The sequence below is a fragment of the Mus caroli genome, unplaced genomic scaffold, assembly GCF_978045245.1.
Source record: "Mus caroli unplaced genomic scaffold, Mus_caroli_1 scaffold_7, whole genome shotgun sequence".
Lineage (NCBI taxonomy): Eukaryota > Metazoa > Chordata > Mammalia > Rodentia > Muridae > Mus > Mus caroli.
The window spans coordinates 30,437,300-30,550,828 of record NW_028227262.1 but is presented as its reverse complement, the minus strand read 5'-3'; the positions used below and the strand labels follow the sequence as shown (position 1 = coordinate 30,550,828).

The following is a 113,529-nucleotide window of genomic DNA, read 5'->3' as shown; positions in this document are numbered from 1 at the left end:
GGAATGGTTGGTCCCATTCCCAGAGCTTCTTTGGATGGTCTGGAGATTATCAGCCAGGCCATAGGGAGGTGGGCGATGGCCACCCTCAGCCTCGGGGAGCCGAGTAGCTACACTGTATTGTCAGTGTGTTTGCACTTTTCAGACCTTCTAGCTGGTACAGATTGTATATTGATAGTACATATCGATTTGTTTATGTCTTTGAGATAAAGACTGGAAACTTGAGAATATATATATTTGGAATATAATGTTAGAGCATTTTTTTCTGTACATGTGTTAAGAGCCTTCAGTCCATGTGTGCTTCAGGGGTCACCGGTTCCAGTATCTTCTTGAGAAAGTGTCTACATTGCTCTTTTATTGCCCCCAATTTGATACACCCTCCATTTGATGTTTTGGTATTTGGAGTTGATCTCTGATCTAAAGCTGTACCATACGCAGGATGTCAGTTGTGGTGTGACTGAATGTACTTGCATCAATAAAAGAACATGTTGCTCTTCTCCCTCGTCTCTCTCTCTCTCTCTCTCTCTCTCTCTCTCTCTCTCTCTCTCTCTCTCTCTCTGTGTGTGTGTGTGTGTGTGTGTGTGTGTGTGTGTGTGTGTGTGTGTGCTAAGGAGCCTGGCATGAGGGAGGAGGTGGTGGGGACTGCAGGGACCCACTGTAGGCTTCAAAGGTGGGAACCCAGCAAGGAGCTTGTTTGTAGCTGAACTACATTCTGACAAATGACTTTTCAGATGATTAGAGAGACTAGAAAAGGATGCACAGGGTGAGTGTAGTAGTCCTGCTTTTCTCAAAGAAAACACCAAGGATGCAGTGTATGGTCATAAAAGTCTGGGGCATCTTGTTCATAAGATTAGTCATAATCTTTTGCCTGTGGGGCTGCTGTATCCTGCAAGCACCTGCTCTACCTTCCTGTAAAGCAGTTTGCCAGGGACGGTTCAAATGGGAAACTGAATCCAGCACACAGGGATTGATCTTCATGGGGCTGAAGAAAAAGTGCAAGTCTAGAATTGTCTACCCTTCAAAATTGCAGTTTTTTAAAACCAGAGGTGTGTGTGTGTGTGGGGGGGGGAGATAGAAACTAAAATGGAGTGTGCTACTACCAGAAGATCTTCATCAACAGAGACTCCCGAGAAATGCTCTCCACCTTTCCTGGAATCCGTTATGGAAAAGGCCATCTTCAGATGGACACGAATGCAAGTCTAAAAAGCATCCTAATAGTCTAAAAGAAAGCATAAAAGATCCTTTTATATTTTGGAATAGGGAAATGTTTCTTAGACATCCAGATTAGTAACTGTGCATGCAAAACAATGAACGCACACACTAAACTATGCAGACTCAAAAGGAATCAAGTAAACAAATGGCCCAATAAAAAACGGGGGGGGGGGAGTGCTATGGATGTGAGCAGAGTACCTAGAAGAAGAAGTAAAAATGGTCAAGAAATGCCTTAAAAAGGGCTCAGCATCCTTAGCATCAGGAAGATGCAAATTAGAATTACGTTGAAGTTTCCTTTTACCACAGTCAGAAGGATTAAGAAAATGCCCAAGGATCGTAGTGAGGATGTAGGGAAAGGGAGCCCTCATCGAAGTTGGTGGGGTTGAAAATTGATGTGGGTTTTCTGGAAACCAGTGTGGAGAATTATCAAACTCCTGAACCTATTGTATAGATATAGCTTAACATATAACCCAGATGTATCACTTCTTGGCCTGTGTCCAAAGGACAACAGCTTTTCCCTCCATTACTTGTTCACATCAGCTAGGACACAGAAACAACTTAAACGTCCCCAGTTAATAAATGGATAATGAAAATGTGGCGCACGCACACACACACACACACGATGGCATCCGATTCAGTTGTGAGGAAGAGCAAAACTGTGAAATTTGCAGGTAAATGGATGGAACTGGAAAATATTGTACTCATTGAAGTAACCCAGCCTCAAAGAGACACATGCTGCTTCCTGTCTCTAACTTGTGGGCCCTAGCTCTGAAATCATAGATTTAAATCCATATCTGGGAGCAAACAAGGAAGCCAAGAAAGTGGACTGTGAAGGAAGGCAGTAGCTCTTGAGAGGGCAATAGTAGGCCCAGATGCTGTGAAGGGGGAGAGGGAGATGGGGGAAGGGGGAGGAGCTTAACTGGGGAGAAGGAAGAGTAATACACAGGGCCAGGGAGGAAGGAGAGACAAATAACACCAAGGATGTGTACGTGTGTGTGTGCGCGCACATGCATGAGCAGTACCCCAGTTTCAATGGAGTTACATGTCACAAGGTGACAATGCTCCTTCAAGAGCTGTAGGCTAGGGCTGGAGGGATGGCTCAGCAGGTAAAAGCATTTGCTGCTCTTGCAGAGAAGCAGGGTTTGATTTCCAGCACCCACATGGTGGCGTAACGACTATTCGTACTCCTGTTCCAGGGGATCTAACATGCTCTTCTGACTCTGCAGGCACTATATGCATACCGTGCACAGAACAGACACACTCACACATGTGAAATAATAAAGCAAACATTTAAAAGAGTCACAGATTAACAACAACCCCAGTACCAGGCAAAGGAGACCTCTCTTCCAGCTGTTGGTCAGGAGGTCCAAGAAACCCCAAAACAATACAGGCTACTGCCATTGCCTTTGGCTGCCCCCCAGAACTTGAACATAAGACCCTACTGTTGAAGACACCACATTCTTCAGATTCAGAACTTAGATGAACTGAGCTGCAGCTGACTCCTGGAGGACCAGCTCTCATAGACTCTGAAGGTGCTATGCAGGCTGCCAAGGGAGAAAATCAATTAATAATCTTAATAATTAATTAATTAATAGTCAGCAGTAAAGCCTGTAAACCAGGACAATGGCTGTCCTGGCACAATCCCCAGGTTCAGTAGAGGCACTTACACCTTGGGGGAAACAACAGTTATCTAATTAAGGCCTACTCAACAGGTGGGAATTCATGCACTATAAACCAGCCAACTAAGAAAGCTCATATACCCAAGAGAACCTCTTGTTGTCATTTGCCTATAGCAACATAGTTTCTAACTGTATTCTAAATATGCATCCTTGTAGTACCCACAGATAAGTATAGCTTTTATGCCTCACCTAAGAAACTGCTTCTTTGTAGCAGACAGAGGAAACTGTAAAGACCTACAACTGCCTCAAAATGTGGAGAATAAATGGCCACGAGAGCCCAGTCTCAGTGGACACATTGACAATGCCACCCCTACTTCTAAGTCTCAGGGAATTATTAAATAGCAGCAACAAGACCATAAGAGACAGGGGACAGCAGCTGTTGAGATAGTTTTTTCCAGACATGGCAGGGATGTGACACCCACGAAATCTTAACAATATGGTTGGCTAAAGGATTCCTATGTAATGCCCATACCAGTTGACATGCCAACGTGGATGGGAGTTCCTTCACAAGGCCCCAGCTCTCCATGAGGAGCTACAGGAAATCAATGAGTTATGAGAGGAAGAGTCGGTTCCCTCCGGGAATGAGCACCTTGATTGGTTATTGAACCTGAAGTGGTCAGCTGTAAACATGCGCGTATGAGCCATACTAAGTGGTTTCTCACACAAACACACACACACACACACACACACACACACACACACACACACAAACATACACACAGAGAGACACACAGAGAGAGATGCATACAGAGAGGCAGAGAGAGATGAATTCAAGAGAGAACTGGGAGACAAGGATGGGATTTGAGGTGGGAAGAGGGAGAAATGATGTAAATATGGTATTTGTGTATGAAACTCAAAATATTAGAAAATTTTAATAAAAGAAAATTGACAAATTGAACTTTATTATAATTAAAAATTTTCATTTATACCACTGAGAGAGTGAAAAATAGGCTGACATCCAGAAGAAATTATTTACAATATAGACATCATAAAAGGTCTCAAATCTAGACTATAGAAGAGATTTTAAGAAACAGCACAGAAGCTATGGTCCAGGGTCAGGGCTGGGCTGCACATCACACTGTCAGCAGAACTGACAAATAAGGTGTAAAAATCTCCCACAGGCTACTGGTTTGGAAGGATTGAAGTTGTCACAGACTGAGGTTTAGCATCATGTGGTGAGGTTAGAATCTCTGCAGAAAAGTCAGGAGACTTCTGGTGATGGTGCCGCCTCAGTGGCAGTGAAGATCCCAGCATGTTGGAGATCCCAGCATTTGGAGATCCCAGTATTTGGAGATGACTGTAGGGGCATCCATCAAGGATAACAGCAGGTGTGCAGCATAGCAAGCCTGAGCCTATGAGACAAGCTGTGCAGGCTGCAGGTAGCAGAGCCGGAGGGGTGGGACTGGGCAAGCCTGACAGAAATACTTCCCAGAACATTGCCTTGATGATACTGGAATCCTAAGGACAGACAATTCTCCAGCTGACCAGCATCTGTTGTCCTAGTAAAGTACAGGTTTCACTTCCAATGATTCTAAATCAAGATATATCACACAAGGGGTCCTGATAGAGTCTCCAGGGGATGCCCAAGCTTCCCTCTAAAACTTGGCAAGCCAGCTTTCCTTATCTACATTACATCAGTCCTATCTTCAAGTTCCCAGGATAACCCATTAACCTTTGAGCACTCCTTGGCTCTCTATCCCAAAGCTCCAAAATCTTCTACCTTTCTCCCCAAACAGTCCAAGGCACAAAAGCCATATGGTGAGGTCCATCCCAGCAACCCCACTCTTGGTACTGATTTCTGTTCTAGCTTGTTTTCTGTTGCTGTGATAAACACTGGGAACAAAAGCAATTTTGGCCTAAGTAGCACAGCAGCCTGCTTAGCACCTTGGACACGATGAAGCATCTTATACTATTCTGTGCAATTCGCATCAGTCAACATTGTCTAGAGGAACAGAACCTGTATGTACATAATATATATTATATGTAATTGCATATATGACTAACTTGGCTTATATTACTATAATAACAATAGTTTTCTCACACCAGAGTGGCTGTGAACCCGGTAATTATTTAACCCTCACCAGTAACTCCACAGTAGCTGTCTCACCCTCAGGAGGCTGACACCTAGTAGTTAAGTCGCTCAATCCATGAGATTGGCTGTCTCAGCAGTCCCAATCTGACACATAAGCTTCCTGGAGAGTCTTAGTTAATGATAGAAGTCTGGAAATATTGGAACTGATATCAGTGAAGGGATCACCATGGGCAATAATAGCTTTTTTTTCTCTTCATCAGTGATGCAGAAATAGGCCAGATTAGACCAGATTAAATACAGGTAAATGCAGGTTTATTAGGAGGCAGCTCCCCATCTGGTTCACTGACCTCACGTGAGTAAGTCAGCATCCAGGCTAAACCTAGGACATTTTACAGATCTTAGGTAAGGAGTGATGACATGTCAGCTAGGCACTGTGATTGTGGTAAAAAAACAAAAACAAAAACAAAAACAAAAACAAAAACAAAAAAAAACAAACAAAACTCAGCCCCTGGGTGGGCACTCTTGGGTGGGTTGCCAGAAACGGAAACACAGAGACTCGGAGTGATGACATATTAGCCTGGAGTTTTCTCCAAGCTCGTGGGAGGGTTTTCTCTGTGGGGGCGGGATTGTGCCGCAACAACAGGATAAATCAACTCAATGCAAGGGAAGGCCAGCAAGCAAACCCGGAGTCATCTTTCTCCGGACGCATCCTCTTTCAGCTAGGATGCTCCCAGACTTGGATCAAGTCTTTCCACATCAGTTAAGTCAATCTGGACAAATCTTTAGCTGAGACTTCCTTCGCAGGTGTCCTAAGTTACTGCAAGTTGACATTAAAATCCAAAGTAAGTCATTTAAAAAAAAAAGTGGCAAAAAAAAATCATGAACAGTTATTTCCCAAAAGATGGCCAATGACTGTATGCTAAGGTACCCACCACCTTTTCCCTAAGAATAAACTAAATTAAATCCAAAATGAGATGTCCACAGCTACCAGAGGTTAGACTTGACGTGTATTAACCAAAGACATGGGAAGTAGCATGTAGGGAGGGTTTGAAGCAGCTGGTCTCCCATGACTGATAAGGGTTATTCACTGTAAAGGACTGGAAATAGTTTGTTAACCCTGACTAGGCTGACGAGAAAAAAAAAACACAAAAGACACAAATAAATGATACTAGTAATGATAACGAGGTGGTATTAGCCTAAATTCTGTCGATAACTAGAAAGCAAGATGGTAGTCCAAGCAACGTTGTGGATTTCATCAAAACTCTGTTCTACCATTATAGAATTGTAATGTATCCAAACAACTCACTCAAAACTGAGAAAACTAGAGAAAAAGCAGAAAAGTCCAATCGCTTTATAATTATTAAATAGGTTGAACTTGTGGATAAAAACAATTGTCCTAGATAGAAAAGTTCATGTCCAAGTGACTTCCAGGCCTTTGTTTTTTTTTCCCAACTATTTGTGGAAAAAAACCATTTTTTTTAAAGAAGTATTTATTTTTATTTAATGTGTATGAGTGTCTACCTGCATATATGTATATGTACCATGTGTGTGCCTGTTGTTCTTGGAGGCCCAAAGATGGTGTCAGATCCCCTGAAACTGGAGTTGCAAATAGCTGTGAATTGCCATGAAGGAACAGGGAGCCTAACCCAGGTCCACTGCAAGAACAGCTTGTGCTCTTATCTGCTGAGCCACTGCTCCATCCCCCAAATACTCCTCATTTTTACAACCATCTAGAAGCAGAGTGAAAGAGACCACGTGCATGCAGTGGCATCTTGCTGTGTAGCCCTGCTGACTCTAGACCTGGGATCTTCTTTTAAAAATATTTACCATGTATCTTTATTTATATGCATGGGTGTTTTGCCAGCACACATGTCTGTCTGTGCAGTATGTGGACATGCCTGGTACCCATGGAGGCCAGAAGAAGACATCAGGTCCCCTGGAGCTGGAGTTACAGATGGTTGTGAGCGGCCAAGTGGGTGTGGGGAGCTGAGCCGGTTCTTTGCAAGAGAAGCCAGAGCTCTTAACCCTGGCCCCAACCTGAGCTCTCATGCCAGCTTCGCAGGCGGGACCGTGCCTGCCTCAGTAGTATTCTTTCCCAGCAGTGCTTTCTAAGGATTGCATGGGTTGTTTGGGATTCTTCTGTGTTTTCACAGGCGTTTTAGGATTTTTTTTTTAAATCATTCTGTGAAGAATCCCGTTGACATTTTGATGAGGACATGTTACATCTGGACTCGCTTTTCATAATACAGCCATTTTAATAGTATTAATTCTGCCAATATATGAGCGTGGGAGGCCTTGCTGTCTGCCGTGTCTTTTTCAATATCTTTCTTCAGTATCTTCCAGTTTTTATTTGGAAGACTTCCACCCTCTTATTAGGGTTATTCCTACACTTTTCTTTTAAACTATTCGAATAGGACAACCCCCCAAATGGTTCTCAACCTGTGGGTTGCAACTCCTTGGGGGTTGAATGTCCCCTTTCCAGGGGTCACCTAAGCACAAAGTTACAGCTATGAAGTAGCAATGACATCGTTTTATGGTTGGGGTCACCACAGCCTGAGGAAGCATATGAAAGGGTCGCAGCGTTAGGAAGGCTGAGAACCACTGCCTTACATGCTTTCTCTGAAGCTTTCTCATCGCCATGATAGAAAAGTGGTGGCTCTTGGTAGAGAAATGTTGTATTTTACCACTTTGCTGAGAATTTCCAGTTTGTGTTTTTATGCAATTTGTTTCTCTGTGTTTTTTTTCTCATTAAAAATTGTTTTCTTGTTGCGGTTGTTTGTTCACTTGCCTGTTTTCTAAAGAGAGAAAGAGAAAGAAAGGCCATGGAGTTGAGTGGCTGAGAGGTGGGAGGGGTCTTTGAGGAGCTGAGGGAGGAGAAACTTATCAGACTATATTGTATGATTTTTCCCCCCAAAATAGAGAGAAAAATGATAGTTCTAAGACTTTTCTGGTGGAGTTTTTAGGGTCTTTGTTTGAGTGTGTGTATTGTTCTCTCGATCTCCATTTTATTAATTTCTCCCTTGATCTATCTATCTATCTATCTATCTATCTATCTATCTATCTATCTATCTATCTATCTATCATCTATCTATCTATCATCTATCTATCTATCTATCTATCTATCTATCTATCTATCTATCTATCTATCTATCTATCTATCTATCTTCCCTGCTTCCTTCCTTGTTTCCTTGCTTCCTTGCTTCCTTGCTTCCTTGCTTCCTTGCTTCCTTGCTTCCTTGCTTCCTTGCTTCCTTGCTTCCTTCCTTCCTTCCTTCCTTCCTTCCTTCCTTCCTTCCTTCCTTCCTTCCTTCCTTCCTTCCTTCCTTCCTTCCTTCCTTCCTTCGTTTCTTTCTTTTGCTATCTATTGCTTTGGGGTTTGGATTTTCTTATTTTTCTAAGACTTTGAAGTGTTTCGCTGGGTGATATGAGATCTTTCTAATTTCTTGTTCATTTATTTTAATACAAGGCCTCATATATTTCAGGCTGGTCTCCAGTTTGCTGTGGATCTGAGATCCTGAGATCCTTGAGATCCTGGCCTATGCCATTGCCCAGTGACTTTATTAGACAAGTGTTTGAGGTCTGCTGGGGCAGTCTTTACCTTACAGCTTCCTTTCTTTGCATACCAGAGGCCTCTGCTGGCCACACTTAAGGTTGCAGTCTCTAAACTGAACAGGTTTCTCACCTTCCCGAGACTCCTCAGATGGTACCCCAGGGGCTACTAAAGTCTTAGCTTGGGGGGTCTGGCCCCTGAGTGTGGGGGAATCAATGAGAGGCTGGGATCATTTCAGGCAGAGGACTTGTCTTCTTGCTTTCCAGCACTGTTGGGTATTAGTCACCCTGCTGAAGGAAGGAAGGAAGCTGTGGTGTGTCAAGTCTATTCATGGAGCCTGAGTGACTCTTCAGCAGTGACAGGTAGGTGGCTCCAGAGAGAGGCTGATCCACTGGCTGGCCTTAGGCTCAGCATTATGCAACTCATGATGATTCGCAGCCGATGACATCAGGTCCTAGCCAGCCAAGAGAGCTAGCTACCCTTTCCCTGTGGATCTCTCTACCTGCCTGAGCTGAGCCTGCTGCTGTCTGTGCCCTTGAGATTGTCATTGTCTGGATGGATGCTCTGTTCTCCACAACTCCCTCTGAGTTCTGGTTGTCCTTCTTGACCTCAAGTCCCCAGAGTAGCTCAGTTTTTACAAAATAAATGTTTATTAATTTTTCCAAATTACATAAAATATATTTTGATCGCATTCACACCCAACTCTTCCCCTTAACTTCTCTAAGATCAGTCCTTATACCTTCCTGCTCCACTTTAAATTTATATCCCTTTATTTCTAAGTTTAATAACCCATTGATTCCAGATATCCTTTCTATGTACTTCTGGGAATTGGGGTCACCTACTGAAGTATGGTCCATCTACCAGGAGCCACAGCCTTAAAGAAAACGGACTTTCCCAACTCCAGAAGCTATCAACTGTTCTTAGCTCCTCAGCTAGGGTTGGGGGCTCATGAATTCCTTCCCATCCCATGCTAGAATGGTGACTGTGCAGGCAACTACAGATGTTTAAGTTCACACGTGTAGAGGGAGGGCCTGTCATGTCCAGAAGACACTGTTTTTGCTCCACTGACCCCTAACACCTGGCTCTTACAGTCTTTCCATTCCTTCCATGTTGTCCCCTAAGCCTTGGGGGTGGTTATAAAGATTTCCTACTTATGCTCTGCCCTTTGGCCAGTCATGTGTTTCTGCATTAGCCACCATTAACTGCACAAAGAAATTTTTCTAATGGAATTTGCACTAATCTATGTGTAGAAAGATACAAATTTAGAGGGCAGTTTGATACTACATCTATTTAGCAAAATGCTAGTATTCGTTTCACCCTTGGGTCTGGTGGGCTCCCCAACAAAAGGTTCTTGACCAGATTTTCAGTACCAGGCATCCTGTGTTTCCTCCTGTGAAACAGGCCTTAAACCCAATTGGAAAGTCATTTGTTATCCCCACAACATTTATATATTGTATATATGTGTGTGAGTATGTATATGTGTGTATACACACACACACACACACACACATATACATATACACACATACATACATACATATACACACATACATACATACATGCATACATACATACATATGTTATATTCTTAAATTATAGCATATGGTCTGGATGGTGCAGCAATGGCTGTCTCACACTGGAGAGGGCAAGAATATGGTGGTTATTCAGTCCACGTGGCTGGATGTCTCAGCGGTTGAGATTGGAGTCCTAAGGAAGTTGGTTCTAATACTGATGAAAGAACGCCATAGCAACAAACGGATGGACTTGCTAACAAGAGTGAGGCCTAGCAGGCAAAGAGCAAAGTTTCCTTCTTCCATAGGCTTTCATGTAGGCTGCCACCAGAAGGTGTGACTCAGATTTATGGTGGATCTTCTTGTTCCAAATAATCAGAATAATCAAATTCCTCCCAGGAGTGCCCACCTTAAGTTTTAGTGGATTCTAGATGCAATAAAATTGACAACTATGATTAGTTACCACAGTGACCCTGGGCATATTTTGCCACACTGGTGGCTATTTAGGCAGCTTATAAAATACAGGTTTCCACGCGGCTTGTTCAAGTATCCTTACAAGTGACTTATCCTTTCCTCACCCACCCACTCCTGCCACTCCCTTCTCCATGTAAAACTCTCCTCCATTCTTTCCATTTCCCCCTTCATATTACCTGTTATATCTACTCTCATTTAAGATCTTTCTAACCTCTCTCCACCGATGGTCCCTTTGTAGTTCTACAGATTTTACAGGTACTCAAAATTAAACACACACAGACACTAAAGTTTCAACATTAAGAGCCACATGTTAGTGAGAACATGTTTGTCTTTCTTCTTCTGTGTTGGCTGACTCAGTATGTTTTCCAGATTCATCCATTTACCTGAAAATTCCTCAATTTCACTTTTCTTTATGGTCAAATGAAATTCTATTGTATATAGGTACTACATTGAGTGAAATTTTATTGTATATAGGTACCACTGTATAGAGGTTCCACACTATATACAGGTACCACACTGTTTACAGGCACCACACTGTGTACAGGTACCACACTGTTTACAGGCACCACACTGTGTACAGGTACCACACTGTATACAGGCACAACACTGTGTACAGCTACCACACTGTATATAGGTACTACACTGTATATAGGTACCACACTGTATATAGGTACTATTGTATACAAGGTACCACACTGTATATAGGTATCACATTGTATACAGGTACCACACTGTATATAGGTACCACACTGCATTGCCATTCCTCAATTAATAGACATCTAGGATGTTTCCATGTCCTAGCTATTGTGACTAGAGCAGCTATAAACGTGGGTGGGCATGCGTGTCTATAGCAGGGAATAGTCTTTTGGGTATGTGCTCAGGAGTGCCATCATTGGGTCATAAGGTAGAATAGGTCTATTTCTAGTTCTCTGAGGAACTATGCTATGCTGATTCCCACAGCAGCTAATTAAACTTTTCACTCCCACCACCAAACACAGCAGGAGTCTCCATTTCCCACAGCCTCCCCATTTGTTCTTTTGACTGGCATATTTCAAGGTAATTTTAAGTTGGATTTCTCTGACAGCTAAGGGCAGGTAACACTTTAAAAATATTTCTTAGCCATTTGTACTTCTTAGGACTGTTTATAGTTTTCTTAGCTCACTTAAAGAACGGGGCTGTTTTATTGGTTTTTTTTTTTTTTAGTTCCTCCCATATTATAAGCACTAATATTCTGTCAGATATATCTGGCAGAGAATCTTTCCCATTCTGCAGACTCCTTGTCAGTTAACAGTTCCCTCTGCAGTACAGAGGCATTTGAATTTCATAAACTCCCACTTGTTGATTGTTGGCCTTAACTTCCTGGGCTCCCAAAGTCCTGCTCAGAAAATGTCCCCACTGCTCTTTCAGCTTCAGACCTAACATGGAGGCTTGTGACCCAGTTAGAATTGGCTTGTGTGAAGGGTGAGAGAAAAGACCAGTTTCATTGCTCTACACGTAGATACCTAGTTTCCCCAACACCATTGTTAAAAGTTGACATCTTTTCTCCACACTGTCTTTAGCATCTTTGTCAAAATCAGGTGGCTGTAGGTGCACTGATTTATTTTCTGGGTCTTTTATTAGTTTCCACTGATCAGTGGTTTTTGTGTGTGCTAGTACCATGCTGGTTTTACTACTAAGTGTAGGATATAACTTGAAATCAGTTTAGGGATAAAGCCGGTAGTATTTTTATTTTTCACTAATGTTTTGGCTATTTGGAATCTTTTGTGATTCCATGTGAGTTTTAGGTTTCTTTTCTCAATTTCTATGAATATATTATTGGGACTCTGATTAGTGTGGCGTTGAATTTGTAGTTTGCTTTTGGCTAGATGGCTCTTTCCATCATTATTTCTGCCAACCCATGAGCATGGCTGGTATTTTCTGGTATCTTCTTCAATTTTTTTTCTTCAGTGTCTTAAAGTTTTTATAGTAGAAGTCTTTTCTTCCTCAGACCAATTCCAAGATATTTTTGAGGCTATTGTGAATGGGGTCATTATCTTAGTTTTCTTAGTTTGTTGTTGGTATATAGTAAGGCTACTGACTTTTTGTGTTAATTTTTTATGTTGATACTCTTTATAAATACATTTTATCAGCTGTAGGTGGTTTTTGGTGGAGTCTTCAGGGGTTTTTATGTATAGAATCTTATTACCTGCAAATAAAGACACTGTGACGTTTTCCTTTCCTGCTTGTAACTCCATTATCTTATTCTATTGTCTTATTGCTCTAGCTAAGACTTCAAGGCCTATTGTTGAACAAGAGTGCAGAGAGTGGACATCCTTGGCTTATTCTTAATTTTAATGGAAACAGTTCAAGTTTTTCTCTATTTAATATGATGCTAACTGTGGGATTCTTGTATATTGACATGCCTTTATCATGTTAAGATGTGTCCTCTGTGTCTCTAGATTCTTGAGGCCTTTTGTCATGAGAGCGTATTGAATTCTGTCAAGGTCTTGTTTGCATCTAACGAGACAATCATTTGGTTTCTGTTCCGGCATGTACTTGTGTGGTGGGACTGCATTTAAATTTGCACTTATGTTCATCTAGGAGATTGGCCTACAATTAATTCTTTGGTGTTAGAATGGGAGGGTAGGGTCTTTGTCTGGCCTTACATATTAAGGTAGTATGGCTTTGTAAAAAAAGAATTTCAAAGATATCCTTCCTTTTCTACTCTACAGAATAATTTGAGGAGTATTGTTTTCAGGTCTGGTGCAAGTAACTTATTTTGGAAAGTAAGTTCACTCACTATACTTACAACTGAAGATACAGGAATTTTATTCCTATAGAAAATCTGGCACACAGTTTTTTATATGTGAGAACTGATTTTTCTTAAATTTTTATTATTTAAATGCATTTTATATATCAAACATATTAATAATATTGAGTATTTTGAGAATAAAATAATACGTAAAAATTTGTTCAACTTTTATATTCATATCCTTTCATACCCTAAAATAGCATTAATGAATATTTAAAACTATCTATAACTGAGGATCCTATATCTACTGTTGAATAAATTGTTGCAAAACAAACAAAATATTCTTTGGGAATTGAGCATAGTAAAAGAGCATAAAATATTAAAAATGAATCATTAAGAAATATATTCAAAAGCCCTAATATGATACCACCTGACATAGTGAGAGAGTATTTAAGATGCATTATATATCTGTGTACACTGTCTAACAATCAGTTCATGTAAAAAAGGTTATCAGTGTTTCTAGGCAGAAATTATTTTATCAGTAAGTATATTTAAAAAATTTTAAAATAGCAAAAATTCTATGAAGTTAAACATTAAGAAAATGCTAATTTCAAGCAGTGAGAAAAATTATCAATAATATTTCCATGATGTATGTAGAATATGATTTTAATATTTTTAACTGTTAATATTCAATAATTAGATCCATTTGATTCATAACTCCTGTTTGTTTCACTGTGTCTCTGTTTAGTTTGTTTCCATGATCTGTCTGTTGCTGAGAGTGGAGTGTTGAAGTCTCTCACTATTATTGTGTGGGTTGTGATGTGTGCTTTGAACTTTAATAAAGTTTCTTTTATGAATGTATTTAGAGCAGAAATGTTCAGAATTGAGAGTTCATCTTGGTTGATTTTTCCTTTGACCAATATGAAGTGTCCTTCCTTATCTTTTTTGATGACTTTTGGTTGAAAGTTGATTTTATTTGATATTAGAATGGCTACTCCAGCTTGTTTCTTGGGACCATTTGCTTGGAAAATTATTTTCCAAACTTCTACTATGTGGTAGTGTCTGTTTTTGATACTGAGGTGCGTTTCCTGTACACAGCAAAACGCTGGGTCCTGTTTACATATCTAGGCTGTCTATGTCTTTTTATTGGGGAATTGAGTCCATTGATGTCGAGAGATATTAAGGAAGAGTGATTGTTACTTCCTGTTATTTTTGTTAGAGGTGGAATTATGTTTGTGTGGCTATCTTCTTTTGGGTTTGTTGAAAGATTACTTTCTTGCTCTTTCTAGGGTGTAGTTTCCCTCCTTGTGTCGGTGTTTTCCATCTATTATCCTTTGTAGGGCTGGATTTATGGAAAGATATTGTGTAAATTTGATTTTGTCATGGAATATCTTGTTTTGTCTGTCTATGGTGATTGATAGTTTTGCTGGGTATAGTAGCCTGGGCTGGCATTTATGTTCTCTTAGGGTCTGTATGACACCTGCCCAGGATCTTCTAGCTTTCATAGTATCTGGTGAGAAGTCTGGTGAAATTCTGATAGATCTGCCTTTATATATTACTTGACTTTTTCCCTTACTGCTTTTAATATTCTTTGTTTAGTGCATTTGGTATTTTGATTATTATGACACAGGAGGAATTTCTTTTCTGGTCCAGTCTATTTGCAGTTCTGTAGGCTTCCTGTATGTTCATGGGCATCTCTTTCTTTAGGTTAAGGAAGTTTTCTTCTATAATTTTGTTGAAGATATTTACTGGCCCTTTAAGATGGATCTTTTCTCTCTTCTATACCTATTATCCTTAGGTTTGGTCTTCTCCTTGTGTCCTGGATGTTTTGGGTTAGGAGCCTTTTGCTTTTTGCATTTTCTTTAACTGTTGTGTCAATGTTTTCTATGGTATTTTCTGCACCTGAGATTCTCTCTTCTATCTCTTTTATTCTGCTGGTGATGCTTGCATCTATGACTCCTAATCTCTTTCCTAGGTGTTCTAATTCCAGGGTTGTCTCCCTTTATGATTTCTTTATTGTTTCTATTTCCATTTTTAGATCTTGGATGGTTTTGTTCATTTCCTTAGCCTGTTTGATTGTTTTCCTATAATTATTTAAGGGATTTTTGTGTTTCCTCTTTAAGGGCTTCCAGCTGTTTATCTGTGTTCTTCTGTATTTCTTTAAGGGAGTTATTTATGTCCTTCTTAATGTCCTCTATTATCATCATGAGAAGTGATTTTAGATCCGAATCTAGCTTTTACAGTGTGATACTGTATCCAGGACTTGCTATGGTGGGAAAATTGGGATCTGATGATGCCAAGTAACCTTGGTTTCTGTTGCTTATATTCTTATGCTTGCCTCCCACCATCTGATTATCTCTAGTGCTACCTTCCCTCACTATATCTGACTGGAGCCCATCCTTCCTGTGGTCTTGGTTGTGGCAGAACTCCTCAGAGTTCAGCTATCTTTGTGATCCTGTGATTCTGGGGTTGTATCATCGTGAGATCCTGGGTGTGTCAGAGCTCCTGGAAGTCAAGCTGCCTCTGGGACCCTGAGATCCTGGTGTGAACAAGCTCCTGGGATCCTGGGATCTTGGGTGTGTTAGAACACCTGAGAGTGGAGCTTCCTCTGGGTGTTGTGGGACTGGCTGTGGGAGTTTGTGCCCAAGTTCTGTTTAGGGTGCTGGTCCAGACTAGAAGGAACCTGTACCACTGGTCAGGTGGAATTCTTGGGTGCCTGGGTCTCACTGGTCCCAATTACTTCTGGTGTTGGGGCAGATGTTGTGCCCTCCTCATCTCTGATCCTATGATCCCTCTGGCACACTTCTGAGAGTGTATAGTCATGCTCATGATACCACTGCTTGTAATAAAAACAGAAGACAGTAAAAAGTGTAAACAACCAAAAGCTAACCAATAATATTATGACACACAACAAAATTAAAAAGCTCTAAAGGCACAAATATTATTAATAAAGTCAGTATCAGAGTATGTTCATAAAATATTACTCAATAATAAAAATGGATCAATTTGGATATTAACATGGGTAAGCCTTTTTGTTTTGTTTTGTTTTTCTGCACAGGGTTTCTCTATGTAACATTTCTGATTATTCTTAAATTCACTTTGTAGATTCAGGGATCCACCTGCCTCTGCCTCCTGAGAGCTGGGACTGAAGGTGTGTACCACCAAGCCCGGCAACATGGGTGAACTTTAAGAACATAATACCTTATGAAAGTTAGAAAGCCTATAATGAAATAATAACATGAATTCAAAACAAGACAAAGTTGAACAGTGGAGAAACACAGAGTTGGATTGTGACAGGTGAGATGTGTACTAGAAATGCACGACAGGGCGAGTTGTCGGCGCTGTGCTATTGACGGCGCTATGTGCTGGTGCTTGCTTTACTCTTTAATGTCACGACTATATGCCGTGAATCCTCACGAACTTAGATTTTAAATTAGAAAGAAATGAACTTACCACATTTTCATTTAGCTTTTGGTAACAAAATACTTTATTGGTACCACTTAATGTAAAAAATATAGTAATGCTTTCATTGCTTAGCTTCCATCTTCAAATAAAAGCTAGTTTAAAAAAATAGGAGTTAAAGTAAAAATCATTTGATTATCTCAAAACCAAGCTGAAATCACCTTTGTAAATCATTAAGTACCCTAATTGTAAATACCACGGTCACTGGTCTTTACAATAAATAAATGTGTACAAAGGAGATTACTGGCTCTGCTTACTCTGCAGAAAGCCCTTTATACATCTTAAAAAATACCTCAACCATATGCCAGGTAGAACCCTCAGCAACTCGTTAATATTGAACTGGATTCACATTAGCACCTAGAAATTTGGCATTTGTAACATTTGAGATGGTATGATTTACTGAACAAAAATAATAACTTTTTCTGAGTTCTCATGGGGGTATATAGAAATAGCAGGTCCCTTTAAAAGTCAGGGGTTAAAAAAACTATGCATGCCTTTATTTTATCTCCAATTTCTGGATCTAGTAAATGACCCAATGATAAAATATCCATGTGTGATAAATATTATAGTACAGTTCTACTGGAATATAATTTCTTATTCATCTTGTCTCATTAATAGAATTTACATTTCAATTAAAGTAGCATTCAATCTGTACAGTTTTTTAAAGTACTCCATAATTTATATTTTTATCAAATCACTTTTCCTTCCTTCCCTTTTCTCAAATCAAGGGTGGTCTTATTATATAATGCATTTAATTTTTTTCAATAAAACTCTTTCAACTGAAAGTATAATACAAATGCAAACACAATTATGGTAAAATTAGCATATAGAAAATAAATATATATGTGCCCATGCTAAACAAGACAGTGCAAAACAAAAGCCATATAAAACCATGCTATAATGTTCATATCTTCTATGTCTCTGGCTTATATAAAAAGACATTCCCAAACACAGCTACTGTCCTGCAATCCAATATAATAAAATGTTCAAAACAATCTACTACAGTTTGACTATGAATTTTGAACATTGGTAACATAACAATATATTTTATTTATAATCAAACCATAAATTCTAAACTACATCTACTATATCCATTTGCTTAAAAACATATTCAAAGGGAAAGCAACATGAAACTAAGGGGTTTTGACTTATGCCTTTGTGATGGACTGTAGATTTCAGATATGTTAATTATTTTCTGTGAAAAAAATATTCTACATGTGATCAATGAAAGCTTTCATCTAAAGACTGAAGTCAAATGATTGACTTAGTGGTCAGCAGGCATATCTGTCTGAACATTTCGACCAACCAGTGTTCTGTTCCCTGTAGGAGTGTGCTGACCAACTCAACATCAGCCTCGTATACTCCAGGACCAATCAGAACACAGGTACCAGGCAGAATCTAATTCAAATGATTTTGGGGACAAATATAAAATTTCATTTTGTCAACTGTTTCATACTATAGTACTCTCACAAGGCAGGCTATACATCAAGACACCTGTGTTTTCTTCTTATATCAAGTTGAGCTACAAAAACATTTCAGAAAGAACATGGAAAAGAAAAGTTTTTCTCTGGAAGAGGCACATAATCTAGAGTTGGAATTAAGGCTGAATAAACAGTGCTGGTTTGTGGTTGACTGTCTGTTACCCAGCAGCCTCGCTGTTTGTTCTGTATGCCTGTTTGCGAAGATGCATCTCTATTTCCTCCCTGAAGACCATCATTCCCAGGTGAGAGTGGGAGGCCTCATTCATGGCTTTGGATTGGATGCACATTCGGTACTGCTCAGGGGTCAGCTCATCTGCACAATGTTTCTCATGCCAGAGGTGGAAGAGACCAGGAACTGGAGTCCGAATCACAATAAGATCACCGTGTAGGTATTTTCGGTAAAGATGAACATCTTCTCCACCCCAGCCTTTTACTTCCATGTCAAATCCACCTGCAGGTACAAAACTGACACTTTCAGGGTCTGCAGCCAGAGCATAAACAAGTGTCTGAGTATTAGATGTTCTGCTTCAATGAGACTGTATGGTACAGCATAAGACTACAGCATAGTGGGATAACTTCCTGGTCAGAAACTCCATTAACAACTGACATTTAGACTATGAGAGTTCAACATCAGTTGCTGAAAACATTGCTATCATTTAAGAACACCAAATCCTACAGAAAGTCAAAGGAGAAGGAAATACAAATCACGTTCCCACCCAGATGGTGTTACACAGAACTGTTCTCTGGGCCACACTGCCACCATCTTTGTGAGTTTAGCTGTGTCTGTTTGCAAAAGTTCACCACAGCTGGACTTGCTGACTACTGACCTTCCCTTGTGGGAGGAGCAGAGACCCTCACTGCAGCATCCTGTCATGTCTCCCAAGCAGGGATAAGCAATTCTGTCCCAATTGCATGTGACCTCTGGGAGGGCTTAAAAGTACACAGTATAGGAAGGACTAGGGAGGGGGTCCCAGGCACTTGGTCCTGGGCAATCTTTATCCATGTTGGGTGCAGACTTCCCATGTGGCTGCTTTAAAATCACCTATGCTCCTGCCTGGAACTCCCATTGGTCTGTAAGCAAGCCCAGTACAGTCACTGGAGTGAGCTGCCGGATTGTACTTTGGTTTAATCTTTGGGATGTTTGGAGGAAAGGGAGATATTACTTACATCTTCCTTAAGGAAGGAATTTTAGCAGCACATGATTTGAACTCACAGGAGTAAACTGGGGTTGCTGAAGGAGTTCAGAAAAAAAAATAAGGTTTAGGTTTAAATACTAACACATGCAGAGTTTTAGAGGTTAAACAGGTGGAGAAAGGTAAAAGCTGAGACATGAACTCTGTGAAAGATGCCAAAATTGTAGCCAACTGGAGAAGATACTCAAGGAAGAAACTGCCAGATGTCTGTTACTCAATTAGGACTGGAAAAAAAAAAAAAACGGAAAAAGAAAAAACAAAACCACAGACTCTGGGCATGGCAGTGCACATCTATAATACCAGCAGTCATGAGGCAGAGGCAGGGGGATTTTAGGTCTGAGGCCAGTTTGCGCTATAAGAGTCTGTTTCAAAAAAGCAGAGGCTTTGCATCCAGGTCCAGTCCTCAGTACCAATAAATTAAAGAGAAAGACTGTGCCGGTGGACATGGTACATAAATATGATTCTAACCTTATTAGCACAACTCTGACAAGTCGTAGGACAGAGGCTGATAGCAGTGGGTGATGGTGAAATGGAGATATTTCTTAAATTGGGTTCAAGCTAAACAACTGACTTTTTTAAAAAAGCAGGAAGAACAAAGAAGTATTTAAAGCTTTTTGAACAATTAGAAGATAGTCTTAAAAAAAACAAAAAATTCTGGTCTGGAGAGATGGCTCAGCAGTTAAGAGTACTGACTGCTCTTCCAGAGGTCCTGAGTTCCATTTTCCAGCAATCACATGGTGGCCCACAAACATCTGTAATGGGATCAGAAGTCCTTTTCTTGTGTGTCTGAAGACAGTGAGATTGTACTCACATACATAAAATAAATAAAAATTCTTTAAGACCCAGGCTTCTAAATTAACATTCATACCTAAGAATTCTAAATTAACATTCATATCTCTATAGTTTAAGCAGTCATATCTGTACTAACTGCTAAATAGCTCTGGTTTTCTTCCTTACAGATATGCTCAAATATTAGAGAGAGATAGTATACATGCTTAAAGTAAATGCAGAGGGCAGCTCTCCTGCTCTAATGCCTCCAGGGCCAGCTCTCCCATGATGCCCAGTAGAGGGGTGGGGCCAGTTCTGCACAGCCCTCAGACATCAACTTGTCTCTGGGCAGCAGCCCAGACCAGGGCTTTGGTTGTAACAGACCCTTGCTGCTGCAGGGGCACACACCCATCCCCAGCTACTCACATCCTCACTACCCTTAGTCCCCAGTTCTGCCTCTCTTCACTGTGCCCACAGCCTTCTGTTTCTCTGTTATTTCTATACCACTTACTTGCTCCTTGTAGTGGCACTCGGAGTCTCTGAGTGTCTAGGGTTGTCTCATGAGTGGTATCAGGAGTGCTATGCCAGTTCATGCTTTAGGGCACTTGGCATGGATTATCTCAGGCATGGTCTATGCCCCCAGGCATGCACAGCATCGGACTTATGGTCATTTCAGGCTAGCTTTCTGACTGGGCTCCATGGCCCCAGCATGGTGGCCATCCAGGCTTGCTTCTCGCCCAGCCTGCTTGAGTGGCCTCTTGTGAAGGTCACTTATCTCAGGCTCACACCCACCCAGGGCCTGTGGTCCTAGACGGGGTTCTTCTAGTTTCTGGCTTGCTCCCCATCCTGGCAGCCCATCTGGGCCTGCCTGGCGCCAGACTGGTGATTCTCAGGCTTGCTGTTCATAGGGAGTATTAAGCTACTAATCATTCAGATGTTCCCAGGTCAGAACACTGCGCATAGACATAGCCTCTCTCCTCTCTGCCACCTACTGACATACATGTGACACAGTAGCCACACCTACAGCACCTCTACAGGGCAGAGAATTCAGTTTTTATAAGGCTTGACATCAGGAGAAACTATTTAGTCAGAACCCAATCTGTTGAGGGTTTCTGTTGTTGTTTTAAGTCAGAGCCTGAAGTAAGGCAATGCCCAACTCCATTCTCCCTCTAGCTGCCCTTCTCAGAAAAAGCAGAGGGAAGACAGATGCGCCAAGTTCACAGTACAGGCCACAGGGTTACTAAAACACTGAGACCTAAACAAATAACACAACAGCAAAACCCCCAACAAAATACTCTAACAGTTGAAGTAATAATAAAACAACAACAAAAAACAAAAAAGCAAGACTGAGCAATGGCTCAGTGGTTAAGAGCACTAGCTGCTTTTCCAGAGGTCCTGAGTTCAAATCCCAGCAACCACATGGTGGCTCACAACCATCTGTAATGGGATCTGATGTCTGATTCTGGCATGTAGACAGCATACTCATACATAGAATACATACATTAATAAAGCTTTAAAAAAGATAACCATACACACTACTGAGGATGCAGGAACATTAGCAGTGCCATGCACTGCTGAGAAAATGTCAAGGATGCAGTGCCTTTGAAGGCGCCATGGCAGTTTCTGAGAAGGTTCAGCACAACTACCTGATGTATTACTTCCTCCTCGCTGGGACTGATACCCAGCCTGAAGTGATTTAAGGAAGAGTGCTCTGGCTCACAGTCTGAGGGCGCCTCACAGCAGGAACGGCATAGCCACAGCAGTGCGAGGCCATTGGTCACATTTTATTCATAGTCAAGAACAGACGGTGATGAATTTTGTGTGTGTGTGTGTGTTTTAATTCAGTTCAGGATGCCAGCCCATGGTTGGTATGGCTCAACTGTCCAGAGTTTTGTTTCCCTTGGGATTCAAAATCCCTTCAAGTGTGATATTTAAGAGGAACCATCACACTGTATACCATCAATTTTACTTAGGAAAAATAATGAAAAATTTTATGTATACACAAAAGCATATACACAAATATTTAAATCTTTATAGCAGAAATTCTTATAATAGCCTAAAAACATAAGCAAAATATCTATCTACAGATAGAAAACGTGTGTTCTAACCATACAGTGGTACATTATTTGGCTCTAAAAAGGAATGAGGTACGTAATACATGACACACATCTAACGCTAAGCACCGAACCCTGAAAACACCACACTGGGTGGAAGAAAGCAATACTGAAAGACCATGGAATGCCCAACTGTAATATGGAAGTGCTCAGAAGGAGCAAACCAATAGGGAGCAGGTCAGTGAGTCTGGGAGTGAAGGAGTTGATGGAAAATGAAGAATAATGGCTGATGGGCATGGGGTTTAAGGTGATAATAGTCTAAAGTTATTGGTGACAGCTGGACAATTTAGGCAACTGTACATTTCAAGTTGCTAAATTTTACATGAGGTCTGTAAGTCAACAGACTACTCAAAACAGTCACAGTATTTCACAGTATACAAAAATCTATTTTTGAAAGACAGTAAATACTAGTTTAATATGTAAAAAAAATCAGGAAAATGGCATTTGTTTTTATCATTACTTCTCAGTTTTCTATCACTCAAGTATTATATAATAACAAGGGACAAGAGTTGAGGGACTTAAGGCAAATGGTAATTATAAAAATGAATTTCATATGAGTTAAGAATATCAAAGCTGGATGCTATGGTTTCTATTATGCTATGGAAACAAAGACACTAACTAGTCTGCAGCTATTCTACTCTTTACAAAACTACTCTTTGGCACTTCTTGTGAGTACAAATGAGGAGGAGAAGAGAGAGATGAGCCCAGACCTCTGACCACTTCTTTGGCCTTAGCGATGCTCAGTTTCTAGCTCCGACTTCAGAGGCCTCTTCCCCTTTGTCTTCATACTGGCCTTCTGCATAGCACTCAAACAGAAAACTAAAAAGGGCTTCATCTTTAAATGAAAAGAGAAAGCCTTTAACTAGATACTCAAGATTACTTGTGGCTGTAACACCTACGACAACCCGTCAGGTTCTAGAAAGCTCTGGAAGAGTACTGCACACAACTGTAAACACAGCGACACGCCAGCCAATGACTTCTTTCTTGTTTGCTTGCTTTTAAAGAAACCAGTAAGTTCAGCTTTTACCTTTACAACCTCATTTTTATAATCCAAGACATTAACTATGAGCTTTGCTTTGCCTTTCATAGTTTAGCTATACATCCCTACAATTTAACTAAGGGCACTCAATTCTGATACCTTTCAGGAAAATGCCATAAAGACATCAAGTTCTACCCTTAGTGTATACCCACCGACACTCAGGAAGTCCGATTGATATTGACAGGTCATCCCAAAGCCAAAGTCTCTCCAAAATCCAGAGTCCTTTTTATGAACCTTATGGTAAAGAAGAAAAAATTCAATTTAATCTTTAGTAACTAGAAGTTTTAATCAATAATTAAACAACTACTTCACAAATTTTTTTCCTATCATTTATTTAAAGGATCATATGCTGTGACATCCTTACAAAACAAGCGAATATCCTAACCTGCATGAGCACAGGATTTTTATCACTTGAACTCAAGTCCTGTACTGCTTTGAAGCTGAGGTTAACAAAAAATAAAACAAAAAGGATGGTCCTAACTTCAGTGGGTTCATGATAGGGGGACAAGAGTTAATTGTGGATGTGTGTGTGTGTGTGTGTGTGTGTGAGAGAGAGAGAGAAAGAGAGAGAGAGAGAGAGAGAGAGAGAGAGAGAGAGAGAGAGAGAGAGAGAGAGAGAATTTACAACAACCACCTCTATACACTGTAAAAAAAATCCATTTTTCCTCTTTCCAGCCCCTGCTCTCAGAATGATAACTGAGACTGTTTATTAATAAATGCCTTGGTCAAAGCTTTGGCTCAATCCCTGACTAGCTCAGAACTTATTTAACCTCTCAAAATTTTCTGTCTGTTAGTTACCTCTCCTCAGTCCCAGCCCGCTTCTTCTTTAGCATCTTCCGCAGCATCTCCCCCAGCATCTCTCCTACATCTCTCCCTGCACCCCCTTTTATTCTCTCACTGTTTCCCAGAATCCTCTTTCTTCCTGCCAGTGTCCCACCTCCTATTCCCTGCCTCAGTTCATTGGCCATAGGCTTTTTTATTGACAGGTGATACTTACAAGAGACCCTCTGCAACACACACACCTTATTTGGGTGTTTACCAGCAACCCATTTCCCAGCTTCCTCAGTGTAATTTTCTATTATTTAGTCCCATAAAGCTTGTAAGCTTTTAGGAAACTCTTGTCACCTATAGTTTTTTAATAGAACATGAATACTTTGCAGCCATGAGATAAGTTTTACCCCAGTTAGTGTAAGGTGTTCACTAATAGGTATTAAGGCAGAATTCAAACCAACAAGCTAAAAAGAGAGGGTTGTTGGACACATTAGAAACCCAAGATCCTCTTACTCTCATGAGAGAGTTTGTAGAAAAAGACAACTTGTTCTGTTTATGTGGTATAAGCAAGGGGTCAACGAACTACAGCCCTGGGCTAACTCTAGCCTGCCACCTGCTTCGTAAATAATTTATCATGACAAAGACATATGTGGGCTTTCACAATACAGGAGAGAGGGCTGTGTAGTTACAACTGGACTATCTGGCCTGGAAAGCCTAAAATATCTCCCATTGGCTCGTTACAGAAAGTTTGCGAACAACTGGTGAAGACACCCTTAGAATTACCAATCCTTCCATTATGTGAGGGAAACCAATAATAAAATAAACTTGTTGCTGTTGAAGTCCAAGTAGAGAAACACAAAACCAAGGATGGGTAGGAAAATAGCAAACTAATAAATCTTCATTTCAAAAAGGCTGTGCCACATGCCAAAACAAGCGGAAAGCATGACAGAGGAGGGCCCATCCTGTTAACAGCTGCTTACACAACACTTCCTTGAGGACGTAAACTGAGCAGGGACCTGAATGAAATGAGAGAAGCTATTCAAGTATTTGGAAGACAGCACTGCAAGTCAGGAGAAGAGCAAGCATAGATCTCCGTTGAGAGTGTTCAACCACGAGGGGAGAGACTGTGGCAAGAGGACAGTAAGCAAGGCCCTAGGGTGACATAAAAGAGGTGACATAAAATTAGATCTGTTAGGAGCATTGTGAGGAAGGGTGACGAAGGAGTCCTTGTTAAGGGGGTGGTCAGCTTAGTTACCACAGAAGGACAGGTGGGTCCCAGGAAGTGGGGCAGTCCCTTCACTGGGAATGCACAGAGCCTGGGGCAGTAAGGAAAACAGCTCTTGAGAGGAAAATGAAGTAACCAAGTGAAACAGAAAACCAAGTAAGCTGAAGGTGAAGGCTTCTGGAAGTGAAGGGGCAGGAGTGATCTGCATGGTTCCAAGGACAGAGGGTGGGAAGAAGGCTGGAGCAAGGCTCCAAGGCAGCTCAGGAGCCCAGGACTGGGCAGCTAAGGCTGAATGCTGTAGAGCAGGACTGTGGTTGACCTCCCTGGGGCCTGGGAGAAAGCCATCCTTAACCAGGCTGGGATGCCATGGGAGAACACTGTAGAGAACAGGAGACACAGGTGAGCACACAGCAAAGCACCCGGCTGCTTCTGGTGCACTGAGTCCAGCCTGGGGAAGGACACGATGGTGAGGAAAGCTAAGCAAGGCAGCTCATCCAAACTCAGAGATTGAGACAGTTTCCTGCAGAAACGAAGCTAGGAGTTCTAAGACGATTCTGACTTGCTAGAGATGAGTTGGGAATGAAAATTCACAGAGGCCTGAGGCAAGAAGACCAGTAGGGACTAGGGATGGAAAGACTCAAGGAGAAATACTGTAGCCAACATTCCACTAACTTGCCTTGCAGAAAGCTGTGGAATAAATATTTTAGGCTGTATGAAACATTCAGTCTGTCACAATTCTCGTACTGGAAAAACAGTCACTGACAAATAATTAAATGAACAGGCTGTGCCCTAGTAAGCTTTATTATGGTCACTAGAATTTCAACTTCATATAATTTTCATGTGTGATAAAATATCAAAATTTTAACCAATAACATTGTAAATATAATCCTCACCTTGTGGGCTACATAAAGAAAGGAAGATAGCAGACGTAGTGGCTCAGATGCAGAGTGTCCCTAAGCTCAAGCTATCCCCAGTGTGATAGTCTCTTTGTTGCCTTTGGATCAAGATGTGGAACTCTCAGCTCCTCCAGCACCAAGTTGGCCTGTACAATGCTATGTTTTCTACCATAATGATAATTAATGGACTGAACCTCTAACTAAATGTAAGCCAGTCTCAACTAAATGTTTTCTTTTATAAGAATTGCTTTGGTCATGGTGTTTCTTCACAGCAATAAAATCCTAGTTAAGACACTAACCACAGCCTAAATATCTAAGCCCCCACAATCCCATCCCCAGGAATACCAGAGAAATATATTTTACATATAGTAGCACACATCTACCATGGCTATACCTAATCCCTGACCTTTCCTATTTCCACTTCTTTCTTCTCCTTTGTCTCCATATCTGCTCCAAATACAAGATATCAGTTCTGTGTCCAAAAATCTCTAATTCTGTGCAATTAGCACCTTTTGTCAAGCTACAACCACACTCCCTCTTCCACTGTTGCTAAAGCCCCACTGGCTGCTTCCTGTCAGAGTCACAGTCTTTCTTCTCTCTAAATGCTAACACAGGTAGCATACAATGCAAACTTCTTCTGTGGGACCTGGGCCAGCATTTGCCCCACTCTGCCAGCTGTGCTCGGAGCACTGGAGGAGACCCAGTCCCTGCTTAGCTGCTTCCTCCCAGCCATTCCATGCCTATAAACAGCCTCTTCTCTCAAATGCAATGCCTTTTTGACTCAACACAGCACAGAAATCACCTCATCAGTTTTTACAACTTGGTTGGTTTTAATCATGTTTATGATCTGACTTTATTTCTGTTCTCTTCCAGAATAAGAATCCATGTGAGTAAGGTAGGGCTATGGGTGCTGAGATTCTCAGTGAAGTACAGTGCTTGGCAAAACAGATCCTCACCAACAGATAAATTAACACAGCAGATGCAGCCGGGAGTGGTGGTGCACGCCTTTAATCCCAGCACTCCGGAGGCAGAGGCAAGTGGATTTCTGAGTTCAAGGTCAGCCTGGTCTACAAAGTGAGTTCCAGGACAGCCAGGGCTATACAGAGAAACCCTGTCTTGAACCTGCCCCCCCCCCAAACAAAACAAAACAAAACAAACCAACCAAACAAACAAAAAAAAACCATAGCAGATCTGTGCAGTGCCTTGGTGTAACCATGGAGCATGCTGCCTGGGTCCCAGTTTGGTCAATTCACCAGATACAACATCAGCACAGCTGTGTTCAGGGGCTTGTCAGGAAGATTAAATGAGTTAACACATGGGCAGAATAGAATAGAACCATTCACACAGTAAAGGGCACATAGACATTAGCTGTTATAATACTGTCATCTATCTGGGCATTGTGAAATATACTTGTGGTGCCCAGTACTTAGAAGTCTGAGGCTTAACTCTGAAGCCAGCCTGGGTTAGTAAGTTCAGGGCCAGGCCTGAGCTATATAGTTAGACCTTGTCTCAAAAAGAAAGAAAAGAAAAGGAGGGAGGTGGAAAAGAAAAAAGGAAAATTCCAAACAAACAGCAGTCAGCAGTCATCTGGAAATAACCCCCACGTCCACTTCCCTCTACATTACACTTTGGTGTTGACTTTATTTACAGTCCATGCCTTCCTCTTGATATATAACACTCCCTACACTAAGTACTAGTAAATTTCTTATTAAAGTTTTGCTTGTGTTTAATGTCGCTTTATACATATTGCTATTCTAGGCCCTGATTATCTGTTATTAATACCCAGGAGTAGGTATTAACAATAACAGATATGAATCTGTTTAAACCTGAGCCTAGACAGCTGGCCTATATTCCCACTGGCCTCCCTTGTGTGCTGTGGTTTTTAAAAGCAGTAACTTCATAAAGCTCTTTTACTCCTAGTAAAGATGCCAACTTTGAACTCATTTTCTATTATGTGTGGCTACTGCTTATTGTTTGTATCACTTTAAATACTAACTAGATCAAGTGCTTTGAGGTGTCAGATTAGGGTGGATGTGAGTGACCGATTGTCACTTTGGTCCTATTTGTATATATATCCCTGAACAATACTGCCTTTCACAGAAAGGAAGGGACATACAGTGCAAACTCTGAGAAACCCAGCGGATGAAGCGCAGGAACTCTACCTACTAGCTTTGTATGTAACACCTCTGTGAGCCATGTTATTAAGCAGTACGCTTATTTAACATTTCCAAAGCAGCTCATTTAAGTACAGTTCAGGTAATAACTATAGGGCTTCATGCCTTTCGTGATAATCTATGTAATTTCCTATAGCATACTATTCCCTGATAGTTATTCTTTAATATCTAGTTAGTGGAGTTTAAAAGTTAATATTAGTTTTAGCATTCCTAGAGCACGTTGGCAGAAATGGGACTGTATAATCAGGACCTTCTGGGACACAAGGCTCTCCTATGGTCAGTGTCTTCTGTCAATTGAGCCTAAAGCAACAGAAATGAAAACCTTCACTGAGGTGGAAATGCAAAAGAGGCTATGGGCATTGAAACTGCTATTTTTTAAAATTGGAACTTTATTTTTACTTGTACAACAAACACAAAGGAAACTAGAAAAAAATCATTGTGCCTTTCATAACAAAGATACAAAGTCTCACCAGCTGCTGCTCCACAGGGGGCGGCAGGTCCTGGTTGGCATAGACAATGGCAGGGTTGTAAAGACTGAACACCACAGGATAAAACACTTTTTTACCTGTAAATAAAAATATATGTTTATCTCACACAGATGAAGAACTTTGATTACTGTGTCTATGGAGCCTTTCTCTTTTTATCATTGTGCTGATTTTATTAATACTATAGAATACCAATGTTCACTTGATAACAACAGGTCAAACTGAAACTGAAGCTGCAAAACAACAACAACAACAACAGACTAAAGGATGCTGCACCCCTATTCCTTTCTACCATGGGAGGAACACAAAGGCGATCCCTCCCTCAGTCGCTCAGGAGGCGAGCCATTTCATGACTCTGTTTTCCCTATTAACAAATGTAAATTAACCTCTGACAAGCACCAAGAAAACTCAAACTGTCTGTTATTACTCTTCAAAGAAAATCAATAAAAACAGTAAACACATAGAATACTGCACAGTGCATAGATATATAAAGAATAGTAAAAACAGAACTGCAGACAGATTTAAACCAAGATCTGGGATCTTCTGAGGAGACCTTGTCATACAAACTGATGGCATTGAGGGACCTCACCAGCTAACTAGGCCATTTCCCTGAGTAGAGGAACCCTTGCTTCAGCCGGATATTCCAGCATCAAGTATTCCACCATAATGGTCAGGGAACCACTACCTGGCAGCCTCTTTATATTTTTTATACTTATAAATTTATAAATTTGTTTTATATCTATAATATAAAGCAATGCACCATAAGCCACTTTAAAATGTCTAATCTGGAGACTAACCACTACTTGTACATGGACCTCTGCATGCCTGTGTAGGTGTGTGCATGAATGCGTGTGCGGGCACACACTATCTCCCGAACCTAAGAACTTCCAACTCTCCCCTCTGCACCACCTGTGATTCTTTCTGACCTGAGTCACTTCCTCATCATCAATTCCAGGTTTCCCTTCCTGTGTATTCCCTTCCTCTCCATGCCTTCACACCCACTTTAGGGTTTTATATGCTAGGCAACATTCCACAACTAAGAGCTCCCCTACCCTCTGCATTTCTTTACTTCCCTTCAGAAAGAACTATAAGAATTTGACTCCAAGAAAACAAAGGGTTTGCGCATCAGAGGGTCAGAGTTTCAACTTACCACTCATTGTTGCAATTAAATTACGCCTAATAAAGCTTTAAAACCACCCCAAGGTTTAAGAAAGACATATTTCCCTCAGATCAGTGTGACTCCACACTGAACCACGCTGATAGCCTAAGCAAGACACTCGGCTCAAGTGACGGGTTTACGCACCTGGCTCAGCGTTTAACCGGCAGCTGTTAAGGAATTCAGCTGAGAAATATATATCAACATCACAGAAAAACATCAAGACCTCTCCCTTGTCCCAAGCTCGGGCACCCACATTTAGTCCTCGTCCACGATTAAATTCTTCGTCCAATGAGACCAAGGTGTAATTGTGAAAATCGGACTCACTATGAGGAAAGCAAAAACAAGAGCTGATAAGTCCCATTTAGAGGTTGACAATGTCCTTTCTTCAACAGCACTTACAATGGACTATATTTCAAATAACTTATTTTTTGTTGTTGTTGTTTTGTTTTTGTTTTTTCGAGACAGGGTTTCTCTGTATAGCCCTGGCTATCCTGTAACTCACTCTGTAGACCAGGCTGGCCTTGAACTCAGAAATCCACCTGCCTCTGCCTCCTGAGTGCAGGGATTAAAGGCATGCGCCACCACGCTCAAATAACTTATTATGTTGGCTCTATATTCACATTGGGGGAGGAAATCTTCAGCTTCTTGCATTTGTTCATTATCAGGAATAGATTTTCACCAAATGCCCACATTTGAAGCGACATGCTAATGGTACGAATTTTAAAAGGTGCATTGCCTTTTGAGATCTTAAAAAATGCACTGTGAAAAAAAACACAGACACATAGCAACACAGCCAGTTTCTGGTAAGCAACAATGCATTCTATACCAATGAGACACACAGTGCTCTCCTAGCCTCTTCAAGGTCCTCACTCACACAAACGTTCCATTGTCAGAGGCTCCTCCCTGATAGCACGTAGGAAGGAGGCTCTCTAACCTCTATCCTCTCTTCCGTGGCTCTTCCCTTAGTATCATGTGGCATGATACTACCTACTCATTCAAAATAGATTTTGGGTTCATTAATATGATGCGTTGGCCCTCACAAGTAGTTCAATAAATATTTGCTGAATTAATGAACAAACCGTGGTTTCAGGAAGAGATTGCTTGTGCCTACAGTAGCTAAATGTCGGATGGGGAACTTGAATTCTATCTTGGTAGAATCTCAAAGTCAGTGCCTGCAAGTAGAAGGCCATTTCAGACGATTCTCAGAAGCGCAGAGGTAAAACAGCATAGAACACTTTAGAGAAAGTAGCTGGGTCAGATTAAGCATATGGGAAGGAACAGTGAAGAGGGTCACACCAAGGGGCCCTACAACAGGAAGAAAGAGGAAAGCCAGACTGAGCGCACCATCCATCCCAGGTCAAACAACTGTGTTAGTACCTGAAAAGGAAGGAGAAGCCAGCAGGGTTTCTAGTCAGTGGCTTTCACAGGGAAGGCCTCAAGTCATCTGATGGCAAGCTCTCGAGCTACCCTCGAGTTGCTGACTTAGAAGCAAGGAGCAGAGTCAGCTTTCAGCTTTAGTAAGCCCCCTAGGTACCGCAGGCACTTACTAGAGAACCACTGAACTTGGGGGCCTGTGAGGAAGCCTGCTCTTAGAACAGGACAGCATGGTAATGGAAAGAAAAAATCGAAGACTCATACAACACATGGAGTGACTCAAGTGCTCGGGGTACCCAGACTCTCCTCTCCATCTTACGGTATATAAATCTCTCCCTTCTTTTTGAGAAATTGCCCACTTCCAGCCTGGATGCCCTGATCACAGACTATGGCTCATCTACCTACCCTTCAGCAGTATTTCCCTAGGCTAAGGACTAGGCTTATGTGTGGCCAACTGTGAATTCTCCACTCCACTCAGCAGAATGACTGAGTAGCTCAAGGGTGGGGAAGACATCCTTCCCTGGGATTTTCTCCACTGAAGCTCTCTGATGAAAACTCTGAGAAGATGTGAGCCAGTGTCCCTCATCATGTGGAGGAAGCCAATCTGCAGCAGAAGAATGAAGTCAACATGTAGAAAACAGACAAAACCATGGAAATTTTTCATGGCAGTCAAGTGTCTGATTCTAGTCCTTCAGGCTCCAAAGTTATTTCTGTTATTTTCTTCTCCAAACTTACTTGCACTGTCACTTCTGGGAGGTAGCCAAGATCCTTCAATATTACTCATATTCTCCTTAAGCAGGCTCAAGTTTCTCTACCATTTTCTACAGAAGAATCTTGACAACACAGGGAGGCGGTTTCAGTAATCCACCAGGGAAAATGACTGGTGCTTGGTAGGTGACTGAAAGCAATAAAGTGGGGAGTGGGGTGCAGGGAAGTGAGGGCTGGGGTCAGGCTGTGGCATCAGCCAGAGGGAGACAGAGAAAAGGTCCCAAATAGAAAGCGACTCAGCAGAGACAATTAGCAGTAAAAAGATACATGGCTCTCAGATCGTAGGCCCAGGGGCTAAGAAAATGGTGTGGTTCTGAGCTCACAGAGGGCCACCATGATGTGGAGAGTCACATTTATGTCCATCAAGGCTGTGAGAGCCCTTGCAGGACAGGGACAGGCTCTACTCTCTCAGTTATGTCTTTTCATTGCCTGAGTTAGACTTTCAAGCAGCATACCTGGAATACAGTAGGTGGGACTCAATACAGTAGCTGAATAATTAAAAAAAAAATGAAACCAACCAGCAGAAAGATAAAAAAGCCATGAAAGATATGCAGGTTATGTGTAGTAAGAGTGGACAACCAGCCTAACATAATGCAGCATATTTACATTAAAAAAATAAAAACTGTGTACTTGTGTACTGCAGAACTGGGTGGGAATTGTAAAGACTTAGGAGCTATAAGCACCATTTTCAGGAGAGAGCAGAAGCATGGGTATGCAGGAAGGAAGAAAGGTAAGATGATGGTATCAAAGCAGAGATAAGATTTAGAAAAGCAAACAGAACCTGTAAGAATACAGCAAAGGGGGCAAGTAGGTAGATCACAGACAATCCTGATCACCCCAGGCTGCCTGCTAAGCAATAAGGAAGATGGATTGTAGAGTCACATAAGATGAAAAACTTACTATCATTACCGGCCATCCACATATACATGCCCAGACAGCTTTGTGTGTGTAATGTAATGTATGTATATGTATGATGTGTATGCATGTACGTGTGTGTGCACATTTGTGTGCATGCATGTAAATATCAGAACAATATTGGGTGTTACTCTTTCCTTCTATATTGTTTAAGACAGGGTTTCTGTTTGTCACTGAACACTTCAGTTGGCTTGTGCACTTCTGGAGATTCTGTCTCTGCCTGCCGTCTTGTCACAAGAACATGGTTACACATGCCTGCTTCCATGCCCAGCTTGCCATGGGCTCTGAGGACTCAGGCTCAGGTGCTCATGCTTATACAGTGGCACTGTGCTGACTGAGCATCTGCCCAGCCCCTCAGCCAGATTTTAAAACAACACTACGTATCTGAAATTCTCATTCTTCTCACACACTTTAACACCTAGCATTATGGACTTCACTATGTTTTGGCTTACCAACCTTGAGACAGATTCTAGAATAGACTTGACTTTAGATAGTCCTTCTTTCCCAAAATACACAACGGTGAGATGAATCCTCTTGTCTTGATGAATACAAACATCTCTAACAGAATTGAAAAATAAAATTTGTTCAAGAAAACATACAAAGCACCACTTATTCAGAAATCTATCACATGAAGTTTTGGCAAGAAAATAAGTAAGACATTATCAATACAGAATGCAATCGCATGCAGTAGTAAGTTAATATTAAAGTGATGATACCACTCAAGTGTTGGAGATATTACAGCAAAGCACAAAGTCTGTGGGCCAGTGAATACGACCCATTGAGGGCGATGGCTACTTTATTGCCATATTTCAAAACATTATTGGAACATCTGCAGTGGGATTGCTTTAAGGAAGTATGCCCAATCAGTTCAGAACCAAATAAATAAATGACTATCTCAGATCAAGAGGCTGTTCTCAAATGGAACAAAATTCATAAAAATTAGCTAGTGGCTGGTATACAGTGACGATACCTGTGACCAAGACACGGCTACCAGGACACAGCTTACTTACTAAAGAGGGTAATGCGGTCTCTTAAAGCGATAGCAATAAAAGCAACTTTAACCAGTTGATGGCAATCATATCTCATGGAGCTATTTCAAACAGGCAAAACTCAGTTGGAAACATGACTTCTGGATATTCTACCATAGGATAGAGTTAGCTAACTTTAAAATAGGAAAATAAAGAAGGAGTAAAATTAGAGTATTAAAACATAGCAATTGTTAAATTCAAACAAAAAGGCAGCATTTTCCTTAAATGTTTTTTCTAACATAACTTTAACACTTAGTATTTTAAAGTATAACTTGATGGCAAAGAAGAAAGACGTAAGTTCTCCTACTTTTAGTTGAATGATTGCATTTTTAAGTTTTATTTCAATCTTAAAATTCAAATTGCCAGGCAGTGGTGGTGCACACCTTTAGTCCCAGCACTTGGGAGACAGAGGCAGGCAGATTTCTGAGTTTGAGGCCAGCCTGGTCTACAGAGTGAGTTCCAGGACAGCCAGGGCTACACAGAGAAACCCTGACTCAAAAAAAAAAAAAAAAGACAAATAAACAAACAAACCAAAATTCATATTGCTGTCAAGAGATTTTACTGGCAGAGGGCAATGTTCTAGCTTTTCATTGAGGTGGTTTGTGAGTTTACACATTTGTCAAAAGTCACGAAAACATGACTTAACCTTCAAATACCCATTACATTATCTTTAGACTATATGGAATTTTTATTGTACATAAATTAGTCTTCAATATAGTTGACTTTTAAAAGTTCAACTTTCTGGGTTAGAGAGATGGCTCAGTGGTTAAGAACACTGGTTGCTCTAGCACAGGACCCGGATTTGGTTCCCAGCACCTACACAGAGGCTCACAACCACCTATAACTCCAGTTCCAGGGGATGTGATGGCTTCTTCTGGCCTCCGTGGGCACTGTACACATGTTGTCCACATAATACATGAAAGTAGAAACTCATACACATAAATCTTTTTTAAAAGTTCAGCTTATCTTAAATTCAAACACAATTATAAAGTCATCAAATTGAGTCTCCAAGTAGTTGTCACCCTCAGATTTATGTCAGTTCAAACTGTCAAGAAACATAATGCAGCATGCATGCTTTGAGAAAAATAAAAATCTAAAAATACCCTATAAGCTTATATAGTTATTCTATAGCTCGGAGTAATTATACTTGGTGAAGATAACTGAAGTGAGTCTGCACAGAGTAAGGTAAAGAACTCAGCCAAATCTGCGAGCTCTGAGTTACCTGAAGTTCTGCATAAACTGTGAAAACGCCTCTGTCCTCTCCGCAAGTGGCACAATGATATTAATAACTGATCTTGTGATGTCGATCAGCTCATTCTTCACTTTCATGAGAGGTCCAAAAGGGCGGAAGAGGGTCACATGTCTGTACTCCATAAGGTCTGCTTTCTTAAAAAACAGTTCATACTGTGTGCCTTTGTCTCTCTCAGTGCGATAATAGCCTAAAGCAAAGAGTTTGGAACAAAAACAAGTTCATGTCAGCATTTAAATTCAAGAGGAATACAGATTTCACTCAGGCAGGGATCCAAAGTACTAAGCAGACGACAGGGATTTTATCTGTTTGTGGAAACAGCTACTCTTTAGAAGAAAAGGTTTGTAAAAAAAAAAAAAAAAAAAAAAGCTTTGCTACATTATTCAATCCACAAAAATAACCCGCTACAGTAGTTACTCCTTTTTACACACAACTCCTTCCCCTTATACCAAACCATATTGCCACAGCGCTAAACAAGTTGCTTCTGAAATATTAAATTCTGAGTCCAAGAGTCAAAACTTGTATTACTTGGTTCAATTCAACAAAAATGAATTAAATACTTTCATGTTAGTCACTGATGATTCAGAGACCATGTGGTCTCAGTTATGAGGAAGGGCCAGTCCAGTGAGGAAGTCAGAAAGATAAACACTAATGATATCATGTGCACATCATATATAAATATATGCACATGTATATATTGTGTGTCTCTCTTTTATATGTGTGTATTCAAAGAATACTAGTATAAATTTCAATACAATGATTTGGGATGTGTTTAGAAAAGAAGGATGGTGGTTGCCTGGGCAATATGAATTTTTTTTTAAAGTGTAATACTCAGGAGAGAAAGGTTAGACTTACCCCAACTCTCCTAAAGCTTCCAGTCTAGACAGAAAAATCAACCAGGAGGTGGGCAACACCCTATAACGCAGCAAGTGCCGTGACAGCGGGCGCATTATAGAGGTGACAAGCACACACGGAAAGCACTGCTATTTTAGGCTTGAGGTTAGAGGCCGTTCCTGGAAGGAATGCCATTTACACTAATGCCTGGAAGAGGAATGGAAGTTGCTTCGTGGTTGCTAGTAGCTTAGAAGACAATCACAGCACAGTGGAGGAGAAGTAAAAGGCGGAGTCTACAGGAGCTAAGGGGAATTAGGAGCAGAAGCGGCAGAGTGCACAGCTGTCATAATGTCCTGCCTTTAAGGAAGAGTGGGAATGAGGACGTGCCACATGCTACTCAACTGTCCTATTTCATCTGCAGCTTTCAATTCTGCTGTGAAATAAAAACAAAAACAAAAACAAAAAAAAACAAAAAAACCCTAAGCGTCCCAGAAACTTGGAAGAATTTTGAGAGAAACAACTAATAAAACTTATCATGACGTGGTAGCAGAAAAAGGGGTCATAGGAAGAAGATGGCCAAAATGCCCACACAAAGCAGAATGTGTGCCTGACAAACTTCAGAAATCATACCAGTGATAGCTTTGATGGTTTCAAGTCCAACAAAATGCTGTATGTGGTAGGTTGTGTATAGAATACAGCAAAACAAGCTTTTAAAATCCACTTGTAGCCAAAACGGTTTTGTTTGCAGTGGAATGGAAATGCCTAGCAGTGGGCATTAGTATAGAGACAGGCAGGAATATACATCTATTTCTTTTAAAAAACCCAATAAATATCTAAAATTTATATGACCTTTGAGCTATATAGCATCTTCAAACCATATGCTGTGGCTGGAGAGATGGCTCAGTGGTCAAGGGCACCAGCTGCTCTTCAAGAGGATCCAAGTTTGATTCTTAGCACTGTAAGTCCAATGCCAAGGAACCAGACACCTCCCTCTGGTCTCTGCAAGCACTGCACACATGAGGTACACTATACATGCAGACAAAGCACTCACACACATCTAAAGGAAAGACCTCATATCCATTTTGCAAGCTGTATTATGAAATGTGCTATTTCTTTGTTTCCAAGTGTAAAATTGTGTATTCCTCTTGATGCTGAGACCATTTACTTCTCTAAAGACGGAACAACCACTGACCCACTGCACTAGCTTTCCTTCCTTATCAAACAGTTCTCACATTTTGAACCTTAGTTCATCTATTAAAAAAACCCATAAGAGGAACGTCAACAGCAGATAAGAGAGGAATGCAAACCACACGGCCCACAAGAGCCCTTCAATGTGGTATTCTTATATTTAGACTTAGACTTATTCTGTTTTCCTAATTCTTATTCTTGTTTTTATTATGATCTCATTTTAACTTTGTCCAAAAGCCAGGTCAAATTTTTGGTGAAATTAAGTGGATAAAAATATAAATGCCTTAATACTGTGGAAGTAATGACATATTCACATATGCTACTAGAATGCTGTCATACTAACATAAGAATTTATCAAAAGATTAAAAAATGTTTTTCTATTTGCATGTCTGTATACACATATGGAGGTCAGATGACAACTTGCAAGGATCTTACCAACATATTTTTCACATTACCTTCTATGAAGTCATTTTCATTAAATATCAGCTTCTCTCCAAGGGGGCCCTCCTCATCTTCCTGTTCGTCATCTTCATCAGGATTATTAATGACCTCCAAGCCAGCTTCAATAACTTCTACCAATTCATCTCGTTTGTCTTTTCTAACTGGCTTTTCTTCAGGATGGCGAGTGAGACCCATTTCCAACTGAAATACTTTCATTAAAGTAAAACTTTCAAAGGGAACGACTCCATACTCACTGGGGAGTTTGGCCCCTACGCTAACTTCAGCTCTGTCGATCTGGGAGTGAAGAAACTCTAAGAGGTCACTGGGTGTCTGCTCTCTGTTGCCAGGATAGCCTATGCCGTTAGCCCCTAGCTTCTTTCTCTCTTGCAAGGCTCTCATCTTCTCACTCATATCTTGTAGTTCTTGCTTTAGCTGGGCAATCTGGCGTTTCAGACTGGTTGCCCTGGTTTGGTAATGTTCTTCTTGCTCCTGCAGGAGGGCTTGGTAATATTCTTTACCATAATTTTCTCTAAGAACACCAGGAAGAGAAGCATTTCCATCAGTCTGGGGGGCACATTCCAGGAGGTACATAAATAATACTAAACTGAAGAGCAAAGCAAGGCCCAACAGCAGCCACTGGGTCCGGCTGTGCAGAATCGATCCTCTTCTAGACATTCTCACTAGAGTGTGTTTGCCTGACAGGACAAGCCCTCTGCTTGTTCATGACTTTAGTAAAAAATTACCAAAAGTTAAAAACAAAATCAGGATTTCCATAAGAGGTACCCAAGTGAACTCTGTTGTAGTTTTAAAAGATTCTTTCTTCAGTAGTCATGACCACTTGGTGGGAGTGAGAAATTAACAATACTTCCTGTATTGTTACCATGATATCCACACTAAGCAATCTGATCTATAAAATCCATTATCTGGGTGGTGACTTTTCTGAAAGAAACAGATCAGAGTCAATCAGAATTTTGTTTCTTTAAGTAGAAAGAAACAGCTTCAATAAGCCTGGCTATGCTACTACTATATGCAGTATTCCATGGAGATGATAATATAATTTAGAGTAATTGGTAAGCACTGGAAGAAAATATTCAGAAAAACACCACACAAAATACTAACATATTGTGTATAAAACTTTAAGCCAGTTTGTTTAAACACCTTTTACTTCTTGAACCAAGCAGCATCCAAATTATATACAGTAAAATTATGTTCAGTTTTTAATAATTAATAATTAAATTATTTTAAAATAATGCTGCTTATAACTATTAATAACACACCACATCTCAACAAAAGCATGCACTATGTGGGAACTGGATTTCTGTAAGTAATCTCATTATAGCAATAATGATTTGCTGCAATAAAAAGTTCCTCCAGGTATACTCAAGTAATCTTGCTCATTAATTTCAATCAAGCGGGGCGGGGTACAATTTCAAAAGGTCACTGACATCTGCAAAACACATTAAAAACATTTTTACATCCAAAGTTCTCTGGTAGATTACTCGATGATTAGATCACTTTCCATTGTATGACACAGCAAGATTCCTTACAGTTCTGGAAGATTTGGAATTGATATAGAGAAAAACCACAGATGATTTAATTATGTTTGTCTGCCTAGAGAGAAACGGTAAATTATAACACTACATGCTACCTTTCATGCTCCAACCAGTCTGTGAGCTCTTCCAGTCTAATTCTAAAGTAGGATTATTAACTCTAGAAATAGAAAAGATTAAACTCAGGCAAGAAGAGGCAAGAGGTCCTCTGCTGCAAACAGAACTTCCACTCCAACCAAGCACTTCTGAGCAGGATAATGTGACACAACAGCCCCAGTTTACAGGAATGCTTTCTGCAGTGCACTCAACCTTGGAAGCTGACCAGTAGGACATCCTAGTTACTTGTCTTCGCAGTCACTAGGAAAACGTGGGTGTCTTCTCCAGAAAATTCTGCATCATATATTTTTTGTGATTTACATCACATTTGCATTAAAATATAGACAAAATTAAAACTCTTTATTACTATTAGACTACAAAAAAATGGGCTTAATTTCTCTAAGCCATGTGTTAATTTAGTAAACCAAATGACTACCAAGTATCCTGAAAATTTTAATTGGCTGTCTTATGACATCTGATTGTAAATCTCATTTAAATGTTGGAGAAAATGGGGATAGTTTTAAGTTTTAACAAACTAAAAGAAAATGAAAAGCTAAAACTAGTTCTAAGGATTTGCCATTCCTCAACAAATATAATATTTAATATAAGAACCATTTAAATGTCATTACTGAAAAAATTAATTGAGGGATATTTCTTTGGTTTTATTTTATTTTATTTTATTTTTTGGTTTTTCGAGACAGGGTTTCTCTGTGTAGCCTTGGCTGTCCTGGAACTTACTTTGTAGACCAGGCTGGCCTCGAACTCAGAAATCCACCTGCCTGCCTCCCAAGTGCTGGGATCAAAGGCGTGCGCCACCACGCCTCGCATCATCTTTTTTTTTTTTTTTGGTTTTGTTTTTTTTTGGGGGAGGGGAGGGATATTTCTTAACTATTTAAATTACTACTATCCTACTTGTTAGGGAAAAGAAAGGTTACATTTGAAAAAGTAGAAACATAATTTTTCATAAGCTGTTATGTTAGTAAGTCAGGTATGATGGCACACACTTTTAATCCCAGGCAGGTAGATCTCTGTGAGTTTAAGGGCAACCTGATCTATCTAGTAAGTTCTGGAATAGCCAAGACTACATAGTGAGACCCTTCCTTGAAAAAAATAAGATCAAAACCAAAAACTGTTAAAGATTGACTTACTTGTTACAATATACTCAAATGGTTTTGAAGTATAACTTGATCATAAAGCAACATATGTCCTATGGACGACAGCCTTTTATTAGTAGGTCACCTTATAGTCTTTTCCTTTATATAGACAATATATTTTCTTCAATGACTTATAATTCATAATGGGTCACTTTACTTTTCAATGAAGAAGAAATAAACACCAACTGTAACAGTAAGTTTTACATTGTGATTAAATGTATATGTATGTGTATATATATGTGTGTGTGTATATGTATGTATATAAATATAAAGATAAATACATACGTATGGGACCTTCTACTATATAGAAGATAGTAATAATTGGCTTGTAATAAAAAAATCCTAAAAGATGCTAGTTTAAAGTGCACTTTGCATATATTCTATACAATCCTTTCAGGATTGTGGTAGTATTAGTCTCATTTTATAGAAGAACAATTGTTCAGAAATGAACAGATTTAAATAAGGTTATGTAACCACTAAGTGGATGCATTAAAACTAAGGTGCTCTCTCATTTTAATAAAAACATAGGTTTATAAATATCAGTGTGTTGCAGTGAATTTCCATTGATATGAAAGAAAAGCTGCTCTGTAATTAACGTTTTAGAATGTACTTGCATAACTCTGTGGTAGTTGTTTAAATCTTTACTTGCCTCATTTCTAACAGGAACTCTCTGATCACACACTACAAGACCAGATGATAACAGTTTGAAGATCTAAAGAATCTTAGATGAGCTGGAGTGACAGTTCAGTGGTAGAGAATTTGCACGCATGCATGAAGTTCTAGGCTCAACACACACACACACACACACACACACACACACACACACCCTGCACTCATATACATGCACACACAGCCCGCCCACATGCACACACCCCTTTCTGCTATTACATCTTGATTCCCTCTTCTGTGCACTGTGCATGCATTATACATATGATGTTCACTCACATCTCAGAGTTAATTCAACCAACCTCCTAAACACAGTGAAATGCCTGAAGAGCTAAAGGAATACTGTGGTGACAGGAAAATAAGACACTAAAGGTATATAAGACAAAAAAGAAATATATTTAGAGTTAGTTGAAAGAATTTTTAAGAGGAATCAATTCCAACTCAAAAAAGAGACTCAGACTTCATCCCAAGATGGAATAACAGGAACCAGGTTTACTTTTATGTTTGAAACAACTAAATTAACTAGCCCCTGCAAACACTACAAAATAGGAACCAACAGTTTTCCAGATGTTGAACATCAGTAAATAAAGTATAGTGATCCTTGGAAAAAAATGAGAAACAAAATGATTACCCATCCCAATGAAACTGTTTCTGATATTCATGTATGTATGTATGTATGTATGTGTGTATGTATGTATGTGTGTATGTATGTATGTGTGTATGTGTATGTATGTATGTGTGTGTGTGTGTGTGTATGTATGCATGTATAATTCAGGAGGGCAAGCCTAAGCAGAATCCAGAAGATTCCTTGAGTTGACAGGATGGACCCAACTGTCTGAAAAGACCAAGGCGGTAAGGGTTCAAAGCATACAACTCCAGAGACCTACAGAGGGCATCCTCTGTCTATTCAGCAGAGCACTTGCTCTTTAGTGTGGGCTTATAAAGAAATGAGCCAAGGAAAAGACTATAAAAAACTAGAGGACACAAATTCAGCAATTATATAAGACCACAAATAATATAAGCTCCTAGCAGACGGACTGAAAACTTTAACTTCATGGGGAATTGGTTATTCAAAAAAAAGGCTTGCCTCAGTAATGGGAAATTACTAACTATAAACATTCATTTATGTCCTGCCAAACAAATATTAAAAGTCGGACATGGTGGCGCACACCTTTAATCCCAGCACTCGGAGGCAGAGGCAGGCGGATTTCTGAGTTTGAGGCCAGCCTGGTCTACAAAGTGAGTTCCAAGACAGCCAGAGCTACACAGAGAAACCCTGTCTCAACCCCCCCCCCAAAAAAAATAATAATAAAAATATTAAAAACAAATCCTGAAAGAAGTAAAAATTTTCATATAATACCATAATTTTCAAGAATATTTATAGGAATATAAAACATTTAGCATAAAACAAAATACAATTCACAGTATCTGACATTCACATAAAAATTATTCTATGTATGGTGGTGCACACTAGCAAAGCTAACACTTGGGTAGTAGAGAGAAGAAGATCAGGAGTTCAAGGTCAACCTCAGGGTTTGCAGCCCCATTTGGGGGAGCAACAGTGTCAACCAGCCGGAGCTCCCGGGGACTGGACCACCAACCAAAGAGTATGCATGGAGGGACCCATGGCTCCAGACACATATGTGTCAGAGGATGGCATTGTTGAACATAAGTGGGAAAAGCGGCCCTTGGGTCTAAGGGGATTTGATGCCCCATTGTAGGGGCATGCCAGGGCGGGAAGGCAGGAGTGAGTGGGTGGGGAGCACCCTCATAGAGGCGGGGGGGGGGATGGGATGGGGGTTCCAGAGGGGAGACCTGGAAAGGGGATACTATTTGAAATGTAAATAAAGAAAATACCCAGTAAAAGAAAAAAAAAAAAAACTAACTAAATAAAGGCCAACCTCAGCTACGTAGGAATTATAAAGCCAGTGTCAGGTACCTGAGACCTGTCTCCCACCCCCCCACCCCCCAAAGAAAGAAACAAGATAAAACAAAAATTACCGGCCATATTGAAAAATATCAAAATATCATTAATTAAAGCTGATTTAGTGCTGCTGACACAGATGAAAATTCCAAAGTCTGAGATAAAGAAAAGCATATTAGCAGTGACTTTTCTGACCATGTGACAAAATTTTGTAGAGAAACAAGTTCTGGGAGGAAAGTCTTAATTTGGCTCCCAGTTCAGAGAGATTTCAGCCCATATGGTGGAGGGAGGTATGTCACTGTTGATGGTTGTGGAATCCTAAGGCCCCAGCTGTCCACACAGCTTGGGGAAGGAAGCCAGGAAAGGTAGACTGGAACAAGGTGTGGGAATCTTTCAAAGGCCTCCCACACCAATCTACTTCTACCAATAAGGCCCGACCTAAAAGCACCACAAAAGTAACACCCACTGGGGACTAAGCTCAATCCATGAGCCTGTCTAGGGGATGGGGATGGGAGTGAGAGATTTTATACTCAAATCATAACAAAGTAGCTTAGATGATTTAGAAGAAATTTTTTAGTTAATTAGAGACAAAGCAATAGAAACAGGAGAGAAAAAAGAAATATAAACAGAATCAGTAGCTAGAAATTTTGTGATTAGAATCCACAAAAAGTGGAGGAATTAAAAGACATATAAAAAAATAAGGCTGAAAACAACAACAACAACAACAACAAAAATAAGGCTGAAAAATCTCCTGATTTTATGAAAACTACAAAAAGATCTAAGCAGCTCCATCAATCCCAAATATAAGAGCAATAAAGAAACCATGGGGTCTCATGAAAAAACAGTTCAAACTATTTTTAGACAACCTTAACAGTGGCTATGCAAAAAAAAAAAAAAAAAAAAGCATCACACGTAAGGAACAAGGACAACAGTAATGCAGTCCTGTGGGGGCTGGAGAGATGGCTCAGTGGCTAAGAACACTGCTCACTGCACCTGAAGGGAAGCTTACAAGCATCTGGAACTCCATCCTAGGGAGGTGACTTGGCAGTTAAGAGCACTTTGCTGCTCTTACAGGGAACCTAGGTTCAGTGTCCAGCACCTACATTGTGGCTTGCAACCACAGTAATTCCAGTTCCAGGAGATCCGTGACTTCTTCTGACCTCTAAGGGCACCAGGCACATACATGGCACACATATCTACAATACAGGCAAAACAATCATACATATAAAATAAAACAAGTAAGTCTAAAACATTTAAATACTAAAAAAGGCCAAACTAGAATTCTATGCCCAGCAAAATAACCTTTGTGAGTGCTCGCTACAGTTCTACACTCTACCAGCTGAGTTAGTATAGGATTCATCATCTTTTAAAAAGAAATATTTTTATTCAGACATAAAAATAAGCTCAAAGAACTCATCACCATTACATATGTGCTATAAGTCTTTCGACAGAAGAAAAACAGATCTAGAGAAAGCAATGTAAAGCACTAGCAATGTAACACTACACTGGTAACAATGTAACTCTACACTGGTAACAATGTAACTCTACACCGGTAACAATGTAACTCTACACTGGTAACAATGTAATTCTACACTGGTAACAACGTAACTCTGCACTGGTAACAATGTAACTCTGCACTGGTAACAATGTAACTCTACACTGGTAACAATGTAACTCTACACTGGTAACAATGTAACTCTACACTGGTAACAATGTAACTCTACACTTGTAACTGGTTTCTTACCTTAAGTTTTTTTAAAAACTAAAACCTCATTTTAAGTCTTCCTCCTCCTTCTCCTCCTTTTGAGTCAAGGTCTCTCTCTACATAGCCCAACTCACTATGTTGGCCTCAAACTCAGAGATTCCCCTTCTGGGATTAAAGGCATGCTGCCAAGTTTGGCTGGTTTGTTTTGGTTTGGTTGGTTGATTTGGTTTGGGTTTTGAAGCAGGGTCTCATTCTGTAGCTCAGAATGGCTTCAAATGTATGACTATCCTCCTGCCTCAGCCTCCCAAGTGCTGGGATTATATATGTGGGCTACCATAGCTATTTTTAAGTTATTATTATTATTTTTTACACAGCAAAACAAAGCCACAGAATTATCTGAAAGGCATGACTACTATCAGAATAATATTAGAAAGTATAAGTATCTGGGAAGAAGGAGATTAGAACCATTTACTTTTTAAGAACTTACAAAATTAAAGTATTTAAAAACAAAGGGATTGCGCATCAGAAAGCAGCACTTAATCCATAACTACTTGAGCCAAGTACTGTGCGCCAAGTACTGTGTGCCAAGTACTGTGCTGAGTATCAAGAATAACAGCAACAGGAGTTTCTGATAAGATGTTTCTGGAGAACACTATACTCACAGTTCTTGAATGTTGGCCAAACAATGGCACAAAATGGGCCAGCCTGTGGTAGAAAAATGAGTTTGAGAATCAAGTCAGCTACATAACAGTTATGTAATCTTGGGCATAATGTTTAGCCTCTCTGGACTTCTTTTATAAAATAAGGCAGTTTGCTTAGATAGTCAATTTTTAAATTTTTATTACTTTTAATTGTGTGTGCGCACAAGCGCGTGCATGTGCATGCCTGTGTGTTTGTGTGTGTGTTAGTGTAGGTATCCTAAGGTAATAGGTATCAGACTCCCTAGAACTAGGATTCCAAGCAGATAGAACTGCCCAGTGTGGTGCTGAAACCAAAGTCAAGTCCCCTGCTAGAGCGGGATGCAGTTTTAATAGCTTCTGGATGCCGATTTTCTTCCAAGACATTATGATTCCTTTAATTAAGGGCAAATTAGATACATATGTGTGCATGCACATGCACTCCTTTTTGTGGAACAGATTTAATAAAAAAATGCATATACTCTTTCAGTAATCTATAATTCCACTTTTAGGATTTTTTTACCATACAATTCTCAATATTAGCATATAATGCCAAATGCACAAGATATGTTTATGTAATAGGAGAATAAAAATAAAAAGCAACTTAGGGCTGGAGTGATGACCCAGTGATTAAGAGTACTTGCTGTTCTTCCAGAGAACTTGGGTTCAACACCTAGCACCCATATAGCAGCTCCCAACTTGTGGGAAGCCACATGTGCCGTTGCAGGGTGGTGCTGGCTTCTGCTGGCCACCACGCATACATAGGCAGTAAAGTTTTTTTGCCAAGATGAGGTTTTGAGAATTAACCAAAATTAACCAATCAGATGAGTGAGAAGTTAACCAATCAGATGAGAGAGAAGTTAACCAATCAGATGTAGGCATGCAAATGAGGTGGTAAGCATCAACCAAGCACAACCAATCCGGGTGTGAGACACGCCTCTCCTAGGCCTATATAAGCAGCACCAGTTCTGGGCTTGGGGTCTATTCGCCTCTACAATCAAGCTCTCCCAATAAACGTGTGCAGAAGGATCCTGTTGCAGCTGTAGTTCTTGCTGGTCAAGTCAGACGCGCACAAGACCAACAGTCTGTAACTCCAGTTCCAGGGGAGCTGATGGTCTTTTCTGGCCTCCATGGTGCACTGGCATACATTCAGGCAAAATATACTCTTAAAATAATTTTAAAAATGAAATAGAAGCAATTTATTGAAAAACAAAGGATAGGGAGGATGGAACAAACTACAGACATTTCTACAGGAGACGATTTAAGTGAAACACAGATGATACCTATAAAAGGGCATTCATATGTTACCAATTACTTTTCTCAGTTCTTGTCTATATAAGTGGCTTCAGAGCTGGACAGCCAAAACCCCAATATCTACTCTACATGGCAACTTCCTCCATCTCTGTGAGCTTTAGTTTCCTCATCTAAGTGGGGATGGCTATAGAACTTTCCTTGGAGGACTCCACAACAGCCAAGGAACCCTGCCAAGCTTTAGTGTTCAGTATACCTCAGGCATTGTTTTCTGATTTTTTTTTTCCTATCAAGTTTTTCCACATGACTTTTCAGTTTTAGCCTCTCTACTGGACGTAATCCTAATACAAAATTCACACCTTCTTTCTCAAGCAGATTAGCAGTTTCATTACTCATTTTACAATCCTTTGAAATGTCAGCTTCCTCATACACCAAATGCCTTTATGTAGAGAGGTCTTTATCTGGCCTCTAAACCAGAGGTAAGCCAACATTTTAGGTCAAAGAGTATCACAGGCAGTCAACTCTGCCTTTGTAGCACAAAAATAGCCACAGACTATACAGAAATTACACAAAGAGTTGAGTTTTAACACTAAAATCTGAACTTTATATAATCTTCACATCATAGTGTATTACCTTCCCACAGTATTAGAAATATAACCTCCCACTTGGGCCACAGGTCACTGTAGTCTAGGTAGCCAGACTACTAAGCTCTCCTGAGACTCAGTCTCTCTCTATGTTGCTCCAACTGAACTCCTGAACTCAAACGGATGTCCTGCCTCAGCCTCCTGGAAAGCTGGGCTACAGTTGTACATTTCCACCCCAGCTCTACAAGAGAAAGGGTTGTTACTCTAAACTATCATAAAGTAAGTGCATAGGATAAAAAAAGACTAAATGTGAATTAAGGGTATACAGTGAAAGTCTCTCTCCTATCTCACCTCCCCTCCAATTTTGTGTATCATTCCAAAATCTTTTGCCACAATTAAACATCTTAGCAAGATTGGTTTTCATATACCCAACTCTGAACACAGTATTTCACTAACAGACAAATCCTTGAAACGGAACTGCTGCCTAAATTCCCTTCAATGTATTTAGTTTATGCAACTTGTCCCTTGCCCAGGATAAGCTTCCAATACACCTTTACCTACTTTCTACTTTCCAACTGCTCTTAGATCTGGAACGTCCCTCCAAATGTGTGAAGCCTTGGCTTCAAGTCTATGGTGCTATTGGGAAGAACAAAACCATTAGCACTACTTAGGGAACAGCAGAAGGAAGCTAGGTGACTGGGAGTGTGCTCTTGGGGTGGGGGATACTGGAGTTTGGTCCTTCTTCACTCTCTTTGTTTTTTGGACCCAAAGCAAGCCATATATTCCTGCCGCCACATTGACTATATTGCCACAGACCCAAAGCAACATGGCCAAGTGACCACAAACTGAAACTTCAACAACAACAACAAACCTTTCCCTTCTATTTTAGGTCTTTTGTTCCAATACTAGAAAGCTGACTGACACATTAAAGTTTATTAAAGTCTTAAAAATTCATGCTGGGTATGGTGGCACACACCTTTAATCTTAACACTCAAGGAAGGTAGAGGCAGGTAGATCTCTTGAGTTTAAGGCCAGTCTAGTCTCAACGGTTACAATTTGTCTACAACTTGGAACTAAAAATTAAGGTTTACTGCTTTGAACTCCATATTTTTTCTAAATTTTTCATTTTGATACAGTATATTCTATATTCCGTATACTCTACTGGATATGGGTCAAATGATTTGAGTTAGAAATAAGGTTACAAATTCAAAATAGTCCCATGGGCATTTCTTGTTGTTTGGTTTATTTTCTGGGACAGAATCTCCTAATGAATCCATGGTTGGCCTAGAATCACAATTGTCAATTCAGTCATCAACAGAGTGCTGGGATTGCACACACGAATGACCATAGCCTGCTCCCACGGACACTTTAGAACACTACACTGCTGTCATACAATGTCTAAAAAACTGATTTCTATTCCTTTATGAATAAACAAAACATTATCTTTGGAAGCTTATAAAATTATATAAATTTTCTCCATAGTGTAAAATGTTTATTAGGATGTATCTAAGGATGTATCTTCAACAATATTAAGAGTTTTGGTGTATCAATTCACTCATAAACTTCTACACTTCTGATTTTAGAAATATCATTATTTCCTTGATACATATTAGGCATCTTCTGTGTGTTGGTAGGAGAGTGGAATCCAGGAGCTGCTAGCACAGGTACCTTTCCACATGCTCTCTAAAAGGTCATACTTTCAGATCATCTCTGCTCACAGAGGAGGAAACCAGAAATTGGAAAGGGAAAAGTTGACCTATGCTTGCCAGGATCCTGTCCTGTCCCCTGATGTCTGTCTCTGTCTCTTTCTCTGTATGTGTGTATGTGTTTATTGGCTGTTCCAGACCTGTGTCTTAGGTATTCTTTGTTACTTTCTGTGTTTCAATATTCCAAAACTGAGTGATTTTGTGTGTGTGTGTGTGTGTGTGTGTGTGTGTGTGTGTGTGTGTTCGTTCAGTGGGCAAAGCACCTTTCCAAACTTGAGGGTACTAATGTTTAAAACTCAACGTCTTGTATTTGTGCAAATGACATGCTGGCTTCCTACAGATATTCAGTGATTATTGTTCTGTCATTTGAATAACAATACTAATATAAAAACCCCACATCTGAAGCTAACCTGATAATTCAACTTTACACTTACACCCAGTACTTGTGGAGTGACAGTGACTATGTCTTGAGATCTCGATTTTTCTAACCCTTTTTTAGTGCTGTCCTTTGGTGCTTCATTTCCCCTACCAGCTACCACACTTCCCCTTAACAACCACTAACTTGAGCAACACGGTTACCTAACTGTTATCAAACTGAACAGTCATATCATGGCCTGCTCTAACTGACTTGTGGGTAAAAGACTGTTAAATGTAATGAGTCTTCGAGAAGATTGTCACTTGTGCCAATACAAAGTGGAAATAGTAGCTTAATGACTATATATGTGTTTGAGACAGGGTCTCAGGGTATATATTCTTGGCTGGCCTGGAACTCACAGAGATACACTGTCCTCTGCCTCCTGAGTGCTGGGATGAAAGGTGTGCACCACCATGCCTTAACTCATATTTTTAAAACCAACCTTCACTACTGTATTAGTTAAGATAGAAAAGAAAGAGTCCACGTTAGTTAGGATGTAATTTTTTCCCCTATTGTAGGTCTCAGTCATTTTACATCTGACAGAAATGTATTCACATACTAAGACATTCACAAGAATGTTATAACACTCCTAAAACCTAAAACAAATAATACACAAATCTGGAAGCACACGTTCATGAACAGAAGAACAATCACATCACAGAATGGCACATTACACCATAAGAAAGAATTATCAACACCATACCATGATATGAATGATATCATATCAAAAAACACGAACGGTGACTTCCACAGCAATATTCTGAGAATACTATATATTAACTCCATTAACATGAAGCTTAAAATAGTCCAAACTAATGGCTGATGAAAGAAGTCAGAACTCTTAATGGGGAAGCAGGGGTAACCTATTTGGAAGAAGCAGAGCACTATGGGAATGTTGTACAATTAAAATCTGATGTGTGTAGCAGCTGACAAGGTAAGAAGCATGTAAGGATTCACTGACAGTTCATTTTCATGCATTTGTTGACGTTTTTTTATATTTTATACCTCTACAAATGGAGTGTAGATGGATAAACGGTAATTTCTTAATTATCTGAAACTAAAGCTGGTTGTTTAATATCAACACTTCTAAGCCTCATATACTGAAAACCCAACACCCTTTTTATATTCTTTTAGTCACATAATTTAAAAAAGATAGTAGCAAATATTCCCGAATATTATGCCATAAAACACTTTTTTATTACTTCGGAAATCAAAGGTGCTTTTTAAATACACCTTTAAGAGATGGCATTAATCCCCAAGGAATTAAAGGCCCAGGGGCCTTCAGTGGCATGAACTGTCAGGACACTGCATGTACATTTCAAAAGCAAGCTGAAGTACACCTTCCGATTTAACGAGGACTTGAGAAGAAAAGCGTTAGATTTGTAACCAAACTGTCATGCCGCCAATGTCATCATCCCAAACACAAGTACCGCTGTGGTATTTGACCCACGCTGTGGTATTTGACAAATTACCCAGCCAGTTGCTCAGAAATGCAGGAATTTTCTGAACTATCTGGTCCTTCTGACAGTTCTCCGTTTTTTGTTTTTTTTTTTTCCAGGTTCCGGCGATCACCAATTCCTACTCCAAGAGCATCTTTTAAAGGGGAGCGTTTTGTCAGAGGCACGAGGGCTGCTGCCAGTGGGCGCGTTCAACCCCACAGTAAAAAGTTTAGCCACTCAGCAGAGATGATGACGAGGAGGTTTTAAAAAAAAAAAACAAAAAACTGACACGCAAACCAGCGGTCCTGGCAGCAGCGGTCTCCAAAACGGGACCAGCCTCGGGAGGGCGCGTCAAGGAAGCGCCGCGCCCAGCGGCGTCCCGGAGGGCTCGTCCGAGGGGACCGGCCGCTGCCCAGAGGCGCAGCAGGACACGGCGGTACTCACCGCGCCCGCCGCTCAGCGTCGCCGCCTCTGGGGACCTGCACACCTGGCCAGCGCCCTGCGCGGGGCCGGCCCGGCGCGCCGCCGCGGAGCACCGCCACTTCCGGCGCGCGCGAGGAAATAAGGGAAATGAGGCTGGGTTGCCGTGGCGCGCCCGCCTCCGCGGTCAGGCCCCGCCCTCCACAGCCAGGCTCCACCCTCCAGGGCCAGGCCCAGCCCACCGCAGCCCGGCTCCGCCCTCCACACTGCCAAGTCCCGCCCTCCAGGGCCAGGCCTTTCTCTTTCCAGCCAGGACACGCCCATTCCTCCCTCTTCTGTCCTGTGCCCTGCACAGAAAGCTCCACAGATGACAGTTGATTCATCTGAAAACAAACAAACAAACAACAACTGAGATGGGTGCTCAAGCCTTGTGGGATAAATAGCCTGGCAACATCATGCCCTAGAGACACTTAACTAGACACGCATGTGGCTAATCGTCACATAAGTGCTAACCTGGCAGAGAGCTGACTAGCGGGGAGGCTGAGGATAGCCAACATGCCTTCTGCTCAGGGAAGATCGGTACTGAACACTGAAGAGGTCCTTACGTGTTTTTACTTAAAATAAATAATTCCATTTGCTGCATGTAAAGTACTGTGTGTGTGTGTGTGTGTGTGTGTGTGTGTGTGTAAAGTCTAGCCTCTTCAGAAAAGCACACACTGGCAAAGTTGGAAAGAGGCTGGATATGCAGTCAGCAAGCCTGTCATAGAAGTAGGTGATCCAGACCCTTAAAGTTTTCAGGATTTCCCTTGTGGCATTAGAGGAGAACATCTGGGCAGAAGATATCTTGACAACTGTCAGCCAATAGAGCCAGCTGTGGTCAGGAACAAAGTGTCTCCCTTGGACAGCTGCTTCTTTAGGACGCACCTTGAAGCCTCCTCAGACATCCATCTTCTCTAGTACAATCACAAACCACAGTCCACGTGGGTTAGCTGCCTGCTGTCTACCAGCCACAGTCCCAAGTATGAGTGCAGGGAGGCAGGAGAATTCTCTCCTAGGAGACTTGGAGCATGAGGACCTTTAGCAAATGGTTAAGTGCCCAGCACTGCTAAATTTCCAAGATAAGACAAAAATTCTCTAATGTATTAATAAAGTAGATATAAATGGCACCTCACTGAAATCTTAGCGAGCCATGATGCCAGACTCCAGCTTTGGCACTGTTAGCCCAAGCCCACATCTACTGTGTGCCTATGTTACACTTGACATTTCATTAACAGTTACTGAGAAGTCCCCAGAAGCCAGGTGTGACATCTGCCTACAGTCCTAGCACTCATGAGGCTGAGACAGAAAAAATGATCGTTTTCAGGCCTTCCTGGATTACTTAGTAAGTTCCAGGGCAGCCTAGGATACACATTGAGCTCTTATCTCAAACAAAAAGAAAGTCCACAGATGTAGGGACCTTTCGAATGTGCCCTCTAGACTCATGTTCAGTCATAGAGATGCTTGGATTTTCCTTAGGGACACTTTAAATAGGATGGGGACTATGGCAGAAAGAAGGAGAGAGACTTCCCCTGCAGTTTCTGGCATCTCAGTACCAAACATGGGCTCTAGCTGAACTTGTGAATGGATGATTCTGGTAAAGTCTCCAAAAAGACAAATAAATGTCCCCACTAACCAAATTCAAACACACCCCACTTTTTAGAACTCTGCAATCCATCTACTTCAGGAATTTCAGTTTTTTCTTTCTTTTCTAGCCTCACAGATGCTGGGCTAGATCACACTTCAGGCAGAGCCTACTTTCTATGTGGTGCATACACTGGGCAGTGGGCATGTCTCCCAGCTCTCCATCTGAACCTTTGAATTCTTCCCAAACCTACAGTTTGGCTCTTCAGTTCCCAGAGAGAAAATGAAAAGGCAGAAAATAGTCTAGGTTGTGCTTGTTGTAATTTGTGACCTTGACACAAACAGATCGTCAGCTGAAGACTTGCAGAAGATTGGCCTGATGAAGTGCTGATGCGGGACTGCCCAGGCTACTGTGGGTGGCACCACCCCTGGACAAGCGGTTTTGGGTTGTATAAGACTGTACACTGAGAAAGCATGGAAACCAAGGAAGTAAGCAGCTTTCTCTGCAGCCCCAGTCTCAGTTCCTGCATCCACATTCCTAGCTGAGTCACTTCTCTGACTTAGTGATGATGGCCTTTGATGTGGAAGTGAAAGTCAGACAAACGCTGTCCTCTCTGAGTGGATTTTGGTCAGTGTTTTACCACAGCAACAGAAGGGAGCTACTGCAAGGGTGTTATGTAGCAATTTCCTTCAAGATAAAACCTTCCACCTTGGAGCCAGGCTCCAAGACACAGGAGGCTTTGCAGGTGAAACATTCCATTCTGCACAGTTAAGCTCAGGAAACAACTAGAAACCATCACAAAGTCCCTGATACTGACCAGACCTACCACCTACCTACCTCTCTTCTGAAGCAAATATAATCAGTAAGGATTGCTAAAAGACACTCTCAGGCCGTCGAAACTGCCTGGAAGAGGTTGTCTGAGCTATCTAGATGTGATCATCTCCAACGTGTGGATCTGCCTTCAAGTTGTACAGTGAGTTCCAGCTCTCATAAGCTGTTACCCATGATGCAGTAGGCTTCTGGTGATGCAGCTATCTCAGAGTCCTTTTTGCTCCTATAAGTAACTCCAATAAAACTCATTGGTTTTCCATGTTGGACTTTGGCAGTATCTTTACTACTCAGATCTGTCAGTTCCCTATCTGGAGTAAGTAGACATTTGTTCAGGTCTCCCCAAGAGGAATGCCACACAACGCCATGATAGGATTGGCTCTTTCCCTTAGGATAATTTCCTCCCAATCACAGTCTCTTCTACTTCTCAGACCACGAACACACACACACACACACACACACACACACACAGACATGCATGCACACATGTGTATAGACATGCACACACAATTACATGCACGTTGTCTTAGTTAGGGCTTTTATTTATGTGGAAGGACACCATGACCACGGCAACTCTTATGAGGAAGCATTTAATTGGGGCTGGCTTACAGTTCAGAGGTTTAGTCCATTGTCATCATGGCGGGAATCATGGTGACATGCAGGCAGACTGATGCAGGAGAGATAGCTGAGAGGTTTACAGCAGGATCAGCAAGCAGCAGGAAGAAAGTGAGACGCTTGGCCTGGCTTGAGCATCTGAGACCTCAAAGCCCACCCCCCAATGACACTCTTCCCTCAACAAAGCCACACCTACTCTAAAAAGGCCATACCTCCACTCCCTACGGTCCATTTTCATTCAATCCATCACATTCCACTCCCTGGCAACTATAGGCTTGTATCTATATCATGATGAAAAATGCATTTAGTCCAACTTCAAAAGTCCCCAGAGTCTATAGCAGTCTTAAATTTGTTTAAAAGTCCCAAGTCTCTTCAGAGACTCATGGCAATCTCTTAACTATTATCCCTACAAAGTAATATTAGAAGAGTAGATCACATACTTCCAACATACAGTAGCACAGGATTTATATTACTATTCCAAAGCAGAGGAAAGGGAACATAGTGAAGAAATACTGGACCAAAGCAGGATCAAAAACCATCAGGGCAAACTCCAAATTCTGCCTCTTCATGTCTGATGTCAAAGCACTCTTTAGATCTCCTTCTCCTTTAGCTTTGTTGACTGCCATACATTTCTTTCTCTTGGGCTGCTTCCACTCCCTGTTAGCAGCAATCCTTGGCAGGTATCCCACAAGTCTGGTATTTGGGATCTCCAAAGTAATCCTGACTTCACCTGCGTAGCTTCACACAATGGCTTCTCTGGGCTTCCATACAGGATGCCCCTGACATATTCCTGGCCTCGGTGGCTTTTCTTAGTTGGGGAGGGAGATTTCATAATCCCTTTCTTGTATCCTTGACTCTAAAGCCAGAACTGTATAGTTGAAGCTGCCAAGTTCTATTTCTTGCTGGGACAGGAACATGGCCCCCTTATTCAAATACATTTTCACTAGGTTTCTGTTTTATATGGTTTCCTTCACTGCCTACGCCTGGCTGTCCTGGAATTTGCTCTGTACACCAGACTGGCCCTGAACTTAGAGATCTGCTAGAATTAAAGATGTGCACCACCATGCCTGGCCCTAAGCTTTTCTTTAATTCCTTTTTACCTATTTTTAACTCCCTTTTACAGATTGGAAGCTTAGCTGCGTGGGTTCTCACTCTGAGGTCACCACTCCCTTTATTCCACTTGGCGTGAGGCTTTTCTTTAATCTGGTCACACTTCCTGGTGCTCTTTTTCTCCTCCAACTGTACATTTTGTAGTTTTCCTTGCTCAGCTTGCTCCTTTTCATCATAGATTTGCATAAGACTGGTCACTAATAACTACAGGACACAGTCAAGGCTAGGCTGTTTTGAAATCTCCTCTCCAAGTGCAGTTAATTCAAAATTCTTCTATTTAGTCTCAGGCAGAACAACAACAACAACAACAAAACCCAGCCACATTTCTACCCAAATATCAAAAGAACAATCTCTACGCCCCATATTAATAGTCTTCTCCTCTGAAACCTCTTACGTTTGTTAGTCTATGGGCTGGGCAGGTCTACCACTCTCAGTCTTGGGGTTTATAACCTGGAGGTGGCTGTTTGGGCCGGGGTATGTCTCCCAGTTGCTGTCAGGAGTAGAAGCAAACACAGCACTGCTATCTAGTGTTTGTAAAACTCTGTCCTCACACTTATAAGACCCCTAAGCACTAATCACCCTTCTGGAGGGATGCAGCTGATGTGTCAAGGGGACTGTAAAGCGCTGAAGATCAAGAAGCTTCAAGCATCACAACAGTGAGTGACAGAGAGGCAGCTGCAGAGGGTGAGCCACTCCTTGAGCTCAGGTTCTAGACTACAAGAACCAGGCTTAAATCTCAGTGGGTGGGATCCAGTCCTGATAACCAAAGGTAGGGCGACATTTCCGGCAGCATTTCACTGCCTGACTCTAGACTCCTGCCACTTGCACTTCGGTCTTGTCATTCTACACAGCTGACTCTGCACAGGCTCCTCCTCTCCCTGGGGTGGTAACAAATGAGTTTCTGGCTCCCTGGCTTGTGGTTGTTCCCTATTCTATTTCCCTCACTGGTGCTCTGCAACAGTGAGCTCTCATGCTGAACCACAGCCCTCCATTAGCCACACAATCCCAAGAGACAACAGTCAGAGCACTACAGTAGGTTGTATTGCTAAGCTATGATGTTCAGTTAGCAAGGTGGAGCAAATATATAGCAGCTTCTGGCATTTTCGGCTTCTAGTAAGTTTAGCTGGATGTTGACTCATTTTAAGTGAAGGAGAGTCTGCACTATATTTACAATCGCAGCTGTTGAACCCTCTCTGAAAAGCATTCACTTTACCAAGGACCATTTGGAAAGAAGTAAGCACTCAGCTGAGAGATGCCTTACCGACCAGAGAGAAGAGTATTTCCGAGGCTCAATGAGCAATAGTTTGTGTGGTGGCTTGAATAGATACAACCCCCAAAGACTCATGTGTTCAAATATGCTTAGCCCATAGGGAGTGCACTATTAGGAGGTGTGGCATTGTTGGAGTAGGTGTAGCCTTGCTGGAGGAAGTGTGTCACTGTGGAGGTGGCTTTGAGGTTTAATATGTGCTCAAGCAACTCCCAGTGTAGAAGATTCAGTCTTCAGTTGTTTTCAGATCAAGGTGTAGAACTCTCAGCTCCTCCAGCACCATGTCTGCTTGGACATCTTCCCACCATGAAGAAAACAGACTAAACCTCAGAGAGTGTAAGCCAGGCCCCCGTGAAATGTTTTGCTTTGTAAGAGTTGTCTTGGTCATGGTATCTCTTCACAGCAATCAAACCCTAAGACAGTTTGTAATTGCTAAAACAGAAATCTCCAAATAAAATTCTAACTCAAAAATCACCTCCCTCTGATTTGTCTTCCAGAATCCACGCCCCTCTTGCAAATTGCTTGGATTTGCCCTCTTCCACATCTGTCTATAACTTCCTTCATTGTGTTCAGATACCCGTCTGTAAATGCTATCATCTCTTTAAGGGCTCATACCTCCTATAAGCTGCATATGTACTATAGAATGTAAACTTTGGGCAGGGCCAACAGTGAGAAGACTCCCTGGGCAGAGGCACTTGCCCTAACGGCCAGAGTTTGATTCCTGGGATCTACATGATGGAAGAAAAGAAGAGACTCTTGAAAGTTGTCCTCTGACCTCCAGATCCACTGTGGCATGTGAATGGGTACATGGACACATGGCAAGTAAATGTAATAACAATGTAAAAAGAAATGTTTTTCTAGAAACATTTTTCTAGAAAAACTAGAAACAAACTATAATTAAGGATTTTCCTAGATAATACCAGCAATTAATCATAGAATTACAGTATTTGGTGGAGAGGCATGCGATCCAGGATTACCTGATCTATTTCTACCTCTACAATTCAAAATCTTGAATGGCAAAAGCAGGTGGGCTTAACCAGAAAGGGACCCATAGGATTTCTCTGTGTACTAACACAGTTCATGAAAAGGCTCAAAACATGAGACTGAAGCCTCTTAAAGCTGTATCTAAAATATTTGCAATAAAAGACTGGATTATAATGTTATCATAGAATAAAAAGCTAAGATTAGAGATTGTCTTAGTTACTGTTGTATTGCTGTGGAGAGACACCATGCCCAAGGCACCTTGTAAAGGAATCATTTCACTGGGCACTTGTCTACAGCTTAAGAGGGTTAGCCTATGTTCTTTATGGTGGAGAGTGTGGAGGCCAGCACGCAATCAGACATGGCAATGATGCTGGAGAGTATCTGAGAGCCTATATCTGATTTATATATTGCAGGCAGAGAGAGCACAAGACTGCCTGGCTTGGGCTTTTGAAACCCTAAAGTCTACTCCCAGTGACACACCTCCTCCAACAAAACCACACCTCCTTCAACAAGCCACACCCACTCCAACAGGCCACACCTCCTACTTCTTCCCAGTTACACTAACTGGGGACCCAAGCATTCAAATATATGAGCCTATGGAAGTCATCTTATTCAAAACACCATAGAGATTTTGAGAATGAATTAGAAAATACACTGTCACATTTGGAAATTTAAAAAGCAGCACTTTTAAATAACTTTCTCTGTGGAGTTAAACCTGAAACTAGAGATGTGATTCTGTAATGGGAGTGGAGTGAGGGATAGCCTCTTACCTGAGCTGCAACACCAGGTAAGAATATTGAAAGGAGAAAAACAAGGCATGTATAAAAGTAAACCTGCGTCTTGGCACATCTAACAAGGGAAATTAACTATGGTTCGGGTCATAGGTTTATTTTCTAGGGCTGCTGTCGCTGTCACAAACAAGGTGATTAAAAACACAGCCATTGGATTCTCATGGTTCTCGAGGCTGCAGCTCAATAGCAGGGGTCATAGTCTGACACCACAGCATTGTGGAAAAGCCTTTCTGACATTTCCTCTGGTAGTTTCTGACATTCCTTCGCGTCTTAAGAGTTTTTGTTGCTGTGAAGAGACACCATGACCATGGCAACTCTTATAAAGGAAAACATTTAATTAAGGCTGGCTTACAGTTCAGAAGTCTAATCCATTATCATCATGATAAGACGCATGGCAAAATGCAGGGAGACATGGTGCTGGAGGTGGAGCTGAGAGTTCTTTCGACAGACAGCTCACTGGTGTCTGGTACACATGTGCACTGCTCTTTCTGTTTTAGAATTTGCTTCCTTACTGTACCTCTTGCTTGGGGAAAACACTAAACACAGGTAACAAGCATTTCATTTGACCCACAGATGTTATCAGTCTCCCAGCCTTCACCCCAAAGCGATGAGCCTTTGACCGCAGAACGTACTTTCCTGCTCTGTGACATCAGCCCTGACATCTCCTTAAAATTTTTTTAAGGATTTATTTTTATTTTGAGTATGAGTGTTTTGCCTGCATGTATGTTTGTGTGTGATGTGCATGCCTGGTGTCTGCAGAGGCCAGAAGATGGTACCAGATTCCCTGAGGTTGGAGTTGCAGGTGGTTGCAAGCTACCATTCGGGTTCTGAGAACTGAACGAGGATTCTCTGCAAGAGTTGTTAAGTGTTTTTAACTGCTGAGCCATTACCCCACCCCCCTAACCTCCGTCTTGAAATCTTAATAATGAGAAACTTACTTGTTGGGGTAACATTTTCATGCACTATATGAAGGTGTATCTCTTCCTTCATCACCTACTTAAGGTATTCTCTGTTTGGCTTTAATAAAGAGCTGATGATCTATTGCTAGGCAGGAGAGGAAAGGCTGGGACTTCAGGGTAGAAAGAAGTAAGATATCAGGGGAAGAATTGAGAGGTGGGGGTGGGGGTGGGGATTGGGATTCACCAGCCAGACGGGGAGGGAGGGAGGAAGTCATACCTACTGGGACATAGCGAGAGGTAACAGGTCACGTGGCAAACATAGATTAGAATACATGGGTTAATTAAGTGATATGAGCTTGTTGGGAAGCAGCCTAAGCTATAAGGCCCAAGCTTTCATAAATAACAGAATGTCTCCGTGTCCTTTTGGGGGGCTGGTGGGTAGAAACAGTCCAATGATCCATTGCCTTCAAGTGGACCCATGATAGTTAATACCTAAGTAGAGCCTCTGGGCTGTTTGAAGAAGCCCAGAAGAACAGTCTATGCACAGGCAGGCTGAAATTACTCCACATCCATCTTTGTTTTCTGCATCATACCAGTTAGGGAGAGGAAATGACAGGAGCAGAACTGATTAAAACTTCTAGTAGGTTCACCAAACCATTATCCACACTTCCCCAGTGTGCCTCAAAGGCAGAACTAAAAAACATGATTAAACCTGCACTTACAGCCGACGATGTACAAGACTTACAGTCTTGGCTTTCAACTTGATTTGATTAGGGATCAACTAAGAGCCATGCTTCTGGGTGTTCCTTCAAGGGTGCTTCCTGACAATCAACTGAGGGAAAGACCCTCTCCTGGAGCAGGTGGCACCTTCCCATGGTGGTTCCAGTGCAAAGAGATTTAAGGGAAAACCGGAACTGCTTTTACCTGTCTGCCTTTGCTCCGTCCTGGTGAGTGCGTTTACCTGTTGCTGTCTTCCGTTGACAGTGAACCCAGGTTCTTCACACTCTCCAAACCAAAAGCTCTCTGAGACTCCCCCAGCCCCTCAGCATTAGACCCAGCCTCACAGTCTGAAGAGCTTCTGGTTCGCAGCCTCTCCAGTGTGAAGACAGCCCATTCTTGGACCGCACAGCCCATACTATGGAAGCCAATCTAACAGTTCCCACTTTGTAGTATGGTTTGTTCTGTTTCTCTAGAGAACCCTAACAAATATTCTACTAAGGACTTCTCATGGCTGGCACTAGTAACACCTCCATTGTGTTACTGCAGAAACAAGAAGGTGAGCAGTTACTGTTTTCTTTAAATAACAGGTTTAATTGCTAAATTTTCATCTGTATACATTGTCTTTTGCCCACTGCTACCCTTTCTCATTACCTTCTTCTCCCTCCTTCCCACTCCTGGGTTAGCTAATTTCTGACTAGATTCTATTGCTATATCCTGCTTACATTACCTTTCACCACTACAGCATGAAATCCGGCCTCTCTGATGCCCTTCAAGGAAAGGAACTTGGTAACTGTCCTACTCTCTGACATTATGCCAATGTATTAGATTCTCATGAGAAATCTGACTTAATACTTACTGGTGGATGAACCACATATCAACATTGACGTTAGAAGTTATCCAGTAGGCTATATTGTACCAATTTAAGCGCTCTCATAGAATATAGTTCTTTACCTGAAACACATATCAGTCTATAAGGCAGATAGCACAGCTTGTCAAACAGGGAACAAACACAGAGACAAGACATGATTTGTTTATTTATTTGTGCAAATGGATTTGGAGATTTATGAGTTTGTTTTGACTTAAGATTGCCACCAAAACGGCCAGCAAGTTAAGTAGTTTTTACACTTCTATTTCCCAGAGATAGGCCTGTCCCACAGGAGGATGACTCCACCAAAAGGGATTATATTGAAGCTAGAAAAAGAAAAGAAAAGAAAAGAAAAAAACTGCTACAGCAAACTATTTTGCTAAATAGGAGGCTTATCTAAAGCTACGTCTAAAACCAAGTATCTCCAGAAAGGATGACCTCTGGTAAGAGTCAAGAAGGCATTATAGAACATATGTTTAGACTCTGCCTCTGAAGAGGGGGAATGGAGACTGTTTTTTTCTTAATCTGAGGTGCCCCCAAGAGAGTAGCATGGAAGTACCACATGATTTCAGACAGATGTTAGCTTCATTTCTCCTTGAAATACCTCACAGGTTCAGAAAAATTCACTCCTATCTGTTGTGTGACACTATTCCTGAGAAACACGAACAAACAACTATACCTCCTACATAGGGAACCAGTAGCAGACATTAGTGAGAACACCGAAGTCGGACTTGGGGGAACCCATGAGTTTCTTTGGGTGATCCACAGGCAGCTGCATTAGGGAAAGCACACTCCAGCATGGGTACCAAGCCATGGAAACTGGAGCCCTGAAGCTTTCTGCACAACTTGCAAGCCCCTCAAAAGGTTGGAGTCTTCTCCCCTTAGCAGTTAAGAATGACCCTTTGCAAGTAACAGGCATCCACAATGCAGGCAAGTCCTATCATATGCCTTTAAAATTGCAGTCTGCTATAATACCTCCTTCTCTGAGTACTTTCTAAAAACTCAGAATTCTTCCATCCTTAAAGTCACGTCTTTTTTTTTTTTTTTTTTTTTTGATGGAGGGTCGCACACTGTAGTGGTGACCTTCCTGTCTTAGGCTCCTGTATCTTCAGGTCTGATCCTTGACCCTACGGTTTTCAGGAATTCAAGAATGTCAGTCTACCAGGCCCCGTAGCCTGAGTCACCAGGAAAACTCCCAAGTCCCTAGAACCTTTCAAGGGAGACCCAAGATAGGTGAAAGCCATGCCTGGACAGGAATGGAGGCCTCACAACAGGGCTATGATACAGGTGCCATCCATCAACCACAATCCTCTGGCTTCAGGTAGTATAAGCAGCCTTAAGTATGACCTAAACAGGGACTGCACGCTCCTAAAGCCACGAAAGTATAAGCATGACAAAGATGAAACAGACACTTAAAAGGACCTTAAGTTTTTTATTGGTGAGAGCTGACAATTTTCAAGATATCTTCATTATGAAATATCAAAAATGTTTCTTCCCCAAACTGAAAACTGGTTATTATATTTAAGCTGTAGAATGCACCTTACCTTTCTTTGCAACACTTATTTTTAACTTGCATTATTGTGTCATCTGACACAGGTATCCTAGTACAGGACAGAGATGCTAAAGTCATAGTGGCTAGAATGGTCTCAGGCTGTGGGCTCCAAGTCTTTACTGCTTGACCCCATTCCTTGCAGTGCCACCACACTGAGAGGTGTCCCTGTGAAGTCTCCCATGCCTGAGCTTCAGCTGAGATGTCTCATTAGCCAGGTCTTGCAATTTAACGTCCCCGTAGCTGCAGAAACACTTTGTCACTTGTCACAACACACAATGCCATTGTCACAATAATAAACTTGTGATTTTTATTTTTTTATTTTTTAACATTCAACATGTTTCTCAAGCACTGGAAGTGAATGAGGCTTATCTTCAAGAGGTTCACTGGCCTTGCTACAGGGTATGGCAATGTGCCCAATTAAACACACTCTATACACAAAATATGGTTTCTCATGAGCTTACCCAAGACGTTCCATCCTGTGAATCCCCTGTGAAGTGGGAAGCCATGGAGTTCAGCTAAGGTGCTGCAATTAAAGACATTCTGTATTGGCTGGCAGTAGAGGCCAGGGTGGCAAATCTGCACAGAATCCCTGCTCTTCCTGCCCAGCCCTCTACAGGCAAGGGGAGCTGACTATGCTATTTGAACATGCTTAAAGGAGAGGGATGGCTGCCCTCCACTCTGCATGCCTAGGGAGAAATGGTTACTTTATACACTGGTAAGTATGTTTCTCCTTTCTTTATTTAGGAAGCATTTATCTAGGGTATGTTCTTGGATCTACTTAGTTCTCCACCCAAATAAACTGGCCACATGGCAGGACATGAGAGGAAGGAGTCTTTCATGGGAGTTGGTTTTTTTTTTTTTTAAGGGGGGAAGTAACAAGTAACAAGACACAGAGACACATGACCCTCTGGAGTTTATGCTGCTGTAACAGGAGGTTTCCAGTATGCTCCTGTAAAAGCCTGCCCCGAGGCACCTCTGAAGCTTCAGCGTGTATTTCCTTCCAGCTTTTGTGGTCCAGACTCAAGTAGGAGAAATCAAAGGTTGTCAGGATGGCCGAGTTTGGCTCCAGGGGCGAGGCAGTTGCTGGAAGTGACTCAGGCTCTTTGCACTCAACACACACTGTGGTCACAGACCGGACTGGTATTAAAAACTCACGTTTGTCACTGCCCTGGATGGAGGCTAGAATGGACTAAGTAGCTGGTATGTTACACTTTATAAGTGGCTGAGGACGGTTTCTCTCCACCTTCTGCGATGTTCACTCATGACTATGCACATTTTAAGTTTTAGTAATTGAGAGATTACTGATGTTTCAGGAAATTAACAGCTAAGAGATCCAGAGACCAGTGGATATCGACACTGGCCACTATTTGTTCTAAGGAAGGTCACCTGCAAGGGGGATGTTTCTGATTGCAGGGAGGAAATCCTAGAGTCACAGGGTTAGTTGACTTATCACTTGAATGTTGTACAAGACACCCATCAGTGACACCACCAAGAGCCATTGCTCCCTCGTCACTATTGCTCTCTCACAATTACAACAGATTCGCTGTGACATTTTAGTTATGTGTAGAAACTTTGAAATCAGCAAGCTGAGATTTTTTTGCAACCAGGAAGTTAAAACGAGAGAAAAAGTTGACACATTTTATGGTTTATTTTATTTACACAACTGAAATTATTTCCTTAGTCACCTTGATTACAAAAACAAGTCAACACGGTATGGTTTAACGGCCTTTCTTAAATATATCTTACAAATTTTAGTGGCTGACAGATTGCTACTTAATACTCAGTAATATTTAATAAGGGGTAACTTCTGCATATATGTAGATGAAAAATCTGTCTGATAGTGCTAACAAGTATAAGTACTTTAACAAGTATGGGTGCTTTTATATCTTAGGAATAGACAGACAATGGTTATTAGTCAAGTGTTAATTCCTCACAGATGGGCCAGCTATTTAGACTTGGAGTTCAGCCCTTGAGAGCTAACCTGCTCTAGCAAGTCACACTTACCGTGTAGGCATGTTGAATAATTTGAATTCATCCGTATTTTTGCACTTAATAAAACTACCATTAAACACATCTGAGAAAACAAAATGGGTCCCATGACTAGAGATATTTATATAAAAAACTTTATCACAGTGTATCTGAAAAAAAATGGCCCAAAACTAAAGCCATATTATATGTTAAAATAAGCATTTTTCATCTTTCTGTCTGTCTGGCTATGTGTGCACACAAATATCACACACACTCCATAAGGCTCTATCTGGTATACATATCTGAGCATTCTCAGCCACATAAAATGTCACAATTTTACTGTGTTTGTGAAATGCCCATAAAGATATAGTATTTTATTATTACTATTTAAAGTCCTATCACAGTGCTTCAAGTCTGAAGACCAGGCAGTGTTTTGGTAATGTGACCTTTTCATGGCAAGTGACAGTCCACAGACAGCCAAAGAAACTTCCAAGAGCCACCCCTAAAACCCTAGAGGAGTGCCGAGTGTCTGTGGCTACAACCGCCCATACAGAAAGACAAGAACCTTACACGTGAGTCGTGGTTAGAACAGAGACCAAAACACGTACCATAGCAGCATAAAGGACGGCCGGTAGAGCTGATCCATGTGCCCTTCACACAAGCTCTATAAGAGCCAAAACCTTGTTCTCTCACCTCAGTCAGTGTCAGGGAAACGTCTAATGCAACTAGATGAACTGTCCTTCCCTTTGGGCATGAGCTGACAAGCCAGGGATTAAAACAAGACAGACCCACCTGTCTCCAAGCAGAGGGTGGACACACTCTTTGGTGGGTAGGGTGTACTGCAGACTGGCGTGCTGGGGGTGCAGAATTTGTGGCTCAAGGCCTCTGATGACAGCAATACTGGGCCTGAAGGCCACTCTACTCCAAATGCCCCGCTTCTTCACCCTGTTCTGGTCAGCGAGTCGGAGTCACGCAGTGTGAATGTTGCCGAGGGCTTCAACAGGGGGACTATGTCTTGTGGGGTCACTTCTTTCCAGTTGCCTTGTATATAGCAAAGGCAACACCAAATCTCTCCATTGTGCTAATTCTAAGAGCCATTTAACCATGACAGAAACAAAACATTTTCCTAAGAAAAGGCTACATGGCTAAAAAACCCAAAAATCTATATTCAGGATGTCACATACTGAGCCGAGGACAGCCCGGAAGCTCCCTTCTCCCCTCTAGCCCTAGTGGACCTGGTTGGATGCAACTACCCAGTCCTATGCTAGGCTTTCATTCTAGACAAGGACAGGTCGTTCTGGCCAGGTTTTTCAACCAATGTTGTTTGTATGTGTGCTTCATGTTAAAACAGTTTTTGGGGACGTGGTAGGTTTTTATCAACCAGGAAAATCAGACAGTTCAGGTACAATTTCTCATCCAAGTCATGAATGGCAGACCCCACACATGTGGACACAGAGCTCGTGGTGGCTAGTGATGAGCAGACCAACAGAGGTACTACCCAATGCTAAAAGGAAAGGGGATCTAACCAGAGACTCAGAGCACCCACCCAATGGGGCAGGTATGCTAGGAGGGCAGACCACCAGGAGGGAGGACCGCCAGCTATTTGAAGTAAAACCATTTGGAAACCAGCTAAAACAAACTACAGAAAACAAGTCTGCCACCTAAGGCTGGTCTTGGCCAGTATGATGTACACAAAGGGGTCGGTGGACTTGATGCTCTTGGCATGTTTCTTCCCCCTTGGGAGTCCATTACCGTTCACAAAGGAATGTTAGCTATCAAATGTGTCCATTAATTTTGCCGCTGAGGGTGAAACCATCCAGTTAGCATATACACTATCATTTGCATATCTTGGGAACCCAGTGCTAGTGCCATCGGCTCTCGTGAGTGGTACAGGACTCTCTCCAGGCCAGTTCGGGTCTGACATGCCTAAAAATGAAAACAGATAATTTGTTCTGCACTGAAGAACTCAAACTTCATGTGCAGACAGTAAGGCCTTGGCAAAACTCCCTTTGATGGTTAAACCAATTTGTGCTTTCCGTGCCAATTCCATTAATGGTTTTGCATCCCAGGTTTCCAAAATACTGTTCTACATGGGGCAACCTTACATGCTCCCGGTACAGGTAATTTAGCAGAGGCTACCAAATCTCAAAGTCTATGAGTTTAGAGTCTCAAATCTGAAACAGATCTGGTGAAACGCTTAACTGTTTTCCCAGGACCGTGTAAAGCATCAGCGAATGGCTGGACTACATGGCTTCCTGTAGTGGGAACCCTCTAGGGGCTGTTCACCTGTCATCCCTGCTAACACGGAGGAGGAAGACTTCCTTTCCCACAGGGGGCACACACAGGCTGCCCCCGCAGCACTGTAGGTCCAAGGCAGGTAGTGAGGACCTGTGACTCAGGAAGCATGCAGGAAAGAACCTACCTTAGCTTGAAACTGCAAGACTTCAAAAAGCATCAATGAGGAGATTAGGAAGCAGAAAAAAAATTTCAAGTATTTAATCCAAGACAAAGAAGGAGTTTTGGCAAGAGCCGTATTTACTGTCCATTGCAAGGCCACAGCACCACAGACTATGTTCTTTCAGAAAGCATTGGCTCAGTATTTAGCACTGGCTTCGTGAGTGACATCATCGTGATGGGGGTCGGGTGCAAAGGATGTGAAAGCAGCAGTCTGGTGTCTGCCCAGGGCCCACACGGTTTTCCCGCTGCCCCACACTGCACGGCGGTGGACACATAGCTGGAAGTGGGATTATGGTCGGCTTCTGCGAGGCACACACCAGCCCAGGAGCAGCCTGGGGGTACCCCAGCTTGCAACGATAGCATAGCTGGGGATGCCAGCTTTCCCTGGCCAAACGGACTCCCTCCCCAGACCAGGTAAATTTAAGTATCGAAGTCATCAGTACTATGATTTTGCTTCCCAATGGCCCCTGAGAATTCTGCTCTAATCCGCTTCTCCTGTGTCATCGTAAGTTGCTGGGCTGTGTGGTAATGACACTTATTTTCACATCCTTTTAGAAAGACATAGCTGCAAAAATGCCTGAATGTATGTAAACTAGATGCAAAGTCAGATATTTACAAAGAGAGGGGTTCAGAGGAGGCTTTGGTGTCGGTGGGATCAGAAACACTCTTTAAAAAGCGTTACAGAGAATTGGGATGGTGCAGAGAGGACAGCGTTGCTAGAATCTAGTAAATGCATGTGAAATTCTACCATAGAGTTTGTTTTCAATCCATGTGGAAGGGAGGGAGCGCGGGAGGGGAACATTGTTACAGTCCACCAGGGGTGTCTCCTCTTCTGAGAGCCCATCGTCATACAGCAGGGAGTCCGAAGGGGTGGATGCAGCCAGGTCCAAGTAGTCCTGGAAGAGAGAGAAAGAGATGGCCAGTTATCTTTGACCCTGGGCCATTCCTAAACATACCCAGGGACCCTTAATGCACATGGGGCAGAGGTGCTGGTTGTACCCCTATCCTATACTGTTTCTTGGCCTCTCTGTTAAGACCACAGCCTCCATCCAGGAGGATAACACTGAGGTAAGACACTGAGGTTCCTTAATCCAACCAAGAGCAGAGGGCTGGGGAGATGGCTTCTCTGTAGAGTCCTGGCCTGAAAGCACTCCTGGTCCCAGTATTCCTGTAGAAACATAGTGTGCCAAGTGGTAGGTTTAACCCAATGGATGCTTTTCAGCTTCCCTCCCAGGACCTCTTCTGTTACAGGGAACAGATACAGATGCAGGGACCTCAGCTCCCATGTACAACAAATGTAAGATGCTTGCCACTTAATGTTATACCACTTCACTATGTAGACGATTCCAGTGTTGGGTTGGCTGTTTCTCAACACCGCAATTTTGGCATCTATTGTTATTTCTGCTCAAGACAACCCTGAACCCACAAATCTTGGAAGATTTTCTAAAAAAAAAACAACAAAACTGTGTCAATGTATTCAAGGTTGTTCACTTTCTTTATCAGATTCAGTGTATCCATTTTATGTATCCATTTTATTTTGAGTTCTTTGATGCTTTTGGAGCCGAGTTTTGTGCAGGGTGATAAACGTGGATCTATTCTCCTTCAGGCAGTCATCCAGTTTGACTAGCACTATTTGTTGAAGGTGTTGTCTTTTCCCAGTGTATTTCTGGCTTCTTTATCAAAAAACAGGGGTCTATAGGTCTGGGTCTTCAATTTGATTCCACTGATCAACATGCCTATTTCTGTGTCAACATCATACTGGTTTTTTGTTTTGTTTTTGTTTGTTTGTTTGTTTTAACTTAGCTTTGTAATGTAACTCGAAATAAGGGATTGTGATATCTCCCATAGTTCTTCTATTGATCAGGATTGTTTTAGCTATCTTGGATTTTTTGTGTTTCCATATGAAATTAAAAATTGTCCTTTCAAGATCTGTGAAGAACCGTGCAGTTATTTTGAGAAGAGACAGAATGGTAGATTCAATCTTTTAGCAGGATGGCCATTTTCACACTATTCATACTACCAACCCATGAGCATGGAGATCTTTCCATTTTCTGATATCTTCTTCAGATTTTTTTCTTCAATGTCTTAAAGTTTACATCGTGTACCTGCTTTGCTAAAGTGATCCTGAGATGTTTTATATTATTTAGGCTGTTGTGAAAAGTGTGTCCCTGATTTCTTTCTTAGCCCATTTGTTATTTGTATACAGAAGAGCTACTGACTTCTGTAAGTTAATTTTGTATCAAACTACTCTGCTGAAAGTGTTTATCAGATGTAAAGAGTTTTCTGGTCAAACTTTTTTGGGTCACTTATGTTTAGGATTATATCATTTGCAAATAGAGACATTGACTTCCTCCTTTCCCACCTGTATCCTCCTTTTCTCCTTGAGTTGTCTTATTGCTCTAGCTAAGACTTCAAGTGCCGTACTGAATAGGTATGGATAGAGTTGATAACCTTGTCTTGTTCCTGATTTAGTGAAAATGCATCCTGTCTCTATTTAAGTTGTTGTTGGCTTGCTGTAAAATTGTCTTTACTCTGTGTCAAGGTCATGCCCCGTATATCTCTAATCTCTTCAGGACTTTGATCATTAAGAAGTATTGGAATTTTGTCAAAGGCCTTTTCTACATCTAATGAGATGTTCATGTGTTTTTTGCCTTTAGGTTTGTCTAAATGGTACATTACATTTACCCATTTACCCATGTTGGAACTACCCCTGGATTTCTGGGATGAAACCCACTTATCACCGTGGATATTCTTTTTGATGTGTTCTTGGATTTAGTTTGCAAGTATTTTATTGAAAAACTTTGCACCTATGCTCATAAGGGAAATTGGTCTGAAGTTTTCTTTCTCTGTTGGGTCTTTATGTACGTTAGGTATCAGGGTAACTGTGGCCTCATTAAAATAAACTGGATAATGTTCATTCTGTTTATATTTTGTAGAATAATTTGAAGAGTATTAGCATTAAATCTTTGAAAGTTTGCTAGAATTACGTGCTAAAATCAACTGGCCTGGGATCTCTTTTTTTTGTGGGGGGGGCATTGGGAGACTTTTAATGACTGCTTCTACTTCACTCGGGTTTACAGGTCTGTTTCAATTGTTTATCAGATGTGGATTTAATTTTTTTGAGAAAAGTATCCATTTATTTTAAAGTTGGAAATTTAAAAGAGGCTTTTAAAGCATGTTCTTATGATTCTCTAAATTTCCTCAGTGTTTCCTCAGTGTTTGTTGTTGTTATGTTCCCCCTTTTCATCTCGGATTTTGTTAATTTGGAAGCTATTTCCTCAGCAGAACATCATTAGCACAGACACTAATATCAACAATTGATAAACAGGATAAAACTGAGAAGGTTCTGCCCAGACAAGGACAGCATCAGACAGAGCAGCAGACTACAGAAGGAAAAGGTTTCCCCACTACACATCTGATAGAGGGCCAATAGCCAACATATGGAAGTACCTAAAAAATCCTGGATAGGAAAAAACACATTCCCAATTAAGGAGGGGTATAGATCTAAACAGAGCATTTTCAAAAGATGAAATTCAAATTGCAGGTCACGCTGGTGAGGATATGGACAAAGGAGAACCCTCACCCATCACTGGTGGGAGAACAAAACTGTACGGACACTAGGGAAACCAGGGTGGCAGCTCCTCAGGAAGATGGGAACTCATCTATCTCAAGACCCAGCTAAACCACACTTTGGCATATCTCTATCTATCTATCTATCTATCTATCTATCTATCTATCTATCTATCTTTCTCTCTCTATATATATGTATCAACTGAAGGAGATCAGAAGGATCCAAATGGAAAGTCAAGGTTTGTAGTCATACATATATATGTGTGTGTGTGTGTATGTGTGTATGTATACATCTATGTATATATGTGTACACACACACATATAAGTATACGTGTGTATATATATGTACATATATATATATGTATATATATATATATGAAATTGCTAAGAAATAAATGAAATTGTCAAATAATGAGGGAGACAGAGCCCCAACAACAAACCTCGTGTCACCAAATGAAGCTTCTAGAACTGGGAGTGGGTTAGATTTAATTGAATTATTGCCAATGTTTGCTCGTCACAAAGTGTCAGCAAGGCTCTGTTGCTGCAGACAACTCCTACTCAACTCACTGAACATGGAAACCTTGTGCTGAGCCTTAACCCCTACTAGTTAGTGTTCTTAGTACTGAAAGGTACTCTGCACACTGCAGAAGAAGAAACATAAACACCAACACAGCTACAAATCCTTCCACCTACATTGTCTTCACAGCAAGGAGTGCCAAATGGTGGTACAAAGCTTGTGGAAATATCCAACCAGTATCTGATTTGACTTAAGTACCATTCCCTGAGAGAGAAACCACGCCTGAACCTACTGTGTGGGTGCTGAACCTACTGTGTGGGTAATGAAGAACCTGCTATTAGATCGCCCAGGAACCTAGGGGAAAACCAATATTACTGCTCTACTAAAGAAACAGAGTAATAAAATAGCTTTCTGCTATACCCACAGATCAGAGTCTGGCTCAGCCATCATCAGAGAAGTTCCTTCCTGCAGTAGATGGGAACAAATAGAGAGACTCATAGCCAGACAATATGCAGAGAGTTAAGAGACCTTGGAACACTCAGCCCTAAGTGGGATGTCTCCATCAAATCCTTCCCCTCATGGTTCAGGGAACCCTGTAGAAGAGGAGGCAAAAATGTGTAAGAGCCAGAAGGGATGGAAGACACCAAGGAAAGAGGGTCTTCAAAATACAGAAAGACCAATCAATGTATTAACTCAGAGACCAAAAGAGCATGCACAGGGTCTACACAGGTCTGCACTAATCAAGAGTCCTAGAGCTGAAAGAAGTGGACACATGACCTCATTCCTAGCCCAGAAGCAACCTTCAGTTGATAACCATTAGCAAATGAAAATTTAGTTTTCTCAAGGAGTCTCATAGAAGAAACAAACTACTCTAGTGAAGGATGCATGCCCAGCAGGAGATGTCCGACAGAAAATGAATCCAGCCACATTTCTGGAGCTTCCTTGTTGGGTCAGGGTCAGAATACATATATGTACACACACACACACACACACACACACACACACACACACACACACACATCAGGAGTCATCATAGGAGAAGCTAATAACCAGCAAGTGATCTTCCTGAGATGACTCTGCCTTGGATTAGAAATCTACCATGGGGCTCTGGTAGTCAAGGCCCAAAAGAAATTAATTTTAGGAAAGATTCCTGCTATTAATATGTTTTCCTGTTATTATTACATATATATAGCAATTGACAGATCTCTGTAGAACAATGAAGATGTATTGTCTTGTAGGGATGTTATACAAACAGATGATTTCTTAATCCTTAATGGTGATCGTGTAAGAATTCCTAAATTTAAAGTAATTGTTTAAGCTCTTTTAATAACACTGTTATTAAACCCTTTCTGACAGGCAAAACTATAATGAGAATAAAGTCAGGCTTTAGTGTCACACATTAATTGCTTCTGAGACAGTAGGCAACTACAACTTAGAGCATATTCCAAACAGTTGGTCATTAAAAGGGAACGAATGACTTATTATAGGTGCTAGGACAGAAGATAAAATATTGACTGGGTTTATCTACACAAAACCTCACTAATAACTCAGTTACGGCTTTTAAATCTCCATGAACATGTAAAGCTGGTGACAGGTGATGTCTGCATAGCCAGATAATTCTTCCTAATGGATATGCACGTTGCAAACTTATTTATGATTTGAATTTATGTGTAAATTTGTGATGAACCTTTTACCATATGATCATGTAATCTGAAAGATGTATCAGTGCTGAGGACAGGAGGAGAGCTTGCTCACACTCTCTCCTTATCCCCCTCATCCAGTTTGTCTTAAGAGTCTTCTTTCTTTTTTAATTTTTTTTGTTTTTTCGAGACAGGGTTTCTCTGTGTAGCCCTGGCTGATCTGGAACTCACTCTGTAGACCAGGCTGGCCTCGAATTCAGAAATCTGCCTGCCTCTGCCTCCTGAGTACTGGGATTAAAGGAGTGTGCCACCACTGCTCAGCTTTTCTTAGATTCTTTACCCCCTTTTTCTTAGACCCCTCATCCCTCCTCTTCTTACAAGCCCTTTCCTCCTTTTTCCTAGAAAGCTTTCATAGGTAACTTTTTACAACTTAGAAATAAATGCTAAAATCATGTTTCCAAGCGTCCCCTTTTCTTCCTGCGACTTCAATTAGCAGGCTGAAAGTCAAAGCCACATGGTTCTTGTGGAGATAGAAAGAAGGCATCTTAACCTGCTGTTTTAGGAGAGGCCCTAAACAGCTCCGACTCAGAAGGCAGGTGAGCTACTGAAGCAAAGAGACTTAAGAACTGAGAGAGGAAACCAGTTCATTACTATACAGCAACCCTAAATTCTCATGAGACCAAGTCTTACCCCTGCCGGCACTCTTTCCCCTCAGCTGTCTCAAGAAGGACCAAGAACACAGAAGACCCACTGGGGCTGGCCTCCAGCACACACACACACACACATGCACTCACGCACGTGCGTGCACACACACACATTTATGGTTTTGTGCTGTTATGGGATTCCTGAGTGTGCAAACAAATGTGTCTTTGTGTCTGTATGTTTCTTGTGTGTGTGTGGTTTTTTTCTTTTTTCTTTTTTTTTTGCACTTTACCTTCTGTTTGTCTTATCCTATTCTGATATTTTTAATCTTATTATATTTTATTTCACTTTATTATTATCCCTTAGCTACCTACTTGTTTGCTAATGAGAGACAGAAAGGGAGTGGATCTGGCTGAGGGGAGGTGGAGAGGAACTGGGAGGGGTAGAGGGAAGGGAAAACATAATCAGAACATTTTGTATGAGAAAATCTACTTTCTTTTTTTTTTCCTGTATTTCTTCTAAACTAATAGTTTAGGCACCATAAATATAATTTGTATTTGACTTTGATACCAAGCCATACAATTAAACTAAATTAGATAAAATTGTCATTATTGAGCCTCTTTAAAAATTTTTTATTAGATATTTTCTTTATTTACATTTCAAATCCTACCCCGAAAGTTCCCTATATCCTCCCTCCCCCGCACTGCTCCCCTACCCACCAACTCCCACTTCTTGGCCCTGGCATTCCCCTGTACTGGACCCAATAATAGGAAAAAGCCAATAAAACTAAGTTTTTCAAATATTTGTGTATGAGAATGTATGTAATAAATCCAGTGTATGTACACATCTGTGTGGATGTGTGTGTGTGACACCTGAGAATGATATTCTGCTCTGCCGCTCTTCACCTTGGTCCCTTAAGACAGGGTGGGTCTGTCACTGAGTCTGGAGCTGGTTCTCAGCAAGCCCCAGAACTCTCCTGTTTCTGTCCTTGTCCTTCATTGCACTGGCCACACTTGGCTTTTTATATAGATGCTGGGATTTGAACTCAGGTCTGGTAATTATGCAGGTGTTCTTACTGGCTAAGCCATCTGTCCAGCAACTGCTGGATTTTATCGCTGGGAGCCGAGACCATGTACCCTTTTGGAATCTGAAAGAAGGGCAGCTTTTAGTAAAGATGAAGACAAGGCATCAAAGGGAGTAGTGTGACCAAGGATGCCCTGTTTGGTCCTGTTTAACTGTCTTCCTAGCATCCAGTACGAACCGTACAGACAGTTGCTCAATAAATATTAGGCAAGAATTATTCAGTCTTCTCACCAAGGCACAGAGGCTGACTGTTCTCATGTGTTTGGTTTGGCTGACACCAGGCTTTGGAAATCTACACGAGCAGTTAATAAAAACTGGGAGACAACATGAACTTAAAATTCAGAAGACCTGTCCTGCCAGGTCTCCTATTCCTGTAGGGTCCCACGTGGTGAGAGCAAGATGCCCTTGAAGGGACACTCATATTGCCAGAGGTCCAACCCTAGTCACTGCCCACCTCCAGGGCCCTCAGAGCTCATGCATTTAGGACACGGGCTTCGAGTCTTTGGCATTCTATTCCACTATTGCAAAAGTTCTCCTTTGGTTTTGAAACATTTTCCAGTACTTGCCTGTGAAGAGCTCTTGTCTGAGGACAAGCTAGAAACCAAGATGTTTTCGTTACTGAACCGCCCAAGAGAACTGGCTTACGTGGCAGGTTTTCATCCACTGCCTGCCCTGTGGTATAGCACAGTCATCTCCCTCTGGCCTTGCAGTGGAAACACAGAGAACCTCAAATTACCATCCCAAGGTGAGCCTTTGGCAGGGACTCTGGTACTCACTCTGCTCTTGACCATCATCTTCTCCAGATCCTTGCTGATGTCAGCAAACACTGGCCTCTTGTCTGGCTCCTGCTTCCAGCACTGCAGCATCAGGCGGTACCTGGAGGGAAGCACAGGTAGGTGGTGAAGCCCTGGCAGGGTCCGCACACCCACACTGGGTCTAAGGGGCTATGTCTCCTCCCTCTAGGCTGTTTCTAAACCATTTGCAACTCTGAGCTTCCAAGCTGGACCCAGGGGCAGGACACCCATACTGTGGTGCAGCCCCCTGGTGGCCTCTCTCCAGAGGGGTTTGGTGTTCTCTCCTTATACCAACAGGAGCAGGCAACGTTTCGATCCCGTACCCACTGAGTGTGGCTCAGTAGAAAGCAAAGTCCTTAAAATGTGTAGAGGATGAACTGATTGAAAACTCTAAGGGGTAGAAACAAATACAATGTCTTTGAGGGAGCTTCAAGCCTGGTTCTGTAATCCTACTTAAAAACCCCATGGCTGGAGATGTACCAGGCTCAAGGATCAAACCTGCCGTTATTTTTATTTTGCTCAACACCATGCTGTCAAACTGCTTTCAACACATTCATATTTATGCCCAGAGACCTGGGCTCAGCCTTGGTCGCAGAGGCTTCTTTTTCTTGTTTGTTTTTTTGGTGTGTGGTGAGCAGCAGTCAACAGAGACACTCATAATTGGTCAGAGCGCCAAGAATAAGAAACTCTGCTTAGGTAGTGCTTGGCCCGAGATGGGCCATAGATAGCAATGTCCGCTCTCAGCCAAGGTCCAGGGAACATCGAGGAAGGCAGAATGGATGTAAGGCACAGAGATTAGCGGGGAGCTCTGTACAGTGCTGCCTTCTGCAGAGGGCATGCCTGCTGCACTCATGAACTCACAGTGGCTCTGGTTCCCGGCACAGGACCAGTGATGTGCCAAACTTCTGGCACAAATGGGGTAGATTATCTCTAGGCCCCATCCCTCCCCTATGGGCCATTGGCAGTGGACAGCTGCTGTGGGAGGAGAATCATTCTCTATGAAGGGTGGGGCCACTGGAAAGATTCCCACGTTGCAATGGATGGCCCCATACCATGCACATAAATATGGGCAGCACTCATTGGTCTTAATGGGCTGTCCCAAAATAAGACATGAAATTCAGAGGGGATATGTTGTTGGGGTGTGGGGGAGCTGGAGGAGGGAAATGGGGGTATAGGTGCGAGTGGGTTTCATCACGTAATCCCACAGAAAGCTCGAGGATTGAAAAACTTAAAAACCAGGCTTCTCTGTCTCTCAGTCTTTTCTCTGTCCTGAAGCCCTGCTTCCCCAGAAGCTGGGTGTAGCCGAGGGCTCTGGGGCTGTGATGTGGGTGTTAATGCCGGGTGGCTGACTGCCAGCCCAATGCTCGAGGCTGCATCTTCCCCACCCTGGCATGCCTAACCTTGCTCTCAGCTAGGTACTGACTGTGGCACGAATGTACCAGCGTTATCTGCTTCAGCTATTCCCCCCCACACACTTTTAACCTGGTCTCTGGACCATCTGACTAGCTGTTTGGTATAAAGAACAGTGGCTTTGGACCTCTGGGGGCTCTTGGGCTGAGGCTGTCTCTGTCCTGCTCTGTTCTTACCTCCCTTGCTCATGTCTTCCCTCCCACACACCGTGCAGGAGGCCTTGGGCTCTTGCCAGTTCCATCAACCCCCAGAAGTTCCTAGGAAGCCCACCAGCCCCCCATGGGGGGAGGGGCCCCAGCATCTCTTTATCTCACGCCTGTTAATGGCTTTCTGGCCTCTGCCCTGTCTCTCCCCATCACCCAGCTTATCAGGGTTGGTAGCACCAGGCTTCTTGGGAACGAGAAGAGAATGGACGGCTGTTTTACTTCCCCATCCAGGGTCCAGAGTGTGAGGGTCAGAGGCTGGCTGGGCAGAAAAAGCCCACTCACATTTCCTCGCTGCAGTTGTCTGGCCTCTCCATCCTGTGGCCTGTCTTCAGAAGGTTGAAGAGTCGTTCAGGAGGAATTCCAGGGTAAGGGTTGCCTCCCAGGGTGACAATCTCCCATAGCAGCACTCCAAAGGACCACCTGTGGCGAGGAAGGGGAGCAGTAAGCAGCTTCCTGGCTCCTGGAGCCTCCTTGGTGGACCCTGGATGTCTACGTCTGTAACTGACCTAATCAGCTGCCAGTGCCTAAATGGATGACACACAGGGACCTTAGCCTGGCTCCACTGCACGGGCAGGTGTGTAACAGAGCTGGAACACTCAAGTCTCAAGCTGCTGCCACTGAAGGACCACCTTAAAGGATGGAGGTCCTAGCCACCGAACTCAGGGTGTGCTGTGAAATTTTCATTAAGTCTTAGAACAACTTTTATAGGAAGTATTTAGTAGTAAGAGGGCACTGGGGTTGTGGATAAAAACATCACGAAACATGTATCACAAAGTACGTATGTGCACACTACAGGAGAGAGCTGAAGGTAACAAGGGAGGGGCCCACTGTGATTCAAGGCTGTCTGTCTCCTATTGGATTTTTCTTTGTATTTCCTGATTCTTCTAACTCAACATGTTGTTATCAGAAAACTATTGTTCGAAATTGCTAAAGAAAGAACTCTGTTTTCATAGCTCTATTCAAGATCTGTATCTCCGCAAGATTGCAGAACACTTTTTTTTTTGTTTTTTAGAAGAACAAATCATGTCTTCCCGTCTGTCTGGCAAGAGGCAAGTGTGGGCTGCCATCTTTAAGTAGTTTGGGATACACCAGTCCACAACTTCAGATAGGGCTACCTGTAGTGGAGTTCCTGAGCCCCTCTGCAGACAGGTAAACATCAGGATGCCTTGCCTGACCCCCGTCTTCTAGCAGTCTTAGAGGAGGAGAGGAGGGGTGTGGAAAAGGGGCTCGGAGTGGTCCATGACTGCCCCATCTCCCACCCCACTCCTACACACACCACTGTGGTTGGCAGAACTGCTGCCTGGGCCCAGCCATTTGCTGAATGAATAGCTGCTGACCTCTTAGCCTGGGCTCATCATGGATGACTAACATTGTAAACAGGTATTGGGAACCAGCAGTGTCCCCTAGCCAAGCTACCGAGACAAGACATCACGGCCCAACCTCCCCACCCCAGGATGGCAACGGCCTCACTTACACATCACTTTGAGTAGTATAGATGTGATCGAAAAGGGACTCAATTGCCATCCACTTGACGGGAATCCGGCCCTAGAGGTAGTGAACGAAGGCATTAGTATGGCTCTAAGCTCTGTAACCTAGGTAGTCAGCTATGGCTCTTGAAGTCCTATAACCAAGTTAGTCAGCCATACCCTTTAGTCTAGCTCTGGAGAGAACATAGGATACTATGTCCCAGGGACAGAACAACTGTGCACACTCTTGAAGGGGCCACAGCTCCAGCCTGACCCTTTGGCTTTGTTGAAATTCTACTGGGAATCAAGAAAACTGCCCACAGCCACAAAGGACAACCTCTCACATGCCACAGCCCTGCAAAAAAAAAAAAAAAAGCCACCCAAGAAATCCACCTGTGGGAGGGTTGCTAGGGCTCTGAGGCATCCTGGGTAAGGCAGAACAGTGCTCACCAGCACAGAGCCAAGAACTTGTCCTGCAAGCTAAGTGTCTTGCTAGTATCCCAATTGGGAAACCAACACCCAGCTTCCACCCTGTAAACTTTCCCATAGCAAGGGTCCTCTGAGAAACCTTGAGGGAAGAAAACTGTGCACCAAAGCTGGATTCTCCTTCTCTCTGGGTTCTCCCAGCATCTCAGACTGAGCACCCCCCACTCCCCCCGCACGGCGCAGCAGTGCTAACAAATCCTTTTCAACAACAGGAATGAAGAGCTCGATGAAGAGGTCTTAAGAATGTATCACTTTTTAGAAGCACACACTCACGGTCACTTCTATTGGCTTGAACATGCTTCCTTGTGCTTATACCCTTCATGATGTACGACTGGGCTCCTGACAGCCCTGTCTGTGGAGCCTGTGGCTCGTGCTCTTGACAGGAGGCTGTCAAAGCTCCTGAAAGCCATACCTGTACACCACCACTGTGACAGCAGGCCTCCCTGGAAGATACGTGTGTGCATGAGCATATGTGTGTGTGTGTGTGTGTGTGTATGAGACTGTGTAGGAGGCCCTCTCATATCCTCTCTACCGTGTGACACAGCAGCCCCTTCCACTTCCTTTCTGCAGTTCTGAGATCTGCTATCACCACAGAAACCCCAGAACAAACAAACACTGCGCTCGCAGCCTGTGGTGACACACAGGGGCCTATGAGCCTCACCATGAAGCCAAAGCAGATAAAGCTGGGTGTGTGCTGCTGGGAAACCACATCACCAGGACCCCCGAGCACTCCCAGGAACTCTTCCTGTCTGTGTTGTCACATGGAAGCTTCAGGAGAGCAGATGCCAGGTGACAAGGCAAGGCAGTTACCATGGGAACAAATCGTCGTCAGTGAATCGGATGTCCACATGATGCTTGGACTTGGAGAAATTCTCAAGACCCATGACATGCATCTCCTCGCCCAGTTTTACCCAGAGACCCCAGTGAGACTCCTACATAAAGCAACAGTGCATCATGGTCCTATTACTTCCATTTTAACTTCCTAGGAGCAAAAGAGCAGTTACACAGTGAACGGAGGCCTTATTTTATGGAACCAAGAGGAACTGTGGAAAGGCGTCTAGTTCTGAGGAATTGGGAGATCTTAGAAAGTGACTAAAAGCACCAGGTACCTTAGGAAGATCATATACAAGAAAAGTCTGACTGGGGTCCTGGGGACCCAGAATGGGGATAGATTTCTCCTCCTCCTGTCATTCTAAGGGTGCCACCCTACCCAATTAGCATAGCTGCTGAGCCCATGCCCTCTCCTACAAACTAGCTAGGACACTCATGGCTAGGTACCTTGCTTTTCTTCACATAGGAATCTTCCTCATAAACATCTCTGGACAGCCCAAAGTCAGAAATCTTCATCTTCCGTCCCTCAGCCACCAAGATGTTCCTGGCAGCTAAGTCCCGATGTACGAGCTGTAGAAAGAAAGCAGCAAGAACCCTCAGACCAGCCTTGGTGGGCAGGGGCTGGGCTGGGCTGGGCTGGGCTGGGCACCAGGGGCACACAGCATCTGTGGCTCTCACCTTCATTTCTGCCAAGTACTGCATACCCCTCGAGATCTGCCAGGCGAAGGAGATGAGGTCACCCATGGTCAGTACCCTTTCATCTGGGTGGTCCAGCGAGCTGGAGTTGCGGCTGCCTCCACCGCTCACGTAGGCAGGTCCAATCTTGCGGCTGTCACGGAGGAATCCCCGCAGGGAGCCATACTTGGCATACTCCACAATGAGAAGAAGTGGCCCTGGGGACAGAGAGAGGCAGCCATGGGCAAGGAGTCGGGCCCAGTCTCAGTATGTGTGGCTGCAGGCTCTGTCACCTCACGAGCAACTGGGCAGGCACAGACCTGCTCTGGCTCTATGGATCATAACGTTATGGCAGGCCAACTCACTCTTGGCCTACATTGACCATGGGGACATTAGCTCCCTTCAAGGTAAAGGAAGACCTTCCCCATGGTTGCCCAGAGGGTGAGCACTGTTCCCAGCCCTACCCTGTGAGCTATCATGCCCTATACTAGAACTTAATACCTTTTCCCATCCTTGACTCTGTAAGTGGGAGAGGGAAAGGCAATGGAGGCAGGAAGGCCTGTGCAAATCTCACAGCTCAGACTTGGCCCTAGCCTAGCTCGGCGACAGCCTATCTTATAGCGCACACACTGGCGCACACACATGTCACACTCCTCTGGCAAAAAAAAGAGGGGAGGAATGAAAAGCTAACAGAAGGTGACAGTGCACCTTCCCTGCAGGGCTGGTGTTGGGCTCACTGGTGGGAAACAGTACACTTGTTGCTCAGTAGGTTCCCAAGAAGCACTGCTCAGTCCTCGAGTTCCCTGTATTGGGTGCTAACGCTGCAAACCCGTGCTCAGCAGGCCCAAGGAGTGCTCAGCTAGCAGACACAGGTACTTGGCAGAGTAAGAGTGGAGCCAGAAGCCCAGCTCCCAGAAAGGAGAAGTAAGCAGAGTGGGAAAGGAGAGGCAAGGGCAGAAGAGAGATCCCAGCCCTGTGCTGGCAGCTGCCCACCCACCCACCCACCCTATCATCTGGTTAGCCTTACCATCCTGGCTGCAGGCCCCATACAACTTGATGACATGTGGATGGTTGACTTGTTTCAGAAGGTTGAACTCAGACAGCAGGTCTCGTAACTCACTCTGGGAGGCGTTTTCTGAAACACAGCACAGAGAGACTGTGTTTGCCATAGCCCTTTGGGATTCCTTGGTGACCACGCTGAGTAGAGAATGGACTGCCATCCCCCTCACAGATTTACACGGAGATCCTCAGCATCCAGCTGCTGAAGGCTCCTCACAGTCCTCAGTGTACACAATCCCAACAGTAGCCTCTGTGTACCCCCAGGGTAAGAACCCACAGGTTAACTTCCTTGTCTCCAGGGCTGTTGCTTGTATACAAGGGCAGCATGGCCACTTTAGCTGCTGCTTTCAGCAGAGAGAAACCTACAGAGAAATCCCCTCCCCCACTTTTAGAGAAGACTCAGTGGTTGCTGGGATGGGGGACAGTCCTTTAGAGAGGGGGGTCTCTTCATTAGGATCCCAGTGACCTCTTGGATAAACCCTGGCCTCTTTCCTGACATGCAGAAGCAGCAGCCAGCATCTTCTACTAGAGCCAGGTCCTCACCCTGCCCTCTTCAGGAACACTGGCTACCATGTCTATGGAGGACTCAGACTGCAGCCACCACAGAGCAGCAATGGTCGTTCTGCAAGGCGTCTCACAGAAGAACGCCCCCCCCCCCCCATATAGTCCCTGGACAGGTACCTTTCAGCATTTTCACAGCCACTGTGGTGTATCCTGCCCGGCCTTTCAGACGGAAGGCTGTGGCCTTGACGACTTTTCCAAACTCGCCTTCTCCTAGGGTTTTCCCAAGAACTAAGTTCTTCCGAGGAAATTCCCACTTTGGATCCTCCTGTATTGGCATAGAGACAGGGCCGTTAGCAGGTGTGATGGTTTGTATATTCTTGGACCAGGGAGTGGCAGTACCATGGGATGATCACCAAGAATAGAAGTCGTAGTGGAGTGAGTGGATCAACCTGAGCTTAGAGTATTATAGAGGGCAGAGCTGGAGAAGTGATGCCAGCCCTTAGGAGGAGCCCAAAAGATCAAATGGAATCCCAGACACTGAAACAAGAACCTGTAACATTGAAAGTGCCTTGGAGACTCAAAGATGTTAAAGATGCCAGAGGCACAGGATACATGCGGAGGAAAGCTGCTAACAGGGAGTGGAACCAGCCCAGGACAAAGCAGTTTATTGCAGTCAACGAAGATGAGAAAGAAGTGGAGATCTGAAGACCACTTTGACATCAGCCATGGAGATGCAGAATTTGGAGTTTGCCCAGCTGGTTTCCTGTCTTTCTTTGAGGATTACAGTTAAGTGATTGGATGAATCTCAGACTGCTATAGACTATGATGACTTTGAAAGTTGGACTAAATGCATTTTGCATTACACTATGTTTAAGTATGCCCACCCCCCAATAGGCTCATTTGTTTGAACAAGTCTATGGGGGCCAGGGAGTGGAATGTGATGATTTGTATAATCTTGGACCAGGGAGTGGCACCATTTGGAGGTGTGGCCTTGTTGGAATATGTGTGACCTGGTTGGAATAGGTGTGTCACTGTGGGTGTAGGCTTAAGACCCTAGCCCTAGTGGCCTGGAAGTCAGTCTTCCACTAGCAGCCTTTGGATGAAGGCATAGAACTCTCAGCTCTGCCTGTGCCATGCCTGCCTGGATACTGCCATGCTCCCACCTTGATGATAATGGACTGAACCTCTGAACCTGTAAGCCTGCCCCAATTAAATGTTTCTTATAAGACTTGCCTTGGTCATGGTGTCTGTGCACAGCAGTAAAACCCTAACTAAGACAGCAGGGAAGGGAGGAAAGTTGGGTAAGGAGGCATGGCCTTTAAATACCAACTCCTGCTCCCACAAGGTCAGTAGGCAGAGAGCTGGTCATCACCTGAGCCACACCCACCACCTCACAGCTCATCCGCTGGGAACACACCATGGTCAGGCCAGAGAGACCTTAAGCGAGTCTCCAGGGGAAGGGGCTGGACTCAAAGGATGTGACTCACCCTGCCCCCACTTCCCCAAATAACAGAGGACCAGTAAGCCTAACGTTCTTATCCCCAAGGCCAGCTGTGTGCTTTTGGCTGACTAGATAGCAGCCCTAGACCCAAGTTTTCTCTGACACCCCCACCCAGGGGCCCCTGAAGGACTGAATGGGCACTCACAGCTCAGGGCACTTCTGAGCCCAGAATTTTCCCACAGTGGAAACCTTCAGAGCTACCCTGTGTGGTTGCCTGTTAAAGAAATGCACTGCCGAGCTCCAGGGCAAACTCCCATCCTGAAGTGTGGGGTAGCTGCTCCTCCCATGGCCCATCCTATGCACACTTCGCTACACCCCCGTTCCACCTGACATGTTGCCTCCCCAGCATCCCAATCGAGTCCCTTCCATTTATCAGGCCTGATCATGGTCGCTCTGGATTCATTTCTAGACTCCTGTCAGCCAAGTGCCATCCTGCTAGAGGCCCACCCCATGACACTGGCACAGCACTGGATGCCTACTGCCTCACGTGTCCTCACGTGCAGACCTCAATGTTTCTGTTTACAAGGCTCTTTAAAGGCTTCCCCAACCACAAACCTGGCCTAATAAGGACACACAGCTCCAGGACAAAGGTCATACTTTGATTTACACACAACACACACACACACACACACACACACACACACACACACACACACACACACACATACATATATACACATACACATGGCCTGTGGGGACAGCCTCCTTTGAGTATACAAATACACATTCTAGCAGGCTCCTGAGTGATCTTGGTATTTTGTGAAGCCTCTTGAGTGTCAAGAAAGTAGAGATACCACTGGTGTCACAGGCCCACTGACACACCTCCACTACAGCCATTAAACGCACATCTGAGGCGTATACCAGAGACTATGCTAAGCATGTGAGAATGGTATGAACTTGCTCCTTTTAAAGATTAAAAATAAAAAAGTCAGTATCTTTACTGTTTCATTTGCTTGTTTCAGCCTAGTCTACACTTGAACTTGTGATCTTCTTGCCTGGTTTTCCCAAGCCCCAGGATTAAAGTAATGGGCCACAGTCTCCAATTCTCCATGTTTTATGTTAGAGAAATCAGGCTGAGTGGCCGAGCCGTGGGGCTTACGTGGGTATAGCGAGGGTGCCAGGCTAACTCTGGAGCAGACATGTTAGAGTGGTATGTCTTTACCCTTGGGAACATTACATGGCCTTGCTATGCAGCCTCACTGTGTTACCTGGGTAACAGAGAGCTCTGGTGGCTTCATCTAGAAGCCTGCTGGAGATCCAGCTACTGCCAGAACAGGAACCACACGCTGGGATCATCAGAGGGAATCAGGACCTGTAGGAAGGACTTCTTTGGCCCTGAGTGAGGGTTGGGTGTCATTCACATAGGCCCTGGAGGAGGTAGGACCTCCTGGCCACCTAAGGTCACTGCATAGCCTGAAACAGAGACTACCATGAGCCCATGGCCACTGGATGCTTTCTCCGGTGTCCACATCACAACCTCTCCACCCAAACCTGTGGCTTACTCTGTTCATACCCCTTGTCTCGTAACACTGTTCTAGCTGTTCCCAGAGCACCCTGGCTTCCAAATCCTAAACAGATAAGAGCAGGGTGGAGTGATGAAGGGTCAGGGTCTTCCTAAAGGTGAGGGCAGAAACCATACACGGCAAGCCCAGGAAAGACATGGCCACGATAGGGAGGCCTCAATGGTAGTTTGGCCTTGAGCAGCACCCATGGAAAGGTACATCCATCTCAAGAGTGGCTGGGGCTTTCTTCTGGGCCCCCAGTGCCCCCCTCCATGTTGAGGCACCTACCCTACATCCTGCTGCTGCCCTGGACCTCAAAACCTGCACTTCTTTATGACCCCCCCTTCTCTACCCCACCCCCACCCCACCCCACTGCTCAACAATTGAAATGCTAACTAACACAGGTCTCTTCCACGGTTCCCACTCTGACATAAAGCACTTGCCGAATGCATGCGTGCCTGTGCGTGTGTAGAAATTACTGGTCCTATCCCTTGGGGCTTCTGCTCACATCTCCCTTGCTATCTAGGGCCCTGCTCACTCTCGCTGCGACTTCAAGGCCTACATCTCAGATCCCAGCCAGAGCCATCTAAATCAGTACCTGTCACTTCTTTCCTAGATAGCCTGCCTTCACAGCCCAGCATCCCACTGGAAGGCAAGGATGCCCTTGCTCTTGGCCCTATGCGACGGGAGATCTAGGCAATGCCATATCCGCCATCTGTGGGTACCCCAAGTAGTAAGGAAAGCCTGTGTGGCCATTTTTCCTCCAACATTGTCCACCTACCTCTTGGGGCCCCTTACCGGGATCTTGAAAGAGTCCACAGAAACCTGGTTCTCCATGGAATCCAGTGAGGGCCGGCGGGTGCCTGAGGAGGAGTAGCTGATTGGGAAGCCCTGGGCCGGCCGGCAGAAGGTCATTTCCGCTGATGCAATGGGCGGCTTGTGCCCTTGCTTGTGGTGGTGGCAGATGCATAAGATGGACAGCAGGATGAAGAAAAGGAAGAGGGCAATTATGATGATCGTGCGGCACATCACATCACACAGTGGGCCTGTGGAAGGACAGAGTGACAGAGCCACTGTGACCATCTGAGATGTTACAGACCGGGTGCAGGCATCACTGTACCACCTCCCCTGTGTTCACCCTCTCACAGTAGAAACACTGATTTGGAGACTGCACACACTGCCTCCCTCAGACAGCACAGGCAGTATGCCAGCCACACCAGCTATACCGTTTTCAGTACAAAAAAGTAGGATGAAGGAAGAAAGGATCCGAGGCTTTGGACAGAGGGTTCTAGAATGAGCCAAATAGCAGGAGACTTCCACAGTGCCAGAGGCCGAGCAAGACCCTGTACAGGAAATCTGATCAAGTTACTTGGAAGGCCTGCTCTCTGAGCTTCCTTCAAGAACTGTGGCTAGGAAATGCTTTAGAGGGACTCTGACCCCTATTCACGGGGGCACCAATGGTACTGGGCCCAAAGGGAAGGAGGAGCCTCCTGGGAGTCTAACTGCCTCCCCCACAGTCTCTTCCCTTAGTGGACCTCATAAATGTTGCTCAGAACTCCCTTGAGGGTTAGGGGAGGTTGGGAACTGTGTGGGAGGCACGACTTACCCTGGCTGTCCTCTGGCTCACAGAAGCATTTCTTCTCATCAGGGAAACAGTTGCAGATGCCGTAGCCAGCTTTAATGCCCTGGCGCTCCCCTCGCTCGTGCCCCCCAACAATGTCGGCACCTGAGGACATAGGTGGCACATTAAGACTCCTGCTGTGGCCTGAGACCTCAGGGTCCTCAGGTTCTGATTGGTCTTCCCAACTCGGAGTCAGTAGCTCAGGCCCAGCAAAGGCAACAGGTTCAGAGGCCCTTCTCATCTGGGCAGAGAGTTTAACACAATACCGACCCCCTGATACAGTCTATGGAAGTGGAGGGGAACCAAGACTGCTCAGAGTCATTGCTAAGGTCCCAGAAAACATCACCCATGGCTAGCCCCCAGTAACAGTAAAGATGGAAGTAATAGATCAGAGGCAAGGTGGGCTCTGAGCTAGCAGATCAGAGCCTTCAGTTTCACAAGCCAGCCAAGGGTAGGCAGGCCATGCCACAAAAGCCCAGGCTTGGGGGAACACAACGGACATTCAAATGAGATGGTAGTGGGACTGGCTTGACCCATCCTGCTTGGTTCAACCTACTATCACACACTTTTCCTCTTCAGTTCTAAGATGAAGCCATGGCCCTACATAAGCTAAGCTCGTGCACAGACAATAACCCCGTCCAGCCTGAGGCCTCCGATGGGCACCCGTGTTCAGGTGGAGGTTAAGATTTCCAAGCTCTCCGCTGCTACCTCCCTCTCCTCTGCCCTTCCTGGACACTAACACGCATCACCACGGGCCTAGCATGGGCTTACGGAGACAGTCCTGGGGGCAAATGTTGGCATCCCGGCTCTCCACAGCATCACAGTGGCCGTCGGGGCAGGTCCTGGTACTGGGGGAGCAGGTGGAGAAGTTCCTGGTGATCCCTGTGGTGGAGCACACAGCAGGCTGTCACCCCACAGGGGCACATCCCACCATGACTCTGTCATAGTCCAATTCTGCCTCTCCTGGGACAGGGAGATGAAGGGACAAGTGGGGCAAGGCCACATACACCTCAGATGGCAGCGAGGAATGATGAGACAAGGGGTTCTCAAGGGCTGAAGTGCTTGGGCATTCCAGGACTGCAGACAGCCTTTCTTTAAGGAGGTCACTTGAAGGCAAGGATCTGTCAAAGCTATATTGCCAACAGGAGCCTTAGAGCAGGAGGTGCACCCAACAGTGAGGCAGACACACTTCCTGGCTGGGACTTTCTGGAAGAACCATTCTGTCTCCCGTCTGTCCCAGCTCTGGGATAGACCCTTCCAAACCCAGACTGAATCCAACTGAGGAACCTCTAGTTACAAGGTGGCATGTGCCCTGCCTTCTCGGCTGGCACTGGTTTTCCAAGAGGGACAGGGTCAGAAGACAAGGATTAAGGAAGCTCATGGCAGGGACTAGCAGGCTTGCAGGAACCCTGATGGCAGCCAGAACATCCCTCCCCTCCCTTCCCCTCCTCCCCAGTGCCCCCCCCCCCATGATCCCCTGCCGGCTCCCACACCTACCTTTACCATCTCCCTGGCGCCACTCGCACCTGCCAGTTGGAGAACCCAGGCCACCACATTCCTCACACTCGGGGCGCCTCTTGTTTACTGCACAGGACTTGGGGCAGCCTACTTCTTCAGCAATGGCTGGAAGCATGACAGACAGACAAGCCAAGGTCACTGGGGCTGGTGTGGGCCCAGTCTCTAGACCTTTCCAATGGACAGAATATAACAACAGTTCTACTGTCTCTGGACTGAAACTCCACAGGTTCTGGGGTAACCAGAGTATTGTATGGCAGGGATCTAGACACAAGAGCCAGAGGCTCTCATCAGCCTCCTGTCTGCTGAGCCCATCTGACAAGGAGGATATGAGGGTGACCACAGCAAAGGACACATGGTATCACTGCTTTACACCGAAAGACACAGCGAACACATGTTCCCTGCGATTGTCTGTGACGTCTCAGCCCTCCTTGGAGCCCAACACTTACATGTCCCCTCCACCATGACCACTAGTGAAGCCTGGGTCTGTTTGCGGGTCTGCCGGTCAGTGGCTACCACCGTGTACTGAAGCTTGGTGCACTCAGGTCGCCGCAGGGCCTCTGTGTCATTTACAAATAGGGTCCCCGAGGTGTCCTCGGGCGAGGTGACCACACCTAGGGCAGTGCAGTTGGTGCTGGAAGGCTGCAGCTTGTACTGGATGGAGACACCGCTGAACTCCTGGCAGTTTTCCACACAAACTTTCCCGATCTGGAGGGGAGGACAGGGAGGAGGAGAGGGAGAACAAGGATCGCACCAGTGCACCTTAGCTGGATGGGCTCTTGGGAAGAGAAAATTGCAGAACAGCCCTCAACTTAGCTTTTTTTGTTTTTTGCTTTTTTTTTTTTTTTGAGACAGGGGTTTCTTTGTATAGCCCTGGCTGTTGTGGAACTCACTTTGTAGACCAGGCTGGCCTTGAACTTAGAAATCTGCCTGCCTCTGCCTCCCAAGTGCTAGGATTAAAGGTGTGCGCCGCCACCACCACCCGGCTCAACTTAGCTTGAATGGCAGCCTTCCTCAATGTCCAGTGTTCTCCTGCCTCAGCACCCACAAGCCTACCTTGCTTTAAGAACACCAACTCACCAGAAACCCACACCACTGGGAGTCAGTTGTGATGGCCACAATCCCCTGTTGTGTGTCCCCCCCCACCAACTGTTAGAGTGCCACGCCCTAGCTGGGAGACTGCAATGCTGTCATTGTACTTGAGGTCAAGAGACCCCTTCTGGGGATGCTTGGTTCTGGAGCCAGGCCCTGAGCCTTTATCTCACAGACACTCCAGAGAGCTATGGTTGCTCAGAGCTGCAGGAGTGGTCCTGGTTGTGGGGCCCTGTGTCTCAGGGCAAGCACAGACCTAGGGGGCAGCATCTTAGGACCCAGAGCAGGGACAGGGGTTTCCCAAGCCACACGGACACCCTAACAATCCAGCCTACTGGTTGCTTCACTTTCCCTTACAAAGAACATTCACCTCCATCTTCTCGGGGGACCCTTAAAAATATCCAAGTTCAAAACTATGGAGACAGTAAGGAACCAGTCACTACAGAGCAAAGACTGAGGCTCCCGGGTCTTTTAAATGCAGGTGGATCTGCCTCTAACTGATACCTCCAATCCCTTCTCAAGCCCTTCACTTTGTCATCCCCACTCCCGACCTGATGTTCTCACCCTGGAGAAGGGCTATAGGCTCTGTCTATCTACAGGCGGGTCCTTCGTGTGCTGGTGACAGGAGTGAGTGAGAATCTGGAGCCGACTTTAAGAACTGGAAAGACCACGGGAACAAGAGGAGACTGTTCTAAACACAGTCCAAAGACAGATCAACCTTCTACTGTCAGTTAGACCACACACACACACACACACACACACACACACACACACACACACACACGCTCGCGTGCGCAAACCACAAATGAACTGAAAGCAACCAACAAACAGTCACCGTGAGTGCTTGAGAAGAAACAAGTCAGAACAGCAGCAAATGCTGTCTCTGGTGGTCAAGGGGTGGGAGGGACACGCGCCCTCAATCATCATTTTAATGAAGACCACCACTCACTTTCTACTCTTTGTATTTTCATTTATTTTTTAGCGGTGCTGGGGATAGAGCCTAGTGCGTGCTAGGACAGATCTATACCACTGAACCACAACCCCAATCTTTTACTTTTCCATTTCATTTATCATTTTCCAAAGACAAATATGAACATTACCTTGTGATGTCTCTAACACTTAAAATTCTATAAGCAGGTGTGACCCCTGCCTTTTCCCACAAGTCACTACTGCCAACCACAGTCTGCTACTCACTAAAGTCTCCCCCACCCCCCATTAAAAATGTATTTTTGCACTGACGGAGACACCAGAGACCAGGTTCCTCCAACCACTTTTTCCACTTAACAGAACATCTTTCCAAGTAGGCATACACGGGGTTACCTGGAAATGCTTTTGTATTAGTGCAAAAAAAAATGTTTTAAAGATACCAAGAAGTAAGACGGTAAGATCAGGCTTGCTCCAGGAGCTAACGAGAGGCTAGGAACTCTCTAGGGTGAAACGGGGTAAACAGAGGCTTAAGGATCCACCTTGGAGCCTACTAGGGAGCCACCTATGCTAACGCTGCACTGGATGGGCTAGGGAAGAGGTGCCACCCACCCATAGCCCTGCCTGCAGTCTTGGAACCTCCTAACCTCACGCCATGTAATGGGCCACAGGCTCACCTGGGCATAACGGCGGGCCCTCTTATTCACCGGGAAGGAGTAGGTCCTGGGTAGGTTCAGGGTGACAGGCAGCACAGACACATTGAAATGGAGGACGAGGATACCACCTGCCCCAGGCCCCTGGAAGTCTGAGTCATTGACCAGGACCGCAAGCTGCAGGACTCGGCTCTCTGAGATAGACAGGCTCCTGTTGAGAATCAGCTCTGTAGGCGGGCACAACAAGGAAACAAAACAAGTTACTATCCTTCATCATCACGCCTTGTGCCACATACTACATATCCACACCAACATCCAACCCTGCAGGCCTGGTGGGCAGTCTTACGATAGTACTGGTATTTAAAAGCTAAACATTTTACTCAGCTAGATCTTGTGTGTGTGTGTGTGTGTGTGTGTGTGTGTATACACACATGCATGTGTTCCAGAGAGACATTAGGTACATGTGGTACGTCTGTGGTGTGTTTATATACAGGGTTTATTATGTCCTGTGGTTTGATATGTATACAAAGTGTGTATACTTTTGTGGGTGTAGTGTGTTAGGTGGGTATGAAATATATGAGCGTCGTGTTTACTTACTGGCGGGCGGGTATAAAATTAGCATATTTAAATGAGTTTGTGTATGGGGTGTTTGGGTAGTGTTTGTATACACAGACTGTGTGGCCTGGAATAGGTGTGCTCAGTGGGACATATTTTGGTGTATGGAATGTATGCAGTTTTCCTGTGTGTGTGTGTGTGTGTGTGTGTGTGTGTGTGCGTGTGCGTGTATACCAAGTGTCCTGAAATTCTGGGAAATCATCATGCCATTGGCTTCTTACTGTAATTGTGCATGGTTGCCCGCACAGAGTTGTTGTTGACCTGGACCAAGGTCTCGATGGGCGAATGTTCCACGCGGAAGGTCTGCTGGGCCCAGGAGTCCCCTGAGAGGAGTGTGTTTGTGTACCGTCTCACCAGCTCCCCAGATGCTGGCACCACATCTGCATCAAACACCTGCAGGGTGGCCACCACAGTGCCCTACAGGAAGCAGAGAGTGCCAGTCAGTGCAGGTATAGTCAGAGGATCACATGACCTAGCACAGCCCAGAACTAGACCAACTATGTGTTGTTTGAACCAATTCTAGGGCCAGACGATCAGAACTGAATGTTTGTCCCCAGGGCCTCGGGTAAGATTTGTGAGCATAGCCACAGGGCCACTGGGGTCACTCTAAGGTTGTCTAATCAGATATTTTCTTGCTTCCCCATACTGCTCTCACTCCCTAGGAAGCCTGTAGCTAGTTGGTTCCCCAGAGGAGCAAAACACCCTCCTTACTGAGCCTAAGAGCAGGCTGCAGAGTGGCCTGAAGTCCAGCAGGTGGCAGTAGCACACCACCTAGGCTGGTCAAAGCAGCATGGGCGAGGACATCCTCTCATAGGGCACTCCTGAACAAATTGCCCAGCTGCCAGCAGAAGGGCGTACCCTCCTTTTTGCCAGGTCAGGGGAGCCAGAGTGCTCTCCCCATGAGGCCCTTGGCCTCGTTATACATAATCTCAGCACCCCAGTTCGGGCCTTCACAGTGCGAGCCCAGTTTACTGCGGCCTATCTACCTGGCAGTCAGCCAAACAGACAAGACACAAAGGACAAGTAGAGGGTCACGTGACTGGATGGCTAGTGGAACAACTAGCTAAACAGATCAAGTATAAACTGCCGACAGGGACAAACACCAAATAGGCACAGGACTAGACAGCCAGAAAAATCAAGTGCAACTGTGGGACCAACCTCCTTTCGCTTAAACTCCACTACAGCGCTGGCAGTGCCCACACCTCCAGAGAAGGTGGGTGCCGAGTCGTCCTCGTCGTACACTGTCACCGGGAAGGACACAGTCACCGTCTCTTTGTTGGCACTAAGGCCTGCCACTGTGCACGCAGCCTCCAGCACATACTTCTCCCGGAGCTCTCTATCCAGGGCCCAGCGAGTGCTCACCTCCAGGCAGTCTGCGTCACAACGGAAGGGCAGACTGTCCCCTGTCACCAAGCAGAAGGGAGTTCTGCATGACCACTGGTTAGGGGATGGGGCGTGGCCTCCCTTCCTCATCGTTCTACCCAGAGTGGATGGCAGTGGCTGTCTGTCCCTCTCTGGGCTCTGTGGGGACTGCACCCAGTACTCCAAATGTAGGCTGTCTGAGGTTTGTGCCACCTACTGTTTTGTGCCTGGAACCTTCACTCATGCAGATAAGGTCTCAGTCGTGGTCTGGAGGAGGGATGCTCAGGAGGGCAGAGGATAGTGGAGGAGGGATGCCCAGGAGGGCAGAGGATAGGCAGAGAGCCAGCTCCAGGTACGGTCTGATTCACAATGTCAGCCTTTTTTTTTTTAATCACAGATATGACATTTGCTCATTTCAGACAATGTGAGAAACATCCCAGTTGGATGACTTGAAAACAGATACTGGACATCAGGGGTGACATTCCAACCAGGATTTCTGGATATGAGAGTTGATTTCCTGTTGTTTGCGTCCTGGGATTGTGACCAGATTGGTTTCTTGGAGCCTTCATTTCTTCTACACAAACAAGATGTCAAAGGGTGCAGAGGTCCACTAGGTGACAAGGGCTAACTCCCCAGAAAGGTGTGCTGTGCTTGCTGATGCTAGCAGAACCCTTGGAACTGGGTTCAGCACCCCATCTCTAGCTTAGAAGAATCCATCTGGGTCTCCTTAAGAGCAAGCCAGGAAGCTCCACAATTTTCATGCCAACTCCAGTCTCATTATCAGGCCATCCTCCCAATCAGGAGCCTGTCCTGGACCCTTCCGTGTCCCTAACTGTACCCCGACTCTGAACTGTACCCAACATAGGAGTCCAACTAAGCCTTTTTAGATGCAAGTGGAGACTTTTCATACCCGCCCCCCCCCCCCCCGTCTTCCATAGCTTCCCCTGCACTAGGGAAAGAAGCCCTGACATTTTCCCAGACATAACCAGCCTGTCCGTTTGCCTCTGTTCCTCCGGTGGCTAACTGCATTCTAACCACAAATGGTCTCACTTTAGCGCCTTCTGGGACCAGACCTACCCACTTGGTTTAGCGGCCCCTACCTCTCTGTTCTCTCAGCTTCTCACTCCTTCTAGAAACCATCTAGATTCCTTGACATGTCCGCGGGGGCTCTATCCTCCAGATGACTAGAGGCTTCAAAGCAGGCAAGACGCCAGATCATTTGTTTGTTTACAGTTGTATCCTAACTTCCTTCTACACTACTTGGCTGGTGACAGACATTCAAGAGAGATACTTCTGGAATACTCAACAGTGGCAAAAAGAACACATGGCTCACCCTAAGGGCTTATAGCACCATGCCTCCCAGGCAACAGGACAAAGGAATAGCCCCTCAAGGCTGGAACTCACCTTCTAAGAGATTGTACTTCACACTGATGTTGGGACAAAGGAACTGAACGGGTAACATGTGGAAGTGGTAGAAGGTGCCAGGAGGCCTGTTCTCCCTGATTCGGAAGGACACAGCTGTCTCTGGGATGCAGAGATCCTGGGCTTTGAAGGAGCTACAATTTGGGAAGGTGTCGTTGATGAAGGAGAAGTACACACGGGTACAGCCTGGCCAATGGCATTCTCCCTCTCTCTGGGCTGTGGACCCCAGGAAGACCTGGAGGAAGATGGTGAGCAGGGGGAAACCACCATCTGTAGGAAGAGAAGACGACAGCCCCTTTTCAGATGAGGGATGAAGAATCGGGGCAGGAATTCCAGGGTTCAGTGTGGTCCACAAGCCTCAGGATGCTGCAGGATGCTGAGGCCTGGAAATCAGTAGCCCTCTTACCTGCCTCTTTTGTCTTTCAGGTTTCTGCTCAAATGGTCCCTCCTGAAAGAAGTACCCAAGCCCTACCTGGGGCTAAAGTTTCCCAGTCCTGCCAGGTGAGTGGCCTCATAGTGTAGGCTCCTGCAGGCCTCTGGGAGTTGGACTCTCCACCCTCCAACCCCGCCTACCAATCAAGTGCTTTGCACAGACTTCATTAATACTCTGTAGAAGAGTTTCCAGTTAAGTTCTACCACTGAGGCACCACAGCCCACTTTAGTGAGGTCTAGCCTTTGGCAGAGGCAGGCATCTCCCTGAGCCTATGCCTTAGGCCTGGCAGATGGCTACAGGGTTCAGTTTGCTTCCCCTTAGCCTGTATTACATTGTTACGATGACCCTGCTGTGGTTAATAGTCTCTGAACAAACTCTCCATATTGCTGTCTGCTTCTTTCCTGACTGGACGAGGCAGTGCTCAAACATGAGTGGTGTCGGTCTTAAGGGAACTGCACGTTTACAGCGCATTCCACCCTGGCTTCCACCAAAGGACTCCCATTCTTCAGTTTCCTACTGTGGTTCAGGAGGGACACAGAGGAAATGAAGGTATTTTGAAACCAAGGGACATTGCAGAGTACTTCCTCCAGGAACTGTTTAGACCCATGGCTCTCAACCTTCCTGATGGTGCGACCTTTAATACACTTCCTCACGTTGTGGTGACGCTCAATCATAAAATTATTTCCTTGCTACTTCCTAACACTAATATTGCTACTGTTACAAATCATTATGTAAATATCTGCTACGCATGCCATGGGGTCTCAACCTAGAGGCTGAGAATCACTGACCTAGACTATGTTGGCACCTCGAGCATCCTCCCATCTTACTATCCTGGCTACTGTGGTGCTTTGAATAAGCTTGGCCCAGGGAAGGGGCATTATTGGGAGTATTGTGGCTTTGTTGGGAGTAGGTTTGGCCTTGTTGGAGGAAGAGTGTCACTGTGGGGTTGGGCTTTGAGACCTTCCTTCTAGCTGCCTGAAAGCCAGTCTTTCTCCTGTTTGCCTTTGGGACAAGAGGTAGAACTCTCAGTTCCTTCTCCAGCATCATGTCTGCCTGGACGTTGCCATGCTTCCACCTTGATGATAATGGACTGAACCTCTGAACCTGTAAGCCAGCCCCAATTAAATATTGTCCTTCATTAGAGTTCCCTTGGTCATGGTGTCTCTTTACAACAATGGAAGCTCCAACTTAGACATATCCTGTCGATATAGTTAATTCTGTATCATAGTATTCTTCTACCCTGCCTCCACGTGTGGACTGGAACTTAAGGACTCGTGAAGCCACGCCTCAGAGGAGGTCCTGGGAGGTGTAAGCTACCAGGCGCATACCATCACCATCCCACATCACACAGGCCACTCAGATCCCCACTCTCCACACCAGGGCTAACATCCTATGTGGTGGCCTCGACTGCAGCTCCAGCCTTAGCTTTGGGACACCCTCTAGGTTTCCTACTGCTCTGCCTCTCCTTCCTGGACACTCCAAGCCAGCCTGTTGCAGATGGGGAAACATGATTTCTAGGACCAGGTACTCGTCAGCAAGTTCCAGGTCATCAGCTAAATTACTGACTCCCCGGGGAGTGTTTCCAGCCCCTTGGAATCTCTCTCACAACTTGTATACCCTTATGACCCCACTGCAACTAGACGCTGCTCTACACAGAGTGCCAAGTCATTTGCATGGTTCTCCTGATTCCCAATAGCTTTAGGAGGTAATTAGTATTCTCAAAGTCATGGGAGTCCCTCGTTAACTGGACACAAAGCAGCTGCCTTTACCCTGTACCTTACACCCTTGGCCATAAAGCCATCCCTGGCCTCAGACTGGCAGTCGAGATGAGGGCAGCTTAAGGGCTAGGCCAAGGTGGAGTAGGGATAGGGGTGTCAGGCTGTTCTCTTACTGCGGATGCTGAGCTGTTCCCAGGAACTGTGGTCCAGGCTCTGATTGAGGTAGAGAAGGCCAGTAGTCTCATTGATACGGATCCAGTCATTCTCATGCAGCCGTGTACGGTAGACGCCATAGAGATGCTGGCCCAGGCGGAAGCTCGGCACTTCTCCAGGGGCATCCCGTAGGGCATGGACATAGAGCAGAGGTGTGCCAGCTGGCTGGTCCACATACAGCCTCTCCCAGTAAGCATCCCTTGAGAAGTAGAGGCCCAGTGGGGCTGCGGGAGACACCAGGGTGTGAGTGGGGATGGGGGAAACATCTTCAAGGACAAAAAAACAAAAACAAAAGCAAGAAACTAAAATTCTAATCTTAGCAAGAATTTCTTAACTCTAGTTCAAAGAACATGAACATAGCTAAACATGACTGATAAATGCACCACATTTAAGCAAAGAAAGACAAAGGAAGGGGGGGAGAAAATACAAAACAGTGCAAAATACTTCTCTGCTACCCAAGTGCAAGTGTAATCTGCCCCAGGATCACACATGACCCAGGAGTTCAATGACTGTTTCCCAGCATACCACCTGGAACAGGAGGAAGTTTCAAAGTTATGAGAGACTGCCAGACCAGCAGGGCAGGCCGCAGTCCCCAGAAACAAAAGAGCACTGGGTATGAAAGCAACTGACTGTTTATCAAAATATGCTCTTATATATGACCCAGCAAGTCTACTCCATGTATCCAGCAGAAGGAAAACCGTCCATCCATCAAGTAACCGAGTGTTAAATGGGTGAATTTCTCACTAGAAATAGATGTCCTGCAGTGGGTATTCAGGGAGGCAGAGTGATACAACCATACCACAGAATCCTGTAGCAGCAATCGCTATTTAAGAGCATGCTCTATAAGCCTGCCTACAGCCCGATCTTACGGAGGCACTATTTTCTCAGTCCAGACTGCCTCCTCTCGGGTGACTATATATAGCTTGTTCAAACTGACAAACATCTACCTAGCCAGGACAGTATCAAGAGTATCTCTCCTTCTAAATCAGGGCTGAATGATGTGTGCGATATACACCTCATATTCTGTGTCCCCATCCATAGGCAGCAGAGCTGCATGCAGCTTTGGCTGTTAATGATTAATGCGGCTATGAAATGGACCTGTAAGTCTCTGGGATGATACTGAGAGATGGAATTTCTGGATCCTACGGGAAGTCTGTACGTGAAAGGGCCCAGGCCATTGCAGGTGACACCCCTGGGCTGATGGTCCTGGGTTCTAAAAAAAAAAAAAGGCAGGATGAGCAAGCGGTCAGGAACAACCCAGTAAGTAGTCTTTTCATGGCCTCTGCATCAACTGCTGCCTCCTGGTTCCTGCCCTGTTTGAGTTCCTGTCCTGACTTCCTTCAATGATGGGACTCTGATGTAGATGTGTACACCAAATAAATGCTTTGTCCCTCCCCAACTTGCTTTTGGTCCTGGTGTTTCATCATAGCAACAATAAACCCTTACTAGGACAAATGCCATTTGCAAAACTCAACCAAAGGGCTGGAGACATGGCTCAGCAGTTAAAGAGTCCTTTCTTGTCTGGCTCTTACTCACAGCAACAAGAAAATAACACAGACCTAAGCTGCTTGTTCTGAATCACCTGACAGGAGCCACAGATGAAGACCAGGGAGGCCGTGGGTGGGGGTGGGGTGGGGCGCTTCCCTAGGAAGCATGGACAGTGTCAGCCACAAGAGGGGTAGCCCGATCTAGAGAGAGGGCAGAAGGGACTGGAGAAGACGGTAAGTTCAGGAAAGAGAGAGCTGGAAGAGGCAGGTGCTAACAAGAAGTCTAGCTTCTCAGGGCTAAGAGACCATGACCTCAGAACACCTCTCAGAAATGACAGGCTGAACCAGCTTGTGGATTCCAGGCAAGACCATGGACTACGTCTGGGTGACTGGCAGAGTTGGGGCACTGGCTAGGACAAAGGTTATACATTCTTTGTCTGGTCTTCCAAGGAGATTAGGCCCTTCCTTTTCCTAGAGTTATTGGGAGCAAAATCTAGTTGGTGGATGTGAAGGTCTAAGAACAATGGCTGCTGCCTGCTGTCATCTTCATCCACACACCTGTACCTCCTCCATTATCTACAATTGCCATCCGCACCGTGACTATCACCACACTCATAAGCATCACTTCCATCTACAAATCAGCATCACCTCTAACCTCATCTTCGGAGTCCACGCACAGCTTTAAGTCTGGACCCCCACTAGTGTAGAACAGAGGACTCAGTGTGTGGTATCTCCTTAGTCACCCATCTCAGTGGGCCTTCAGAGTAGGGTGGCTGGTAGCCTGGAAGAGCGACTGGACAGAAGACACATAAGTGGAGGTGGAGCTGCTCCTGGCTTGAGGCTCTGCTCTCCCTGCACAACCAAGCAGGGTCCTCACACGTCCTGTCTCCTAAGCTGGTGCCATAGGACATCATCTCTCACAACACTGTTAGTATTACCCCCAGTGCTCAGCTCTCTGAGTCTCACATCATTGTATAGTTCTCTGCTTTGGTTTGGGTGGGGGAATCTACTGCACAGCTGAGGCTAGGGATTAACTGCTGTCCTCTATGCAGAGACGGGGCCTTCTTCTTCGAGGAGCACGGGCATCAGGCTTTATCCAGAATGCACTGCAGCTACCACCTGCATTTCCATGCCCACCCAGACCAGCTGCACTGGCCTTCACTGACATGAAGGATGCCCCCACCCAAATGTGATTTCCCAGCTGCTACTGACTTAATCGTGGGTCTTGCTGGCAGTTCCTTCCGGCTTCTAGACAAAGGAAACTGCCAATTAGGTTACAATTAATTTCTTTCCTAGGTCGAGGCCTGGCCACCCAAGTGGCCTGGGGATGAGCGTGTGTGAGTGACCAGGCCTCTTTGACTCTAGGGCTCTCTCTAGTGCTTTATAGCCCCAAGTAGCTGTTGCTGCTGCAACTGGGCCAAGGTCCCAGCAGCTTTGACCCCGAGGACTCTGGACAGTGCAGCTGTTCCCCCACATAACCAACAGAGCACCATGACGCAGAACACGTTCACAGGCTGAGTGGCCACCCCACATACCTCAAGCTCTTTTTTAACAGTCCATCCCAACGCCCCTTGTGTCACCTTCCATTCAGTGGGATTTCTATCGGGCCGTTTTAAGCACATCAAAACACTAATGGATGTTAGGATTCTTGTCTTACTGAGCAATAAACCAAGACAGAGAATGGCCCTGGGCCACAGAGTGATTTAGGACTGGGCCAGAGTCTGGGCCAGGCTTTGTTCAGTGACAGCTGTTCATATAGTGCTTGAGAGAAACCAGGTCACAGAGTCTCAGGGACCCAGGGCCATCCTTATATGCCTGCAGTACCAGGCTGAAAGTGCCACCGTGGAGATTCTGCCACGCCTTCCCAGTTTCTCCCCCAAAAGACCCAGGACCCTGGAAGTTTCTTTGGCATTTATCAACTGGCTCTTTAATATTTCAGTGAGATGGAGTCTGGGCAGGCATCCCAAAACAAAGTAAGGGCTCAGGAAGGTAAAGTCAGGTGGAATTTGTTCGGGGTACCATCGCACCAGGAGTTCTGGCATGGAACAAACACCAAAGTACAGAACCCAATGCTAAGCTCTCATGAGCCCAACTGTCTGGACACAGGGGAACTGACTGAGTATTGTGGAGTCCGCCCCTTGTACCCGCAAAGTCCCAGTACCATACATGCCAGACAGTGGAGGCTGTAGTCAGATACAGCATCCTTCCTGCTTCTGTGTGGGTGTATAGAGGGTCAGGTCCTAAGGCAGATGTAGTGCAGGGATCTGTTCTGGGTGAGGGGGATGCTGGGAAGTCAGCTGGAAGTTCAGTGTGTGCGCATCAAGCACTGAGGTGTTGCAGCAGGAGGAAGGAGACCACTTCGGTCTCTGACAGTCTCTGAAGCAGGAGCACCCAGCCTCTTCTTGGGATGCAGGTTAGTTTTGTCTGTCAACCTGACCCAGGCAAGAGCCATCAGAGAGGAAGGCGCCTCAGCTGAGGAAACACCTCCATGAGATCCAGCTGTAAGGCATTTTCTTAATTAGTGATCAATGGGGGAGGGCCCCGACAATTGTGGGTGGTGCCATCCCTAGGCTGTCGGTCCTGGGTTCTATAAGAAAGCAAGCTGAGCAAGTCAGGGGAAGCAAGCCAGTAAGCAGCACCCCTCCATGGCTCCTGCTTCCAGGTTCCAGCCCTGCTTGGGTTCCTGTCCTGGCTTCTTCCAATGAGGGACTATGACGTGGAAGTGGAGACCAAATAAACATCTTTCTCCCTGACTTGCTTTTTGGTCATGCTTCACTGAAGCAAGAGAAACACTAACAAAGACAGAGTGGCACATAGAGAAGTCCTAAGCATTTGATCTGGGGTAGAGTGGAGGGCTAGGATCTGGGAACCTCACAGGAGCCGTTTCTGACTCCACAAGGACCCAGAGCAAAACACATTGGAATCTTGGGTCTCTGGATGGCAGAGTACACCAGAGCTGGAGAGGCCCATCACTGGTTCCTGGACCTTGGACCTTGTTATCTCCGGTTGCAAACTCCGAGCGGGAATGCAGAAGGGAGACCACTGCCTTCGTATAGGCCGTCAGCCCTGCAACACAGCTCTGGCCGGCAGCATGACATCACAGTAGCAATTACTGTAATCAACTTAGACCAATCGGCCCAGTTATTTTTAGTTTAGATAGAGGCAGAGTGAGAGGGCAGCCCTGGCTTCCCGGGCTGCCAGTTCCCTTGTTGGAGATGTGGGATGGGCCACTGGTTTCCAGCATCTTCCCCCTTGAGAGGGAGGTTCTAGCACATCTGCTTCTCTTGCACTAGCTGTGATGCCTTTGTTTCTACAACCTTTGTGCTCAATGCAACACGGGCAAGAGTCCTGTTTTTCTGAGAAATGCAGACACTCCATGTTCAGTGGAGACTCAACGTCCATCCATATTAGCACATCAGTGCCTTCTCAAAAGGCTTCTCTTAAGTGGCTGGTGCTACTGGATGAAGTAGCCTCTCAGCCTCTCAGCCTGATGGTAAGTAAAGGCACTCAATTAAAAATGGCCAAAGGTGTTCGACCCTGAGTAAGACATTTATACTGGGATCTGCAGGGTTCAAGCAACACCATGGAAGAGGGAACAGTAAGAATGTAAGATCTGGAAGAAAGGGAGAAGGGCCCAGAGGTGTTACCCTCATGGCACAACACAGTCATTGCAAACATGATCTAACTGCAGCTGCGCATGCCCACGCTGGGGCTGCACAAGCCCATACCTCAACAGCCAATGATGGGGCAAGCTCAAGGGGCCCTAGTCCTCCCTGTTGAGTAATTACTGGCTACTGATAGGTTCTCAGAGAGGTAAAAGTTCCTGTGGTTAAGTCCACAGGTTCCAATGGATAGTTCTAAACCCATGGACTCACAGAAGGTCCTCGTTAAAATCAGTGCATCAGAAAAACAAAACAAAAAGACAAGAACATAGGAAAGGGACCAGTGGAGTGTTGTGGTGACAGGGGTGTGTGGGAGAAAAGAGAGAACGGTGGATTAGTAAACAGAATGCACTATATACATGTATGAGTGGCCAAAGAAAAATGTAATACAAACAACAGTCAAAGGCCCTGAAAAGGTTCTTGTCCAATAATACACACAACTGCAATGAGTGTGTAAACAGAAGCTTGTCAAGTCGTTGGAGGGGATCACTAATCTTTAGGGGAAACTCAAACCAAAACCACAATGAAATACCACTTTGAGCCCACTGGGAAGGGTAGGCTGCAAAAACAACAATAGGAACCAGGGCTGCAGAGGATGTGGCTGAAAAGCAATTTGTGCTGTTGCTGAACTGGACCCTGCCCCTGGGAAGGAGCAGAGCAACAACTGCTCAAGGAACAAACACCAAAGCCTTAAACGTTTTCACTCCTGGGAGAACTGAAAGCAAGCCTTGAACAGCAGGAGTCAGAGGACTTGCCTGGAAACAGTTTTTACAACAGGAAAAACAACCTCCAGATCCAGAGAATGGATACATAAATGTGGCGAAGCCAAACAAATGGAGTCGAAGCCAAACAAATGGAGTCGTACTCTTAAAGAGCCAGCCTGATCTACAGAGTGAGTTCCAGGACAGCCAGGGATATACTGAGAAACCCTGTCTCAAAATAACAAAACAAAACCCCAAAACCAAACAACAACAACAACAACAACAACAAGAATGGCACACTGATGTGAGCTACAATGAAGATAAACTCTAATCAGACCTACCACACACACTGTACTATTTACATAAAATGTCCAGAACCGGCAGATCTAAAGAGGGGAGCAGACTGACGATAACCAGAGGCAGGTACATGGAGCTGCTTATTGGGTATATGGGGTATCCTTTGTGGGTAATGAGCATGTGACAGAACTAGAGATGCCTCCTGGACACCTTGGGGTAGACTACATGCTACTGCACCATTCCATTAAAAACAGTTATCCTTATGCTACGTCAGTTTCATTTAAAAAGGTTTTTAAAGAGGCAATTTCAGTCACTTCCCTCATACCCATAACTGTAGACTCCTGAAGTACCACTCGGGAAAATGGGCAGAGATGCCTACTTGGAAAAGCTAGGGAAGCGGGTCTGGGTTAGTTTTGTTTATCAATTTGGCACAGGCTAGAGTCATCTAGGAAGGGAAAATCTCAACTGGGAAAATGCCACCATCATGTTGGCAGGTAGACAAGCATATGAGGGAATTTTCTTGATTAATGTGAGACGCCCATTCCACTGTGTGGTGTCTCCCCTAGAGATACAGTCTGGTTTGTATTTAAAAAAAATAACGCAAGAAAGCTGAGCCATAGAAAGCAAGGCAGTAAGTAGCATTCGTCCGTGGTCTCTTCTTCAGTTCCTGCCTCGACTTCCCTTTGTGATGGACTGTAAGCTGTTAACATAATCCCTTTCCTCACCACATGGCTCACTGTCGTCGTGATGTTTCTTATAACAACAGAAACCAAAGAGTCCAAAGCCTGGAGACACATCACTCCCAGAATGTGTACAGGCACACCCCAGAAGCATGCATCCCCACACATACTCTGAACTGTCCTGTACCGAAATGGGGCTCTCTGGTGTGATTCTGACCTTGGCAACACAGGCAAAGTGACACAAGGCCCTTCCGAGCCTGGTTCCACAAATCTCTGGATCTTTCGGTGCATGAAGTCAGGTCAGGTGCACAGATCTAGGAGTCCAGCCTTCTCATGGGAGAGGCCACTCCTGGATGAGGACATGTCAGCTGTCACAGAGGTAGAGTACCCATGTTAAGCCACAGAGATGTGGCTGGTATCTTTTGCCCAGAACTGTAGATACAGGCTGGTGTGGCTAGGGAAGAAAACATTTGAAATGCACCTTGGTCTAGACTTTCTGAGGCTCTGTGGACCTGTTGGAGCAATCTTTTGCAAAGGTGACGACCTCCAGCTGACCACTTGTGCTGAGTCCCAAGCCAGGTAGAGCACTCACAGGTAAAAAAGCACCCCCAGGGGCTAAGCACAGCAAACCTATCCTGCCTGGGAAGAGCTCCCAGGCACATTTCCTGCTTGGACAGATGGTAGGCTGGAATGGATTCAGGACTTTCACGACTGTGCAGATGCCCCCAGGTAAGGAAAGAGGGCCATGAAGGAAGAGTAGAGAAGACAAAGCCCCCGAGACACCCAGCCCCAGCCTCCATCTTTTCCAGTCACGCTGCAAAAATGTCTAAGACATTCAGCCCATTTCCACCTCTCACTCTCCCACAGTGCATACATCCCCCAGCACTTTCTGATTCCTTAAGTTTCAAGACAGTAAAGTTTTCCCTCTTTTCCTTCCTGGAATCCAAGTGTGAAAACGTTAAGGAACAGGAGGGAGTGGAATCGGTTTCAATGAACACCATCCAGCATCCCTCTTTCTCCTGCTCTAGGATCACACTGGCCTACAGTGACAGTCCTGAAGAATAGACTCCAGCAATCCATGTCACAGAGGAGAAAAGACCTGGCACCACAAAGAGGGGTCCCTGATAGCTCTAGAAGAAGTATGGAAGGAGTCTGGAAAAAGGGGCTCCATCTGCTAAGACCTGGGCCACAGGGCCACTGGCACCTCTTGTTGCAGAGCCCACTGGGTACCACTGACACCAAGAAGAGAAGGCTCCACTGCCCGCTCACCAGGCAGGCACACACCTGCTCAGATGAACAGTTAACCTGCCCTAGCATCTGGGCTGTTCTGCTTAAGTGGAGCTAACCATGAGGCAAAAGCAAACAGAAGTGTTTGCTTGTGACTGGCCACCTGCTCTCCTCTGCACCCAGGTGGTACAGCCTCAATGGTGGCTTTCAAGGTCTCATCAGCCACCTTCTAAGGGGCACTGACATGCCTGGGAAAGAGCTGGCAGAATACAACAGCCCCCTGCTGCCTCCTCTCACCGTACCTGACTGGGTCAGAGCTTCACAGTAGATGGCTCAGGGTATCTACTGGCTCCACAGACTCCAGTCTCTCAGGCAGAGGGGTGTGGTCCCAGATGCACCATTCAATCAATCACACAGCTGGGAGGCCCATTAAGGACCTCTCCATGGCTGCTGAGGACAGGAAGGTGGGTGATGGGGGAGGCAACAGCTGGGCAAACAAGGAGGAAGAAGGTGCCGGCCACAAGAGCTCTTTAGGATCCTGCGATCTGTCAGGAGAGGATCTAGTGTTGTCTGAGAGGAGTTGGAGCACAGCCTCATCGGATTCCTTGGACAAAAAGTCCTGGATGCTCTTATGAATGGGGGCAGCCTGGAGTCAGCAGTACCAGCTCATCAGCTTCCTAGGGTGAAACAACCCCATACCAGAGGGTACAGAGGACATTCCTCACAGACCAGAGAGGCAGCCCCCCCCACCCTGTGACATCACTTCCTCTGTGGTCCATGCCCAGGGCTCTCTGCCAAGCACCCCATTCCTTGTTCCCTTGTCTTGCTTCCAAGCTGCTTGTCCCTAAAGGAACCATATCCTCCCTCCTCCCCCACCCTCTCTCTCCTTAACTATTAGGTGTGTCTTTTGCTGTTAGTTCCTCCTTGCAAAGCAATACTCAAGGCTCTTTTTGATGAGTACTATCAAGTCATTCATACAGAAAAATAATGGGGAAGGAGGAAAAGAGGGAAGCAGAGCTGATGGAAGAGGACTGAGAGGAGAGACCGGCAGCCAGGCAAGCGCCAGACTTACCCTAGAAGTGTGCACGTGCGCGCATGAACACACACACACACACACACACACACACACACACACACACACACACACCATCCCTCCACAGTACACTTATGGCCACTCATCCAGAAGCAAAGAATTACTGAGTACAGGCTGCACTCCTAACCAGCACTGCCCCTGTCTCCTGGGCACGCAGTGGGCGTTTGCTTTTATCGGTCTTTCCCAGTGCCCTAGGGAAGTGGATTCCATCTGGATGAGGGCACACGGTTGTGCCCCTCCCCTAGCATGACACCATGATGAAGGAAGGCACTTCCTTCAGACACGGTGCAAAGGACAGTCCTTGGGTGTCTTGTCCCTACCAGCCCTCTGACTATACACACAGCCTCTTATAATGCCGAGAGCACACAGGTTCCCTCTCTGGGACAGCTCTGACAGAGACAGGTCTAATGCTCCTTCCTAGCCCTGGAGACTCCCAGGGTCAGCCAGTCAGCAAGGGCAAAAACATCTCACTGAGAACCCTGCTCAGACCCACAGAGGCTCAGGCTTCATGTCTGTGGGCAGTGCTCTATGTCACATGTCACTCCTAGTTCTCCAGAGCACCTGCTGTCATACATGAGTGACCTGCTGTGGTGTGACAGGCAGGCACATTGTCTTCTCCCAGATCACTCTTCATCTCTACTCCTGGTACCAAGCTCTCACTGGCTTTGCTAAACACAAGAGACCTGGACCTGGGGAGTCCTTAGCTTTCCATGAGCTCCAGAATCTATAGATTTGGTGAACCTCAGTGTGTTCACCTGTGAAGTGGGAAAATAAGACCACAAACCTTACAGGGTTATCAACAGCATGGCAGGGGAAGCTGCTGCTGGTGTTAGCAGGAAAGGGGATCAACAGAGTCTTTTGCCAGGAGAGGATCCCGAGGGAGGTAGCAGCTTCCAGCTACCCTTTCCTTTCCTATCCAGGCTCCATTTCTACAGATACTGTAATTTTTAATTAGTTTTCTCCTCCCCTGGCTAAAAGGCCATTAGCACCCCATTAGGTGAATACATCCCATTTTCTTCACACCACCAAGGAAACAAGTCATTTACTTAGCCCATTCCTAAAGCAATTCTACAAAATAAAGGCAATCTAGTGAATGGGCTCAGTCACTTCCCTACATGCTGTCTGCTCTCAGGCCCCACCCTCAGGACTCCCTGGCTGGCCCAGCCCTGAGAATGGGCTCAACAACTCAGGGGAAGAGACAAAGAAGGGCCCAGATAACCCTGGGGAACCAGGACAAATCTCCAGGATCCCCTGAGCTCAGTAAGGGAAGGGAGGAAGGGAGAAACAAAGAGGGGAAGCAGGGAGGACCAGGCCTCGGTGTTCACTCACAAGGAAAGCTCTGGGTGATGTCGACTGATTATGGCTCTCCTCACACTTACACAGAAGGGTTATCCAGAAAGGGCCCCTCCATGACATGGTGACTGACCCTTTGGTTCTCACAGCTAGAGATACTAAGCAAGATGCCAAGCCGAGAGGATGAAGGACAGGAGTCTTGACAAGTAGTTGGGAGTGGAGGGGGGCCAGGAGCCCTGGGACATGTAGGGGAGGACCAAGACACTGTGATTCAGTCTCCTCATCCACATAGCCGTGTCTGTATGGAGCAGCGAAAAGTCCAGAAAATGTTAACAGAAGGAGGTTGTCAATCTCTACTTCCAGGACACTGGGCCCAACAGCGATGGGAAAACGAGGGAGTGAGTGACACAGTTCTGTGTACATGTGGGGTGTTTGGAAGAGGGTGAGAAGGGAGCCAGGCCATTCTTATCCACAGGTCTCTTGAGCATGAGCTCGTGAGCAAGAGTGGGAGCATGGATGAGTGACTTGAAATCAGAGTACGGCGAGTCTCGTCAACAAGGCTCCCTTACTTCTACAGACTCACTCAAACCCCACTCAAAACCGTGGGCATCAGGCCCAGCCACTAGAGCACTGTATCCACAAGAGGGCACCAGAGGCCACGCTGCTCCCAATCCTTCTATGGAACCGCACCCGAGCTCTCTAGTGGCAGTTTGGAGCAGATCAGTGAGTGTCACAACAGCTGCACCAGAGTCCAGGTTAGAGGGCTTCTCCAAAACCCCCATCACGTCTTCCTGGGTATGAGGCTGCTGCACCCCTCTCTGGACCTCTATCGTGGATTCCTGGCCATCCAGAAGGGGGTGGGTTTAAAACCTCATAGTCCTGGATTCTATAAGCTGTTTGTGGCCACCTGATTCTGAGCCAGAGGTTTCACATAGAAATCTCCCTCTCTGCCTGCCAAATGTCACAGGCCAGACCCTTGAGGTGGGTCCCTTACACGGCTGGAGACCTCACTAGATTCAGGGTTAGGTGGGTGGAGGGAAGTTGCTCAACACATGTCTTCCTGGTTCACTCCTGACTACATACCTGAACCTGTGAAGTTTAAACCCAATGACACAGGGCAGCTACACAATGTTAAGCTCTGGATTTTGTTACACAGCCTTGGAGCCTACACTGTGCCCCACAGCACCTCAGGACCCAGGAACAGACACTCCAATCTGTTTCCCTCCCCCGCCCCCTCAGGAACGATAAGGTCTTTATCTTTTCCCTCTCCATACTTCTCTTCTGTACTTGGAGGCCTGTGAATGCAGTCCTGGGCTGGTCTGTGAACCCAGTCTTCACACTCTGAGCTAGAGGCAAGGTGAACAGTTTTGCCTATTTCCAAAGGTTGCAAACCTTTTGTAAGTAATGGGAGTGGGGTGGCCTGGGCTCAATTCTGTTATCATAGGGAAACTTGGTACATATATTTTCCAGAGGGAACCAAGTTAGGGTAGATTGAAGGACAGTAAAATGTGCAGTCAACGGGGTCAATATCCTGTATCCTTGTGGTTCATTTGGTCAGGATATCGGAGCAAGGGCAGTGACCAGCCTTTGAAAGGCCACACCTAATGAGGGGCGCCTATGTGTGCTGTCCATGATGCTGGCAGCCCATCACCACACTCCCGGGCGGCGGGGCCGAAAGCTCTGGGTAACTAAATGTCAGCCCTGGACACTATTACGCCTCCAAAAGCCACATTTTCAAGTGTTCCAGCGGAATAGCATGTGACACAGGACTCCCAACTGTGGGGCAGAGCTCAGAGCTCTTGGCGAAGACACGCGGGTGTGGGGGTGGGGGATGATCACAGGCTTTTAGGTTTTTAAAGATCAGGGCGGCAAAAACACACACAGGAAAAATAACCTTTACTAAATATTGCCTCAGCGCCCTTCAGCCAGACAAATGGAGCTACAGCAAGTGCAGAATTGAAACGTGAAAAGAAAATCTGGACGCTGCAGTCTCCAAGCGCTGGTTCAAGTCGTGGGCTTCCCAGGGCTGTCTTACCCTGTCCGCTCGCAGCTGCTCCCGAAAGGCGACAAGATCTGTCTGCTTCGCCCGGGCACATCCGCGGCTGGAAAAGCGACCAGCCTGGGATGTTCAGCTGCAGCTTTGGCGGAGCAGTCTACTCTGCCCGGCTCGCAACTCGCACGCACCCAAGGCGAGCCGAGCCCCGCCCAGCCGGTGGCCCAAGCGCAGCAGCTAGCCGCAGCGACCCGGTTCCCAGACCCGGAGGCCCGCCAGCTGCGCAGCCGGCCGGTGCCAGCCAATGTAAGCGCGCTTCTGCGCGCGTCAGTTTACCGGCTCGGCGCGCAGCGCTAACTTCGCCCCGGCCCCTACCGTCCCCGCCGCCCGTAGGACTCACCTTCTCCTAGCAGCGGCAGGAGCAAAATCAGCTTCAGCCCCAGCCCTGCGGCGCCGGACGTCGCTTTCGCCATCGCCCGTGCGCGCGAGGGCCGCGGTTGAGGAGCAGGCGGGTCTCGGCGGCGGCGGGGTGCGGCGCTCAGCCGGGCCTCCCCATGCCAGCCCGGGCGCAGCGGGCACTGCGGGCGCGTTGCGTCCGGGCGCGACTCCCAGCTGCGGACTCGGAGCCGCTCTCTGCTGTTGCTTGCACGGCTCCGGTTGCGGCACTGATGAGAGACCTGCGCTGCCTGCGCCCGGGGAGCGGACTGGGGCAGGGCAGGGCGCAGAGGGAGTGGCAGCGAGAGGGGCGGGACCAGGGGTGCGGGTGTGTGTGGAGGGGCGGGGCTCCAGGTACCGTGTGGGGCAAGGTGGGGCGGCACCCGACTGCTAGGGGAACCTCAATTTCCTCTCGGGATGAGCGCGGGTCGGAGCTGGGTGCGTGTGGGTTGTGGTGTGGGTGCTGGTCTACTAAAGGTAGCCTGGATCCATGATCATTTGCCGGCATAGCCACTTTCTCACCCGGTGCGTCTCGCTTGCTGTTTCTGTTAGTCCTTTCCCGCCGCCCAGAAAGAGCAACACAGAAGATTCGGCGTCTGGGCCGACTGGTCACTTATACTCGCAGAGACCCAGAGCCTAGAAGACGGTCTCTGGACACGAAGAGCATCCTCCGCCATTTATCAAGGGGGCGGGAGTGAGAAGCGCATTTGGAGTCCGCAGCTTCTTCTGGGGTTAGAGGCGGGAAGAGGGGAGGAGCCCTGACTAAGAGAAAGAGGGACAGAGAGCCTGCTTCCAGTGTACAATATATCCTGTGGTGAAGAGGGTTGGGAGTCCTGTTGGGCTTGTTTGTGATTCCCAGGACCGGTACAACCAATAGTACCAAGACACTGGCTAATTGCACACCTTTCAAAGAGACCTGCTACCGTTGTCGTCTGGTGCAGTGCTGGGAATTGTATGCGCTTATTCCACCAAATAGAAGAGCTTTTAGGATGTGAACTGACTGATAGGGCAGCGGCTACAGGGGTGTTGGGAAGGATGAAAAGAGAAGTTTGCCAGAAGAATCGAACTCTCCCCTCCCCAAATTATGGCTAAATATATTTACTCTTGATATGGGAGCCTCTAGGCAGGAAATAGAAGGTCCGATGCAGGCTCTAGATACCTGTGGGGAAAACCCAGCTCTCCCTACTCCCAGCTGCTTTTTGAAGCATGGCTTGCAACTAGTAATGGAAGGAAAGAAAAACAGACGCCTGTAGGACATTGGAGTGAACAAACAGGTCCTGGAACCTGAGTCTGGGGAGGGGCTCAGCTGCTCCTCTCCTTCAGTATGCAGAACCCCACCCTCCTGCCCAGCTGAGCTCAGGGCTGAATAAGCAATCTCTGTACATCACTCTGCAGATATGAAGTCAAAGTGAAGTCACCCTCACAGGCAGGAGCAGAAGCTGCCAAGACATAGGCTGACTTGGGACCAGGCCAGCTGAGATCTTCTTCAGAGCCTGCCTGCTGATCGGTGGGTATCCAGACCACCAGCCTTCTAACCTAGAAGAGGCACCTTGAGATCGCTGGCCTTGGGTTTATGGGGATGGAATTAGTCACAAGGTGCTAATACACTGGATCCCTGGAGTTACATCACTTGGGCCTGTGTCCAAGGAAGGGACCTGAATAGGAAGGTGAAAGGAAAGGTACTCTCTTTCTTTCTTTCTTTCTTTCTTTCTTTCTTTCTTTCTTTCTTTCTTTCTTTCTTTCTCTCTCTCTCCCTCTCTTTCTCTCTCTCTTTCTTTCTTTCTTTCTTTCTTTTCCCCTACAAACAGGTTCCTGTGGCTGTTTTCCAATAGAATGCAAAGAGAAAAGAGGTCTGGTTCACTCTTCCAACCAGCCTCACTCTCATACCTCCTTCACCGACACTGGGATGAACTCTGGCCATTTTAAGGGCCCAGGCAAGAGTACACTCTTGTCTGTTCCTCAAACCTTAACAACCTCGAGTGTCCAGATAGCATAGTGGGGACATTTCCCTCTCCTCTGAAGATCTTGAGTGGACTTTTACTCGAGCCCCTAGACACGCATATGCATGCATGCATGCAACCATGTTCAGATACATGGACCCTACATACTTGAGGGCATAACATACCCTTCCCTGTGCATGCCCTGGGAGCTGAACAGAGACAGCAGCAGCGGATCTGAGGGAAGCCCTGGACCAGCTGCCATTGAAGACCACATGGAAGGTCCAAACTTTGCTCGACCTGGCCCAAGATATTAACTCAGTTTTCAAAATCTGAGCACGGTAGGAGGGAGCTTCCTCTAGGGGAGGGGAAATGGCTGTCTCTCTGTACCTAGGGCAGGTTTGAGGCCAGGCTCAAAGGTCTCTTAGCCTGTGAGTCACCTAGGAAGCCCCACTCTTTGCTCCTGTCTTTTTTTCTTCTCTGGGGAAGGTAAGAGTCTGCACAAGGCTCTATTTTTCTTTTCCTTTCTTTATCTTCTATTTTTTGACGCTCCCTAATCTATTTGCTCTGAACCTCAGTTTCCCTGGCTGTAAACATCTTCCTCCCAGAGAGAGGACTTAATCTTTAGTAAAGGGAGTACATATGCAGCTGGAACTCAGTGTCAGCACCAAGCACATGCTCAGTAAAGTCATAACCACTGTCTTGCCTCTGTTCCCCAGAACTTGACCTTGACATTGACCTTCCCCCACTCAAGGTCACAAGTGCTCTAGGACCTGGAGTCGGGCCTAGTCTGATAGGAGCTAAGTTCCACCCACAGAGATACTTTGTCTTCCTTCCTTCCTTTCTCTCTTTCTTCCTTCCTTTTTTTCTTAAAAAAAAAAAAATTGATACTAGAGACTGAATCCAGATCCTCAAGCATGCTAGGCAGATTCCTACCACCAAGCCACTACCTGTACATAATCTAAAAAGCAGAATCTCCCCAAGAGGCTTTGGCGCAGGCTGCTGCCTCCGAGCAATGTCACTTGTGTTTGGATCTTGGCACCTATGCAGCTCTACCTCTCCCAGCCCGTTGTGTCATCGGCCCACAGAAGCTGACTGATGGCTGTGGGGAGTTGACAGGTAGGTGGCTCACATGCTGTCCTTGTAGAAAGTGGGAGGTTGCGCATGGCTTCTGAGTACGTGAAGCCTACCTGGAGCCCTCTACCTGAGTCTTGCTCCAGTAGAAAAGAGGGTGCTCTAGGAATATGGTGGTCTAGGTACAGGGATGTCCAGAGGTATCAAGAAAGTTCAGTGCAGGGACGGGAACATGGCCCTTGGAGCCTTCAAAGAGGTGTCCAGAGTACAGCTCAGACTGGGAAGCACTGGAAGGGAAGGTCCCTCAGAGTGGACATGGGCACTTCCCCTGTAGGCAGTGTGACACAGTAGGTGGAAGCACAGATTCTGTGACCCTGTTGGGGGGTTACTACTCAGCACTCTCTCCCCATTGCACTCCACTGTGGGTGGGCTATTGCTCCTCCATAGTTTGCCTCCCTGTCTGCTGTTGGCTGTTCTCCAGAGGAAGAAAAGCATGCCCAACAGCTACCTCTGAGGATACCACAGGGGAGGCAAGTAGGTGTACCTCCTCATTAAGCATGCTAAATCATTAACATATTTACAGGCTAGCTGACTTGGCCTGGCAGCCAAAGGATGTACTACGTATGGCCTCTGGAGATCCTGCCTGGCTGTCTGCCTCGGCACCCATTGGAGATATTTGTAGATGGGACTTCAGTCTGTCTGTGAGAAGACATTCTTCTTGTACCTTCTAGGAGCCTGATTAGATAGATACCCAAGGCCTGAGGAGTCCCTGCCTCATGAAGGCAAGCAGCAGAAGAGACCTACGTAGTATCTGAGGCCGGGGACTGGACAGAGCCTCCCTTAATATGACTGACTTCATCTCCACATGCTCCTTCTGTGGGGGTGGGGGTGGGGTGGGGGTGGGGGGTTTCTCCTTTCCCCTCCCCTCTCCTTCTCCCCTCTGCCTCCTCCCTTCCCCTAGAGAAATCCCATCCAGGTCTTTTCACTCAGTCTAAACCAACCCAGGTTGACTAAATCGTTCAATAGCTTCCAGAGGGTCCTCCCTTGCCTTGGTCCATCAAGACAACTGCCTAGCAGTGCCGTTTTGAGCTTAAGTGCTCCTATATGGATAGGCTCAGTGAAGGATGGGTGCTTTTCTTTATCTGTTAGGCTCTTCTCTGTCTCAAGTCTGGGGTCTCCTGG

At 44.8% G+C, this 113,529-nt stretch overlaps 2 protein-coding genes and 1 non-coding gene across 5 annotated transcripts; all 3 read right to left on the bottom strand.

The window, feature by feature from the left end:
• Positions 1-16,660: 16,660 nt before the first annotated feature.
• Positions 16,661-51,461, bottom strand: Csgalnact2 (chondroitin sulfate N-acetylgalactosaminyltransferase 2). Of its 3 annotated transcripts, XM_085840102.1 has the most exons (9): positions 51,362-51,461; positions 44,150-44,336; positions 37,765-38,689; positions 35,261-35,477; positions 33,467-33,568; positions 30,098-30,276; positions 28,780-28,874; positions 23,396-23,477; positions 16,661-18,580 (listed from the first exon to the last, which is right to left on the bottom strand). In XM_085840102.1, the coding sequence occupies exons 3-9, from the start codon at positions 38,423-38,425 to the stop codon at positions 18,288-18,290; spliced, it is 1,629 nt and encodes a 542-aa protein (XP_085696228.1). In that variant the 5' UTR covers positions 38,426-38,689; positions 44,150-44,336; positions 51,362-51,461; the 3' UTR covers positions 16,661-18,287. The 3 variants fall into 3 exon arrangements, with proteins under 3 accessions (XP_085696228.1, XP_085696226.1, XP_085696227.1); XM_085840100.1 differs by lacking the exon at positions 44,150-44,336; XM_085840101.1 differs by lacking the exons at positions 44,150-44,336; positions 51,362-51,461 and adding an exon at positions 50,951-51,355.
• LOC115031391 (small nucleolar RNA SNORA17) lies at positions 21,001-21,133 on the bottom strand. Its single transcript, XR_003837031.1, has one exon. It is a non-coding gene; the product is annotated as a small nucleolar RNA SNORA17 (small nucleolar RNA).
• A 12,787-nt stretch (positions 51,462-64,248) lies between the features above and the next one.
• On the bottom strand, positions 64,249-109,549 carry Ret (ret proto-oncogene). Its single transcript, XM_085840099.1, has 20 exons — positions 109,302-109,549; positions 96,429-96,692; positions 94,087-94,374; positions 92,479-92,723; positions 91,542-91,737; positions 90,730-90,932; positions 88,486-88,744; positions 88,019-88,144; positions 87,293-87,403; positions 86,507-86,626; positions 85,699-85,946; positions 82,075-82,222; positions 81,362-81,469; positions 80,338-80,552; positions 80,107-80,229; positions 78,351-78,421; positions 77,159-77,296; positions 75,243-75,342; positions 67,763-67,910; positions 64,249-66,483 (listed from the first exon to the last, which is right to left on the bottom strand). Exons 1-20 carry the CDS (start codon positions 109,372-109,374, stop codon positions 66,326-66,328), a joined length of 3,342 nt encoding a protein of 1,113 aa, XP_085696225.1. The 5' UTR covers positions 109,375-109,549; the 3' UTR covers positions 64,249-66,325.
• Positions 109,550-113,529: the final 3,980 nt, after the last annotated feature.

What these genes read in the sequence shown, in the direction of transcription:
- Ret (XM_085840099.1), bottom strand. Translation starts at nt 109,374, where the DNA reads ATGGCGAAAGCGACGTCCGGCGCCGCAGGGCTGGGGCTGAAGCTGATT. An exon ending in GGAACAGCTCAGCATCCGCA is followed by an intron (nt 94,375 to 96,428) that starts GTAAGAGAACAG and finishes CTCTTCCTACAG; the next exon opens with ATGGTGGTTTCCCCCTGCTC. An exon ending in TGGAGTTTAAGCGAAAGGAG is followed by an intron (nt 91,738 to 92,478) that starts GTTGGTCCCACA and finishes TGCTTCCTGTAG; the next exon opens with GGCACTGTGGTGGCCACCCT.
- Csgalnact2 (XM_085840102.1), bottom strand. Translation starts at nt 38,425, where the DNA reads ATGTCTAGAAGAGGATCGATTCTGCACAGCCGGACCCAGTGGCTGCTG. An exon ending in ATTCTAGAATCTGTCTCAAG is followed by an intron (nt 30,277 to 33,466) that starts GTTGGTAAGCCA and finishes CTTTCCTCATAG; the next exon opens with TGAGTCCGATTTTCACAATT. An exon ending in ATCGGACTTCCTGAGTGTCG is followed by an intron (nt 18,581 to 23,395) that starts GTGGGTATACAC and finishes TTGTACCTGCAG; the next exon opens with GTGGATTTGACATGGAAGTA.